This window comes from Bombus flavifrons, unplaced genomic scaffold, assembly GCF_040668555.2.
Source record: "Bombus flavifrons isolate JBK064 unplaced genomic scaffold, iyBomFlav1_principal scaffold0100, whole genome shotgun sequence".
Lineage (NCBI taxonomy): Eukaryota > Metazoa > Arthropoda > Insecta > Hymenoptera > Apidae > Bombus > Bombus flavifrons.
The window spans coordinates 1-118,348 of record NW_027184845.1 but is presented as its reverse complement, the minus strand read 5'-3'; the positions used below and the strand labels follow the sequence as shown (position 1 = coordinate 118,348).

Below are 118,348 nucleotides of genomic sequence, written 5' to 3'. Positions count from 1 at the left end.
AACCACGATTCGAAAAACTAACCGATAACTATCAGTATAAAATAAAGTCAATTAATAAACTGGACTAGATACGAACCGATCAAATAAAACAAGAATAAGTAGGATTATATATGACAAATTCGCAAAGGAGCAACAAGAAGATATACTACAATCAATCAACGAAGACGGAATATGTGAAATACAAAAGAAGAATTTAAATCAGTAAATAAAAATTAATTAATGAATTAAACGAGTGGCGAACCGAACGAGTAAATCAAGAAATAAGAATGACTACAGAAGGGAAATAATTGAAACAGCGGGAATACATTTTTTTTAATTAACAAAACAAATGATCAAAACAACTAACATCGCAGCAACTTGGAGTATTATACACAAATATATACATATATGTTAAACACATAACAATTTAGTAAATATTAGAAATAAAACTTTCAATACTATGTAACAAATCCAAAATTATCAAATTTCAAATATATATGCATATACGAAATCAAATGGTTAACAGTCTAATAAACACCTAACCTAAAATACACAATACTACACTATTAAAAAAAAAAAAAAAAAAAAAAAAAAAAAACTTATATAAAAATCACATTGACGGAAATATGTATATGTGTGCGCATTCTATACTATTAAATCAAATTAACAATCTGGTAAACATAAAATACATAATCAAAACTCGTGCTCATTCTAGTAAAGAACTACATATGAAAACTATACTACGAAACATGCATGTCTATATATATATATATAAAACCTAGATTTTAAACCAAGCTATTAATAATCTAATATAAAAGATATAGAACATACACATAGTACTATTGAAACTAACCAACTAACTACTTGTTAGCAAATCCAGCGATTAAAAATAATTAACACCGCCTCGACTGGGAGAATTGCGTACAGCATAAATATGTAAACCATATCAAACACATAATAATCTGGTAAACTTTCAATACTACGTTGTCACATTACAAAACATATAGGTATATATATATATAAAAACAAATAATTGACCTCAAATACACAATTAAAGATTTTTTTTAACAAAAAAAAAGAAAGGTCACACTATCAGAAATATATATATATATATACTTATGTGTGTGTATGCGTGTTCTATTCTACTAAATCAAAATTAACTAGTAAACATAAAATAAATAATTAAAACTAGCCAACATTTCAGTAAAGAATTTCATGAAACATGCACGCATACAAAATCTATATTTTAAACCAAATTATTAATAATCTAAATGAATATAAAAGATATAGAACATACAGTACTATTGAAACTAACCGACTAACTACTTGTTAGCAAATCCAGCGATTAAAAATAATTAACACCGCCTCGACTGGGAGAATTGCGTACAGCATAAATATGTAAACCATATCAAACACATAATAATCTGGTAAACTTTCAATACTACGTTGTCACATTACAAAACATATAGGTATATATATATATATATAAAAACAAATAATTGATATATAACCTCAAATACACAATTAAAGAATTCTTTTTAACAAAAAAAAAGAGAAAGGTCACACTATCAGAAATATATACATATATACTTATGTGTGTGTATGCGTGTTCTATTCTACTAAATCAAAATTAACTAGTAAACATAAAATAAATAATTAAAACTAACCAACATTTCAGTAAAGAATTTCATGAAACATGCACGCATACATACAAAATCTATATTTTAAGCCAAATTATTAATAATCTAAATGAACATAAAAGAAGTAGAACACACAACATAACATTATTTAAACTAACTAACATTCGGATAACCTCAGAGAATTTTATATGAAAACTACACAAAAAAAAAGAGAGAGAAAAAATATATATGTATATTTATATATATGTGTGTACTTTATGTTATCGAACATTCTACTCAAAACAATAAAACAATGCTATTAATGAGTTATAAAATTTAACAACAATACTATTCGCATGTTATTATATGAACACACAATATATAAATATAGTATATATATATATGTATATATATATATATATATATTATAAATACACAAACAACACTATCCTAACTGCGCTAGAATAAAGAAAATTAAGGCGGAGAAATAATTATTTCAATATTAAATAAAGCAAAGACCCGTCACTATACTGGAGATATTCACGAACAGCCATCTTAGATTGTCATAGCTCCTACACGTGTGCATCGGAACACATGCAATAGTTATACGCATTAAATAAGTGCAAAATAATGTTATTCTCGCCTCAACTACACGTCAAACATAAAAAAGGGGGTTTTAATAATTAACAAATAAATAATAGATTCGATATTAACAAAAGTCACTATATGCTAGGGACATTCACAGGCGGCCATTTTGGATAATCCACATGCGTATTAACCTTCTTGCTTTACAAATAAATTATATTCTCAATCAATAAAAAAAAAAAAAAAAAAAAGAGAAAGAAAAGAAAAAAAAAAGAGAAAAAAAAAAGGAAGAGAATAAATATTTAGTACAAATGGGAGATCGTAATAAGGAAAGAATAAGTAATAATTAATACCTAATCAGCCGTAAGGAACAATCGTGAAAACACATTGTTAAGATTAATTAACATTTTTTCAAAATTGAATAAATCCTATGTGTAACTACATTATCGAACACAAATGTAAAAAAATATATATATATATGTATATTATAAAAGAAATACAAAATAAAATATATAACTACACTATCAAACACAAATGTAAAAAAAAAAAAAAAAAAAAATATATATATATATCTATATTATAAAAGAAATACAAAATAAAATATATAACTACACTATCAAACACAAATGTAAAAAAATATATATATATATATATATTATAAAAGAAATACAAAATAAAATATATAAAAGTATACACACGCACTTAACAAACATAAAAAGAAATAAATTATGAAACAAGTATATAAACATATATATATATGTATATATATATATATATTTAACATACAACCAAAATAAAAGAAAACCGAAATTGTTAAACGGCGAAACTACAAATACAGAGCAACTATACTAAATCGAAATCAGGACAAGGAGCTCCAGGATAAAGCTCGCTAAACTTACACATACACCAATAACGTACGACAGGGGAAATTCCCCTTTTTCCAGAAGCATGATGGCGAAGATGTGCCTCCAGAACTACTTCAGGGATTTCATCAGGAAAACGCACCTTCGCGCAACGGTCAGTATCAACAACTTCAAATAGAGGAAAATCCCACTCGAGTATGACGGTTTCCGCATCAAAGAAGCTTTCGTCAACAACAGCAGAATTGTCAGAACTCGATTCCAAGGAATCAGCACTGATGTCACGCAACTCCTCCAACAACTTTGGTTCTCGTACTTGGTCACAATACCTCATACGTTTGCTGGGTCCTCCCGAATCACTCATGGATTCTTCGCTATCCCTCTTCCTCTTCCGCTAGAATAATACAAATAGAGCTTAATGGAACAAAACGGGATAAATTAAGCGGACTAAAAACAAGACAAAATACGCACTCGAGAAGCCTGCATAAGAACCTCTGATAAAATTGCCTCCGCAACCATCGTCCAAACGTCAAAGTCCAAATCACCGAAATCTACGTTTATGAAAATAGCAAAAATCGAAAATCAAATTAAATCCCAAAAGCAACCATAACATGGAAATATTCATCAAAACCAAACTTACCCAAGATAAACCAAAAGAAATCCTTGCTGCGGGAGAGTGGCGGATCGCGCGTGTTGCCGGGGCAAGTGTCGATATAATAATGAGACTCTAGCCACCGGCCCTTCCACGCGCCGAAGAACAAAAATTATTCCCACAGTACTAACATAAAGATTCTCAAGAAAAAGACTAGACCAGCATGGAAGGCTCCAAGCCTCCTAGACGCTACCTCAGCAGAAAATAGAACCGATGGGAACTAAGTCGAAATACGGATTTTTGCATTCTCTCACGTACCCGCGATGGGAATCTGGAAGTTAAAAGACAAGATAACGAAGCAAAGGAGACATCAACGATTACAGAATTTGCATTCTCTCACGTACGAGTTCAGGAACCCCAAAACTGCAGCATCCCGATTCCCACGGAAGCGAACCACCAGTTGACCGCCACCCCGTGGGGGATGTTATTATAAATAAGCGCAGGAACATAGAAGATTTTCAATATATTGTCGTCATTCGCGCATTGCACCTCGACGGTCTCTTATTAATTGCTCAGTTTAAGTCACAAATTAAGTTAGAAATCTTTTTAAGTGTTCATTTCATTGGCGAGATTTAAAAAAAAAAAACATCCTCATAAATAAATATATTTATACCCGCGACGTTTATCCGAATAAATAAGCCGCAAGCTTATTTAGAGTGTATTTCTAATCAAAAATAAATAAACTACAGTTCTAATAATAATTATACCTGAGTCGAATAACTAAACCAAATAAAAAAAAATTTCACCGACGACTACTACGAGCCGATGGCCCCTGACGGAACAAGGTAAGAGTCTCAATTTTTATAAAATTTTCTTCTTCTCTAGTAACTTCGCCACATCCAGGAACCGAATCCGATTTACTTATCATCAATTAATACATTCAATTTCGTTTCAATTTTGAGAATAAACGAAGGGTCATTCGCTGCGTAGGCTTGTGAAAACGGTGTCTTCAATTACTGAAACACTCATTGATCTTCGCATTCCTCCTCCCACTGTTGGCAAAACATTGCCCGTCTTTGGGCAAGGCTTGCGAAATCACACGAGTTTTACGCAGAGAAGACTATCAAATTAGATCTAATTGACCGATATCTTCATTCTTGCCATCGTTGTATACAATTATAAAATAGAATAATTCCCTTCTGAATCTTAACCAAAGGATCATTCGCTGTGTTGGGTTGTGGATAACGGTGTTTCGACTATCGAACCATCTATTGATCTTCGCATTCCTCCTCCCACTGCTGGCAAAATACTGCCCATCTTTGGGCAAGGTTTGCGAAATCACACGAACCCCACACAGAGAGGATCATTGAAATCACTTTCTCGTAAACACTCAATTCGGAAGGCAAGAAGATCGAAACGGTAAAAAAAAAAAAAAAAAAAAAAAAAATCACTCTAACAAATGAACTAAGGTCCAGTTCAATGATAGATTCATTGGCGAAATTAAGAGAGGAGGAGAAGGAAACGTAAAGATAAAATTTGCATCAAACGAAGAAAATTCGAAATCTTAACCAATCCATTAACGCGAACACTCTTGTTTTACCGTCCCTAAAACGCTATATATATATATATATATATATATATATATATACATATATATAACAACTTGAATAATTCCATATTCAAATTTAAATAAATTCTATACAACGAAATTGAACCGAACTCTCAAACAATTCCTACATATAGATATATACATACACACATATATATATATATATATATATATAATTTTAAATAGTTCTATACTGAAGTTTAGATAAATTCCGTGCGAACAAATCGAATACTTATTTTTATCCAACTTTAATCCTCTCCCGTGCGAGTATCCCTGCACATAGCAGGTTAGCCGAAAAACGTGGAAATTATTTTATCAGTAGCCTAACACTAGTCAACGCTATCCATAAGTAATTAATTTATCAATAGATTATTTCGAAAATAAGTACAAGGAAATTTTTCTATTCGAAACAGTCCTCAGACTGTTTCTGGTGGCAGCAACTACCGTGTGAGAAATATTTCTTATACAGCCAATTAAATTTAAATCTTTCCCTTCAGATTAAATTAAAATCAAAAGTTTGAATTGACTTTAAACGAGTACGTAACAATAAACTTTCAACTTAGAAATAGATTTTAATCGAAAACCTTGATTCAATATCTTAAATATAATTATATCGTGTAAATTTTCCCCTCCTGACGAAACTCAACTAAATCGAACTAAATTAAATTAAATTAAATTAAACAAAACAAAATAAATTAAAACAAACACAAAAAAACTAATTAAAATTAAAACAATAAAAAAAAAAAAAAAAAAAAATCTTGCGAATTCAACGGTTTAAAATCAATTCAAACAAACAGGAACGTAACATTAGAAGGTTATATTTTTGGTGGCAGCGGTGGGATACGCTCCACAGAGGATTAAAGTTGTTACATTTATCAATAAATTATATACCTAAGAAATAATGGCGACCGGGCTAGAATCATTAGACGAAGACTTAATCTTGACGTTATCGGAAAAACTTAAAGCATGGGATGCGAATTTTCGCGACATGAGTACAAAACTCGCTGAAGTACAAAATGGCGTGTATGAACTCAAATCAAAAAGGGAACCTGAATCACCCGTATCGCCGCCGGGAACCCAACAAGAGACAATACAGCCAGGCGGATATGTCCAACCGATTAAACTAAAAGACGCGATCGAGTCGGTACCAGTGTTCGACGGCTATCGACCATCGGTATTTCACTTTTTAAGAGCTTGCGAGCGCGCGCGAAATATGATTCCTAGGTATCAAGAACCACAATTAGTAAAATTATTAACCAATAAACTCCGTGGACACGCGTTCCTCGCCATCGAAGATACGGAATTAAGAAGCCTAAACGATTTTGCAAATAAATTAAAGGATCTGTTCGGCCCAAAGAAATCTCTTAACGAATATAAAGGAGAATTAGGGACGATATTTCAACGACCCGGAGAAAACATATTAGATTATATGGATCGCGTTAGAAATCTTAGATTAGCAATAATGGACGGAGAAAGGGGCGACTACGGGATTATATCCCCCGACATCCAAGATACAATAGACTGGGAAACAAGAGAAGCCTTCGTTAAGGGACTCCCGAACGAGGTATATATGCGAGTAAAGCTAGCAGGATACCACACTTTAGAAGACGCGTATCGCCAAGCCGTCAAAGCAACACACGAATTAAAACAAATAAACGATAGAACGCGACCCCAACGACCGATACCTCCGAACAATTACAAACGCGAAAACGTACGTCCTTTGAACACTAACAACAATGTCAGGAATAACCGCCAAGATCGAAGATCAGTACCTCCATCACAGAATTACTCAAATGCTCCGAGACAAAATATTATCACATGTAACTATTGTAAAAAACCTGGGCATTTAGTAAAAGATTGCTACAAATTTAAAGCCCGTGTAGATGCCGGAATAATCGTACCCTATGCTTCGAGACAATCGGGAAACCAAACACGTCCTTCGGGAGAATGGGGCGAGCCTCGAAGGAACGATACGCCGAATCGCCCAAGAGTGCAAGCAGCAACCAGGAGACCGGCGCCGACGGCAACGAACAGAACAAGGGTAGCCGCCCCCGCAAGATCGACTCCACCACCTATAATGAGGAACAGGGCAAACGCAAAGCCGACCGAGAGGACGAACGAACAAGTATTAAATACTGTGGGAGAGACATCCCACAACCAAACGAGGTCACAAACAGAAAATTCAGAATCTCAAGTCAAGAAGGAAAAGGTGAAGCACAAGCAACCGGCGAAGGAGGATCACCAGGAGTTAGATTCGGATTCGGAAGGCGACCTCTCCGAATTATTTCAATAAAATTTAACGATTCCCCAACGACACCAACTGCGCGAATAGTTTCCCCAGAACTAAAAACTAAGACGAGTTTATTATTAGACTCTGGATCGGAGATTAATATTATCAAGAAAACTGCTTTACGCGATTCAGCCATCATCGACGATAAAGAATCAATTGAAGTGCGAGGAATTACGGCAACAAGCCTGGTCTCCCTAGGGCAGACGGTAATACAGGTTGCGGGCCATCCGGTTATTTTTCATGTAGTCGATGATTCATTGCTAATCGATCAAGACGGAATCCTGGGATCCGAATTTTTTGCAGGATGTAAAGCTCGTTTAGACTATGAGGGAAAACATATCAAATGGGGAAATATTTATATTCCCTTTGATACTAAAGAAAAGATAATTATACCTAAGCGAAGCTCAGTAACGTGTTCAGTAAATATCGCAAATCCAGAGATGAAAGAAGGATTTATTCCCAGAATCGAGCCAATCAAGGGAATCTATTTTGGTAATGCAGTTGTGAGGAATTATAGAGGAAAATGTTACATAAGGATAATAAATACTACCTCGAGGAATTACGAATTCACAACACCAACAATGGTAATTAAAGAATTTGAAAACCCCCCCCCGCTTCCTAGGACGGCGTGTAATACAGTTTTAAAATCGAAGGAGAGTAGATACGATCAAATAATTGAGTTACTACGGCTCGAACACTTAAACGAAGAAGAAAAGGAAAACGTTCAAAGGTTGATTCGTAATAATCAAGATAGATTTCATATTCCAGGAGATGCACTTGAAGCAACTGGAGTTTTGGAACATAAAATAATTACAACGGATAATATACCAGTTAATACTAAACAGTATCGATATCCACCAGTACATCGAGAAGAAATAAATCGACAAATTCAAGAATTACTAGATACGGATGTAGTGGAACCGTCGATATCTCCATATAATTCCCCGTTATGGATAGTACCCAAAAAATCCGACTCGCAAGGAAACAAACGCTGGAGATTAGTTATTGATTATAGGAAATTAAACGATAAAACGATCGGCGATGCTTTCCCACTACCCAACATTACAGAAATATTGGATCAATTAGGAAGTGCGAAATATTTTTCCACGTTTGACTTAGCATCGGGCTTTCACCAGATCCGTATGTCACAAGAAGACGCCCACAAAACTGCATTTTCGACACCATATGGACATTATCAATTCAAAAGAATGCCTTTTGGACTAAAGAATGCCCCAGCGACATTTCAACGTTTGATGAACTCAGTGTTATCCGGTCTACAAGGAATAGAACTATTCGTCTATCTGGATGATATAGTGATCTATTCTAGGTCCCTTCAAGAACATGAAATTAAATTTAATAAGTTAATGGAAAGACTGAGGGCAGCTAAATTACGATTACAGCCCGATAAGTGCGAATTTTTACGACACGAAGTGAATTATTTAGGACATATAATTAGTGAAGATGGAGTAAAACCCGATCCGAAGAAAATCGAAGCCGTATCAAAATTTCCGCGACCCAAAAGAGTGAAAAATATCAAACAATTTTTGGGATTAGCAGGATACTACAGAAGATTTATACCCGATTTCTCCAAGGTCGCAAAACCATTGACACAACTATTGAAGAAAGACACTCCCTTTAAGTGGACGGAAAATCAAGACAAGGCATTCGAAGATTTAAAGACAGCACTAATGACAAAACCCATTCTACAATATCCGGATTTTTCTAAACCTTTTAACCTTACTACAGACGCATCAGGGTATGCTATAAGCGGTGTACTAAGTCAAGGGCCAATCGGAAAAGATTTACCGATTGCGTATGCCTCAAGACTATTGAATTCTGCTGAACAAAACTACTCTACCATAGAAAAGGAGTGTCTAGCAATCGTTTACAGCGCGATGCATTTCCGACCGTATCTTTACGGAAGGAAATTTACTATCGTAACCGATCATAAACCCTTAGTCTGGATGCATTCTATCAAAGACCCTACATCGAGAATTTGGAAATGGAAATTGAAATTATCGGACTTTGAATTCGATATTGTGTACAAGGAAGGTAGGGCGAATGCAAACGCTGACGCATTATCTAGGAATCCTCCGGAAATTTGTCTACCAATCAGAAGGAGAGAGGAAGTCTCACCAATTCGCTATCCTGTCTCAAAAAGATTCGAAAAGGATACATCGTCTGAAGACTCTCCCATATTCGAAACTAAACCACGCGGCTTGCCTCAACCCACTGATCCTGCAAAACGAGAAAAGGTTTGTGCTCGGAAGTACCTTGCATTGGAAGAAACGCCCGTAAAATATTTTGACGAAGCACTAGCCGAGCTCGATGTAAATAAAGAAATAACTGATCGAGGGAAAAGGAGAATGGGTACAACAAGCGAAGAGGAGTATTCCGCCGAAACTCCAGAACTAACTCGACAACGAGAAAGGGATACGCATGTCTCAAAAAGATTCAAATTGGATACGTCAACCGAAGATTCTCCCATATTCGAAGCTAAACCACGCGCCTGGCCTCAAGCCAGTGATTCGAAAAATCAAGGAAAGGTTTATACCCGAAAACATCGTACAATAGAAGAAACCCCCATAAAATATTTTGATCAGGCACTGGCAGAAGTCGATGTAAATATAGATAGAGGAATAACCAAGCGAGAAAAAGAAGACACAGATACGACAGGCGAAGAAGAGCTCTCTACTGTAATTCCGGAATTAATTCCACAACGAGAAAAGGACCAGAGACCTACAATAATTGCGGAACAAAAAATTTCAGAAACCCGAGATTCAATTACAAGAGTAAATGACCATAAAATAATATTCATAGATGTACATGGCAACCCGATAGATAAAGGAGCCTTAGAAATGAAAGAGATGGGAAAATTGCCTCGTTACGAAGATTTAATGTTGGAAAAAGCAAGATTGAACTGCGATTCCGGGAAATACATCGTATCTCTACCAATAAAGGAAAATAGGAATATCCCAATAGCACCAGAAAATTTATTAAACTCACTACGATCTCTACTAGATGTAGTAAATGAAAAACAATTTACTTCCTTTAGCATTAGCAAAGGAAATTTGGAGGAAATACCCTGGCGATATACAATCAGAAAATTAAAAGAAATATTTATGGAAAAAACCCTAACCATCACTATTTGCACGGGGGAAGTAATTACCCCGCCTGTGGAAGCGCGAAACAACATAATACGAGAAAAACATGAATCAAGTGTAGCAGGACACAAGGGAATAACAAAAACTTATCAAAGAATACGACAATATTATTATTGGGAAAACATGAAAAAGGAAATTCAAGATTACGTAAACACATGTAAGGAATGTCAATTGAAGAAACTCACAAGAATAAAAGCAAAACAACCGATGGTACTTACAGACACACCAGGTAAAGCGTTCGACAAGATTAGTATGGATATTGTAGGTCCATTGCCAAAAACTCAAAAGGGAAATGAATATATTTTAACTATCCAAGATTTATTAACAAAATACTCTATCGGGATTTCAATAGGAGGAATCTCTTCAGCCGAGGTAGCGGATGCATTCGTAAAGCAATTTATTTGTCGTTTCGGATCACCGAGAGCTATCCTCACTGATCAAGGAACAAACTTCACATCCTCGCTAATGAAGAAAGTAGCAAAGAGATTCCGCATCAAACAATATACCACGACGGCATATCATCCACAAAGTAACGGTTCGATCGAAAGATCCCACCACGTACTGATTGAATATCTCAAGCTATACATTGAAAATTCCAAAAACTGGGACGAATGGGTAGAATTAGCTATGTTTTCCTATAATACTTCTGTACACGAAGGAACGAAATTCTCTCCGCACGAATTAGTCTTTGGACATTTAGCCAGAGAGCCTACAGGTGAAGTAATAATCGAAGAGAACATGGAACCAACATACGCAGAATACCTCGGAGATCTGTTCGATAAAATTAACACGGTACAACGAATAGCAAGGGAAAATTTGATAAAATCTAAACTAAAATCAAAAGAATACTACGACCGACGAATCAACCCTCAAAATTTTAAAGTAGGGGATTCAGTATATCTATTAAAAGAACCTAGTAAAGGAAAATTCTCCGATCAATATACTGGACCACATAAAGTGCTAGAAATCTTGCAAAACCAAAACGTCAAGATTGAAGTAAAAGGGATTCCGCGAACAGTGCACCTAAACAAGTTAAAACTAGCGCATAACCGAAGTAAACAATAGACAAAACGATTTCAGTGGGCAAAATAGTACAATATTGTATACTGTAGTGCTGCTCGTTGAATAATACAAATAGTGGAAACCTAAAAAAAAAAAAAAAAAAAAAAAAAAAAAAAAAAAAAAAGAGAGAGAAAAAATATATATATAAAAAAAAAAAAAGAGAGAGAGAAAAATTATTAAGTGTGCTCCGATTATTGTTTGAATATAAAATGTGTGAATTCAATGAATAATTAAAATAGTGAAAGTGAAAGTTACCTTGTGAATAAGTAATCAACATGCAAGAAAGGTGTACGTGCAAGTATAGGTTGTGAATCTTTATTTGTGGAACGTAATGTACGACAACTACCTAAAATAAGTGAATAAATTAGTTTCAATTGTTTCAGTGCAAAATACAAGATTACTAAATGTCATAATTATATTGTGGTTAAAACAAAAGCAAGTGTGACTCTGTTCGTCGAATAATACAGATAGTGGAAACCTAAAAAGGAAAAAGAAAATTATTAAGTGTGCTCCGATTATTGTTTGAATATAAAATGTGTGAATTCAATGAATAATTAAAATAGTGAAAGTGAAAGTTACCTTGTGAATAAGTAATCAACATGCAAGAAAGGTGTACGTGCAAGTATAGGTTGTGAATCTTTATTTGTGGAACGTAATGTACGACAACTACCTAAAATAAGTGAATAAATTAGTTTCAATTGTTTCAGTGCAAAATACAAGATTACTAAATGTCATAATTATATTGTGGTTAAAACAAAAGCAAGTGTGACTCTGTTCGTCGAATAATACAGATAGTGGAAACCTAAAAAGGAAAAAGAAAATTATTAAGTGTGCTCCGATTATTGTTTGAATATAAAATGTGTGAATTCAATGAATAATTAAAATAGTGAAAGTGAAAGTTACCTTGTGAATAAGTAATCAACATGCAAGAAAGGTGTACGTGCAAGTATAGGTTGTGAATCTTTATTTGTGGAACGTAATGTACGACAACTACCTAAAATAAGTGAATAAATTAGTTTCAATTGTTTCAGTGCAAAATACAAGATTACTAAATGTCATAATTATATTGTGGTTAAAACAAAAGCAAGTGTGACTCTGTTCGTCGAATAATACAGATAGTGGAAACCTAAAAAGAAAAAGAAAATTATTAAGTGTGCTCCGATTATTGTTTGGATATAAAATGTGTTAATTCAATGAATAATTAAAACAGCGAAAGTGAAGTTTACATTGTGAACAAGTAATCATCATACAAGAAAGTGTATGTGCAAATATAGGTTATGGATCCCTGTTTGCGGAATACAATGTACGACAGCCAGCTGAAATAAATGAATGAATTAACTTCAAGTGTTTCAATGCAAAATACAATATTACTAAATGTTATAACAATATTGTGATCAAATCAGAAGGAAGAGTGACACTGTTCGTCGAATAATACAGATAGTGAAAACCTAAAAGGGAAAAAGAAAACTATTAAGTGTGCTCCGATTATTGTCTGAATATAAAATGTGTTAATTCAATGAATAACTAAAATAGTGAAAGTGAAAGTCACCTTGCGAACAAGTAATCGCTATACAAAAGATTTACGTGCAAAATAGGCCATGGATCCCCGTTTGCGGAACACCATGTACGACAGCCAGCTGAAAGTAAATAAATGGATTAACTTCGATCGCCTTAATACAAGATGCAACACTACTAAACGTCATAGCAAGACTATGAAAGCGTGACACTGTTCGTCGAATGGCACAGATAACAGGTAACCTGAAAAAAAAAGGGGGGAAAGATTACTACAAGTGCTCCAATTATTGTTTGAATATGAAAAGTAATAGTTCAACGAATATTTAAAACAGTGAAGGTGCAACTTACCTCATGAACAATCAAACACCATACAAGAAGCGCACAAGCATGAATTTCACAAATTAATAAGAAGAAATGAAATAGTTGATAAGTATAGAAAGTGGTTAGGAAGATAATTAAGATAGATTAATTGGAAGCTAGTAATAGATAGAACCAGAGTAAAGGATAGTATATTGTATTAACTATTATATCTAACATGTAGAAGCATATTTTGTAATACACAATAGCGGTCGCTCACACAATATATCATACACATATTGAATTAATAAATTAAACAGTACCTTTATGATCGCAGACATAGGATGATTGAAGGCAACCATAGTAAGTATCCAAGGTAATACCGAAGAATCTGATGATGATGTGAGAATGATCCAGGTAAGCAACGCAGCATCAAAAATCTAAAAAGAAATTTTTTTTTTACAAACAATGTTAATCTAACAAATACGACTTAATCACTAATAAAGGAACTAATTCATATCAAACATAAAATAATAACAATAGCAAACATAAGCAATAATAAAATTAATAGGGAAATAAGAAAGGTTAATAAACACAGAAATAGGTTAGAAACTAATCACGATAGACTAACTAAATATTAACAAGTCATGACTGAACTTAGTACCAAGGAATAAAGTTATAGTACATGAAAGCGACTGGTAACACAATACACAAAATACTAACTAAATTAAACGAGACTTATATAAACGCAAGTCACGTATAATCAAAACGATGACCATTGAAATTCGACAACAATATAACCCATGTTATTACATTAAAGTAACACGCGGTATCTACACGCACAATACCATGAAACACAAAACAACATTACAAAACACTACTAAATAAAATCATAACCAGTTATTTCAATAATACATTACTGTTGACATTAAAACAACACCATACCAGAGATACACGCGAGCGACCATGTTGAAAAAAAAAAAAATACGTCGCGCACACCCCACACACACACACCTCAACACGAATAATAACCAATACAATGTAATGTAGGATCATGATAGTTATGTTAGGTACTAAATAAAAAAAAAAAGAAGAGAGGAGAGTAAGAAAAAAAAAAAAAAAAAAAGAGAGAAAAAAAAGGGGAAATAATAAATAATAACTAACATATTCATAACATATTACATATATATTATATTATATACAGGGATACAATATTCATATAAAGGGACGGATCCGAACGAAACATATAAAAATAAAAATAAAATAAATAAAAAAAAAATATAATAAAAATATATATATTAATTGTTTTTGTATGTATGTACAGAACGAGTGGCGAACTCATCAATTCTGACATAGAAAATCCAGACGGACCCGAGCTCGCATTCGATCTGGAAGTGACAGAGGAGGTTGAGTCCTGCCTCTGTGTTCAGTTGTTATGTCCCGTTAACAATTATGATACCGGCTATTTTTGCCAAGACTGTTTCGACGGCCTGGATCCGGACGACCAGGACCTGTGTGAAGAGCCGCCCATCCATTTTCTATGCGGAGTACCTTTAAGAACACAAATATCACGCTGCACCATGTGCGGTATAAACATAGCAGACGTACAACCCGCTACATCATGCCTCCAATGCATGATGGTCTACTATAATCTGACTCACCTTGAAAGAGAATTTTTAGTTCAAGGAAGGATACTCCGCACCACCGAAATATAACGTACTTGTGTGCTGTGCACGAAAGGAAATACTTAAATCCACCTGTAAACAAACAACATTAATAACTATACATATAATTTTTATTCATGTTTACTAATATATATACACGCATGTTTTAAAGTAGATGATATTTGTAACACTCACTTCCATTGACAATGCAAGTGACTTATAAAATAAATTGTCATATTTATACACACACACATATATATATATACGAAAACAAGCTACACTTGTGACACTTCTACCTATTAATAATACATACTTATACACATTTATAACGATAAAATAAATCCCATTTATATTACTCATCAAAACGTACGCATATATGTATATAATTATAACTCACGTAGCCTTCATAAAATTATTTTCACTGACAGCATGTACATCAAACCTAAAATAGAACAAAGTTATAGAAAAAAGGGGGAAAAGGAAGAAAGGGAAAAGAGAAAATGTATAAATATAATTTCCTTTCTTTACACACATATATATATATATATATATATTAAAAGGTTATTCTTATTTCTGAAAACTCAAGAGTAAGAAACAATTTAATAAACTGTTAATAGGAAGATGAATCACCTGGTCATCGTACTTACCCTCATCAAAATAACATATGGCCTGGTAGGATACGACTGCAATGGCAACCACCTCAACGTTACCACCATCTCTTTAAACTCCATCGGGGACTGCAGCATACAACCTGCAACGACAGAAACCCAAGATATTTATATTCAACTACTGCAACTCTCAGAATTCGAATTTACCAGTGTAAGGCAATGCAAGGTGCAAATAACTCGAATTATACATTACTGTGGCATGCACTCCCACACGTCGGCAGTGCATAATGGATTCGCCGAATACCTTCAGGAAACAACTGCCCAACAATGTGCAAGAATGCACCAGGACGGCACGTTTTCACTCGGACCACAAAACCTCATAGTAGGCTTAAAGGATAATGCAACGGAAACGCAGTCGCTTATCCTAGCCGGCAAGCTAACAAACGACGGCAGCTGCCAGGGAACACAGTACGTAGACCCATACGGGAGCTGGGAAAGGGTAGTCGTACAAGCCACAGTGAGGATAAGTTTAAGATCAGGAGTCGTGCCAGTACGTATTGAAGCAAATAAAATTATACTGAAATCAGGAACAGTATGTACCTTCAGCGAAGGAAACTGCCTAGACGCTGAGGACGGGTACACTTATTGGCAACCACAACCGCCCTCACCATGCAAATTTGATCAATACGATGTGCTATATGAAGGAATTGCTACAAAGATTCAGGAAATAAGAACCAACAGGGAACCAGCACAACCAGTTTATGCATTGACAACACAAGAAGTAACCTTTGCACTGACTAAAACCGGAGAACAACCCCTGTGCGGATACACCTTACTATCGACAGAACACCCAAAATTGTTCCTGTTGGAAACAACAAAAGGGAATACGTTCATATCCAAAAGCAAGACAGCAGTTGAAAATCTGGATATATTCACCTACGTTAACTCTAAATTCGTTTATGTAGAAAAACATATTAAAAGACAAATGACGGCACTATACCATGATGTACTGACACAACGATGCACCACGGAAAAGAAGTTAATAGAAAACGCTTTAAGTTTAGCAATCCTATTACCCGATGAGTTCGCATATACAGTAACTAAAACCCCGGGACACATGGCCTTGATTGCTGGAGAAGCGGTCCATATAGTCAAATGCATTCCCGTGCAAGTAAAAATACGACACACAACGGAATGCTATTCGGAGCTACCGGTTTGGCAAGGAAATCGTACCGCATTTTTAACACCAAAGACACACATCCTAACTCAACATGGAAACCATAGGGAATGTAGTGCAATACTACCCACATTATACAATATCGACGGACTTTGGCACAAATTCCTACCAAAACCGATGGAAGCAATCGCACCACAAGAACTCCACCCAGACGTACGCCAAACATGGCAATATTCAGCACCATCATCATTGGCCACAAGCGGGATATACACCCAAAAGGACCTGGATACACTTCGAGACCACGTCATGTTCCCGGCAGAAAAAACAGCAGTCTTAAACACACTGGCCAGAGGGGCGACAGGAAAATCAATCGTCCCTGGAACGGTAAGCATCCTGGGAGTCATGGACGAAAACACATTAACGACAATAGCAAAAAATACCGCATCGAAATTATGGTCTGGTTTCATGGAATTTGGAACGATCAGTGCAGCAATATTTGGAATAATTGTAATATTTAAACTAATCAAGACAATAGTAGACATAACTATACACGGATACCAGTTACGCGAGACTTACGGATGTGGAATCGCCCTACTAGGAGCAATATGCGGGTCAGTCACACACCTGCTACTATACCTCAAAAGAAGACGAAATGTCGACGATCCAGCGACACAACCTCAAGGAATATCAATAACACCAACAGTCACCCAACAACCAACAGCATCTACGTTCGCCTTGAGCGAACTCAAAGACACCATCAGTCAAATTTCCTCCGGAAATTTGAACTCCAAGGGCGGGGGTGTCACGTCCCGCGCTCCGCACGTGCCGTAACGAAAATACAAAGCTACTATACGGAAATCAGCGCGAGTAAAATTTGAATAGACCAAGGAACACACGCTACTGCAAAACAAAATAAAAGATTAACGAATAAGGGCGACTATAGACTAACTATAGGGATGAATATATACGAAACACAAAATATGTAGAATAAAATCAACCAATAAATAAATATATGCACATAACACTAAATAAATCTACCAATAACCGACACGATATTTAAAAACCTATGGTTCAATAAATCAACCAATAAATAAAATATAGGTATATAACATCAAATAAACCTACCAATATCCTATGAATTTGATAACTTGGCAAAGGATAAACCACGATTCGAAAAACTAACCGATAACTATCAGTATAAAATAAAGTCAATTAATAAACTGGACTAGATACGAACCGATCAAATAAAACAAGAATAAGTAGGATTATATATGACAAATTCGCAAAGGAGCAACAAGAAGATATACTACAATCAATCAACGAAGACGGAATATGTGAAATACAAAAGAAGAATTTAAATCAGTAAATAAAAATTAATTAATGAATTAAACGAGTGGCGAACCAAACGAGTAAATCAAGAAATAAGAATGACTACAGAAGGGAAATAATTGAAACAGCGGGAATACATTTTTTTTAATTAACAAAACAAATGATCAAAACAACTAACATCGCAGCAACTTGGAGTATTATACACAAATATATACATATATGTTAAACACATAACAATTTAGTAAATATTAGAAATAAAACTTTCAATACTATGTAACAAATCCAAAATTATCAAATTTCAAATATATATGCATATACGAAATCAAATGGTTAACAGTCTAATAAACACCTAACCTAAAATACACAATACTACACTATTAAAAAAAAAAAAAAAAAAAAACTTATATAAAAATCACATTGACGGAAATATGTATATGTGTGCGCATTCTATACTATTAAATCAAATTAACAATCTGGTAAACATAAAATACATAATCAAAACTCGTGCTCATTCTAGTAAAGAACTACATATGAAAACTATACTACGAAACATGCATGTCTATATATATATATATAAAACCTAGATTTTAAACCAAGCTATTAATAATCTAATATAAAAGATATAGAACATACACATAGTACTATTGAAACTAACCAACTAACTACTTGTTAGCAAATCCAGCGATTAAAAATAATTAACACCGCCTCGACTGGGAGAATTGCGTACAGCATAAATATGTAAACCATATCAAACACATAATAATCTGGTAAACTTTCAATACTACGTTGTCACATTACAAAACATATAGGTATATATATATATAAAAACAAATAATTGACATATAACCTCAAATACACAATTAAAGAATTTTTTAACAAAAAAAAAAAGAAAGGTCACACTATCAGAAATATATATATATATACTTATGTCTGTGTATGCGTGTTCTATTCTACTAAATCAAAATTAACTAGTAAACATAAAATAAATAATTAAAACTAGCCAACATTTCAGTAAAGAATTTCATGAAACATGCACGCATACATACAAAATCTATATTTTAAACCAAATTATTAATAATCTAAATGAATATAAAAGATATAGAACATACAGTACTATTGAAACTAACCGACTAACTACTTGTTAGCAAATCCAGCGATTAAAAATAATTAACACCGCCTCGATTGGGAGAATTGCGTACAGCATAAATATGTAAACCATATCAAACACATAATAATCTGGTAAACTTTCAATACTACGTTGTCACATTACAAACATATAGATATATATATATATATAAAAACAAATAATTGACATATAACCTCAAATACACAATTAAAGAATTCTTTTTAACAAAAAAAAAGAGAAAGGTCACACTATCAGAAATATATACATATATACTTATGTGTGTGTATGCGTGTTCTACTCTACTAAATCAAAATTAACTAGTAAACATAAAATAAATAATTAAAACTAACCAACATTTCAGTAAAGAATTTCATGAAACATGCACGCATACATACAAAATCTATATTTTAAGCCAAATTATTAATAATCTAAATGAACATAAAAGAAGTAGAACACACAACATAACATTATTTAAACTAACTAACATTCGGATAACCTCAGAGAATTTTATATGAAAACTACACAAAAAAAAAAAGAGAGAGAAAAAATATATATGTATATTTATATATATGTGTGTACTTTATGTTATCGAACATTCTACTCAAAACAATAAAACAATGCTATTAATGAGTTATAAAATTTAACAACAATACTATTCGCATGTTATTATATGAACACACAATATATAAATATAGTATATATATATGTATATATATATATATATATATATTATAAATACACAAACAATACTATCCTAACTGCGCTAGAATAAAGAAAATTAAGGCGGAGAAATAATTATTTCAATATTAAATAAAAGCAAAGACCCGTCACTATACTGGAGATATTCACGAACAGCCATCTTAGATTGTCATAGCTCTTACACGTGTGCATCGGAACACATGCAATAGTTATACGCATTAAATAAGTGCAAAATAATGTTATTCTCGCCTCAACTACACGTCAAACATAAAAAAGGGGGTTTTAATAATTAACAAATAAATAATAGATTCGATATTAACAAAAGTCACTATATGCTAGGGACATTCACAGGCGGCCATTTTGGATAATCCACATGCGTATTAACCTTCTTGCTTTACAAATAAATTATATTCTCAATCAATAAAAAAAAAAAAAAAAAAAAGAAAGAAAAGAAAAAAAAAAGAGAAAAAAAAAGGAAGAGAATAAATATTTAGTACAAATGGGAGATCGTAATAAGGAAAGAATAAGTAATAATTAATACCTAATCAGCCGTAAGGAACAATCGTGAAAACACATTGTTAAGATTAATTAACATTTTTTCAAAATTGAATAAATCCTATGTGTAACTACATTATCGAACACAAATGTAAAAAAATATATATATATATATATTATAAAAGAAATACAAAATAAAATATATAACTACACTATCAAACACAAATGTAAAAAAATATATATATATATATATTATAAAAGAAATACAAAATAAAATATATAACTACACTATCAAACACAAATGTAAAAAAATATATATATATATATTATAAAAGAAATACAAAATAAAATATATAAAAGTATACACACGTACTTAACAAACATAAAAAGAAATAAATTATGAAACAAGTATATAAACATATATATATATGTATATATATATATATATTTAACATACAACCAAAATAAAAGAAAACCGAAATTGTTAAACGGCGAAACTACAAATACAGAGCAACTATACTAAATCGAAATCAGGACAAGGAGCTCCAGGATAAAGCTCGCTAAACTTACACATACACCAATAACGTACGACAGGGGAAATTCCCCTTTCTCCAGAAGCATGATGGCGAAGATGTGCCTCCAGAACTACTTCAGGGATTTCATCAGGAAAACGCACCTTCGCGCAACGGTCAGTATCAACAACTTCAAATAGAGGAAAATCCCACTCGAGTATGACGGTTTCCGCATCAAAGAAGCTTTCGTCAACAACAGCAGAATTGTCAGAACTCGATTCCAAGGAATCAGCACTGATGTCACGCAACTCCTCCAACAACTTTGGTTCTCGTACTTGGTCACAATACCTCATACGTTTGCTGGGTCCTCCCGAATCACTCATGGATTCTTCGCTATCCCTCTTCCTCTTCCGCTAGAATAATACAAATAGAGCTTAATGGAACAAAACGGGATAAATTAAGCGGACTAAAAACAAGACAAAATACGCACTCGAGAAGCCTGCATAAGAACCTCTGATAAAATTGCCTCCGCAACCATCGTCCAAACGTCAAAGTCCAAATCACCGAAATCTACGTTTATGAAAATAGCAAAAATCGAAAATCAAATTAAATCCCAAAAGCAACCATAACATGGAAATATTCATCAAAACCAAACTTACCCAAGATAAACCAAAAGAAATCCTTGCTGCGGGAGAGTGGCGGATCGCGCGTGTTGCCGGGGCAAGTGTCGATATAATAATGAGACTCTAGCCACCGGCCCTTCCACGCGCCGAAGAACAAAAATTATTCCCACAGTACTAACATAAAGATTCTCAAGAAAAAGACTAGACCAGCATGGAAGGCTCCAAGCCTCCTAGACGCTACCTCAGCAGAAAATAGAACCGATGGGAACTAAGTCGAAATACGGATTTTTGCATTCTCTCACGTACCCGCGATGGGAATCTGGAAGTTAAAAGACAAGATAACGAAGCAAAGGAGACATCAACGATTACAGAATTTGCATTCTCTCACGTACGAGTTCAGGAACCCCAAAACTGCAGCATCCCGATTCCCACGGAAGCGAACCACCAGTTGACCGCCACCCCGTGGGGGATGTTATTATAAATAAGCGCAGGAACATAGAAGATTTTCAATATATTGTCGTCATTCGCGCATTGCACCTCGACGGTCTCTTATTAATTGCTCAGTTTAAGTCACAAATTAAGTTAGAAATCTTTTTAAGTGTTCATTTCATTGGCGAGATTTAAAAAAAAAAAACACATCCTCATAAATAAATATATTTATACCCGCGACGTTTATCCGAATAAATAAGCCGCAAGCTTATTTAGAGTGTATTTCTAATCAAAAATAAATAAACTACAGTTCTAATAATAATTATACCTGAGTCGAATAACTAAACCAAATAAAAAAAAAAAATTTCACCGACGACTACTACGAGCCGATGGCCCCTGACGGAACAAGGTAAGAGTCTCAATTTTTATAAAATTTTCTTCTTCTCTAGTAACTTCGCCACATCCAGGAACCGAATCCGATTTACTTATCATCAATTAATACATTCAATTTCGTTTCAATTTTGAGAATAAACAAAAGGGTCATTCGCTGCGTAGGCTTGTGAAAACGGTGTCTTCAATTACTGAAACACTCATTGATCTTCGCATTCCTCCTCCCACTGTTGGCAAAACATTGCCCGTCTTTGGGCAAGGCTTGCGAAATCACACGAGTTTTACGCAGAGAAGACTATCAAATTAGATCTAATTGACCGATATTTTCATTCTTGCCATCGTTGTATACGATTATAAAATAGAATAATTCCCTTCTGAATCTTAACCAAAGGATCATTCGCTGTGTTGGGTTGTGGATAACGGTGTTTCGACTATCGAACCATCTATTGATCTTCGCATTCCTCCTCCCACTGCTGGCAAAATACTGCCCATCTTTGGGCAAGGTTTGCGAAATCACACGAACCCCACACAGAGAGGATCATTGAAATCTCTTTCTCGTGAACACTCAATTCGGAAGGCAAGAAGATCGAAACGGTAAAAAAAAAAAAAAAAAAAAAAAAAAAAAAAAAATCACTCTAACAAATGAACTAAGGTCCAGTTCAATGATAGATTCATTGGCGAAATTAAGAGAGGAGGAGAAGGAAACGTAAAGATAAAATTTGCATCAAACGAAGAAAATTCAAAATCTTAACCAATCCATTAACGCGAACACTCTTGTTTTACCGTCCCTAAAACGCTATATATATATATATATATATATATATATATATATACATATATATAACAACTTGAATAATTCCATATTCAAATTTAAATAAATTCTATACAACGAAATTGAACCGAACTCTCAAATAATTCCTACATACAGATATATACATACACATATATATATATATATATATATATAATTTTAAATAATTCTATACTGAAGTTTAGATAAATTCCGTGCGAACAAATCGAATACTTATTTTTATCCAACTTTAATCCTCTCCCGTGCGAGTATCCCTGCACATAGCAGGTTAGCCGAAAAACGTGGAAATTATTTTATCAGTAGCCTAACACTAGTCAACGCTATCCATAAGTAATTAATTTATCAATAGATTATTTCGAAAATAAGTACAAGGAATTTTTCTATTCGAAACAGTCCTCAGACTGTTTCTGGTGGCAGCAACTACCGTGTGAGAAATATTTCTTATACAGCCAATTAAATTTAAATCTTTCCCTTCAGATTAAATTAAAATCAAAAGTTTGAATTGACTTTAAACGAGTACGTAACAATAAACTTTCAACTTAGAAATAGATTTTAATCGAAAACCTTGATTCAATATCTTAAATATAATTATATCGTGTAAATTTTCCCCTCCTGACGAAACTCAACTAAATCGAACTAAATTAAATTAAATTAAATTAAACAAAACAAAATAAATTAAAACAAACACAAAAAAACTAATTAAAATTAAAACAATAAAAAAAAAAAAAAATCTTGCGAATTCAACGGTTTAAACAAACAGGAACGTAACACTGGCGTGTGTTACATTCTGCACGTTAAATGGAGTAAAACGAGCTCTTAAACGTCGAAATATCTCAAACGGGAAGGTAACGACGGTTAGTTTTCGTCAAAATCGACTAAATCATCGAGATTTGCGAGCTGTTACGCTTGTTTCGAGGATGAAACTGGCGTGTATTACATTCTGCATGTTAAATGGAGTAAAACGAGCTCTTAAACGTCGAAATATTTCAAACGGGAAGGAAACGACGGTTAGTTTTCCTCAAAATCGACGAAATCATCGAGATTTGCGAGCTGTTACGCTTGTTTCGACGCTGAAACTGGCTTGTATTACATTCTGCACGTTAAATTGAGTAAAACGAGCTCTTAAACGTCGAAATATCTCAAACGGGAAGGAAACGACGGTTAGTTTTCGTCAAAATCGACGAAATCATCGAGATTTGCGAGCTGTTCCGCTTGTTTCGAGGATGAAACTGGCGTGTATTACATTCTGCACGTTAAATGGTATAAAACGAGCCCTTAAACGTCGAAATATCTCAAACGGGAAGGAAATGACGGTCAGTTTGCATCAAAATCGACGAAATCATCGAGATTTGCGAGCTGTTCCGCTTGTTTCGACGGTTAAACGGTTGTTTATTACATTCTGCACGTAAAAAGGAGTAAAAAGAGCGCTTAAACGTCAAAATATCTCAAACGGGAAGGAAACGACGGTCCGTTTTCATCAAAATCGACGAAATCATCGAGATTTGCGAGCTGTTCCGCTTGTTTCGACGGTTAAACGGTTGTGCATTGCATTCTGCACGTAAAAAGGAGTGAAATGAGCGTTTAAACGTCGAAATATCTCAAACGGGAAGGAAATGACGGTCCGTTTTCATCAAAATCGACGAAATCATCGAGATTTGCGAGCTGTTCCGCTTGTTTCGACGGTTAAACGGTTGTGCATTGCATTCTGCACGTAAAAAGGAGTGAAATGAGCGTTTAAACGTCGAAATATCTCAAACGGGAAGGAAATGACGGTCAGTTTTCATCAAAATCGACGAAATCATCGAGATTTGCGAGCTGTTCCACTTGTTTCGACGGTTAAACGGTTGTTTATTACATTCTGCACGTAAAAAGGAGTGAAATGAGCTCTTAAACGTCGAAATATCTCAAACGGGAAGGAAATGACGGTCAGTTTTCATCAAAATCGACGAAATCATCGAGATTTGCGAGCTGTTCCGCTTGTTTCGACGGTTAAACGGTTGTTTATTACATTCTGCACTTGAAAAGGAGTAAAAAGAGCGCTTAAACGTCGAAATATATCAAACGGGAAGGAAATGACGGTCAGTTTTCATCAAAATCGACGAAATCATCGAGATTTGCGAGCTGTTCCGCTTGTTTCGACGGTTAAACGGTTGTGCATTGCATTCTGCACGTAAAAAGGAGTGAAATGAGCGTTTAAACGTCGAAATATCTCAAACGGGAAGGAAATGACGGTCAGTTTTCATCAAAATCGACGAAATCATCGAGATTTGCGAGCTGTTCCGCTTGTTTCGACGGTTAAACGGTTGTTTATTACATTCTGCACGTAAAAAGGAGTAAAAAGAGCGCTTAAACGTCGAAATATCTCAAACGGGAAGGAAATGACGGTCAGTTTTCATCAAAATCGACGAAATCAAAGCGATTTGCGAGCTGTTGGGCTTGTTTCTACACTGAAACTGGCGTGTATTACATTCTGCACTTCAAATGGAGTAAAAAGAGCGCTTAAACGTCGAAATATCTCAAACGGGAAGGAAATGACGGTCAGTTTTCATCAAAATCGACGAAATCAAAGCGATTTGCGAGCTGTTGGGCTTGTTTCTACACTGAAACTGGCGTGTATTACATTCTGCACTTCAAATGGAGTAAAAAGAGCGCTTAAACGTCGAAATATCTCAAACGGGAAGGAAATGACGGTCAGTTTTCATCAAAATCGACGAAATCATCGAGATTTGCGAGCTGTTCCGCTTGTTTCGACGGTTAATCGGTTGTGCATTGCATTCTGCACGTAAAAAGGAGTGAAATGAGCGTTTAAACGTCGAAATATCTCAAACGGGAAGGAAACGACGGTCAGTTTTCATCAAAATCGACGAAATCATCGAGATTTGCGAGCTGTTCCGCTTGTTTCGACGGTTAAACGGTTGTTTATTACATTCTGCACGTAAAAAGGAGTGAAATGAGCTCTTAAACGTCGAAATATCTCAAACGGGAAGGAAACGACGATCAGTTTTCATCAAAATCGACGAAATCATCTAGATTTGCGAGCTGTTCCGCTTGTTTCGACGGTTAAAGGGATAGGAAATATGACGGTCAGTTTTCATCAAAATCGATGAAATCATCGAGATTTGCATGCTGTTCCGCTTGTTTCGACGGTTAATCGGGTTGGTGCATTGCATTCTGCACGTAAAAAGGAGTGAAATGAGCGTTTAAACGTCGAAATATCTCAAACGGGAAGGAAACGACGGTCAGTTTTCATCAAAATCGACGAAATCATCGAGATTTGCGAGCTGTTCCGCTTGTTTCGACGGTTAAACGGTTGTTTATTACATTCTGCACGTAAAAAGGAGTAAAAAGAGCGCTTAAAAACGACAAAATATCTCAAACGGGCAGGGAAACGACGGTCCCGTTTTCATCAAAATCGACGAAATCATCGAGATTTGCGAGCTCTTTCCGCTTGTTTCGACGGTTAAACGGTTGTGCATTGCATTCTGCACGTAAAAAGGAGTGAAATGAGCGTTTAAAACATCGAAATATCTCAAACGGGAAGGAAATGACGGTCAGTTTTCATCAAAAATAGACGAAATCGAAGCGATTTGCGAGCTGTTGGGCTTGTTTCGACGCTGGAAAGCTGAGCGTGTATTAGCATTCTGCAGCTTTGAAATGGTAGAAAAGTGCGCTTAAAACGTCGAAATATCGCAAACGGGAAGGAAATGACGGTCAGTTTTCATCAAAATCGACGAAATCAAAGCGATTTGCTAGCTGTTCCGCTTGTTTCGACGGTTAAAACGGTTGTGCATTGCATTCTGCACGTAAAAAGGAGTAAAAAGAGCGCTTAAACGTCGAAATATATCAAACGGGAAGGAAATGACGGTCAGTTTTCATCAAAATCGACGAAATCATCGAGATTTGCGAAGCTGTCCCGCTTGTTCGAGTATGAAACTAGGCGTGTATTACATTCTGCACGTTAAATGGGAGTAAAACGAGCTCTAAAACGTCGAAATATCTCAAACGGGAAGGAAACGACGGTTAGTTTTCGTCAAAATCGACGAAAATCATCGAGATTTGCGAGCTGTCTCCGCTTGTTTCGAGGATGAAACAGGGCGTGTATTACATTCTGCACGTTAAATGGTATAAAACGAGCCCTTAAAACGTCGAAATATCTCAAACGGGAAGGAAATGACGGTCAGTTTTCATCAAAATCGACGAAATCATCGAGATTTGCCAAGCTGTTCCGCTTGTTTCGAGGATGAAACTGGCGTTTGTTACATTCTGCACGTTAAATGGAGCTAAAAACGAGCTCTTAAACGTCGAAATATCTCAAACGCGGAAGGAAACGACGATTAGTTTTCGTCAAATTCGACGAAATCATCGAGATTTGCGAGCTGTTCCGCTTGTTTCGAGGATGAAACTGGCGTGTGTTACATTCTGCACGTTTAAATGGAGTAAAACACGAGCTCTTAAACGTCGAAATATGCTCAAACGGGAGAGGTAACGACGGTTAGTGTTTCGTCAAAATCGACTAAATCATCGAGATTTGCGAGCTGTTACGCTTGTTTCGAGGATGAAACTGGCGTGTATTACATTCTGCATGTTAAATGGAGTACAAACGAGCTCTTAAACGTCGAAAATCATTTCAAACGGGAAGGAAACCGACGGTTAGTTCTTCCTCAAAATCGACGAAATCATCGAGATTTGCCGAGCTGTTACCGCTTGTTTCGAGGATGAAAACTGGCGTGTATTACATTCTGCACGTTAGAAATGGTATAAAACGAGCCCTTAAACGTCGAAATATCTCAAACGGGAAGGAAATGACGGTCAGTTTGCATCAAAATCGACGAAATCATCGAGATTTGCGAGCTGTTCCGCTTGTTTCGACGGTTAACACGGTTGTTTATTACATTCTGCACGTAAAAAGGAGTAAAAAGAGCGCTTAAACGTCAAAATAGTCTCAAAACGGGAAGGAAACGACGGTCCGTTTTCATCAAAATCGACGAAATCATCGAGATTTGCGAGCTGTTCCGCTTGTTTCGACGGTTTAAAACGGTTGTGCATTGCATTCTGCCACGTAAAAAAGGAGTGAAATGAGCGTTTTAAACGTCGAACATATCTCAAACGGGGAAGGAAATGACGGTCCGTTTTCATCAAAATCGACGAAATCATCGAGATTTGCGAGCTGTTCCGCTTGTTTCGACGGTTTAAACGGTTGTGCATTGCATTCTGCACGTAAAAAAGGAGTCGAAATGAGCGTTTAAACGTCGAAATATCTCAAACGGGAAGGAAATGCACGGTCAGTTTTCATCAAAATCGACGAAATCATCGAGATTTGCGAGCTGTCCCACTTGTTCTCGACGGTTAAACGGTTGTTTATTACATTCTGCACGTAAAAAGGAGTGAAATGAGCTCTTAAACGTCGAAATATCTCAAACGGGAAGGAAACGACGATCAGTTTTCATCAAAATCGATGAAATCATCGAAATTTGCATGCTGTTCCGCTTGTTTCGACGGTTAATCGGTTGTGCATTGCATTCTGCACGTAAAAAGGAGTGAAATGAGCGTTTAAAACGTCGAAATATCTCAAACGGGAAGGAAACGACGGTCAGTTTTCATCAAAATCGACGAAATCATCGAGATTTGCGAGCTGTTCCGCTTGTTTCGACGGTTAAACGGTTGTGCATTGCATTCTGCACGCAAAAAGGAGTGAAAATGAGCTCTTAAACGTCGAAATATCTCAAACGGGAAGGAAACGACGATCAGTTTTCATCAAAATCGACGAAATCATCGAGATTTGCGAGCTGTTCCGCTTGTTTCGACGGTTAAACGGTTGTGCATATGGATTCTGCACGTAAAAAGGAGTGAAAATGAGCGTTTAAAACATCGAAATATCTCAAACGGGAAGGAAATGACGGTCAGTTTTCATCAAAATCGACGAAATCGAAGCGATTTGCGAGCTGTTGGGCTTGTTTCGACGCTGAAACTAGCGTGTATTACATTCTGCACGTAAAAAGGTGTAAAAAGAGCGCTTAAACGTCGAAATATCGCAAACGGGAAGGAAATGACGGTCAGTTTTCATCAAAATCGACGAAATCAAAGCGATTTGCTAGCTGTTCCGCTTGGTTTCGACGGTTAATCGGCTTGTGCATTGCATTTCTGCACGTAAAAAGGAGTGAAATGAAGCGTTTAATCGTCGAAATATCTCAAACGGGAAGGAAACGACGGTCAGTTTTCATCAAAATCGACGAAATCATCGAGATTTGCGAGCTGTTCCGCTTGTTTCGACGGTTAAACGGTTGTGCATTGCATTCTCTACGCAAAAAGGAGTGAAATGAGCTCTTAAACGTCGAAATATCTCAAACGGGAAGGAAACGACGATCAGTTTTCATCAAAATCGACGAAATCATCTAGATTTGCGAGCTGTTCCGCTTGTTTCGACGGTTAAACGGTTGTTTATTACATTCTGCACGTAAAAAGGAGTAAAAAGAGCGCTTAAACGTCGAAATATCTCAAACGGGAAGGAAATGACGGTCAGTTTTCATCAAAATCGATGAAATCATCGAGATTTGCATGCTGTTCCGCTTGTTTCGACGGTTAATCGGTTGCGCATTGCATTCTGCACGTAAAAAGGAGTGAAATGAGCGTTTAAACGTCGAAATATCTCAAACGGGAAGGAAACGACGGTCAGTTTTCATCAAAATCGACGAAATCATCGAGATTTGCGAGCTGTTCCGCTTGTTTCGACGGTTAAACGGTTGTTTATTACATTCTGCACGTAAAAAGGTGTAAAAAGAGCGCTTAAACGTCGAAATATCTCAAACGGGAAGGAAATGACGGTCAGTTTTCATCAAAATCGATGAAATCATCGAGATTTGCGAGCTGTTCCGCTTGTTTCGACGGTGAAACGGTTGTTTATTACATTCTGCACGTAAAAAGGAGTAAAAAGAGCGCTTAAACGACAAAATATCTCAAACGGGAAGGAAACGACGGTCCGTTTTCATCAAAATCGACGAAATCATCGAGATTTGCGAGCTCTTCCGCTTGTTTCGACGGTTAAACGGTTGTGCATTGCATTCTGCACGTAAAAAGGAGTGAAATGAGCGTTTAAACATCGAAATATCTCAAACGGGAAGGAAATGACGGTCAGTTTTCATCAAAATCGACGAAATCGAAGCGATTTGCGAGCTGTTGGGCTTGTTTCGACGCTGAAACTAGCGTGTATTACATTCTGCACGTAAAAAGGTGTAAAAAGAGCGCTTAAACGTCGAAATATCTCAAACGGGAAGGAAATGACGGTCAGTTTTCATCAAAATAGATGAAATCATCGAGATTTGCGAGCTGTTCCGCTTGTTTCGACGGTGAAACGGTTGTTTATTACATTCTGCACGTAAAAAGGAGTAAAAAGAGCGCTTAAACGTCAAAATATCTCAAACGGGAAGGAAACGACGGTCCGTTTTCATCAAAATCGACGAAATCATCGAGATTTGCGAGCTGTTCCGCTTGTTTCGACGGTTAAACGGTTGTGCATTGCATTCTGCACGTAAAAAGGAGTGAAATGAGCGTTTAAACATCGAAATATCTCAAACGGGAAGGAAATGACGGTCAGTTTTCATCAAAATAGACGAAATCGAAGCGATTTGCGAGCTGTTGGGCTTGTTTCGACGCTGAAACTAGCGTGTATTACATTCTGCACTTTAAATGGAGTAAAAAGGGCGCTTAAACGTCGAAATATCGCAAACGGGAAGGAAATGACGGTCAGTTTTCATCAAAATCGACGAAATCAAAGCGATTTGCTAGCTGTTCCGCTTGTTTCGACGGTTAAACGGTTGTTTATTACATTCTGCACTTGAAAAGGAGTAAAAAGAGCGCTTAAACGTCGAAATATATCAAACGGGAAGGAAATGACGGTCAGTTTTCATCAAAATCGACGAAATCATCGAGATTTGCGAGCTGTCCCGCTTGTTTCGAGTATGAAACTGGCGTGTATTACATTCTGCACGTTAAATGGAGTAAAACGAGCTCTAAAACGTCGAAATATCTCAAACGGGAAGGAAACGACGGTTAGTTTTCATCAAAATCGACGAAATCATCGAGATTTGCGAGCTGTTCCGCTTGTTTCGAGGATGAAACTGGCGTGTATTACATTCTGCACGTTAAATGGTATAAAACGAGCCCTTAAACGTCGAAATATCTCAAACGGGAAGGAAATGACGGTCAGTTTTCATCAAAATCGACGAAATCATCGAGATTTGCAAGCTGTTCCGCTTGTTTCGAGGATGAAACTGGCGTTTGTTACATTCTGCACGTTAAATGGAGTAAAACGAGCTCTTAAACGTCGAAATATCTCAAACGGGAAGGAAACGACGATTAGTTTTCGTCAAATTCGACGAAATCATCGAGATTTGCGAGCTGTTCCGCTTGTTTCGAGGATGAAACTGGCGTGTGTTACATTCTGCATGTTAAATGGAGTAAAACGAGCTCTTAAACGTCGAAATATTTCAAACGGGAAGGAAACGACGGTTAGTTTTCCTCAAAATCGACGAAATCATCGAGATTTGCGAGCTGTTACGCTTGTTTCGACGCTGAAACTGGCTTGTATTACATTCTGCACGTTAAATTGAGTAAAACGAGCTCTTAAACGTCGAAATATCTCAAACGGGAAGGAAACGACGGTTAGTTTTCGTCAAAATCGACGAAATCATCGAGATTTGCGAGCTGTTCCGCTTGTTTCGAGGATGAAACTGGCGTGTATTACATTCTGCACGTTAAATGGTATAAAACGAGCCCTTAAACGTCGAAATATCTCAAACGGGAAGGAAATGACGGTCAGTTTTCATCAAAATCGACGAAATCATCGAGATTTGCGAGCTGTTCCGCTTGTTTCGACGGTTAAACGGTTGTTTATTACATTCTGCACGTAAAAAGGAGTAAAAAGAGCGTTTAAACGTCGAAATATCTCAAACGGGAAGGAAATGACGGTCAGTTTTCATCAAAATCGACGAAATCATCGAGATTTGCGAGCTGTTCCACTTGTTTCGACGGTTAAACGGTTGTTTATTACATTCTGCACGTAAAAAGGAGTAAAAAGGGCGCTTAAACGTCGAAATATCTCAAACGGGAAGGAAATGACGGTCAGTTTTCATCAAAATCGACGAAATCAAAGCGATTTGCGAGCTGTTGGGCTTTTTTCGACACTGAAACTGGCGTGTATTACATTCTGCACTTTAAATGGAGTAAAAAGAGCGCTTAAACGTCGAAATATCTCAAACGGGAAGGAAATGACGGTCAGTTTTCATCAAAATCGACGAAATCGAAGCGATTTGCGAGCTGTTGGGCTTGTTTCGACGCTGAAACTAGCGTGTATTACATTCTGCACTTTAAATGGAGTAAAAAGGGCGCTTAAACGTCGAAATATCGCAAACGGGAAGGAAATGACGGTCAGTTTTCATCAAAATCGACGAAATCAAAGCGATTTGCTAGCTGTTCCGCTTGTTTCGACGGTTAAACGGTTGTGCATTGCATTCTGCACGTAAAAAGGAGTGAAATGAGCTCTTAAACGTCGAAATATCTCAAACGGGAAGGAAACGACGATCAGTTTTCATCAAAATCGACGAAATCATCTAGATTTGCGAGCTGTTCCGCTTGTTTCGACGGTTAAACGGTTGTTTATTACATTCTGCACGTAAAAAGGACTAAAAAGAGCGCTTAAACGTCAAAATATCTCAAACGGGAAGGAAACGACGGTCCGTTTTCATCAAAATCGACGAAATCATCGAGATTTGCGAGCTGTTCCGCTTGTTTCGACGGTTAAACGGTTGTTTATTACATTCTGCACGTAAAAAGGAGTAAAAAGAGCGCTAAAACGTCGAAATATCTCAAACGGGAAGGAAATGACGGTCAGTTTTCATCAAAATCGACGAAATCGAAGCGATTTGCGAGCTGTTGGGCTTGTTTCGACGCTGAAACTAGCGTGTATTACATTCTGCACGTAAAAAGGTGTAAAAAGAGCGCTTAACCGTCGAAATATCTCAAACGGGAAGGAAATGACGGTCAGTTTTCATCAAAATAGATGAAATCATCGAGATTTGCGAGCTGTTCCGCTTGTTTCGACGGTGAAACGGTTGTTTATTACATTCTGCACGTAAAAAGGAGTAAAAAGAGCGCTTAAACGACAAAATATCTCAAACGGGAAGGAAACGACGGTCCGTTTTCATCAAAATCGACGAAATCATCGAGATTTGCGAGCTCTTCCGCTTGTTTCGACGGTTAAACGGTTGTGCATTGCATTCTGCACGTAAAAAGGAGTGAAATGAGCGTTTAAACATCGAAATATCTCAAACGGGAAGGAAATGACGGTCAGTTTTCATCAAAATCGACGAAATCATCTAGATTTGCGAGCTGTTCCGCTTGTTTCGACGGTTAAACGGTTGTTTATTACATTCTGCACGTAAAAAGGAGTAAAAAGAGCGCTAAAACGTCGAAATATCTCAAACGGGAAGGAAATGACGGTCAGTTTTCATCAAAATAGACGAAATCGAAGCGATTTGCGAGCTGTTGGGCTTGTTTCGACGCTGAAACTAGCGTGTATTACATTCTGCACTTTAAATGGAGTAAAAAGGGCGCTTAAACGTCGAAATATCGCAAACGGGAAGGAAATGACGGTCAGTTTTCATCAAAATCGACGAAATCAAAGCGATTTGCTAGCTGTTCCGCTTGTTTCGACGGTTAAACGGTTGTGCATTGCATTCTGCACGTAAAAAGGAGTGAAATGAGCTCTTAAACGTCGAAATATCTCAAACGGGAAGGAAACGACGATCAGTTTTCATCAAAATCGACGAAATCATCTAGATTTGCGAGCTGTTCCGCTTGTTTCGACGGTTAAACGGTTGTGCATTACATTCTGCACGTTAAATGGTATAAAACGAGCCCTTAAACGTCGAAATATCTCAAACGGGAAGGAAATGACGGTCAGTTTTCATCAAAATCGACGAAATCATCGAGATTTGCGAGCTGTTCCGCTTGTTTCGACGGTTAAACGGTTGTTTATTACATTCTGCACTTGAAAAGGAGTAAAAAGAGCGCTTAAACGTCGAAATATATCAAACGGGAAGGAAATGACGGTCAGTTTTCATCAAAATCGACGAAATCATCGAGATTTGCGAGCTGTTCCGCTTGTTTCGACGGTTAAACGGTTGCGCATTGCATTCTGCACGTAAAAAGGAGTGAAATGAGCGTTTAAACGTCGAAATATCTCAAACGGGAAGGAAACGACGGTCAGTTTTCATCAAAATCGACGAAATCATCGAGATTTGCGAGCTGTTCCGCTTGTTTCGACGGTTAAACGGTTGTTTATTACATTCTGCACGTAAAAAGGTGTAAAAAGAGCGCTTAAACGTCGAAATATCTCAAACGGGAAGGAAATGACGGTCAGTTTTCATCAAAATCGATGAAATCATCGAGATTTGCGAGCTGTTCCGCTTGTTTCGACGGTGAAACGGTTGTTTATTACATTCTGCACGTAAAAAGGAGTAAAAAGAGCGCTTAAACGACAAAATATCTCAAACGGGAAGGAAACGACGGTCCGTTTTCATCAAAATCGACGAAATCATCGAGATTTGCGAGCTCTTCCGCTTGTTTCGACGGTTAAACGGTTGTGCATTGCATTCTGCACGTAAAAAGGAGTGAAATGAGCGTTTAAACATCGAAATATCTCAAACGGGAAGGAAATGACGGTCAGTTTTCATCAAAATCGACGAAATCGAAGCGATTTGCGAGCTGTTGGGCTTGTTTCGACGCTGAAACTAGCGTGTATTACATTCTGCACGTAAAAAGGTGTAAAAAGAGCGCTTAAACGTCGAAATATCTCAAACGGGAAGGAAATGACGGTCAGTTTTCATCAAAATAGATGAAATCATCGAGATTTGCGAGCTGTTCCGCTTGTTTCGACGGTGAAACGGTTGTTTATTACATTCTGCACGTAAAAAGGAGTAAAAAGAGCGCTTAAACGTCTAAATATCTCAAACGGGAAGGAAACGACGGTCCGTTTTCATCAAAATCGACGAAATCATCGAGATTTGCGAGCTCTTCCGCTTGTTTCGACGGTTAAACGGTTGTGCATTGCATTCTGCACGTAAAAAGGAGTGAAATGAGCGTTTAAACATCGAAATATCTCAAACGGGAAGGAAATGACGGTCCGTTTTCATCAAAATCGACGAAATCATCGAGATTTGCGAGCTGTTCCGCTTGTTTCGACGGTTAAACGGTTGTGCATTGCATTCTGCACGAAAAAGGAGTGAAATGAGCGTTCAAACATCGAAATATCTCAAACGGGAAGGAAATGACGGTCAGTTTTCATCAAAATAGACGAAATCGAAGCGATTTGCGAGCTGTTGGGCTTGTTTCGACGCTGAAACTAGCGTGTATTACATTCTGCACTTTAAATGGAGTAAAAAGGGCGCTTAAACGTCGAAATATCGCAAACGGGAAGGAAATGACGGTCAGTTTTCATCAAAATCGACGAAATCAAAGCGATTTGCTAGCTGTTCCGCTTGTTTCGACGGTTAAACGGTTGTGCATTGCATTCTGCACGTAAAAAGGAGTGAAATGAGCTCTTAAACGTCGAAATATCTCAAACGGGAAGGAAACGACGATCAGTTTTCATCAAAATCGACGAAATCATCTAGATTTGCGAGCTGTTCCGCTTGTTTCGACGGTTAAACGGTTGTGCATTGCATTCTGCACGCAAAAAGGAGTGAAATGAGCTCTTAAACGTCGAAATATCTCAAACGGGAAGGAAACGACGATCAGTTTTCATCAAAATCGACGAAATCATCTAGATTTGCGAGCTGTTCCGCTTGTTTCGACGGTTAAACGGTTGTTTATTACATTCTGCACGTAAAAAGGTGTAAAAAGAGCGCTTAAACGTCGAAATATCTCAAACGGGAAGGAAATGACGGTCAGTTTTCATCAAAATCGATGAAATCATCGAGATTTGCGAGCTGTTCCGCTTGTTTCGACGGTGAAACGGTTGTTTATTACATTCTGCACGTAAAAAGGAGTAAAAAGAGCGCTTAAACGTCAAAATATCTCAAACGGGAAGGAAACGACGGTCCGTTTTCATCAAAATCGACGAAATCATCGAGATTTGCGAGCTGTTCCGCTTGTTTCGACGGTTAAACGGTTGTTTATTACATTCTGCACGTAAAAAGGAGTAAAAAGAGCGCTAAAACGTCGAAATATCTCAAACGGGAAGGAAATGACGGTCAGTTTTCATCAAAATCGACGAAATCGAAGCGATTTGCGAGCTGTTGGGCTTGTTTCGACGCTGAAACTAGCGTGTATTACATTCTGCACGTAAAAAGGTGTAAAAAGAGCGCTTAAACGTCGAAATATCTCAAACGGGAAGGAAATGACGGTCAGTTTTCATCAAAATAGATGAAATCATCGAGATTTGCGAGCTGTTCCGCTTGTTTCGACGGTGAAACGGTTGTTTATTACATTCTGCACGTAAAAAGGAGTAAAAAGAGCGCTTAAACGACAAAATATCTCAAACGGGAAGGAAACGACGGTCCGTTTTCATCAAAATCGACGAAATCATCGAGATTTGCGAGCTCTTCCGCTTGTTTCGACGGTTAAACGGTTGTGCATTGCATTCTGCACGTAAAAAGGAGTGAAATGAGCGTTTAAACATCGAAATATCTCAAACGGGAAGGAAATGACGGTCAGTTTTCATCAAAATCGACGAAATCATCTAGATTTGCGAGCTGTTCCGCTTGTTTCGACGGTTAAACGGTTGTTTATTACATTCTGCACGTAAAAAGGAGTAAAAAGAGCGCTAAAACGTCGAAATATCTCAAACGGGAAGGAAATGACGGTCAGTTTTCATCAAAATAGACGAAATCGAAGCGATTTGCGAGCTGTTGGGCTTGTTTCGACGCTGAAACTAGCGTGTATTACATTCTGCACGTAAAAAGGAGTAAAAAGAGCGCTTAAACGACAAAATATCTCAAACGGGAAGGAAACGACGGTCCGTTTTCATCAAAATCGACGAAATCATCGAGATTTGCGAGCTCTACCGCTTGTTTCGACGGTTAAACGGTTGTGCATTGCATTCTGCACGTAAAAAGGAGTGAAATGAGCGTTTAAACATCGAAATATCTCAAACGGGAAGGAAATGACGGTCAGTTTTCATCAAAATCGACGAAATCGAAGCGATTTGCGAGCTGTTGGGCTTGTTTCGACGCTGAAACTAGCGTGTATTACATTCTGCACGTAAAAAGGTGTAAAAAGAGCGCTTAAACGTCGAAATATCTCAAACGGGAAGGAAATGACGGTCAGTTTTCATCAAAATAGATGAAATCATCGAGATTTGCGAGCTGTTCCGCTTGTTTCGACGGTGAAACGGTTGTTTATTACATTCTGCACGTAAAAAGGAGTAAAAAGAGCGCTTAAACGTCAAAATATCTCAAACGGGAAGGAAACGACGGTCCGTTTTCATCAAAATCGACGAAATCATCGAGATTTGCGAGCTCTTCCGCTTGTTTCGACGGTTAAACGGTTGTGCATTGCATTCTGCACGTAAAAAGGAGTGAAATGAGCGTTTAAACATCGAAATATCTCAAACGGGAAGGAAATGACGGTCAGTTTTCATCAAAATCGACGAAATCATCTAGATTTGCGAGCTGTTCCGCTTGTTTCGACGGTTAAACGGTTGTTTATTACATTCTGCACGTAAAAAGGAGTAAAAAGAGCGCTAAAACGTCGAAATATCTCAAACGGGAAGGAAATGACGGTCAGTTTTCATCAAAATAGACGAAATCGAAGCGATTTGCGAGCTGTTGGGCTTGTTTCGACGCTGAAACTAGCGTGTATTACATTCTGCACTTTAAATGGAGTAAAAAGGGCGCTTAAACGTCGAAATATCGCAAACGGGAAGGAAATGACGGTCAGTTTTCATCAAAATCGACGAAATCAAAGCGATTTGCTAGCTGTTCCGCTTGTTTCGACGGTTAAACGGTTGTGCATTGCATTCTGCACGTAAAAAGGAGTGAAATGAGCTCTTAAACGTCGAAATATCTCAAACGGGAAGGAAACGACGATCAGTTTTCATCAAAATCGACGAAATCATCTAGATTTGCGAGCTGTTCCGCTTGTTTCGACGGTTAAACGGTTGTTTATTACATTCTGCACTTGAAAAGGAGTAAAAAGAGCGCTTAAACGTCGAAATATATCAAACGGGAAGGAAATGACGGTCAGTTTTCATCAAAATCGACGAAATCATCGAGATTTGCGAGCTGTTCCGCTTGTTTCGACGGTTAAACGGTTGTGCATTGCATTCTGCACGTAAAAAGGAGTGAAATGAGCGTTTAAACGTCGAAATATCTCAAACGGGAAGGAAACGACGGTCAGTTTTCATCAAAATCGACGAAATCATCGAGATTTGCGAGCTGTTCCGCTTGTTTCGACGGTTAAACGGTTGTTTATTACATTCTGCACGTAAAAAGGTGTAAAAAGAGCGCTTAAACGTCGAAATATCTCAAACGGGAAGGAAATGACGGTCAGTTTTCATCAAAATCGATGAAATCATCGAGATTTGCAAGCTGTTCCGCTTGTTTCGACGGTGAAACGGTTGTTTATTACATTCTGCACGTAAAAAGGAGTAAAAAGAGCGCTTAAACGTCAAAATATCTCAAACGGGAAGGAAATGACGGTCAGTTTTCATCAAAATCGATGAAATCATCGAGATTTGCGAGCTGTTCCGCTTGTTTCGACGGTGAAACGGTTGTTTATTACATTCTGCACGTAAAAAGGAGTAAAAAGAGCGCTTAAACGACAAAATATCTCAAACGGGAAGGAAACGACGGTCCGTTTTCATCAAAATCGACGAAATCATCGAGATTTGCGAGCTCTTCCGCTTGTTTCGACGGTTAAACGGTTGTGCATTGCATTCTGCACGTAAAAAGGAGTGAAATGAGCGTTTAAACATCGAAATATCTCAAACGGGAAGGAAATGACGGTCAGTTTTCATCAAAATCGACGAAATCGAAGCGATTTGCGAGCTGTTGGGCTTGTTTCGACGCTGAAACTAGCGTGTATTACATTCTGCACGTAAAAAGGTGTAAAAAGAGCGCTTAAACGTCGAAATATCTCAAACGGGAAGGAAATGACGGTCAGTTTTCATCAAAATAGATGAAATCATCGAGATTTGCGAGCTGTTCCGCTTGTTTCGACGGTGAAACGGTTGTTTATTACATTCTGCACGTAAAAAGGAGTAAAAAGAGCGCTTAAACGTCAAAATATCTCAAACGGGAAGGAAACGACGGTCCGTTTTCATCAAAATCGACGAAATCAAAGCGATTTGCGAGCTGTTCCGCTTGTTTCGAGGATGAAACTGGCGTGTATTACATTCTGCACGTTAAATGGTATAAAACGAGCCCTTAAACGTCGAAATATCTCAAACGGGAAGGAAATGACGGTCAGTTTTCATCAAAATCGACGAAATCATCGAGATTTGCGAGCTGTTCCGCTTGTTTCGACGGTTAAACGGTTGTTTATTACATTCTGCACGTAAAAAGGAGTAAAAAGAGCGTTTAAACGTCGAAATATCTCAAACGGGAAGGAAATGACGGTCAGTTTTCATCAAAATCGACGAAATCATCGAGATTTGCGAGCTGTTCCTCTTGTTTCGACGGTTAAACGGTTGTTTATTACATTCTGCACGTAAAAAGGAGTAAAAAGAGCGCTTAAACGTCGAAATATCTCAAACGGGAAGGAAATGACGGTCAGTTTTCATCAAAATCGACGAAATCAAAGCGATTTGCGAGCTGTTGGGCTTGTTTCGACACTGAAACTGGCGTGTATTACATTCTGCACTTTAAATGGAGTAAAAAGAGCGCTTAAACGTCGAAATATCTCAAACGGGAAGGGAATGACGGTCAGTTTTCATCAAAATCGACGAAATCGAAGCGATTTGCGAGCTGTTGGGCTTGTTTCGACGCTGAAACTAGCGTGTATTACATTCTGCACTTTAAATGGAGTAAAAAGGGCGCTTAAACGTCGAAATATCGCAAACGGGAAGGAAATGACGGTCAGTTTTCATCAAAATCGACGAAATCAAAGCGATTTGCTAGCTGTTCCGCTTGTTTCGACGGTTAAACGGTTGTGCATTGCATTCTGCACGTAAAAAGGAGTGAAATGAGCTCTTAAACGTCGAAATATCTCAAACGGGAAGGAAACGACGATCAGTTTTCATCAAAATCGACGAAATCATCTAGATTTGCGAGCTGTTCCGCTTGTTTCGACGGTTAAACGGTTGTTTATTACATTCTGCACGTAAAAAGGAGTAAAAAGAGCGCTTAAACGTCAAAATATCTCAAACGGGAAGGAAACGACGGTCCGTTTTCATCAAAATCGACGAAATCATCGAGATTTGCGAGCTGTTCCGCTTGTTTCGACGGTTAAACGGTTGTTTATTACATTCTGCACGTAAAAAGGAGTAAAAAGAGCGCTAAAACGTCGAAATATCTCAAACGGGAAGGAAATGACGGTCAGTTTTCATCAAAATCGACGAAATCGAAGCGATTTGCGAGCTGTTGGGCTTGTTTCGACGCTGAAACTAGCGTGTATTACATTCTGCACTTTAAATGGAGTAAAAAGGGCGCTTAAACGTCGAAATATCGCAAACGGGAAGGAAATGACGGTCAGTTTTCATCAAAATCGACGAAATCAAAGCGATTTGCTAGCTGTTCCGCTTGTTTCGACGGTTAAACGGTTGTGCATTGCATTCTGCACGTAAAAAGGAGTGAAATGAGCTCTTAAACGTCGAAATATCTCAAACGGGAAGGAAACGACGATCAGTTTTCATCAAAATCGACGAAATCATCTAGATTTGCGAGCTGTTCCGCTTGTTTCGACGGTTAAACGGTTGTGCATTACATTCTGCACGTTAAATGGTATAAAACGAGCCCTTAAACGTCGAAATATCGCAAACGGGAAGGAAATGACGGTCAGTTTTCATCAAAATCGACGAAATCAAAGCGATTTGCTAGCTGTTCCGCTTGTTTCGACGGTTAAACGGTTGTGCATTGCATTCTGCACGTAGAAAGGAGTGAAATGAGCTCTTAAACGTCGAAATATCTCAAACGGGAAGGAAACGACGATCAGTTTTCATCAAAATCGACGAAATCATCTAGATTTGCGAGCTGTTCCGCTTGTTTCGACGGTTAAACGGTTGTTTATTACATTCTGCACGTAAAAAGGAGTAAAAAGAGCGCTTAAACGTCAAAATATCTCAAACGGGAAGGAAACGACGGTCCGTTTTCATCAAAATCGACGAAATCATCGAGATTTGCGAGCTGTTCCGCTTGTTTCGACGGTTAAACGGTTGTTTATTACATTCTGCACGTAAAAAGGAGTAAAAAGAGCGCTAAAACGTCGAAATATCTCAAACGGGAAGGAAATGACGGTCAGTTTTCATCAAAATCGACGAAATCGAAGCGATTTGCGAGCTGTTGGGCTTGTTTCGACGCTGAAACTAGCGTGTATTACATTCTGCACGTAAAAAGGTGTAAAAAGAGCGCTTAAACGTCGAAATATCTCAAACGGGAAGGAAATGACGGTCAGTTTTCATCAAAATAGATGAAATCATCGAGATTTGCGAGCTGTTCCGCTTGTTTCGACGGTGAAACGGTTGTTTATTACATTCTGCACGTAAAAAGGAGTAAAAAGAGCGCTTAAACGTCAAAATATCTCAAACGGGAAGGAAACGACGGTCCGTTTTCATCAAAATCGACGAAATCATCGAGATTTGCGAGCTGTTCCGCTTGTTTCGACGGTTAAACGGCTGTGCATTGCATTCTGCACGTAAAAAGGAGTGAAATGAGCTCTTAAACGTCGAAATATCTCAAACGGGAAGGAAACGACGATCAGTTTTCATCAAAATCGACGAAATCATCTAGATTTGCGAGCTGTTCCGCTTGTTTCGACGGTTAAACGGTTGTGCATTACATTCTGCACGTTAAATGGTATAAAACGAGCGCTTAAACGTCAAAATATCTCAAACGGGAAGGAAACGACGGTCCGTTTTCATCAAAATCGACGAAATCAAAGCGATTTGCGAGCTGTTCCGCTTGTTTCGAGGATGAAACTGGCGTGTATTACATTCTGCACGTTAAATGGTATAAAACGAGCCCTTAAACGTCGAAATATCTCAAACGGGAAGGAAATGACGGTCAGTTTTCATCAAAATCGACGAAATCATCGAGATTTGCGAGCTGTTCCGCTTGTTTCGACGGTTTAAACGGTTGTTTATTACATTCTGCACGTAAAAAGGAGTAAAAAGAGCGTTTAAACGTCGAAATATCTCAAACGGGAAGGAAATGACGGTCAGTTTTCATCAAAATCGACGAAATCATCGAGATTTGCGAGCTGTTCCTCTTGTTTCGACGGTTAAACGGTTGTTTATTACATTCTGCACGTAAAAAGGAGTAAAAAGAGCGCTTAAACGTCGAAATATCTCAAACGGGAAGGAAATGACGGTCAGTTTTCATCAAAATCGACGAAATCAAAGCGATTTGCTAGCTGTTCCGCTTGTTTCGACGGTTAAACGGTTGTGCATTGCATTCTGCACGTAAAAAGGAGTGAAATGAGCTCTTAAACGTCGAAATATCTCAAACGGGAAGGAAACGACGATCAGTTTTCATCAAAATCGACGAAATCATCTAGATTTGCGAGCTGTTCCGCTTGTTTCGACGGTTAAACGGTTGTTTATTACATTCTGCACTTGAAAAGGAGTAAAAAGAGCGCTTAAACGTCGAAATATATCAAACGGGAAGGAAATGACGGTCAGTTTTCATCAAAATCGACGAAATCATCGAGATTTGCGAGCTGTTCCGCTTGTTTCGACGGTTAAACGGTTGTGCATTGCATTCTGCACGTAAAAAGGAGTGAAATGAGCGTTTAAACGTCGAAATATCTCAAACGGGAAGGAAACGACGGTCAGTTTTCATCAAAATCGACGAAATCATCGAGATTTGCGAGCTGTTCCGCTTGTTTCGACGGTTAAACGGTTGTTTATTACATTCTGCACGTAAAAAGGTGTAAAAAGAGCGCTTAAACGTCGAAATATCTCAAACGGGAAGGAAATGACGGTCAGTTTTCATCAAAATCGATGAAATCATCGAGATTTGCAAGCTGTTCCGCTTGTTTCGACGGTGAAACGGTTGTTTATTACATTCTGCACGTAAAAAGGAGTAAAAAGAGCGCTTAAACGTCAAAATATCTCAAACGGGAAGGAAATGACGGTCAGTTTTCATCAAAATCGATGAAATCATCGAGATTTGCGAGCTGTTCCGCTTGTTTCGACGGTGAAACGGTTGTTTATTACATTCTGCACGTAAAAAGGAGTAAAAAGAGCGCTTAAACGACAAAATATCTCAAACGGGAAGGAAACGACGGTCCGTTTTCATCAAAATCGACGAAATCATCGAGATTTGCGAGCTCTTCCGCTTGTTTCGACGGTTAAACGGTTGTGCATTGCATTCTGCACGTAAAAAGGAGTGAAATGAGCGTTTAAACATCGAAATATCTCAAACGGGAAGGAAATGACGGTCAGTTTTCATCAAAATCGACGAAATCGAAGCGATTTGCGAGCTGTTGGGCTTGTTTCGACGCTGAAACTAGCGTGTATTACATTCTGCACGTAAAAAGGTGTAAAAAGAGCGCTTAAACGTCGAAATATCTCAAACGGGAAGGAAATGACGGTCAGTTTTCATCAAAATAGATGAAATCATCGAGATTTGCGAGCTGTTCCGCTTGTTTCGACGGTGAAACGGTTGTTTATTACATTCTGCACGTAAAAAGGAGTAAAAAGAGCGCTTAAACGTCAAAATATCTCAAACGGGAAGGAAACGACGGTCCGTTTTCATCAAAATCGACGAAATCAAAGCGATTTGCGAGCTGTTCCGCTTGTTTCGAGGATGAAACTGGCGTGTATTACATTCTGCACGTTAAATGGTATAAAACGAGCCCTTAAACGTCGAAATATCTCAAACGGGAAGGAAATGACGGTCAGTTTTCATCAAAATCGACGAAATCATCGAGATTTGCGAGCTGTTCCGCTTGTTTCGACGGTTAAACGGTTGTTTATTACATTCTGCACGTAAAAAGGAGTAAAAAGAGCGTTTAAACGTCGAAATATCTCAAACGGGAAGGAAATGACGGTCAGTTTTCATCAAAATCGACGAAATCATCGAGATTTGCGAGCTGTTCCTCTTGTTTCGACGGTTAAACGGTTGTTTATTACATTCTGCACGTAAAAAGGAGTAAAAAGAGCGCTTAAACGTCGAAATATCTCAAACGGGAAGGAAATGACGGTCAGTTTTCATCAAAATCGACGAAATCAAAGCGATTTGCGAGCTGTTGGGCTTGTTTCGACACTGAAACTGGCGTGTATTACATTCTGCACTTTAAATGGAGTAAAAAGAGCGCTTAAACGTCGAAATATCTCAAACGGGAAGGGAATGACGGTCAGTTTTCATCAAAATCGACGAAATCGAAGCGATTTGCGAGCTGTTGGGCTTGTTTCGACGCTGAAACTAGCGTGTATTACATTCTGCACTTTAAATGGAGTAAAAAGGGCGCTTAAACGTCGAAATATCGCAAACGGGAAGGAAATGACGGTCAGTTTTCATCAAAATCGACGAAATCAAAGCGATTTGCTAGCTGTTCCGCTTGTTTCGACGGTTAAACGGTTGTGCATTGCATTCTGCACGTAAAAAGGAGTGAAATGAGCTCTTAAACGTCGAAATATCTCAAACGGGAAGGAAACGACGATCAGTTTTCATCAAAATCGACGAAATCATCTAGATTTGCGAGCTGTTCCGCTTGTTTCGACGGTTAAACGGTTGTTTATTACATTCTGCACGTAAAAAGGAGTAAAAAGAGCGCTTAAACGTCAAAATATCTCAAACGGGAAGGAAACGACGGTCCGTTTTCATCAAAATCGACGAAATCATCGAGATTTGCGAGCTGTTCCGCTTGTTTCGACGGTTAAACGGTTGTTTATTACATTCTGCACGTAAAAAGGAGTAAAAAGAGCGCTAAAACGTCGAAATATCTCAAACGGGAAGGAAATGACGGTCAGTTTTCATCAAAATCGACGAAATCGAAGCGATTTGCGAGCTGTTGGGCTTGTTTCGACGCTGAAACTAGCGTGTATTACATTCTGCACTTTAAATGGAGTAAAAAGGGCGCTTAAACGTCGAAATATCGCAAACGGGAAGGAAATGACGGTCAGTTTTCATCAAAATCGACGAAATCAAAGCGATTTGCTAGCTGTTCCGCTTGTTTCGACGGTTAAACGGTTGTGCATTGCATTCTGCACGTAAAAAGGAGTGAAATGAGCTCTTAAACGTCGAAATATCTCAAACGGGAAGGAAACGACGATCAGTTTTCATCAAAATCGACGAAATCATCTAGATTTGCGAGCTGTTCCGCTTGTTTCGACGGTTAAACGGTTGTGCATTACATTCTGCACGTTAAATGGTATAAAACGAGCCCTTAAACGTCGAAATATCGCAAACGGGAAGGAAATGACGGTCAGTTTTCATCAAAATCGACGAAATCAAAGCGATTTGCTAGCTGTTCCGCTTGTTTCGACGGTTAAACGGTTGTGCATTGCATTCTGCACGTAGAAAGGAGTGAAATGAGCTCTTAAACGTCGAAATATCTCAAACGGGAAGGAAACGACGATCAGTTTTCATCAAAATCGACGAAATCATCTAGATTTGCGAGCTGTTCCGCTTGTTTCGACGGTTAAACGGTTGTTTATTACATTCTGCACGTAAAAAGGAGTAAAAAGAGCGCTTAAACGTCAAAATATCTCAAACGGGAAGGAAACGACGGTCCGTTTTCATCAAAATCGACGAAATCATCGAGATTTGCGAGCTGTTCCGCTTGTTTCGACGGTTAAACGGTTGTTTATTACATTCTGCACGTAAAAAGGAGTAAAAAGAGCGCTAAAACGTCGAAATATCTCAAACGGGAAGGAAATGACGGTCAGTTTTCATCAAAATCGACGAAATCGAAGCGATTTGCGAGCTGTTGGGCTTGTTTCGACGCTGAAACTAGCGTGTATTACATTCTGCACGTAAAAAGGTGTAAAAAGAGCGCTTAAACGTCGAAATATCTCAAACGGGAAGGAAATGACGGTCAGTTTTCATCAAAATAGATGAAATCATCGAGATTTGCGAGCTGTTCCGCTTGTTTCGACGGTGAAACGGTTGTTTATTACATTCTGCACGTAAAAAGGAGTAAAAAGAGCGCTTAAACGTCAAAATATCTCAAACGGGAAGGAAACGACGGTCCGTTTTCATCAAAATCGACGAAATCATCGAGATTTGCGAGCTGTTCCGCTTGTTTCGACGGTTAAACGGCTGTGCATTGCATTCTGCACGTAAAAAGGAGTGAAATGAGCTCTTAAACGTCGAAATATCTCAAACGGGAAGGAAACGACGATCAGTTTTCATCAAAATCGACGAAATCATCTAGATTTGCGAGCTGTTCCGCTTGTTTCGACGGTTAAACGGTTGTGCATTACATTCTGCACGTTAAATGGTATAAAACGAGCGCTTAAACGTCAAAATATCTCAAACGGGAAGGAAACGACGGTCCGTTTTCATCAAAATCGACGAAATCAAAGCGATTTGCGAGCTGTTCCGCTTGTTTCGAGGATGAAACTGGCGTGTATTACATTCTGCACGTTAAATGGTATAAAACGAGCCCTTAAACGTCGAAATATCTCAAACGGGAAGGAAATGACGGTCAGTTTTCATCAAAATCGACGAAATCATCGAGATTTGCGAGCTGTTCCGCTTGTTTCGACGGTTAAACGGTTGTTTATTACATTCTGCACGTAAAAAGGAGTAAAAAGAGCGTTTAAACGTCGAAATATCTCAAACGGGAAGGAAATGACGGTCAGTTTTCATCAAAATCGACGAAATCATCGAGATTTGCGAGCTGTTCCTCTTGTTTCGACGGTTAAACGGTTGTTTATTACATTCTGCACGTAAAAAGGAGTAAAAAGAGCGCTTAAACGTCGAAATATCTCAAACGGGAAGGAAATGACGGTCAGTTTTCATCAAAATCGACGAAATCAAAGCGATTTGCGAGCTGTTGGGCTTGTTTCGACACTGAAACTGGCGTGTATTACATTCTGCACTTTAAATGGAGTAAAAAGAGCGCTTAAACGTCGAAATATCTCAAACGGGAAGGGAATGACGGTCAGTTTTCATCAAAATCGACGAAATCGAAGCGATTTGCGAGCTGTTGGGCTTGTTTCGACGCTGAAACTAGCGTGTATTACATTCTGCACTTTAAATGGAGTAAAAAGGGCGCTTAAACGTCGAAATATCGCAAACGGGAAGGAAATGACGGTCAGTTTTCATCAAAATCGACGAAATCAAAGCGATTTGCTAGCTGTTCCGCTTGTTTCGACGGTTAAACGGTTGTGCATTGCATTCTGCACGTAAAAAGGAGTGAAATGAGCTCTTAAACGTCGAAATATCTCAAACGGGAAGGAAACGACGATCAGTTTTCATCAAAATCGACGAAATCATCTAGATTTGCGAGCTGTTCCGCTTGTTTCGACGGTTAAACGGTTGTTTATTACATTCTGCACGTAAAAAGGAGTAAAAAGAGCGCTTAAACGTCAAAATATCTCAAACGGGAAGGAAACGACGGTCCGTTTTCATCAAAATCGACGAAATCATCGAGATTTGCGAGCTGTTCCGCTTGTTTCGACGGTTAAACGGTTGTTTATTACATTCTGCACGTAAAAAGGAGTAAAAAGAGCGCTAAAACGTCGAAATATCTCAAACGGGAAGGAAATGACGGTCAGTTTTCATCAAAATCGACGAAATCGAAGCGATTTGCGAGCTGTTGGGCTTGTTTCGACGCTGAAACTAGCGTGTATTACATTCTGCACTTTAAATGGAGTGTTACGTTCCTGTTTGTTTGAATTGATTTTAAACCGTTGAATTCGCAAGATTTTTTTTTTTTATTGTTTTAATTTTAATTAGTTTTTTTTTGTGTTTGTTTTAATTTATTTTGTTTTGTTTAATTTAATTTAATTTAATTTAGTTCGATTTAGTTGAGTTTCGTCAGGAGGGGAAAATTTACACGATATAATTATATTTAAGATATTGAATCAAGGTTTTCGATTAAAATCTATTTCTAAGTTGAAAGTTTATTGTTACGTACTCGTTTAAAGTCAATTCAAACTTTTGATTTTAATTTAATCTGAAGGGAAAGATTTAAATTTAATTGGCTGTATAAGAAATATTTCTCACACGGTAGTTGCTGCCACCAGAAACAGTCTGAGGACTGTTTCGAATAGAAAAATTTCCTTGTACTTATTTTCGAAATAATCTATTGATAAATTAATTACTTATGGATAGCGTTGACTAGTGTTAGGCTACTGATAAAATAATTTCCACGTTTTTCGGCTAACCTGCTATGTGCAGGGATACTCGCACGGGAGAGGATTAAAGTTGGATAAAAATAAGTATTCGATTTGTTCGCACGGAATTTATCTAAACTTCAGTATAGAATTATTTAAAATTATATATATATATATATATATATATATATATATATATATATGTGTGTATGTATATATCTGTATGTAGGAATTATTTGAGAGTTCGGTTCAATTTCGTTGTATAGAATTTATTTTTAAATTTGAATATGGAATTATTCAAGTTGTTATATATATGTATATATATATATATATTTATATATAGCGTTTTAGGGACGGTAAAACAAGAGTGTTCGCGTTAATGGATTGGTTAAGATTTTGAATTTTCTTCGTTTGATGCAAATTTTATCTTTACGTTTCCTTCTCCTCCTCTCTTAATTTCGCCAATGAATCTATCATTGAACTGGACCTTAGTTCATTTGTTAGAGTGATTTTTTTTACCGTTTCGATCTTCTTGCCTTCCGAATTGAGTGTTCACGAGAAAGTGATTTCAATGATCCTCTCTGTGTGGGGTTCGTGTGATTTCGCAAACCTTGCCCAAAGATGGGCAGTATTTTGCCAGCAGTGGGAGGAGGAATGCGAAGATCAATAGATGGTTCGATAGTCGAAACACCGTTATCCACAACCCAACACAGCGAATGATCCTTTGGTTAAGATTCAGAAGGGAATTATTCTATTTTATAATCGTATACAACGATGGCAAGAATGAAAATATCGGTCAATTAGATTATTTATGAGGATGTTTTTTTTAAATCTCGCCAATGAAATGAACACTTAGAAAGATTTCTAACTTAATTTGTGACTTAAACTGAGCAATTAATAAGAGACCGTCGAGGTGCAATGCGCGAATGACGACAATATATTGACAACAAAATAACAAGCCGAAACGTAACGTACAATTAGCGACAAAATAATGGACGATGTTCTGTGTTGCTGCGTTTATTTATAATAACATCCCCCACAGGGTGGCGGTCAACTGGTGGTTCGCTTCCGTGGGAATCGGGATGCTGCAGTTTGGGGTTCCCGAACTCGTACGTGAGAGAATGCAAATTCTGTAATCGTTGATGTCTCCTTTGCTTCGTTATCTTGTCTTTTAACTTCCAGATTCCCATCGCGGGTACGTGAGAAAATGCAAAAATCTGTATTTCGACTTAGTTCCCATCGGTTCTATTTTCTGCTGAGGTAGCGTCTAGGAGGCTTGGCGCTTTCCATGCTGGTCTAGTCTTTTCTCGAGAATTTTTATGTTAATACTGTGGGAATAATTTTTGTTCTTCGGCGCGTGGAAGGGCCGGTGGCTAGAGTCTCATTATTATATCGACACTTGCTCCGGCAACACGCGCGATCCGCCACTCTCCCGCAATAAGGATTTCTTCTGATTTATCTTCCGTGAGTTTGGTTTTGAAGAATATTTCCATGCTATGGTTGCTTCCGGGATTTAATTTGATTTTCGATATTTGCTGTTTTCGTGGTTTTGATCTCTTTTCCTATTTTGTTGTTTCAGCGCAAGAGAAAGTGGGATTCCGAAGAACCGTGTGTGATTCCGAACGATGTATTCAGCGCATGACGCGTTGGCAGTTCCATCCTGAAGCTTCTTGATTTCGATTTTGCCGCTTTGGATATACCCCGTTCATATGTTAGTTATATATATATATATATATATTTATTTATTTATACATTTTAAATATATTTGTTTAGTTTTATATTTTCTTTTTACTCGATTATATATATATATATATTTTTTATACAAAGTAATTTTCGCATAATAAAATTGTTAACAATGTGTTTTATGATTCATTTCTCGCGGCTGATTTCCACCAATCCCCGGCCTTCCTGTCCCGTGTCTTTATTTATTGCTACCTCGGCACGACGTTCCATTTTGTATTAAATATTTATTTTCGCTGTTCTTTCCTTTTCCTTTTCTTTTCTTTTTTTTATCGAAAGTATAATTTTATTATTATTATTTTTTGTAACACGTACGAATCAGTCCACGCATGTTTCAAAATGGCCGCCCGCGAATGTCCCTCGCATACAGTGACTTCTATTGATCTCGGATCTATTTATCGATTATGTGTAAATCTTGTTTCGGCGTTTTGACGTATAGTTGAATTGAGAAATATTGTATTTTGTATTTATCTAATGTGTATAATTATTGCGTGTGTTCCGACATGCGCGTATAAATCTAACATGGCTGCTCGCAAATGTCATCAGTGAGGTTACAGTGGCGGGTTTTTAGTTTTATCGAACTGATTTTTCTGTGTGTCGCTCGTTTTCCCTTATTCTACCGCAATTAGACTATATATTTATTGTTATTATTATTGTTAAAATGACAATAGTATTGTTCATGTGAATATATATATATATATATATATTTATATTGTGTGTCATTTTAATGTGACTAATGTTTTGTAATTTTTTTGATAGTGCTATTTATTGTGCTAAGTAGTTTATTTTATAGTGTTCAATAATATAAAACACACACAAACGTATATATATATATATATATATGCATATACATGTTTCTTGTAGTGGTGTAGTTTCATACGAAGTGAAATGTTAATTGTTTATTTCGTGTTTACTAGATTGTTAATTTTGATTTAGTAGAATAGAACACGCATACACACACGCGCATATAAGTATATATGTATATATTTCTGATAGTGTGACTTTTCATATAAATTCTTTAATTGTGTATTTGAGGTTATATGTCAATTATTTGTTTTCATATATACATATATGTTTTGTAATGTGACAACGTAGTATTGAGAGTTTTATTTCTATCGTTTACCAGATTATTATGTGTTCGATATGGTTTACATATTTATGCTGTACGCAATTCTCCCAGTCGAGGCGGTGTTAATTATTTTTAATCGCTTGATTTGCTAACAAGTAGTTAGTTAGTTTCAATAGTGCTATGTGTATGTTCTATATCTTTTATATTCATTTAGATTATTAATAGCTTGGTTTAAAATCTAGATTTTATATATATATATATAGACATGCATGTTTCGTAGTATAGTTTTCATATGTAATTCTTTAATAGAATGATCACGAGTTTGATTATGTATTTTAGTGACTAATGTTTTGTAATTTTTTCGACAGTGTTATTTATTGTGCTAAGTAGTTTATTTTATAGTGTTCAATAATATAAAACACACACAAACGTATATATATATATATATATATATATATGCATATACATCTTTCTTGTAGTGGTGTAGTTTCATACGAAGTGAAATGTTAATTGTTTATTTTATGTTTACTAGATTGTTAATTTTGATTTAGTAGAATAGAACACGCATACACACATATAAGTATATATGTATATATTTCTGATAGTGTGACTTTTCATATAAATTCTTTAATTGTGTATTTGAGGTTATATGTCAATTATTTGTTTTCATATATACATATATGTTTTGTAATGTGACAACGTAGTATTGAGAGTTTTATTTCTATCGTTTACCAGATTATTATGTGTTTGATATGGTTTACATATTTATGCTGTACGCATTTCTCCCAGTTGAGGCGGTGTTAATTATTTTTGAACGTTTTAGCCTGTCGATAGGTTGTTACTTAGTCCCTAGTGTTGCGTTGTGTGTTCTATTTCTTTTATATTCATTTAGATTATTAGTGGTAGTTTGGTTTAGAGTGTAGATTATATATTTATATATTTATATATATAGACATGCATGTTACGTAATGTAGTTCTCATTTTATAATTATTTTACCCGAATGTTGGCTAGTTTTAAGTATGTATCTTAAATTAATAATTTTAATTTAATAATGTAGAGTGCGCACACATATATATATATTTCTGACGATGTAACCTCTATTTCTTTAATAATGCAATATTGTATGTTTTATGTATTCGTTAGACTATAAGTTCATTGATTTTATATACTCATATATTTATAGTTTGGTAATGTTGGATTTGTATTATTAGTATAGTATTGGAAGTATTGTTTCTAATATTTTCTGGGTTATTACATGTTTGGCATATATGTTTATATTTATATGTAACTCTCCAAGTTGTTGCTGCGTTGATTGAATAAAATATATTTATATACACATATATTCCTGGTGTTTCAATTATTTCCTTTTGTAGTTATTCTTATTTCTTGATTTACTCGTTTGGTTCGCGACTCGTTTAATTCATTAATTAATTTTATTTACTGATTTAAATTCTATCTTTTGTATTTTACATATTCCGTCTTCGTTGATTGATTGTAGTATATCTTCTTGTTGCTCCTTTTCCTTTATTTTGCAAATTTGTCATATATAATCCTTCTTATTCTTGGTTTATTTGATTGGTTCGTATCTAGTCCAGTTTATTAATTGATTTTATTTACTTTATTTTATACTGATAGTTGGATTTATTTGTCGCCCTCATTTGTTAATTTTTTATTTTGTTTTGTAGTAGCGTGTGTTCCTTGGTGTATACAAATTTTTCTCGCGCTGATTTGCGTATAGTAATTTTGTATCTTCGTTACGGCACGTGCGGAGCGCGGGACGTGACACCCCCGCCCTTGGAGTTCAAATTTCCGGAGGAAATTTGACTGAGGGCGTCTCTGAATTCGCTCAAGGCGGATACAGATGCCGTTGGTTGTTCTCCAGTTTTAGTCAGTGCGAATGTTACTTCCCGTGTTGTTAGTGTGTAAACTGGTTGCACTGGTTCCCCGTTGGTCCTTTTCTCCTGGATCTTTGTAGCGATTCCCTCATACAATACGTCGTATTGATCAAATTTGCATGGTGAGGGTGGTTGTGGTTGCCAATAAGTGTGTCCGTCCTTTGCGTCTAAACAGTTTCCTTCGCCTTACTGTGGCTTGTACAACGACCTTTTCCCAGCTCCCGTATGGGTCTACATATTGTGTTCCCTGGCAGCTGCCGCCGTCTGATAACTTGCCGGCGTCCTGGTGCATCCTTGCACATTGTTGGGCAGTTGTTTCATGGAGGTATTCGGCGAATCCATTATGCACTGCCGACGTGTGGGAGTGCATGCCACAGTAATATATAATTCGAGTTATTTGCACCTTGCATTGCCTCACACTGGTAAATTCGAATTCTGAGAGTTGCAGTAGTTGAATATAAATATCTTGGGTTTCTGTCGTTGTAGGTTGTATGCTGCAGTCCCCGATGGAGTTTAAAGAGATGGTGGTAACGTTGAGGTGGTTGTCATTGCAGTCGTATCCAACCAGGCCACATGTTATTTTGATGAGGGTAAGTACGATGACCAGGTGATTCATCTTGCTATTAGCAATTTATTAAATTGTTTCTTACTCTTGAGTTTATTAGAAATAAGAATAACCTTTTAATATATATATATATATGTGTATAGAAAAGGAAATTAAATTTATACATTTTCTCTTCTCCCTTTCCTCCATTTTCTTTCCTTTTTTCTTTATTACAACTTTGTTTTATTTTAGGTTTGATGTATATGCTATCAGTGAAGATAATTTTATGAAGGCTACTTGAGTTATAATTATATACATATATGCATACGTTTTGGTGAGTAATATAAATGGGATTTATTTTATCGTTATAAATATATATAAGTATATATTATCAATAGGTATAAATGTCACAAATGTAGCTTGGTTTCGTATATATATATATGTGTGTATAAATATGACAGTTTATTTTATGAGTCACTTGCATTGTCAATGGAAGTGAGTGTTGCAAATATCATCTACTTTAAAACATGCGTGTATATATATTGGTAAACATGAATGAAAATTATATGTATAATTATTAATGTTGTTTGTTTACAGGTAGATAGCATAAATATACAAGTACGTTATATTTCGATGGTGTGGAGTATCATTCCTTGAACTAAAAATTCTCTTTCAAGGTGAGTCACATTATTGTAGACCATCATGCATTGGAGGCATGATATAGCGGGTTGTAGGTTCGCTAGGTTTATATCGCACATGTTGCAGTATGATATTTGTATACTTGCAGGTACTCCGCATAAGGAATGAGTGGGCGGCTCTTCACATAAGTCCTGCTCGTCTGGATCTAGGTTGTCGAAACAATCTTGACAAAGATAGCCGCTATAAAAATGGTGAACGGAGCATATCAACCGAGCACAGAGGCAGGATTCAACCTCCTCCGTCACCTCCAGATCGAATGCGAGCTTGGGTCCGTCTGGGTTTTCTATGTCGGAATTGATGAGTTCGCCACTCGTTCTGTACATACATACAAAAACAATTAATATATTTTCTTTCTTTTTTTTTTTTTTATATATTTCGTTCGGACCTGTTCCTTTATATGAATATTGTATCCCTGTATATAATATAATATATATGTGATATGTTATGATTATGTTAGTTATTATTTATTATTTCTTTTTTTTTCTCTTTTTACCCTTCTCTCACTCTCCTCTTTTTATTAGTACCTAACATAGCTATCATGATCCTATATTACATTGTATTGGTTATTATTCGTGTTGAGGTGTGTGTGTGTGGGGTGTGCGCGACGGATTTTTTTTCAACATGGTCGCTCGCGTGTATCTCTGGTATGGTGTTGTTTTAATGTCAACAGTAATGTATTATTGAAATAACTGGTTATGATTTTATTTAGTAGTGTTTTGTAATGTTGTTTTGTGTTTCATGGTATTGTGTGTGTAAATACCGCGTGTTACTTTAATGCAATAACATGGGTTATATTGTTATCGAATTTCAATGGTCATTGTTTTGGTTATACGTGACTTGCGTTTATATAAGTCTCGTTTAATTTAGTTAGTATTTTGTGTATTGTGTTACCAGTCGTTTTCGTGTACTACAACTTTATTCTTTGGTACTAAGTTCAGTCATGACTTGTTAATATTTAGTTAGTCTATCGTGATTAGTTTCTAACCTATTTCTGTGTTTATTAACCTTTCTTATTTCCCTATTAATTTTATTATTGCTTATGTTTGCTATTGTTATTATTTTATGTTTGATATGAATTAGTTCCTTTATTAGCGATTAAGTCTTATTTGTTAGATTAACATTGTTTGTAAAAAAAAAAAAAAAAAATTTTCCTTTTTAGATTTTTGATGCTGCGTTGCTTACCTGGATCATTCTCACAACATCATCAGATTCTTCGGTATTACCTTGGATACTTACTATGGTTGCCTTCAATCATCCTATGTCTGCGATCATAAAGGTACTGTTTAATTTATTAATTCAATATGTGTATGATATATTGTGTGAGCGACCGCTATTGTGTATTACAAAATATGCTTCTACATGTTAGATATAATAGTTAATACAATATACTATCTTTTTACTCCGGTTCTATCTATTACTAGCTTCCAATTAATCTATCTTAATTATCCTCCTAACCACTTTCTATACTTATCAACTATTTTATTTCTTCTTACTAATTTGTGAAATTCATGCTTGTGCACTTCTTTGTATGGTGTTTGATTGTTCATGCGGTAAGTTGCACCTTCACTGTTTTAAATATTCGTTGAACTATCACGTTTCATATTCAAACAATAATTGGAGCACTTGTAGTAATCTTTCTCCCCCTTTTTTTTTTTTTCAGGTTACCTGCTATCTGTGTTATTCGATGTACAGTGTCACGCTTTCACAGTCTTGCTATGACGTTTAGTAGTGTTGTATCTTGCATCAAGGCGATCGAAGTTAATCCATTTATTTACTTTCAGCTGGCTGTCGTACATGGTGTTCCGCAAACAGGGATCCATGACCTATTTTGCACGTAAACCTTTTGTATAGCGATTACTTGTTCGCAAGGTAATTTTCACTTCCACTCTTTTAATTATTCATGGAATTAACACGTTTTATACACATAATAATCTTCCTTTTTCTTTTAGGTTTCCTCTATCTGTATTATTCAATGAACAGAGTCACACTTGCTTCTGTTTTAACCACAATATAATTATGACATTTAGTAACCTTGTATTTTGCACTGAAACAATTGAAACTAATTTATTCACTTATTTTAGGTAGCTGTCATACATTACGTTCCACAAACAAGGATTCACAAGCTATATTTGCACGTACACCTTCTTGCATGTTGATTACTCGTTCACAAGGTAACTTTCACTTTCACTATTTTAATTATTCATTGAATTAACACATTTTATATTCAAACAATAATCGGAGCACACTTAATAATTTTCTTTTTCCTTTTTAGGTTTCCACTATCTGTATTATTCGACGAACAGTGTCACTCTTCCTTCTGACTTGATCACAATATTGTTATAACATTTAGTAATATTATATTTTGCATTGAAACAATTGAAGTTAATTCATTCATTTATTTCAGCTGGCTGTCGTACATTGTATTCCGCAAACCGGGATCCATAACCTATATTTGCACATACACTTTCTTGTATGATGATTACTTGTTCACAAGGTGAATTTCACTTTCACTATTTTAATTATTCATTGAATTAACACATTTTATATTCAAACAATAATCGGAACACATTTAATAATTTTCTTTTTCCTTTTTAGGTTTCCACTATCTGTATTATTCGACGAACAGTGTCACACTTCCTTTTCTTCATTTTAGTTTTTATTCTGCGCCAACACGCAAGTTTACTGACACCGATCCAATTATCCAATTGCTTGCCAATAGCATTTAAAATACAAATTTTTGAAAATGCCGTAGCTATATTAACCCAAATATATTTTAGATATAGTATAGTGTGATACCATCTATATTTTCCAAGAGGAATCATAAGATTAGCACTCATGTTATCTACGTCAAATGCTAGATGTAACAACCAATGCAGTATTTTTAATCCAATTATAATCCAATGGCTAGCGTACTTATTCGAATTTTTATATATATCCTTGACTGGTGATTCCCTATTTTCTCCCTTTTTATTTCCTTGAACACGTTGAACTTGCGTTTTTTCGGCTTGAAAATGTTTAGAATCCTTTTCCTTAGTTATCCATTCTTCTTTATTTACTTTATTCGCAACACGTTGATTTTTCTCTAGCTTTTCAGGATGAATAGTTTCACTGGAAGTGCTTATTATAATTAAATTATTATTTATTTGTACGGAACGTTTAGGAATATTTTCGGTAGATTTAGAATTATTCTTTGAATTTTTATTACAAACCTTTCTGCTTATAGATTCTGTTTCGGATATAGGGATAGGTATACTTTTATTCTCTGTAGTCTGATCTTCCTTGCAATTTAATGGCTTGGCTTTGAGTCCGATTAAATTATTTTTTGATGGTTTTATAAAAATTTTTGAGTGAGATACACTCGCTATCTCCTTTTCTATTATGTTTGAAACATTCACGAAATTCGTGGAGCCTTGCTTTTGTATCTTTGCCAAGTCGAACGTGGAGAGGCGTTTCGCACTTCCCAGCGGGTCCAATATCTCCGTGGTATTAGGCAGTGGATAATCGTTGCCTATCGTTTCGTCGTTCAGTTTTCTAGTTTCCGATTCTTCTGCAAGTTCTTTGGCATTAGTATTGTTTATCTTGTTTGGGAGTTCGGAAAATTTCTCACTGATGATCCTGTCTGTGGTGTCGTGCGTCCTGTTACTATTTAAAGTGACGTTATCCCTTATCACAGCAACGGAATGGTGTTTGCGTTGAAAAGTTGATTGATTCAAATGATCGTCATCCCTCTTTTGACTTAGATTTCTGTCGAGGTATTTACTTATGCATTTTTCTTCCCAGATTATTGCTCTTACTCCTTTCCTGGCATCTTCCTCTATTCCCGGATTGTTTAGATATTTCCGCGACGGCGGTACAAATCTCCAATCCCTGTGGTTGTTTCCGATGTAATTACTATTGTATGGGGAATGAGCGTTGTTTCGGTTATAATTATTCGGAGGTGTCGGACGCTGGTATCGTATTATATCGTTCACTTGTTTTAATTCTCGTGTTGCTTTCACTGCTTGGCGGTTATTCCTGATATTGTTGTTAGCGTTCGGAGGACGTACGTTATTGCGTCTGTAATAGTTTGAGGGAGTCGGTCGTGTGGGTCGCGTTCTATCGGTTATTTGTTTCAATTCGTTTGTTGCATGGACGGCCTGACGATATGCGTCTTCTAAAGTGTGGTATCCTGCTAGCTTTACTCGCATATATACCTCGTTCGGAAGTCCTTTAACAAAAGCTTCTCTTACCTCCCAATCTATAGTTTCTTGGATATCGGGGGAAATGATTCCGTAGTCGCCCTTTTCTCCGTCCATTATTGCCAATCTAAGGTTTCTAACTCGGTCCATATAATCTAATATGTGTTCCCCGGGTCGTTGAAATATCGTTCCTAATTCCCCTCTATATTCATTAAGAGATTTCCTTGGGCCGAATAGGTCCTTTAATTTATTTCCAAAATCGTTTAGGCTCTTTAATTCCGTATCTTCGATGGCGAGGAACGCGTGTCCGCGGAGTTTATTGGTTAATAATTTTACTAATTGTGGTTCTTGGTACCTAGGAATCATATTTCGCGCGCGCTCGCAAGCTCTTAAAAATTGAAATACCGATGGTCGATAGCCGTCGAACACTGGCACCGATACGATCGCGTCTTTTACTTTAATTGATTGGGTAAATCCACTCGGCTGGGCCGTCACTTGTTGTGTCGTAGGCGACGATGCGGGTGTATTAGATTCTTGCTTTGCTTTGAGTTCATACACGCCGTTTTGTAGTTCAACGAGTTTTGTATTCATGTCGCGAAAATTCGCATCCCATGCTTTAAGTTTTTCCGATAACGTCAAGATTAAGTCTTCGTCTAATGATTCTAGCCCGGTCGCCATTATTTCTTAGGTATATAATTTATTGATAAATGTAACAACTTTAATCCTCTGTGGAGCGTATCCCACCGCTGCCACCATAAATTATAACCCTCTAATGTTACGTTCCTGTTTGTTTGAATTGATTTTAAACCGTTGAATTCGCAAGATTTTTTTTTTTTATTGTTTTAATTTTAATTAGTTTTTTTTTGTGTTTGTTTTAATTTATTTTGTTTTGTTTAATTTAATTTAATTTAATTTAGTTCGATTTAGTTGAGTTTCGTCAGGAGGGGAAAATTTACACGATATAATTATATTTAAGATATTGAATCAAGGTTTTCGATTAAAATCTATTTCTAAGTTGAAAGTTTATTGTTACGTACTCGTTTAAAGTCAATTCAAACTTTTGATTTTAATTTAATCTGAAGGGAAAGATTTAAATTTAATTGGCTGTATAAGAAATATTTCTCACACGGTAGTTGCTGCCACCAGAAACAGTCTGAGGACTGTTTCGAATAGAAAAATTTCCTTGTACTTATTTTCGAAATAATCTATTGATAAATTAATTACTTATGGATAGCGTTGACTAGTGTTAGGCTACTGATAAAATAATTTCCACGTTTTTCGGCTAACCTGCTATGTGCAGGGATACTCGCACGGGAGAGGATTAAAGTTGGATAAAAATAAGTATTCGATTTGTTCGCACGGAATTTATCTAAACTTCAGTATAGAATTATTTAAAATTATATATATATATATATATATATATATATATATATATGTGTGTATGTATATATCTGTATGTAGGAATTATTTGAGAGTTCGGTTCAATTTCGTTGTATAGAATTTATTTTTAAATTTGAATATGGAATTATTCAAGTTGTTATATATATGTATATATATATATATATTTATATATAGCGTTTTAGGGACGGTAAAACAAGAGTGTTCGCGTTAATGGATTGGTTAAGATTTTGAATTTTCTTCGTTTGATGCAAATTTTATCTTTACGTTTCCTTCTCCTCCTCTCTTAATTTCGCCAATGAATCTATCATTGAACTGGACCTTAGTTCATTTGTTAGAGTGATTTTTTTTACCGTTTCGATCTTCTTGCCTTCCGAATTGAGTGTTCACGAGAAAGTGATTTCAATGATCCTCTCTGTGTGGGGTTCGTGTGATTTCGCAAACCTTGCCCAAAGATGGGCAGTATTTTGCCAGCAGTGGGAGGAGGAATGCGAAGATCAATAGATGGTTCGATAGTCGAAACACCGTTATCCACAACCCAACACAGCGAATGATCCTTTGGTTAAGATTCAGAAGGGAATTATTCTATTTTATAATCGTATACAACGATGGCAAGAATGAAAATATCGGTCAATTAGATTTAATTTGATAGTCTTCTCTGCGTAAAACTCGTGTGATTTCGCAAGCCTTGCCCAAAGACGGGCAATGTTTTGCCAACAGTGGGAGGAGGAATGCGAAGATCAATGAGTGTTTCAGTAATTGAAGACACCGTTTTCACAAGCCTACGCAGCGAATGACCCTTTGTTTATTCTCAAAATTGAAACGAAATTGAATGTATTAATTGATGATAAGTAAATCGGATTCGGTTCCTGGATGTGGCGAAGTTACTAGAGAAGAAGAAAATTTTATAAAAATTGAGACTCTTACCTTGTTCCGTCAGGGGCCATCGGCTCGTAATAGTCGTCGGTGAAATTTTTTTTTTATTTGGTTTAGTTATTCGACTCAGGTATAATTATTATTAGAACTTTAGTTTATTTATTTTTGATTAGAAATACACTCTGAATAAGCTTGCGGCTTATTTATTCGGATAAACGTCGCGGGTATAAATATATTTATTTATGAGGATGTTTTTTTTAAATCTCGCCAATGAAATGAACACTTAGAAAGATTTCTAACTTAATTTGTGACTTAAACTGAGCAATTAATAAGAGACCGTCGAGGTGCAATGCGCGAATGACGACAATATATTGACAACAAAATAACAAGCCGAAACGTAACGTACAATTAGCGACAAAATAATGGACGATGTTCTGTGTTGCTGCGTTTATTTATAATAACATCCCCCACAGGGTGGCGGTCAACTGGTGGTTCGCTTCCGTGGGAATCGGGATGCTGCAGTTTGGGGTTCCCGAACTCGTACGTGAGAGAATGCAAATTCTGTAATCGTTGATGTCTCCTTTGCTTCGTTATCTTGTCTTTTAACTTCCAGATTCCCATCGCGGGTACGTGAGAAAATGCAAAAATCTGTATTTCGACTTAGTTCCCATCGGTTCTATTTTCTGCTGAGGTAGCGTCTAGGAGGCTTGGCGCTTTCCATGCTGGTCTAGTCTTTTCTCGAGAATTTTTATGTTAATACTGTGGGAATAATTTTTGTTCTTCGGCGCGTGGAAGGGCCGGTGGCTAGAGTCTCATTATTATATCGACACTTGCTCCGGCAACACGCGCGATCCGCCACTCTCCCGCAATAAGGATTTCTTCTGATTTATCTTCCGTGAGTTTGGTTTTGAAGAATATTTCCATGCTATGGTTGCTTCCGGGATTTAATTTGATTTTCGATATTTGCTGTTTTCGTGGTTTTGATCTCTTTTCCTATTTTGTTGTTTCAGCGCAAGAGAAAGTGGGATTCCGAAGAACCGTGTGTGATTCCGAACGATGTATTCAGCGCATGACGCGTTGGCAGTTCCATCCTGAAGCTTCTTGATTTCGATTTTGCCGCTTTGGATATACCCCGTTCATATGTTAGTTATATATATATATATATATTTATTTATTTATACATTTTAAATATATTTGTTTAGTTTTATATTTTCTTTTTACTCGATTATATATATATATATATATTTTTTATACAAAGTAATTTTCGCATAATAAAATTGTTAACAATGTGTTTTATGATTCATTTCTCGCGGCTGATTTCCACCAATCCCCGGCCTTCCTGTCCCGTGTCTTTATTTATTGCTACCTCGGCACGACGTTCCATTTTGTATTAAATATTTATTTTCGCTGTTCTTTCCTTTTCCTTTTCTTTTCTTTTTTTTATCGAAAGTATAATTTTATTATTATTATTTTTTGTAACACGTACGAATCAGTCCACGCATGTTTCAAAATGGCCGCCCGCGAATGTCCCTCGCATACAGTGACTTCTATTGATCTCGGATCTATTTATCGATTATGTGTAAATCTTGTTTCGGCGTTTTGACGTATAGTTGAATTGAGAAATATTGTATTTTGTATTTATCTAATGTGTATAATTATTGCGTGTGTTCCGACATGCGCGTATAAATCTAACATGGCTGCTCGCAAATGTCATCAGTGAGGTTACAGTGGCGGGTTTTTAGTTTTATCGAACTGATTTTTCTGTGTGTCGCTCGTTTTCCCTTATTCTACCGCAATTAGACTATATATTTATTGTTATTATTATTGTTAAAATGACAATAGTATTGTTCATGTGAATATATATATATATATATATATTTATATTGTGTGTCATTTTAATGTGACTAATGTTTTGTAATTTTTTTGATAGTGCTATTTATTGTGCTAAGTAGTTTATTTTATAGTGTTCAATAATATAAAACACACACAAACGTATATATATATATATATATATATGCATATACATGTTTCTTGTAGTGGTGTAGTTTCATACGAAGTGAAATGTTAATTGTTTATTTCGTGTTTACTAGATTGTTAATTTTGATTTAGTAGAATAGAACACGCATACACACACGCGCATATAAGTATATATGTATATATTTCTGATAGTGTGACTTTTCATATAAATTCTTTAATTGTGTATTTGAGGTTATATGTCAATTATTTGTTTTCATATATACATATATGTTTTGTAATGTGACAACGTAGTATTGAGAGTTTTATTTCTATCGTTTACCAGATTATTATGTGTTCGATATGGTTTACATATTTATGCTGTACGCAATTCTCCCAGTCGAGGCGGTGTTAATTATTTTTAATCGCTTGATTTGCTAACAAGTAGTTAGTTAGTTTCAATAGTGCTATGTGTATGTTCTATATCTTTTATATTCATTTAGATTATTAATAGCTTGGTTTAAAATCTAGATTTTATATATATATATATAGACATGCATGTTTCGTAGTATAGTTTTCATATGTAATTCTTTAATAGAATGATCACGAGTTTGATTATGTATTTTAGTGACTAATGTTTTGTAATTTTTTCGACAGTGTTATTTATTGTGCTAAGTAGTTTATTTTATAGTGTTCAATAATATAAAACACACACAAACGTATATATATATATATATATATATATGCATATACATCTTTCTTGTAGTGGTGTAGTTTCATACGAAGTGAAATGTTAATTGTTTATTTTATGTTTACTAGATTGTTAATTTTGATTTAGTAGAATAGAACACGCATACACACATATAAGTATATATGTATATATTTCTGATAGTGTGACTTTTCATATAAATTCTTTAATTGTGTATTTGAGGTTATATGTCAATTATTTGTTTTCATATATACATATATGTTTTGTAATGTGACAACGTAGTATTGAGAGTTTTATTTCTATCGTTTACCAGATTATTATGTGTTTGATATGGTTTACATATTTATGCTGTACGCATTTCTCCCAGTTGAGGCGGTGTTAATTATTTTTGAACGTTTTAGCCTGTCGATAGGTTGTTACTTAGTCCCTAGTGTTGCGTTGTGTGTTCTATTTCTTTTATATTCATTTAGATTATTAGTGGTAGTTTGGTTTAGAGTGTAGATTATATATTTATATATTTATATATATAGACATGCATGTTACGTAATGTAGTTCTCATTTTATAATTATTTTACCCGAATGTTGGCTAGTTTTAAGTATGTATCTTAAATTAATAATTTTAATTTAATAATGTAGAGTGCGCACACATATATATATATTTCTGACGATGTAACCTCTATTTCTTTAATAATGCAATATTGTATGTTTTATGTATTCGTTAGACTATAAGTTCATTGATTTTATATACTCATATATTTATAGTTTGGTAATGTTGGATTTGTATTATTAGTATAGTATTGGAAGTATTGTTTCTAATATTTTCTGGGTTATTACATGTTTGGCATATATGTTTATATTTATATGTAACTCTCCAAGTTGTTGCTGCGTTGATTGAATAAAATATATTTATATACACATATATTCCTGGTGTTTCAATTATTTCCTTTTGTAGTTATTCTTATTTCTTGATTTACTCGTTTGGTTCGCGACTCGTTTAATTCATTAATTAATTTTATTTACTGATTTAAATTCTATCTTTTGTATTTTACATATTCCGTCTTCGTTGATTGATTGTAGTATATCTTCTTGTTGCTCCTTTTCCTTTATTTTGCAAATTTGTCATATATAATCCTTCTTATTCTTGGTTTATTTGATTGGTTCGTATCTAGTCCAGTTTATTAATTGATTTTATTTACTTTATTTTATACTGATAGTTGGATTTATTTGTCGCCCTCATTTGTTAATTTTTTATTTTGTTTTGTAGTAGCGTGTGTTCCTTGGTGTATACAAATTTTTCTCGCGCTGATTTGCGTATAGTAATTTTGTATCTTCGTTACGGCACGTGCGGAGCGCGGGACGTGACACTTGCAGAATGTAATAAACAACCGTTTAACCGTCGAAACAAGCGGAACAGCTCGCAAATCTCGATGATTTCGTCGATTTTGATGAAAACCGACCGTCATTTCCTTTCCGTTTGAGATATTTCGTCGTTTAAGCGCTCTCTTTACTCCATTTAACGTGCAGAATGTAATACACGCCAGTTTCAGCGTCGAAACAAGCCCAACAGCTCGCAAATCGCTTTGATTTCGTCGATTTTGATGAAAACTGACCGTCATTTCCTTCCCGTTTGAGATATTTCGACGTTTAAAAGCTCATTTCACACCTTTTTACGTGCAGAATGCAATGCACAACCGTTTAACCGTCGAAACAAGCGGAACAGCTCGCAAATCTCGATGATTTCGTCGATTTTGATGAAAACTGACCGTCATTTCCTTCCCGTTTGAGATATTTCGGCGTTTAAGCGCTCTTTTTACTCCATTTAACGTGCAGAATGCAATGCACAACCGTTTAACCGTCGAAACAAGCGGAACAGCTCGCAAATCTCGATGTTTTCGTCCATTTTGATGAAAACTGGCCGTCATTTCTCTCCCGTTTGAGATATTTCGACGTTTAAACGCTCATTTCACTCCTTTTTACGTGCAGAATGCAATGCACAACCGTTTAACCGTCGAAACAAGAGGAACAGCTCGCAAATCTCGATGATTTCGTCGATTTTGATGAAAACTGACCGTCATTTCCTTCCCGTTTGAGATATTTCGACGTTTAAGCTCTCTTTTTACTCCATTTAACGTGCAGAATGCAATGCACAGCCGTTTAACCGTCGAAACAAGCGGAACAGCTCGCAAATCTCGATGATTTCGTCGATTTTGATGAAAACTGACCGTCATTTCCTTCCCGTTTGAGATACTTCGACGTTTAAAAGCTCATTTCACTCCTTTTTACGTGCAGAATGCAATGCACAACCGTTTAACCGTCGAAACAAGCGGAACAGCTCGCAAATCTCGATGATTTCGTCGATTTTGATGAAAACTGACCGTCATTTCCTTCCCGTTTGAGATATTTCGGCGTTTAAGCGCTCTTTTTACTCCATTTAACGTGCAGAATGCAATGCACAACCGTTTAACCGTCGAAACAAGCGGAACAGCTCGCAAATCTCGATGATTTCGTCGATTTTGATGAAAACTAACCGTCATTTCCTCCCCGTTTGAGATATTTCGACGTTTAAACGCTCATTTCACTCCTTTTTACGTGCAGAATGTAATAAACAACCGTTTAACCGTCGAAACAAGCGGAACAGCTCGCAAATCTCGATGTTTTTGTCCATTTTGATGAAAACTGGCCGTCATTTCTCTCCCGTTTGAGATATTTCGACGTTTAAAAGCTCATTTCACTCCTTTTTACGTGCAGAATGCAATGCACAACCGTTTAACCGTCGAAACAAGCGGAACAGCTCGCAAATCTCGATGATTTCGTCGATTTTGATGAAAACTGACCGTCATTTCCTTCCCGTTTGAGATATTTCGGCGTTTAAGCGCTCTTTTTACTCCATTTAACGTGCAGAATGCAATGCACAACCGTTTAACCGTCGAAACAAGCGGAACAGCTCGCAAATCTCGATGATTTCGTCGATTTTGATGAAAACTGACCGTCATTTCCTTCCCGTTTGAGATATTTCGACGTTTAAAAGCTCATTTCACTCCTTTTTACGTGCAGAATGTAATAAACAACCGTTTAACCGTCGAAACAAGCGGAACAGCTCGCAAATCTCGATGATTTCGTCGATTTTGATGAAAACTAACCGTCATTTCCTTCCCGTTTGAGATATTTCGGCGTTTAAGCGCTCTTTTTACTCCATTTAACGTGCAGAATGCAATGCACAACCGTTTAACCGTCGAAACAAGCGGAACAGCTCGCAAATCTCGATGATTTCGTCGATTTTGATGAAAACTAACCGTCATTTCCTCCCCGTTTGAGATATTTCGGCGTTTAAGCGCTCTTTTTACTCCTTTTTACGTGCAGAATGTAATAAACAACCGTTTAACCGTCGAAACAAGCGGAACAGCTCGCAAATCTCGATGTTTTTGTCCATTTTGATGAAAACTGGCCGTCATTTCTCTCCCGTTTGAGATATTTCGACGTTTAAACGCTCATTTCACTCCTTTTTACGTGCAGAATGCAATGCACAACCGTTTAACCGTCGAAACAAGAGGAACAGCTCGCAAATCTCGATGATTTCGTCGATTTTGATGAAAACTGACCGTCATTTCCTTCCCGTTTGAGATATTTCGGCGTTTAAGCGCTCTTTTTACTCCATTTAACGTGCAGAATGCAATGCACAACCGTTTAACCGTCGAAACAAGCGGAACAGCTCGCAAATCTCGATGATTTCGTCGATTTTGATGAAAACTGACCGTCATTTCCTTCCCGTTTGAGATATTTCGACGTTTAAAAGCTCATTTCACTCCTTTTTACGTGCAGAATGTAATAAACAACCGTTTAACCGTCGAAACAAGCGGAACAGCTCGCAAATCTCGATGATTTCGTCGATTTTGATGAAAACTGACCGTCATTTCCTTCCCGTTTGAGATATTTCGACGTTTAAGCTCTCTTTTTACTCCATTTAACGTGCAGAATGCAATGCACAGCCGTTTAACCGTCGAAACAAGCGGAACAGCTCGCAAATCTCGATGATTTCGTCGATTTTGATGAAAACTGACCGTCATTTCCTTCCCGTTTGAGATACTTCGACGTTTAAAAGCTCATTTCACTCCTTTTTACGTGCAGAATGCAATGCACAACCGTTTAACCGTCGAAACAAGCGGAACAGCTCGCAAATCTCGATGATTTCGTCGATTTTGATGAAAACTGACCGTCATTTCCTTCCCGTTTGAGATATTTCGGCGTTTAAGCGCTCTTTTTACTCCATTTAACGTGCAGAATGCAATGCACAACCGTTTAACCGTCGAAACAAGCGGAACAGCTCGCAAATCTCGATGATTTCGTCGATTTTGATGAAAACTAACCGTCATTTCCTCCCCGTTTGAGATATTTCGACGTTTAAACGCTCATTTCACTCCTTTTTACGTGCAGAATGTAATAAACAACCGTTTAACCGTCGAAACAAGCGGAACAGCTCGCAAATCTCGATGTTTTTGTCCATTTTGATGAAAACTGGCCGTCATTTCTCTCCCGTTTGAGATATTTCGACGTTTAAAAGCTCATTTCACTCCTTTTTACGTGCAGAATGCAATGCACAACCGTTTAACCGTCGAAACAAGCGGAACAGCTCGCAAATCTCGATGATTTCGTCGATTTTGATGAAAACTGACCGTCATTTCCTTCCCGTTTGAGATATTTCGGCGTTTAAGCGCTCTTTTTACTCCATTTAACGTGCAGAATGCAATGCACAACCGTTTAACCGTCGAAACAAGCGGAACAGCTCGCAAATCTCGATGATTTCGTCGATTTTGATGAAAACTGACCGTCATTTCCTTCCCGTTTGAGATATTTCGGCGTTTAAGCGCTCTTTTTACTCCATTTAACGTGCAGAATGCAATGCACAACCGTTTAACCGTCGAAACAAGCGGAACAGCTCGCAAATCTCGATGATTTCGTCGATTTTGATGAAAACTGACCGTCATTTCCTTCCCGTTTGAGATATTTCGACGTTTAAAAGCTCATTTCACTCCTTTTTACGTGCAGAATGTAATAAACAACCGTTTAACCGTCGAAACAAGCGGAACAGCTCGCAAATCTCGATGATTTCGTCGATTTTGATGAAAACTGACCGTCATTTCCTTCCCGTTTGAGATACTTCGACGTTTAAAAGCTCATTTCACTCCTTTTTACGTGCAGAATGCAATGCACAACCGTTTAACCGTCGAAACAAGCGGAACAGCTCGCAAATCTCGATGATTTCGTCGATTTTGATGAAAACTAACCGTCATTTCCTTCCCGTTTGAGATATTTCGGCGTTTAAGCGCTCTTTTTACTCCATTTAACGTGCAGAATGCAATGCACAACCGTTTAACCGTCGAAACAAGCGGAACAGCTCGCAAATCTCGATGATTTCGTCGATTTTGATGAAAACTAACCGTCATTTCCTCCCCGTTTGAGATATTTCGACGTTTAAACGCTCATTTCACTCCTTTTTACGTGCAGAATGTAATAAACAACCGTTTAACCGTCGAAACAAGCGGAACAGCTCGCAAATCTCGATGTTTTTGTCCATTTTGATGAAAACTGGCCGTCATTTCTCTCCCGTTTGAGATATTTCGACGTTTAAAAGCTCATTTCACTCCTTTTTACGTGCAGAATGCAATGCACAACCGTTTAACCGTCGAAACAAGCGGAACAGCTCGCAAATCTCGATGATTTCGTCGATTTTGATGAAAACTGACCGTCATTTCCTTCCCGTTTGAGATATTTCGGCGTTTAAGCGCTCTTTTTACTCCATTTAACGTGCAGAATGCAATGCACAACCGTTTAACCGTCGAAACAAGCGGAACAGCTCGCAAATCTCGATGATTTCGTCGATTTTGATGAAAACTGACCGTCATTTCCTTCCCGTTTGAGATATTTCGACGTTTAAAAGCTCATTTCACTCCTTTTTACGTGCAGAATGTAATAAACAACCGTTTAACCGTCGAAACAAGCGGAACAGCTCGCAAATCTCGATGATTTCGTCGATTTTGATGAAAACTGACCGTCATTTCCTTCCCGTTTGAGATATTTCGACGTTTAAACGCTCATTTCACACCTTTTTACTTGCAGAATGTAATAAACAACCGTTTAACCGTCGAAACAAGCGGAACAGCTCGCAAATCTCGATGTTTTCGTCCATTTTGATGAAAACTGGCCGTCATTTCTCTCCCGTTTGAGATATTTCGACGTTTAAAAGCTCATTTCACTCCTTTTTACGTGCAGAATGCAATGCACAACCGTTTAACCGTCGAAACAAGCGGAACAGCTCGCAAATCTCGATGATTTCGTCGATTTTGATGAAAACTGACCGTCATTTCCTTCCCATTTGAGATATTTCGGCGTTTAAGCGCTCTTTTTACTCCATTTAACGTGCAGAATGCAATGCACAACCGTTTAACCGTCGAAACAAGCGGAACAGCTCGCAAATCTCGATGATTTCGTCGATTTTGATGAAAACTGACCGTCATTTCCTTCCCGTTTGAGATATTTCGACGTTTAAACGCTCATTTCACTCCTTTTTACTTGCAGAATGTAATAAACAACCGTTTAACCGTCGAAACAAGCCCAACAGCTCGCAAATCTCGATGATTTCGTCGATTTTGATGAAAACTGACCGTCATTTCCTTCCCGTTTGAGATATTTCGACGTTTAAACGCTCATTTCACTCCTTTTTACTTGCAGAATGTAATAAACAACCATTTAACCGTCGAAACAAGCGGAACAGCTCGAAAATCGCTTTGATTTCGTCGATTTTGATGAAAACTGACCGTCATTTCCTTCCCGTTTGAGATATTTCGACGTTTAAAAGCTCATTTCACACCTTTTTACGTGCAGAATGCAATGCACAACCGTTTAACCGTCGAAACAAGCGGAACAGCTCGCAAATCTCGATGATTTCGTCGATTTTGATGAAAACTAACCGTCATTTCCTCTCCGTTTGAGATATTTCGACGTTTAAGCGCTCCCTTTACTCCATTTAACGTGCAGAATGTAATACACGCCAGTTTCAGCGTCGAAACAAGCCCAACAGCTCGAAAATCGCTTTGATTTCGTCGATTTTGATGAAAACTGACCGTCATTTCCTTCCCGTTTGAGATATTTCGACATTTAAAAGCTCATTTCACACCTTTTTACGTGCAGAATGCAATGCACAACCGTTTAACCGTCGAAACAAGCGGAACAGCTCGCAAATCTCGATGATTTCGTCCATTTTGATGAAAACTGGGCGTCATTTCTCTCCCGTTTGAGATATTTCGACGTTTAAGCTCTCTTTTTACTCCATTTAACGTGCAGAATGCAATGCACAGCCGTTTAACCGTCGAAACAAGCGGAACAGCTCGCAAATCTCGATGATTTCGACGATTTTGATGAAAACTGACCGTCATTTCCTTCCCGTTTGAGATATTTCGACGTTTAAACGCTCATTTCACTCCTTTTTACGTGCAGAATGCAATGCACAACCGTTTAACCGTCGAAACAAGCGGAACAGCTCGCAAATCTCGATGATTTCGTCGATTTTGATGAAAACTGACCGTCATTTCCTTCCCGTTTGAGATATTTCGACGTTTAAACGCTCATTTCACACCTTTTTACTTGCAGAATGTAATAAACAACCGTTTAACCGTCGAAACAAGCGGAACAGCTCGCATATCTCGATGTTTTCGTCCATTTTGATGAAAACTGGGCGTCATTTCTCTCCCGTTTGAGATATTTCGACGTTTAAGCGCTCTTTTTACTCCATTTAACGTGCAGAATGCAATGCACAGCCGTTTAACCGTCGAAACAAGCGGAACAGCTCGCAAATCTCGATGATTTCGTCGATTTTGATGAAAACTGACCGTCATTTCCTTCCCGTTTGAGATATTTCGACGTTTAAACGCTCATTTCACTCCTTTTTACTTGCAGAATGTAATAAACAACCGTTTAACCGTCGAAACAAGCGGAACAGCTCGCAAATCTCGATGTTTTCGTCCATTTTGATGAAAACTGGCCGTCATTTCTCTCCCGTTTGAGATATTTCGACGTTTAAAAGCTCATTTCACTCCTTTTTACGTGCAGAATGCAATGCACAACCGTTTATCCGTCGAAACAAGCGGAACAGCTCGCAAATCTCGATGATTTCGTCGATTTTGATGAAAACTGACCGTCATTTCCTTCCCGTTTGAGATATTTCGGCGTTTAAGCGCTCTTTTTACTCCATTTAACGTGCAGAATGCAATGCACAACCGTTTAACCGTCGAAACAAGCGGAACAGCTCGCAAATCTCGATGATTTCGTCGATTTTTATGAAAACTGACCGTCATTTCCTTCCCGTTTGAGATATTTCGACGTTTAAACGCTCATTTCACTCCTTTTTACTTGCAGAATGTAATAAACAACCGTTTAACCGTCGAAACAAGCGGAACAGCTCGCAAATCTCGATGATTTCGTCGATTTTGATGAAAACCGACCGTCATTTCCTTTCCGTTTGAGATATTTCGTCGTTTAAGCGCTCTCTTTACTCCATTTAACGTGCAGAATGTAATACACGCCAGTTTCAGCGTCGAAACAAGCCCAACAGCTCGCAAATCGCTTTGATTTCGTCGATTTTGATGAAAACTGACCGTCATTTCCTTCCCGTTTGAGATATTTCGACGTTTAAAAGCTCATTTCACACCTTTTTACGTGCAGAATGCAATGCACAACCGTTTAACCGTCGAAACAAGCGGAACAGCTCGCAAATCTCGATGATTTCGTCGATTTTGATGAAAACTGACCGTCATTTCCTTCCCGTTTGAGATACTTCAACGTTTAAAAGCTCATTTCACTCCTTTTTACGTGCAGAATGCAATGCACAACCGTTTAACCGTCGAAACAAGCGGAACAGCTCGCAAATCTCGATGATTTCGTCGATTTTGATGAAAACTGACCGTCATTTCCTTCCCGTTTGAGATATTTCGGCGTTTAAGCGCTCTTTTTACTCCATTTAACGTGCAGAATGCAATGCACAACCGTTTAACCGTCGAAACAAGCGGAACAGCTCGCAAATCTCGATGATTTCGTCGATTTTTATGAAAACTGACCGTCATTTCCTTCCCGTTTGAGATATTTCGACGTTTAAGCGCTCTTTTTACTCCATTTAACGTGCAGAATGTAATAAACAACCGTTTAACCGTCGAAACAAGCCCAACAGCTCGCAAATCGCTTTGATTTCGTCGATTTTGATGAAAACTGACCGTCATTTCCTTCCCGTTTGAGATATTTCGACGTTTAAAAGCTCATTTGACTCCTTTTTATTTGCAGAATGCAATGCACAACCGTTTAACCGTCGAAACAAGCCCAACAGCTCGCAAATCGCTTTGATTTCGTCGATTTTGATGAAAACTGACCGTCATTTCCTTCCCGTTTGAGATATTTCGACGTTTAAGCGCTCTTTTTACTCCATTTAACGTGCAGAATGTAATACACGCCAGTTTCAGCGTCGAAACAAGCGGAACAGCTCGCAAATCGCTTTGATTTCGTCGATTTTGATGAAAACTGACCGTCATTTCCTTCCCGTTTGAGATATTTCGACGTTTAAGCGCTCTTTTTACTCCATTTAACGTGCAGAATGCAATGCACAACCGTTTAACCGTCGAAACAAGCGGAACAGCTCGCAAATCTCGATGATTTCGTCGATTTTGATGAAAATTGACCGTCATTTCCTTCCCGTTTGAGATATTTCGACGTTTAAACGCTCATTTCACACTTTTTTACTTGCAGAATGTAATAAACAACCGTTTAACCGTCGAAACAAGCGGAACAGCTCGCAAATCTCGATGATTTCGTCGATTTTGATGAAAACTAACCGTCATTTCCTCCCCGTTTGAGATATTTCGACGTTTAAACGCTCATTTCACTCCTTTTTACGTGCAGAATGCAATGCACAACCGTTTAACCGTCGAAACAAGCGGAACAGCTCGCAAATCTCGATGATTTCGTCGATTTTGATGAAAATTGACCGTCATTTCCTTCCCGTTTGAGATATTTCGACGTTTAAACGCTCATTTCACACCTTTTTACTTGCAGAATGTAATAAACAACCGTTTAACCGTCGAAACAAGCGGAACAGCTCGCAAATCTCGATGATTTCGTCGATTTTGATGAAAACTGACCGCCATTTCCTTCCCGTTTGAGATACTTCAACGTTTAAAAGCTCATTTCTCTCCTTTTTACGTGCAGAATGCAATGCACAACCGTTTAACCGTCGAAACAAGCGGAACAGCTCGCAAATCTCGATGATTTCGTCGATTTTGATGAAAACTAACCGTCATTTCCTCCCCGTTTGAGATATTTCGACGTTTAAACGCTCATTTCACTCCTTTTTACGTGCAGAATGCAATGCACAACCGTTTAACCGTCGAAACAAGCGGAACAGCTCGCAAATCTCGATGATTTCGTCGATTTTGATGAAAACTGACCGTCATTTCCTTCCCGTTTGAGATATTTCGACGTTTAAACGCTCATTTCACTCCTTTTTACTTGCAGAATGTAATAAACAACCATTTAACCGTCGAAACAAGCGGAACAGCTCGAAAATCGCTTTGATTTCGTCGATTTTGATGAAAACTGACCGTCATTTCCTTCCCGTTTGAGATATTTCGACGTTTAAAAGCTCATTTCACACCTTTTTACGTGCAGAATGCAATGCACAACCGTTTAACCGTCGAAACAAGCGGAACAGCTCGCAAATCTCGATGATTTCGTCCATTTTGATGAAAACTGTGCGTCATTTCTCTCCCGTTTGAGATATTTCGACGTTTAAGCTCTCTTTTTACTCCATTTAACGTGCAGAATGCAATGCACAGCCGTTTAACCGTCGAAACAAGCGGAACAGCTCGCAAATCTCGATGATTTCGACGATTTTGATGAAAACTGACCGTCATTTCCTTCCCGTTTGAGATATTTCGACGTTTAAACGCTCATTTCACTCCTTTTTACGTGCAGAATGCAATGCACAACCGTTTAACCGTCGAAACAAGCGGAACAGCTCGCAAATCTCGATGATTTCGTCGATTTTGATGAAAACTGACCGTCATTTCCTTCCCGTTTGAGATATTTCGACGTTTAAACGCTCATTTCACACCTTTTTACTTGCAGAATGTAATAAACAACCGTTTAACCGTCGAAACAAGCGGAACAGCTCGCAAATCTCGATGTTTTCGTCCATTTTGATGAAAACTGGGCGTCATTTCTCTCCCGTTTGAGATATTTCGACGTTTAAGCGCTCTTTTTACTCCATTTAACGTGCAGAATGCAATGCACAGCCGTTTAACCGTCGAAACAAGCGGAACAGCTCGCAAATCTCGATGATTTCGTCGATTTTGATGAAAACTGACCGTTATTTCCTTCCCGTTTGAGATATTTCGACGTTTAAAAGCTCATTTCACTCCTTTTTACGTGCAGAATGTAATAAACAACCGTTTAACCGTCGAAACAAGCGGAACAGCTCGCAAATCTCGATGATTTCGTCGATTTTGATGAAAACCGACCGTCATTTCCTTTCCGTTTGAGATATTTCGACGTTTAAGCGCTCTCTTTACTCCATTTAACGTGCAGAATGTAATACACGCCAGTTTCAGCGTCGAAACAAGCCCAACAGCTCGCAAATCGCTTTGATTTCGTCGATTTTGATGAAAACTGACCGTCATTTCCTTCCCGTTTGAGATATTTCGACGTTTAAAAGCTCATTTCACACCTTTTTACGTGCAGAATGCAATGCACAACCGTTTAACCGTCGAAACAAGCGGAACAGCTCGCAAATCTCGATGATTTCGTCGATTTTGATGAAAACTGACCGTCATTTCCTTGCCGTTTGAGATATTTCGGCGTTTAAGCGCTCTTTTTACTCCATTTAACGTGCAGAATGCAATGCACAACCGTTTAACCGTCGAAACAAGCGGAACAGCTCGCAAATCTCGATGATTTCGTCGATTTTGATGAAAACTGACCGTCATTTCCTTAACGTTTGAGATATTTCGACGTTTAAAAGCTCATTTCACTCCTTTTTACGTGCAGAATGTAATAAACAACCGTTTAAACCGTCGAAACAAGCGGAACAGCTCGCAAATCTCGATGATTTCGTCGATTTTGATGAAAACTGACCGTCATTTCCTTCCCGTTTGAGATATTTCGACGTTTAAGCGCTCTTTTTACTCCATTTAACGTGCAGAATGCAATGCACAGCCGTTTAACCGTCGAAACAAGCGGAACAGCTCGCAAATCTCGATGATTTCGTCGATTTTGATGAAAACTGACCGTCATTTCCTTCCCGTTTGAGATACTTCGACGTTTAAAAGCTCATTTCACTCCTTTTTACGTGCAGAATGCAATGCACAACCGTTTAACCGTCGAAACAAGCGGAACAGCTCGGAAATCTCGATGATTTCGTCGATTTTGATGAAAACTGACCGTCATTTCCTTCCCGTTTGAGATACTTCGACGTTTAAAAGCTCATTTCACTCCTTTTTACGTGCAGAATGCAATGCACAACCGTTTAACCGTCGAAACAAGCGGAACAGCTCGCAAATCTCGATGATTTCGTCGATTTTGATGAAAACTAACCGTCATTTCCTTCCCGTTTGAGATATTTCGGCGTTTAAGCGCTTTTTTTACTCCATTTAACGTGCAGAATGCAATGCACAACCGTTTAATCGTCGAAACAAGCGGAACAGCTCGCAAATCTCGATGATTTCGTCGATTTTGATGAAAACTAACCGTTATTTCCTCCCCGTTTGAGATATTTCGACGTTTAAACGCTCATTTCACTCCTTTTTACGTGCAGAATGTAATAAACAACCGTTTAACCGTCGAAACAAGCGGAACAGCTCGCAAATCTCGATGTTTTCGTCCATTTTGATGAAAACTGGCCGTCATTTCTCTCCCGTTTGAGATATTTCGACGTTTAAAAGCTCATTTCACTCCTTTTTACGTGCAGAATGCAATGCACAACCGTTTAACCGTCGAAACAAGCGGAACAGCTCGCAAATCTCGATGATTTCGTCGATTTTGATGAAAACTGACCGTCATTTCCTTCCCGTTTGAGATATTTCGGCGTTTAAGCGCTCTTTTTACTCCATTTAACGTGCAGAATGCAATGCACAACCGTTTAACCGTCGAAACAAGCGGAACAGCTCGCAAATCTCGATGATTTCGTCGATTTTGATGAAAACTGACCGTTATTTCCTTCCCGTTTGAGATATTTCGACGTTTAAAAGCTCATTTCACTCCTTTTTACGTGCAGAATGTAATAAACAACCGTTTAACCGTCGAAACAAGCGGAACAGCTCGCAAATCTCGATGATTTCGTCGATTTTGATGAAAACTGACCGTCATTTCCTTCCCGTTTGAGATATTTCGACGTTTAAACGCTCATTTCACACCTTTTTACGTGCAGAATGTAATAAACAACCGTTTAACCGTCGAAACAAGCGGAACAGCTCGCAAATCTCGATGTTTTCGTCCATTTTGATGAAAACTGGGCGTCATTTCTCTCCCGTTTGAGATATTTCGACGTTTAAGCGCTCTTTTTACTCCATTTAACGTGCAGAATGCAATGCACAGCCGTTTAACCGTCGAAACAAGCGGAACAGCTCGCAAATCTCGATGATTTCGTCGATTTTGATGAAAACTGACCGTCATTTCCTTCCCGTTTGAGATACTTCGACGTTTAAAAGCTCATTTCACTCCTTTTTACGTGCAGAATGCAATGCACAACCGTTTAACCGTCGAAACAAGCGGAACAGCTCGCAAATCTCGATGATTTCGTCGATTTTGATGAAAACTGACCGTTATTTCCTTCCCGTTTGAGATATTTCGACGTTTAAACGCTCATTTCACTCCTTTTTACGTGCAGAATGCAATGCACAACCGTTTAACTGTCGAAACAAGCGGAACAGCTCGCAAATCTCGATGATTTCGTCGATTTTGATGAAAACTGACCGTCATTTCCTTCCCGTTTGAGATATTTCGGCGTTTAAGCGCTCTTTTTACTCCATTTAACGTGCAGAATGCAATGCACAACCGTTTAACCGTCGAAACTAGCGGAACAGCTCGCAAATCTCGATGATTTCGTCGATTTTGATGAAAACTAACCGTCATTTCCTCCCCGTTTGAGATATTTCGACGTTTAAACGCTCATTTCACTCCTTTTTACGTGCAGAATGCAATGCACAACCGTTTAACCGTCGAAACAAGCGGAACAGCTCGCAAATCTCGATGATTTCGTCGATTTTGATGAAAACTGACCGTCATTTCCTTCCCGTTTGAGATATTTCGACGTTTAAACGCTCATTTCACTCCTTTTTACTTGCAGAATGTAATAAACAACCGTTTAACCGTCGAAACAAGCGGAACAGCTCGCAAATCTCGATGTTTTCGTCCATTTTGATGAAAACTGGCCGTCATTTCTCTCCCGTTTGAGATTGTCACGTCCCGCGCTCCGCACGTGCCGTAACGAAAATACAAAGCTACTATACGGAAATCAGCGCGAGTAAAATTTGAATAGACCAAGGAACACACGCTACTGCAAAACAAAATAAAAGATTAACGAATAAGGGCGACTATAGACTAACTATAGGGATGAATATATACGAAACACAAAATATGTAGAATAAAATCAACCAATAAATAAATATATGCACATAACACTAAATAAATCTACCAATAACCGACACGATATTTAAAAACCTATGGTTCAATAAATCAACCAATAAATAAAATATAGGTATATAACATCAAATAAACCTACCAATATCCTATGAACTTGATAACTTGGCAAAGGATAAACCACGATTCGAAAAACTAACCGATAACTATCAGTATAAAATAAAGTCAATTAATAAACTGGACTAGATACGAACCGATCAAATAAAACAAGAATAAGTAGGATTATATATGACAAATTCGCAAAGGAGCAACAAGAAGATATACTACAATCAATCAACGAAGACGGAATATGTGAAATACAAAAGAAGAATTTAAATCAGTAAATAAAAATTAATTAATGAATTAAACGAGTGGCGAACCAAACGAGTAAATCAAGAAATAAGAATGACTACAGAAGGGAAATAATTGAAACAGCGGGAATACATTTTTTTTAATTAACAAAACAAATGATCAAAACAACTAACATCGCAGCAACTTGGAGTATTATACACAAATATATACATATATGTTAAACACATAACAATTTAGTAAATATTAGAAATAAAACTTTCAATACTATGTAACAAATCCAAAATTATCAAATTTCAAATATATATGCATATACGAAATCAAATGGTTAACAGTCTAATAAACACCTAACCTAAAATACACAATACTACACTATTAAAAAAAAAAAAAAAAAAAAAACTTATATAAAAATCACATTGACGGAAATATGTATATGTGTGCGCATTCTATACTATTAAATCAAATTAACAATCTGGTAAACATAAAATACATAATCAAAACTCGTGCTCATTCTAGTAAAGAACTACATATGAAAACTATACTACGAAACATGCATGTCTATATATATATATATAAAACCTAGATTTTAAACCAAGCTATTAATAATCTAATATAAAAGATATAGAACATACACATAGTACTATTGAAACTAACCAACTAACTACTTGTTAGCAAATCCAGCGATTAAAAATAATTAACACCGCCTCGACTGGGAGAATTGCGTACAGCATAAATATGTAAACCATATCAAACACATAATAATCTGGTAAACTTTCAATACTACGTTGTCACATTACAAAACATATAGGTATATATATATATAAAAACAAATAATTGACATATAACCTCAAATACACAATTAAAGAATTTTTTAACAAAAAAAAAAAAAAAGAAAGGTCACACTATCAGAAATATATATATATATACTTATGTGTGTGTATGCGTGTTCTATTCTACTAAATCAAAATTAACTAGTAAACATAAAATAAATAATTAAAACTAGCCAACATTTCAGTAAAGAATTTCATGAAACATGCACGCATACATACAAAATCTATATTTTAAACCAAATTATTAATAATCTAAATGAATATAAAAGATATAGAACATACAGTACTATTGAAACTAACCGACTAACTACTTGTTAGCAAATCCAGCGATTAAAAATAATTAACACCGCCTCGATTGGGAGAATTGCGTACAGCATAAATATGTAAACCATATCAAACACATAATAATCTGGTAAACTTTCAATACTACGTTGTCACATTACAAACATATAGATATATATATATATATAAAAACAAATAATTGACATATAACCTCAAATACACAATTAAAGAATTCTTTTTAACAAAAAAAAAGAGAAAGGTCACACTATCAGAAATATATACATATATACTTATGTGTGTGTATGCGTGTTCTACTCTACTAAATCAAAATTAACTAGTAAACATAAAATAAATAATTAAAACTAACCAACATTTCAGTAAAGAATTTCATGAAACATGCACGCATACATACAAAATCTATATTTTAAGCCAAATTATTAATAATCTAAATGAACATAAAAGAAGTAGAACACACAACATAACATTATTTAAACTAACTAACATTCGGATAACCTCAGAGAATTTTATATGAAAACTACACAAAAAAAAGAGAGAGAAAAAATATATATGTATATTTATATATATGTGTGTACTTTATGTTATCGAACATTCTACTCAAAACAATAAAACAATGCTATTAATGAGTTATAAAATTTAACAACAATACTATTCGCATGTTATTATATGAACACACAATATATAAATATAGTATATATATATGTATATATATATATATATATATATTATAAATACACAAACAATACTATCCTAACTGCGCTAGAATAAAGAAAATTAAGGCGGAGAAATAATTATTTCAATATTAAATAAAAGCAAAGACCCGTCACTATACTGGAGATATTCACGAACAGCCATCTTAGATTGTCATAGCTCTTACACGTGTGCATCGGAACACATGCAATAGTTATACGCATTAAATAAGTGCAAAATAATGTTATTCTCGCCTCAACTACACGTCAAACATAAAAAAGGGGGTTTTAATAATTAACAAATAAATAATAGATTCGATATTAACAAAAGTCACTATATGCTAGGGACATTCACAGGCGGCCATTTTGGATAATCCACATGCGTATTAACCTTCTTGCTTTACAAATAAATTATATTCTCAATCAATAAAAAAAAAAAAAAGAAAGAAAAGAAAAAAAAAAAGAGAAAAAAAAGGAAGAGAATAAATATTTAGTACAAATGGGAGATCGTAATAAGGAAAGAATAAGTAATAATTAATACCTAATCAGCCGTAAGGAACAATCGTGAAAACACATTGTTAAGATTAATTAACATTTTTTTCAAAATTGAATAAATCCTATGTGTAACTACATTATCGAACACAAATGTAAAAAAAAAATATATATATATATATATTATAAAAGAAATACAAATATATAACTACACTATCAAACACAAATGTAAAAAAAAAAAAAAAAAAAAAAAATATATATATATATATATTATAAAAGAAATACAAAATAAAATATATAACTACACTATCAAACACAAATGTAAAAAAATATATATATATATATATATTATAAAAGAAATACAAAATAAAATATATAAAAGTATACACACGTACTTAACAAACATAAAAAGAAATAAATTATGAAACAAGTATATAAACATATATATATATGTATATATATATATATATATTTAACATACAACCAAAATAAAAGAAAACCGAAATTGTTAAACGGCGAAACTACAAATACAGAGCAACTATACTAAATCGAAATCAGGACAAGGAGCTCCAGGATAAAGCTCGCTAAACTTACACATACACCAATAACGTACGACAGGGGAAATTCCCCTTTCTCCAGAAGCATGATGGCGAAGATGTGCCTCCAGAACTACTTCAGGGATTTCATCAGGAAAACGCACCTTCGCGCAACGGTCAGTATCAACAACTTCAAATAGAGGAAAATCCCACTCGAGTATGACGGTTTCCGCATCAAAGAAGCTTTCGTCAACAACAGCAGAATTGTCAGAACTCGATTCCAAGGAATCAGCACTGATGTCACGCAACTCCTCCAACAACTTTGGTTCTCGTACTTGGTCACAATACCTCATACGTTTGCTGGGTCCTCCCGAATCACTCATGGATTCTTCGCTATCCCTCTTCCTCTTCCGCTAGAATAATACAAATAGAGCTTAATGGAACAAAACGGGATAAATTAAGCGGACTAAAAACAAGACAAAATACGCACTCGAGAAGCCTGCATAAGAACCTCTGATAAAATTGCCTCCGCAACCATCGTCCAAACGTCAAAGTCCAAATCACCGAAATCTACGTTTATGAAAATAGCAAAAATCGAAAATCAAATTAAATCCCAAAAGCAACCATAACATGGAAATATTCATCAAAACCAAACTTACCCAAGATAAACCAAAAGAAATCCTTGCTGCGGGAGAGTGGCGGATCGCGCGTGTTGCCGGGGCAAGTGTCGATATAATAATGAGACTCTAGCCACCGGCCCTTCCACGCGCCGAAGAACAAAAATTATTCCCACAGTACTAACATAAAGATTCTCAAGAAAAAGACTAGACCAGCATGGAAGGCTCCAAGCCTCCTAGACGCTACCTCAGCAGAAAATAGAACCGATGGGAACTAAGTCGAAATACGGATTTTTGCATTCTCTCACGTACCCGCGATGGGAATCTGGAAGTTAAAAGACAAGATAACGAAGCAAAGGAGACATCAACGATTACAGAATTTGCATTCTCTCACGTACGAGTTCAGGAACCCCAAAACTGCAGCATCCCGATTCCCACGGAAGCGAACCACCAGTTGACCGCCACCCCGTGGGGGATGTTATTATAAATAAGCGCAGGAACATAGAAGATTTTTAATATATTGTCGTCATTCGCGCATTGCACCTCGACGGTCTCTTATTAATTGCTCAGTTTAAGTCACAAATTAAGTTAGAAATCTTTTTAAGTGTTCATTTCATTGGCGAGATTTAAAAAAAAAAAAAAAAAAAACATCCTCATAAATAAATATATTTATACCCGCGACGTTTATCCGAATAAATAAGCCGCAAGCTTATTTAGAGTGTATTTCTAATCAAAAATAAATAAACTACAGTTCTAATAATAATTATACCTGAGTCGAATAACTAAACCAAATAAAAAAAAAAATTTCACCGACGACTATTACGAGCCGATGGCCCCTGACGGAACAAGGTAAGAGTCTCAATTTTTATAAAATTTTCTTCTTCTCTAGTAACTTCGCCACATCCAGGAACCGAATCCGATTTACTTATCATCAATTAATACATTCAATTTCGTTTCAATTTTGAGAATAAACGAAGGGTCATTCGCTGCGTAGGCTTGTGAAAACGGTGTCTTCAATTACTGAAACACTCATTGATCTTCGCATTCCTCCTCCCACTGTTGGCAAAACATTGCCCGTCTTTGGGCAAGGCTTGCGAAATCACACGAGTTTTACGCAGAGAAGACTATCAAATTAGATCTAATTGACCGATATCTTCATTCTTGCCATCGTTGTATACGATTATAAAATAGAATAATTCCCTTCTGAATCTTAACCAAAGGATCATTCGCTGTGTTGGGTTGTGGATAACGGTGTTTCGACTATCGAACCATCTATTGATCTTCGCATTCCTCCTCCCACTGCTGGCAAAATACTGCCCATCTTTGGGCAAGGTTTGCGAAATCACACGAACCCCACACAGAGAGGATCATTGAAATCACTTTCTCGTAAACACTCAATTCGGAAGGCAAGAAGATCGAAACGGTAAAAAAAAAAAAAAAAAAAAAAAAAAAAAAAAAAAAAAAAAAATCACTCTAACAAATGAACTAAGGTCCAGTTCAATGATAGATTCATTGGCGAAATTAAGAGAGGAGGAGAAGGAAACGTAAAGATAAAATTTGCATCAAACGAAGAAAATTCGAAATCTTAACCAATCCATTAACGCGAACACTCTTGTTTTACCGTCCCTAAAACGCTATATATATATATATATATATATATATATACATATATATAACAACTTGAATAATTCCATATTCAAATTTAAATAAATTCTATACAACGAAATTGAACCGAACTCTCAAATAATTCCTACATACAGATATATACATACACATATATATATATATATATATAATTTTAAATAATTCTATACTGAAGTTTAGATAAATTCCGTGCGAACAAATCGAATACTTATTTTTATCCAACTTTAATCCTCTCCCGTGCGAGTATCCCTGCACATAGCAGGTTAGCCGAAAAACGTGGAAATTATTTTATCAGTAGCCTAACACTAGTCAACGCTATCCATAAGTAATTAATTTATCAATAGAATTATTTCGAAAATAAGTACAAGGAAATTTTTCTATTCGAAACAGTCCTCAGACTGTTTCTGGTGGCAGCAACTACCGTGTGAGAAATATTTCTTATACAGCCAATTAAATTTAAATCTTTCCCTTCAGATTAAATTAAAATCAAAAGTTTGAATTGACTTTAAACGAGTACGTAACAATAAACTTTCAACTTAGAAATAGATTTTAATCGAAAACCTTGATTCAATATCTTAAATATAATTATATCGTGTAAATTTTCCCCTCCTGACGAAACTCAACTAAATCGAACTAAATTAAATTAAATTAAATTAAACAAAACAAAATAAATTAAAACAAACACAAAAAACTAATTAAAATTAAAACAATAAAAAAAAAAAAAATCTTGCGAATTCAACGGTTTAAAATCAATTCAAACAAACAGGAACGTAACATTAGAGGGTTATATTTTTGGTGGCAGCGGTGGGATACGCTCCACAGAGGATTAAAGTTGTTACATTTATCAATAAATTATATACCTAAGAAATAATGGCGACCGGGCTAGAATCATTAGACGAAGACTTAATCTTGACGTTATCGGAAAAACTTAAAGCATGGGATGCGAATTTTCGCGACATGAGTACAAAACTCGCTGAAGTACAAAATGGCGTGTATGAACTCAAATCAAAAAGGGAACCTGAATCACCCGTATCGCCGCCGGGAACCCAACAAGAGACAATACAGCCAGGCGGATATGTCCAACCGATTAAACTAAAAGACGCGATCGAGTCGGTACCAGTGTTCGACGGCTATCGACCATCGGTATTTCACTTTTTAAGAGCTTGCGAGCGCGCGCGAAATATGATTCCTAGGTATCAAGAACCACAATTAGTAAAATTATTAACCAATAAACTCCGTGGACACGCGTTCCTCGCCATCGAAGATACGGAATTAAGAAGCCTAAACGATTTTGCAAATAAATTAAAGGATCTGTTCGGCCCAAAGAAATCTCTTAACGAATATAAAGGAGAATTAGGGACGATATTTCAACGACCCGGAGAAAACATATTAGATTATATGGATCGCGTTAGAAATCTTAGATTAGCAATAATGGACGGAGAAAGGGGCGACTACGGGATTATATCCCCCGACATCCAAGATACAATAGACTGGGAAACAAGAGAAGCCTTCGTTAAGGGACTCCCGAACGAGGTATATATGCGAGTAAAGCTAGCAGGATACCACACTTTAGAAGACGCGTATCGCCAAGCCGTCAAAGCAACACACGAATTAAAACAAATAAACGATAGAACGCGACCCCAACGACCGATACCTCCGAACAATTACAAACGCGAAAACGTACGTCCTTTGAACACTAACAACAATGTCAGGAATAACCGCCAAGATCGAAGATCAGTACCTCCATCACAGAATTACTCAAATGCTCCGAGACAAAATATTATCACATGTAACTATTGTAAAAAACCTGGGCATTTAGTAAAAGATTGCTACAAATTTAAAGCCCGTGTAGATGCCGGAATAATCGTACCCTATGCTTCGAGACAATCGGGAAACCAAACACGTCCTTCGGGAGAATGGGGCGAGCCTCGAAGGAACGATACGCCGAATCGCCCAAGAGTGCAAGCAGCAACCAGGAGACCGGCGCCGACGGCAACGAACAGAACAAGGGTAGCCGCCCCCGCAAGATCGACTCCACCACCTATAATGAGGAACAGGGCAAACGCAAAGCCGACCGAGAGGACGAACGAACAAGTATTAAATACTGTGGGAGAGACATCCCACAACCAAACGAGGTCACAAACAGAAAATTCAGAATCTCAAGTCAAGAAGGAAAAGGTGAAGCACAAGCAACCGGCGAAGGAGGATCACCAGGAGTTAGATTCGGATTCGGAAGGCGACCTCTCCGAATTATTTCAATAAAATTTAACGATTCCCCAACGACACCAACTGCGCGAATAGTTTCCCCAGAACTAAAAACTAAGACGAGTTTATTATTAGACTCTGGATCGGAGATTAATATTATCAAGAAAACTGCTTTACGCGATTCAGCCATCATCGACGATAAAGAATCAATTGAAGTGCGAGGAATTACGGCAACGAGCCTGGTCTCCCTAGGGCAGACGGTAATACAGGTTGCGGGCCATCCGGTTATTTTTCATGTAGTCGATGATTCATTGCTAATCGATCAAGACGGAATCCTGGGATCCGAATTTTTTGCAGGATGTAAGGCTCGTTTGGACTATGAGGGAAAACATATCAAATGGGGAAATATTTATATTCCCTTTGATACTAAAGAAAAGATAATTATACCTAAGCGAAGCTCAGTAACGTGTTCAGTAAATATCGCAAATCCAGAGATGAAAGAAGGATTTATTCCCAGAATCGAGCCAATCAAGGGAATCTATTTTGGTAATGCAGTTGTGAGGAATTATAGAGGAAAATGTTACATAAGGATAATAAATACTACCTCGAGGAATTACGAATTCACAACACCAACAATGGTAATTAAAGAATTTGAAAACCCCCCCCCGCTTCCTAGGACGGCGTGTAATACAGTTTTAAAATCGAAGGAGAGTAGATACGATCAAATAATTGAGTTACTACGGCTCGAACACTTAAACGAAGAAGAAAAGGAAAACGTTCAAAGGTTGATTCGTAATAATCAAGATAGATTTCATATTCCAGGAGATGCACTTGAAGCAACTGGAGTTTTGGAACATAAAATAATTACAACGGATAATATACCAGTTAATACTAAACAGTATCGATATCCACCAGTACATCGAGAAGAAATAAATCGACAAATTCAAGAATTACTAGATACGGATGTAGTGGAACCGTCGATATCTCCATATAATTCCCCGTTATGGATAGTACCCAAAAAATCCGACTCGCAAGGAAACAAACGCTGGAGATTAGTTATTGATTATAGGAAATTAAACGATAAAACGATCGGCGATGCTTTCCCACTACCCAACATTACAGAAATATTGGATCAATTAGGAAGTGCGAAATATTTTTCCACGTTTGACTTAGCATCGGGCTTTCACCAGATCCGTATGTCACAAGAAGACGCCCACAAAACTGCATTTTCGACACCATATGGACATTATCAATTCAAAAGAATGCCTTTTGGACTAAAGAATGCCCCAGCGACATTTCAACGTTTGATGAACTCAGTGTTATCCGGTCTACAAGGAATAGAACTATTCGTCTATCTGGATGATATAGTGATCTATTCTAGGTCCCTTCAAGAACATGAAATTAAATTTAATAAGTTAATGGAAAGACTGAGGGCAGCTAAATTACGATTACAGCCCGATAAGTGCGAATTTTTACGACACGAAGTGAATTATTTAGGACATATAATTAGTGAAGATGGAGTAAAACCCGATCCGAAGAAAATCGAAGCCGTATCAAAATTTCCGCGACCCAAAAGAGTGAAAAATATCAAACAATTTTTGGGATTAGCAGGATACTACAGAAGATTTATACCCGATTTCTCCAAGGTCGCAAAACCATTGACACAACTATTGAAGAAAGACACTCCCTTTAAATGGACGGAAAATCAAGACAAGGCATTCGAAGATTTAAAGGCAGCACTAATGACAAAACCCATTCTACAATATCCGGATTTTTCTAAACCTTTTAACCTTACTACAGACGCATCAGGGTATGCTATAAGCGGTGTACTAAGTCAAGGGCCAATCGGAAAAGATTTACCGATTGCGTATGCCTCAAGACTATTGAATTCTGCTGAACAAAACTACTCTACCATAGAAAAGGAGTGTCTGGCAATCGTTTACAGCGCGATGCATTTCCGACCGTATCTTTACGGAAGGAAATTTACTATCGTAACCGATCATAAACCCTTAGTCTGGATGCATTCTATCAAAGACCCTACATCGAGAATTTGGAAATGGAAATTGAAATTATCGGACTTTGAATTCGATATTGTGTACAAGGAAGGTAGGGCGAATGCAAACGCTGACGCATTATCTAGGAATCCTCCGGAAATTTGTCTACCAATCAGAAGGAGAGAGGAAGTCTCACCAATTCGCTATCCTGTCTCAAAAAGATTCGAAAAGGATACATCGTCTGAAGACTCTCCCATATTCGAAACTAAACCACGCGGCTTGCCTCAACCCACTGATCCTGCAAAACGAGAAAAGGTTTGTGCTCGGAAGTACCTTGCATTGGAAGAAACGCCCGTAAAATATTTTGACGAAGCACTAGCCGAGCTCGATGTAAATAAAGAAATAACTGATCGAGGGAAAAGGAGAATGGGTACAACAAGCGAAGAGGAGTATTCCGCCGAAACTCCAGAACTAACTCGACAACGAGAAAGGGATACGCATGTCTCAAAAAGATTCAAATTGGATACGTCAACCGAAGATTCTCCCATATTCGAAGCTAAACCACGCGCCTGGCCTCAAGCCAGTGATTCGAAAAATCAAGGAAAGGTTTATACCCGAAAACATCGTACAATAGAAGAAACCCCCATAAAATATTCTGATCAGGCACTGGCAGAAGTCGATGTAAATATAGATAGAGGAATAACCAAGCGAGAAAAAGAAGACACAGATACGACAGGCGAAGAAGAGCTCTCTACTGTAATTCCGGAATTAATTCCACAACGAGAAAAGGACCAGAGACCTACAATAATTGCGGAACAAAAAATTTCAGAAACCCGAGATTCAATTACAAGAGTAAATGACCATAAAATAATATTCATAGATGTACATGGCAACCCGATAGATAAAGGAGCCTTAGAAATGAAAGAGATGGGAAAATTGCCTCGTTACGAAGACGAAGATTTAATGTTGGAAAAAGCAAGATTGAACTGCGATTCCGGGAAATACATCGTATCTCTACCAATAAAGGAAAATAGGAATATTCCAATAGCACCAGAAAATTTATTAAACTCACTACGATCTCTACTAGATGTAGTAAATGAAAAACAATTTACTTCCTTTAGCATTAGCAAAGGAAATTTGGAGGAAATACCCTGGCGATATACAATCAGAAAATTAAAAGAAATATTTATGGAAAAAACCCTAACCATCACTATTTGCACGGGGGAAGTAATTACCCCGCCTGTGGAAGCGCGAAACAACATAATACGAGAAAAACATGAATCAAGTGTAGCAGGACACAAGGGAATAACAAAAACTTATCAAAGAATACGACAATATTATTATTGGGAAAACATGAAAAAGGAAATTCAAGATTACGTAAACACATGTAAGGAATGTCAATTGAAGAAACTCACAAGAATAAAAGCAAAACAACCGATGGTACTTACAGACACACCAGGTAAAGCGTTCGACAAGATTAGTATGGATATTGTAGGTCCATTGCCAAAAACTCAAAAGGGGAATGAATATATTTTAACTATCCAAGATTTATTAACAAAATACTCTATCGGGATTTCAATAGGAGGAATCTCTTCAGCCGAGGTAGCGGATGCATTCGTAAAGCAATTTATTTGTCGTTTCGGATCACCGAGAGCTATCCTCACTGATCAAGGAACAAACTTCACATCCTCGCTAATGAAGAAAGTAGCAAAGAGATTCCGCATCAAACAATATACCACGACGGCATATCATCCACAAAGTAACGGTTCGATCGAAAGATCCCACCACGTACTGATTGAATATCTCAAGCTATACATTGAAAATTCCAAAAACTGGGACGAATGGGTAGAATTAGCTATGTTTTCCTATAATACTTCTGTACACGAAGGAACGAAATTCTCTCCGCACGAATTAGTCTTTGGACATTTAGCCAGAGAGCCTACAGGTGAAGTAATAATCGAAGAGAACATGGAACCAACATACGCAGAATACCTCGGAGATCTGTTCGATAAAATTAACACGGTACAACGAATAGCAAGGGAAAATTTGATAAAATCTAAACTAAAATCAAAAGAATACTACGACCGACGAATCAACCCTCAAAATTTTAAAGTAGGGGATTCAGTATATCTATTAAAAGAACCTAGTAAAGGAAAATTCTCCGATCAATATACTGGACCACATAAAGTGCTAGAAATCTTGCAAAACCAAAACGTCAAGATTGAAGTAAAAGGGATTCCGCGAACAGTGCACCTAAACAAGTTAAAACTAGCGCATAACCGAAGTAAACAATAGACAAAACGATTTCAGTGGGCAAAATAGTACAATACTGTATATTGTAGTGCTGCTCGTTGAATAATACAAATAGTGGAAACCTAAAAAAAAAAAAAAAAAAAAAAAAAAAAAAAAAAAAAAAAAAAAAAAAGAGAGAGAGAAAAAAATATATAAAAAAAAAAAGAGAGAGAAAAATTATTAAGTGTGCTCCGATTATTGTTTGAATATAAAATGTGTGAATTCAATGAATAATTAAAATAGTGAAAGTGAAAGTTACCTTGTGAATAAGTAATCAACATGCAAGAAAGGTGTACGTGCAAGTATAGGTTGTGAATCTTTATTTGTGGAACGTAATGTACGACAACTACCTAAAATAAGTGAATAAATTAGTTTCAATTGTTTCAGTGCAAAATACAAGATTACTAAATGTCATAATTAAAACAAAAGCAAGTGTGACTCTGTTCGTCGAATAATACAGATAGTGGAAACCTAAAAAGAAAAAGAAAATTATTAAGTGTGCTCCGATTATTGTTTGAATATAAAATGTGTGAATTCAATGAATAATTAAAATAGTGAAAGTGAAAGTTACCTTGTGAATAAGTAATCAACATGCAAGAAAGGTGTACGTGCAAGTATAGGTTGTGAATCTTTATTTGTGGAACGTAATGTACGACAACTACCTAAAATAAGTGAATAAATTAGTTTCAATTGTTTCAGTGCAAAATACAAGATTACTAAATGTCATAATTATATTGTGGTTAAAACAAAAGCAAGTGTGACTCTGTTCGTCGAATAATACAGATAGTGGAAACCTAAAAAGAAAAAGAAAATTATTAAGTGTGCTCCGATTATTGTTTGGATATAAAATGTGTTAATTCAATGAATAATTAAAACAGCGAAAGTGAAGTTTACATTGTGAACAAGTAATCATCATACAAGAAAGTGTATGTGCAAATATAGGTTATGGATCCCTGTTTGCGGAATACAATGTACGACAGCCAGCTGAAATAAATGAATGAATTAACTTCAAGTGTTTCAATGCAAAATACAATATTACTAAATGTTATAACAATATTGTGATCAAATCAGAAGGAAGAGTGACACTGTTCGTCGAATAATACAGATAGTGAAAACCTAAAAGGGAAAAAGAAAACTATTAAGTGTGCTCCGATTATTGTCTGAATATAAAATGTGTTAATTCAATGAATAACTAAAATAGTGAAAGTGAAAGTCACCTTGCGAACAAGTAATCGCTATACAAAAGATTTACGTGCAAAATAGGCCATGGATCCCTGTTTGCGGAACACCATGTACGACAGCCAGCTGAAAGTAAATAAATGGATTAACTTCGATCGCCTTAATACAAGAGGCAACACTACTAAACGTCATAGCAAGACTATGAAAGCGTGACACTGTTCGTCGAATGGCACAGATAACAGGTAACCTGAAAAAAAAAAAGGGGGGAAAGATTACTACAAGTGCTCCAATTATTGTTTGAATATGAAAAGTAATAGTTCAACGAATATTTAAAACAGTGAAGGTGCAACTTACCTCATGAACAATCAAACACCATACAAGAAGCGCACAAGCATGAATTTCACAAATTAATAAGAAGAAATGAAATAGTTGATAAGTATAGAAAGTGGTTAGGAAGATAATTAAGATAGATTAATTGGAAGCTAGTAATAGATAGAACCAGAGTAAAGGATAGTATATTGTATTAACTATTATATCTAACATGTAGAAGCATACTTTGTAATACACAATAGCGGTCGCTCACACAATATATCATACACATATTGAATTAATAAATTAAACAGTACCTTTATGATCGCAGACATAGGATGATTGAAGGCAACCATAGTAAGTATCCAAGGTAATACCGAAGAATCTGATGATGATGTGAGAATGATCCAGGTAAGCAACGCAGCATCAAAAATCTAAAAAGAAATTTTTTTTTTTTTTACAAACAATGTTAATCTAACAAATACGACTTAATCACTAATAAAGGAACTAATTCATATCAAACATAAAATAATAACAATAGCAAACATAAGCAATAATAAAATTAATAGGGAAATAAGAAAGGTTAATAAACACAGAAATAGGTTAGAAACTAATCACGATAGACTAACTAAATATTAACAAGTCATGACTGAACTTAGTACCAAGGAATAAAGTTATAGTACATGAAAGCGACTGGTAACACAATACACAAAATACTAACTAAATTAAACGAGACTTATATAAACGCAAGTCACGTATAACCAAAACGATGACCATTGAAATTCGACAACAATATAACCCATGTTATTACATTAAAGTAACACGCGGTATCTACACGCACAATACCATGAAACACAAAACAACATTACAAAACACTACTAAATAAAATCATAACCAGTTATTTCAATAATACATTACTGTTGACATTAAAACAACACCATACCAAAGATACACGCGAGCGACCATGTTGAAAAAAAAAAAAAATACGTCGCGCACACCCCACACACACACACCTCAACACGAATAATAACCAATACAATGTAATGTAGGATCATGATAGTTATGTTAGGTACTAAATAAAAAAAAAAGAAGAGAGGAGAGTAAAAAAAAAAAAAAAAAAAAAAAAAAAGAGAGAAAAAAAAAGGGGAAATAATAAATAATAACTAACATATTCATAACATATTACATATATATTATATTATATACAGGGATACAATATTCATATAAAGGGACGGATCCGAACGAAACATATAAAAATAAAAATAAAATAAATAAAAAAAAAATATAATAAAAATATATATATTAATTGTTTTTGTATGTATGTACAGAACGAGTGGCGAACTCATCAATTCTGACATAGAAAATCCAGACGGACCCGAGCTCGCATTCGATCTGGAAGTGACAGAGGAGGTTGAGTCCTGCCTCTGTGTTCAGTTGTTATGTCCCGTTAACAATTATGATACCGGCTATTTTTGCCAAGACTGTTTCGACGGCCTGGATCCGGACGACCAGGACCTGTGTGAAGAGCCGCCCATCCATTTTCTATGCGGAGTACCTTTAAGAACACAAATATCACGCTGCACCATGTGCGGTATAAACATAGCAGACGTACAACCCGCTACATCATGCCTCCAATGCATGATGGTCTACTATAATCTGACTCACCTTGAAAGAGAATTTTTAGTTCAAGGAAGGATACTCCGCACCACCGAAATATAACGTACTTGTGTGCTGTGCACGAAAGGAAATACTTAAATCCACCTGTAAACAAACAACATTAATAACTATACATATAATTTTTATTCATGTTTACTAATATATATACACGCATGTTTTAAAGTAGATGATATTTGTAACACTCACTTCCATTGACAATGCAAGTGACTTATAAAATAAATTGTCATATTTATACACACACACATATATATATATACGAAAACAAGCTACACTTGTGACACTTTTACCTATTAATAATACATACTTATAACGATAAAATAAATCCCATTTATATTACTCATCAAAACGTACGCATATATGTATATAATTATAACTCACGTAGCCTTCATAAAATTATTTTCACTGACAGCATGTACATCAAACCTAAAATAGAACAAAGTTATAGAAAAAAGGGGGAAAAGGAAGAAAGGGAAAAGAGAAAATGTATAAATATAATTTCCTTTCTTTACACACATATATATATATATATATATATTAAAAGGTTATTCTTATTTCTGAAAACTCAAGAGTAAGAAACAATTTAATAAACTGTTAATAGGAAGATGAATCACCTGGTCATCGTACTTACCCTCATCAAAATAACATATGGCCTGGTAGGATACGACTGCAATGGCAACCACCTCAACGTTACCACCATCTCTTTAAACTCCATCGGGGACTGCAGCATACAACCTGCAACGACAGAAACCCAAGATATTTATATTCAACTACTGCAACTCTCAGAATTCGAATTTACCAGTGTAAGGCAATGCAAGGTGCAAATAACTCGAATTATACATTACTGTGGCATGCACTCCCACACGTCGGCAGTGCATAATGGATTCGCCGAATACCTTCAGGAAACAACTGCCCAACAATGTGCAAGAATGCACCAGGACGGCACGTTTTCACTCGGACCACAAAACCTCATAGTAGGCTTAAAGGATAATGCAACGGAAACGCAGTCGCTTATCCTAGCCGGCAAGCTAACAAACGACGGCAGCTGCCAGGGAACACAGTACGTAGACCCATACGGGAGCTGGGAAAGGGTAGTCGTACAAGCCACAGTGAGGATAAGTTTAAGATCAGGAGTCGTGCCAGTACGTATTGAAGCAAATAAAATTATACTGAAATCAGGAACAGTATGTACCTTCAGCGAAGGAAACTGCCTAGACGCTGAGGACGGGTACACTTATTGGCAACCACAACCGCCCTCACCATGCAAATTTGATCAATACGATGTGCTATATGAAGGAATTGCTACAAAGATTCAGGAAATAAGAACCAACAGGGAACCAGCACAACCAGTTTATGCATTGACAACACAAGAAGTAACCTTTGCACTGACTAAAACCGGAGAACAACCCCTGTGCGGATACACCTTACTATCGACAGAACACCCAAAATTGTTCCTGTTGGAAACAACAAAAGGGAATACGTTCATATCCAAAAGCAAGACAGCAGTTGAAAATCTGGATATATTCACCTACGTTAACTCTAAATTCGTTTATGTAGAAAAACATATTAAAAGACAAATGACGGCACTATACCATGATGTACTGACACAACGATGCACCACGGAAAAGAAGTTAATAGAAAACGCTTTAAGTTTAGCAATCCTATTACCCGATGAGTTCGCATATACAGTAACTAAAACCCCGGGACACATGGCCTTGATTGCTGGAGAAGCGGTCCATATAGTCAAATGCATTCCCGTGCAAGTAAAAATACGACACACAACGGAATGCTATTCGGAGCTACCGGTTTGGCAAGGAAATCGTACCGCATTTTTAACACCAAAGACACACATCCTAACTCAACATGGAAACCATAGGGAATGTAGTGCAATACTACCCACATTATACAATATCGACGGACTTTGGCACAAATTCCTACCAAAACCGATGGAAGCAATCGCACCACAAGAACTCCACCCAGACGTACGCCAAACATGGCAATATTCAGCACCATCATCATTGGCCACAAGCGGGATATACACCCAAAAGGACCTGGATACACTTCGAGACCACGTCATGTTCCCGGCAGAAAAAACAGCAGTCTTAAACACACTGGCCAGAGGGGCGACAGGAAAATCAATCGTCCCTGGAACGGTAAACATCCTGGGAGTCATGGACGAAAACACATTAACGACAATAGCAAAAAATACCGCATCGAAATTATGGTCTGGTTTCATGGAATTTGGAACGATCAGTGCAGCAATATTTGGAATAATTGTAATATTTAAACTAATCAAGACAATAGTAGACATAACTATACACGGATACCAGTTACGCGAGACTTACGGATGTGGAATCGCCCTACTAGGAGCAATATGCGGGTCAGTCACACACCTGCTATTATACCTCAAAAGAAGACGAAATGTCGACGATCCAGCGACACAACCTCAAGGAATATCAATAACACCAACAGTCACCCAACAACCAACAGCATCTACGTTCGCCTTGAGCGAACTCAAAGACACCATCAGTCAAATTTCCTCCGGAAATTTGAACTCCAAGGGCGGGGGTGTCACGTCCCGCGCTCCGCACGTGCCGTAACGAAAATACAAAGCTACTATACGGAAATCAGCGCGAGTAAAATTTGAATAGACCAAGGAACACACGCTACTGCAAAACAAAATAAAAGATTAACGAATAAGGGCGACTATAGACTAACTATAGGGATGAATATATACGAAACACAAAATATGTAGAATAAAATCAACCAATAAATAAATATATGCACATAACACTAAATAAATCTACCAATAACCGACACGATATTTAAAAACCTATGGTTCAATAAATCAACCAATAAATAAAATATAGGTATATAACATCAAATAAACCTACCAATATCCTATGAACTTGATAACTTGGCAAAGGATAAACCACGATTCGAAAAACTAACCGATAACTATCAGTATAAAATAAAGTCAATTAATAAACTGGACTAGATACGAACCGATCAAATAAAACAAGAATAAGTAGGATTATATATGACAAATTCGCAAAGGAGCAACAAGAAGATATACTACAATCAATCAACGAAGACGGAATATGTGAAATACAAAAGAAGAATTTAAATCAGTAAATAAAAATTAATTAATGAATTAAACGAGTGGCGAACCAAACGAGTAAATCAAGAAATAAGAATGACTACAGAAGGGAAATAATTGAAACAGCGGGAATACATTTTTTTTAATTAACAAAACAAATGATCAAAACAACTAACATCGCAGCAACTTGGAGTATTATACACAAATATATACATATATGTTAAACACATAACAATTTAGTAAATATTAGAAATAAAACTTTCAATACTATGTAACAAATCCAAAATTATCAAATTTCAAATATATATGCATATACGAAATCAAATGGTTAACAGTCTAATAAACACCTAACCTAAAATACACAATACTACACTATTAAAAAAAAAAAAAAAAAAAACTTATATAAAAATCACATTGACGGAAATATGTATATGTGTGCGCATTCTATACTATTAAATCAAATTAACAATCTGGTAAACATAAAATACATAATCAAAACTCGTGCTCATTCTAGTAAAGAACTACATATGAAAACTATACTACGAAACATGCATGTCTATATATATATATATAAAACCTAGATTTTAAACCAAGCTATTAATAATCTAATATAAAAGATATAGAACATACACATAGTACTATTGAAACTAACCAACTAACTACTTGTTAGCAAATCCAGCGATTAAAAATAATTAACACCGCCTCGACTGGGAGAATTGCGTACAGCATAAATATGTAAACCATATCAAACACATAATAATCTGGTAAACTTTCAATACTACGTTGTCACATTACAAAACATATAGGTATATATATATATAAAAACAAATAATTGACATATAACCTCAAATACACAATTAAAGAATTTTTTAACAAAAAAAAAAAAAAAAAAAAGAAAGGTCACACTATCAGAAATATATATATATATATACTTATGTGTGTGTATGCGTGTTCTATTCTACTAAATCAAAATTAACTAGTAAACATAAAATAAATAATTAAAACTAGCCAACATTTCAGTAAAGAATTTCATGAAACATGCACGCATACATACAAAATCTATATTTTAAACCAAATTATTAATAATCTAAATGAATATAAAAGATATAGAACATACAGTACTATTGAAACTAACCGACTAACTACTTGTTAGCAAATCCAGCGATTAAAAATAATTAACACCGCCTCGATTGGGAGAATTGCGTACAGCATAAATATGTAAACCATATCAAACACATAATAATCTGGTAAACTTTCAATACTACGTTGTCACATTACAAACATATAGATATATATATATATATAAAAACAAATAATTGACATATAACCTCAAATACACAATTAAAGAATTCTTTTTAACAAAAAAAAAGAGAAAGGTCACACTATCAGAAATATATACATATATACTTATGTGTGTGTATGCGTGTTCTACTCTACTAAATCAAAATTAACTAGTAAACATAAAATAAATAATTAAAACTAACCAACATTTCAGTAAAGAATTTCATGAAACATGCACGCATACATACAAAATCTATATTTTAAGCCAAATTATTAATAATCTAAATGAACATAAAAGAAGTAGAACACACAACATAACATTATTTAAACTAACTAACATTCGGATAACCTCAGAGAATTTTATATGAAAACTACACAAAAAAAGAGAGAGAAAAAATATATATGTATATTTATATATATGTGTGTACTTTATGTTATCGAACATTCTACTCAAAACAATAAAACAATGCTATTAATGAGTTATAAAATTTAACAACAATACTATTCGCATGTTATTATATGAACACACAATATATAAATATAGTATATATATATGTATATATATATATATATATATTATAAATACACAAACAATACTATCCTAACTGCGCTAGAATAAAGAAAATTAAGGCGGAGAAATAATTATTTCAATATTAAATAAAGCAAAGACCCGTCACTATACTGGAGATATTCACGAACAGCCATCTTAGATTGTCATAGCTCTTACACGTGTGCATCGGAACACATGCAATAGTTATACGCATTAAATAAGTGCAAAATAATGTTATTCTCGCCTCAACTACACGTCAAACATAAAAAAAGGGGGTTTTAATAATTAACAAATAAATAATAGATTCGGATATTAACAAAAGTCACTATATGCTAGGGACATTCACAGGCGGCCATTTTGGATAATCCACATGCGTATTAACCTTCTTGCTTTACAAATAAATTATATTCTCAATCAATAAAAAAAAAAAAAAAAAAGAAAGAAAAGAAAAAAAAAAAGAGAAAAAAAAAAAGAAGAGAATAAATATTTAGTACAAATGGGAGATCGTAATAAGGAAAGAATAAGTAATAATTAATACCTAATCAGCCGTAAGGAACAATCGTGAAAACACATTGTTAAGATTAATTAACATTTTTTCAAAATTGAATAAATCCTATGTGTAACTACATTATCGAACACAAATGTAAAAAAATATATATATATATATATATTATAAAAGAAATACAAAATAAAATATATAACTACACTATCAAACACAAATGTAAAAAAAAAAAAAAAAAAAAATATATATATATATATATATATTATAAAAGAAATACAAAATAAAATATATAACTACACTATCAAACACAAATGTAAAAAAATATATATATATATATTATAAAAGAAATACAAAATAAAATATATAAAAGTATACACACGTACTTAACAAACATAAAAAGAAATAAATTATGAAACAAGTATATAAACATATATATATATGTATATATATATATATATTTAACATACAACCAAAATAAAAGAAAACCGAAATTGTTAAACGGCGAAACTACAAATACAGAGCAACTATACTAAATCGAAATCAGGACAAGGAGCTCCAGGATAAAGCTCGCTAAACTTACACATACACCAATAACGTACGACAGGGGAAATTCCCCTTTCTCCAGAAGCATGATGGCGAAGATGTGCCTCCAGAACTACTTCAGGGATTTCATCAGGAAAACGCACCTTCGCGCAACGGTCAGTATCAACAACTTCAAATAGAGGAAAATCCCACTCGAGTATGACGGTTTCCGCATCAAAGAAGCTTTCGTCAACAACAGCAGAATTGTCAGAACTCGATTCCAAGGAATCAGCACTGATGTCACGCAACTCCTCCAACAACTTTGGTTCTCGTACTTGGTCACAATACCTCATACGTTTGCTGGGTCCTCCCGAATCACTCATGGATTCTTCGCTATCCCTCTTCCTCTTCCGCTAGAATAATACAAATAGAGCTTAATGGAACAAAACGGGATAAATTAAGCGGACTAAAAACAAGACAAAATACGCACTCGCGAAGCCTGCATAAGAACCTCTGATAAAATTGCCTCCGCAACCATCGTCCAAACGTCAAAGTCCAAATCACCGAAATCTACGTTTATGAAAATAGCAAAAATCGAAAATCAAATTAAATCCCAAAAGCAACCATAACATGGAAATATTCATCAAAACCAAACTTACCCAAGATAAACCAAAAGAAATCCTTGCTGCGGGAGAGTGGCGGATCGCGCGTGTTGCCGGGGCAAGTGTCGATATAATAATGAGACTCTAGCCACCGGCCCTTCCACGCGCCGAAGAACAAAAATTATTCCCACAGTACTAACATAAAGATTCTCAAGAAAAAGACTAGACCAGCATGGAAGGCTCCAAGCCTCCTAGACGCTACCTCAGCAGAAAATAGAACCGATGGGAACTAAGTCGAAATACGGATTTTTGCATTCTCTCACGTACCCGCGATGGGAATCTGGAAGTTAAAAGACAAGATAACGAAGCAAAGGAGACATCAACGATTACAGAATTTGCATTCTCTCACGTACGAGTTCAGGAACCCCAAAACTGCAGCATCCCGATTCCCACGGAAGCGAACCACCAGTTGACCGCCACCCCGTGGGGGATGTTATTATAAATAAGCGCAGGAACATAGAAGATTTTCAATATATTGTCGTCATTCGCGCATTGCACCTCGACGGTCTCTTATTAATTGCTCAGTTTAAGTCACAAATTAAGTTAGAAATCTTTTTAAGTGTTCATTTCATTGGCGAGATTTAAAAAAAAAAAACATCCTCATAAATAAATATATTTATACCCGCGACGTTTATCCGAATAAATAAGCCGCAAGCTTATTTAGAGTGTATTTCTAATCAAAAATAAATAAACTACAGTTCTAATAATAATTATACCTGAGTCGAATAACTAAACCAAATAAAAAAAAAAAATTTCACCGACGACTACTACGAGCCGATGGCCCCTGACGGAACAAGGTAAGAGTCTCAATTTTTATAAAATTTTCTTCTTCTCTAGTAACTTCGCCACATCCAGGAACCGAATCCGATTTACTTATCATCAATTAATACATTCAATTTCGTTTCAATTTTGAGAATAAACGAAGGGTCATTCGCTGCGTAGGCTTGTGAAAACGGTGTCTTCAATTACTGAAACACTCATTGATCTTCGCATTCCTCCTCCCACTGTTGGCAAAACATTGCCCGTCTTTGGGCAAGGCTTGCGAAATCACACGAGTTTTACGCAGAGAAGACTATCAAATTAGATCTAATTGACCGATATCTTCATTCTTGCCATCGTTGTATACAATTATAAAATAGAATAATTCCCTTCTGAATCTTAACCAAAGGATCATTCGCTGTGTTGGGTTGTGGATAACGGTGTTTCGACTATCGAACCATCTATTGATCTTCGCATTCCTCCTCCCACTGCTGGCAAAATACTGCCCATCTTTGGGCAAGGTTTGCGAAATCACACGAACCCCACACAGAGAGGATCATTGAAATCACTTTCTCGTAAACACTCAATTCGGAAGGCAAGAAGATCGAAACGGTAAAAAAAAAAAAAAAAAAAATCACTCTAACAAATGAACTAAGGTCCAGTTCAATGATAGATTCATTGGCGAAATTAAGAGAGGAGGAGAAGGAAACGTAAAGATAAAATTTGCATCAAACGAAGAAAATTCGAAATCTTAACCAATCCATTAACGCGAACACTCTTGTTTTACCGTCCCTAAAACGCTATATATATATATATATATATATATACATATATATAACAACTTGAATAATTCCATATTCAAATTTAAATAAATTCTTACAACGAAATTGAACCGAACTCTCAAATAATTCCTACATACAGATATATACATACACATATATATATATATATATATATATATAATTTTAAATAATTCTATACTGAAGTTTAGATAAATTCCGTGCGAACAAATCGAATACTTATTTTTATCCAACTTTAATCCTCTCCCGTGCGAGTATCCCTGCACATAGCAGGTTAGCCGAAAAACGTGGAAATTATTTTATCAGTAGCCTAACACTAGTCAACGCTATCCATAAGTAATTAATTTATCAATAGAATTATTTCGAAAATAAGTACAAGGAAATTTTTCTATTCGAAACAGTCCTCAGACTGTTTCTGGTGGCAGCAACTACCGTGTGAGAAATATTTCTTATACAGCCAATTAAATTTAAATCTTTCCCTTCAGATTAAATTAAAATCAAAAGTTTGAATTGACTTTAAACGAGTACGTAACAATAAACTTTCAACTTAGAAATAGATTTTAATCGAAAACCTTGATTCAATATCTTAAATATAATTATATCGTGTAAATTTTCCCCTCCTGACGAAACTCAACTAAATCGAACTAAATTAAATTAAATTAAATTAAACAAAACAAAATAAATTAAAACAAACACAAAAAAAAAACTAATTAAAATTAAAACAATAAAAAAAAAAAAAAATCTTGCGAATTCAACGGTTTAAAATCAATTCAAACAAACAGGAACGTAACATGGCGTGTATTAAATTCTGCACGTTAAATGGAGTAAAACGAGCTCTAAAACGTCGAAATATCTCAAACGGGAAGGAAACGACGATTAGTTTTCGTCAAAATCGACGAAATCATCGAGATTTGCGAGCTGTTCCGCTTGTTTCGACGGTTAAACGGTTGTTTATTACATTCTGCACGTAAAAGGGAGTAAAAAGAGCGCGTAAACGTCGAAATATCTCAAACGGGAAGGAAACGACGGTTAGTTTTCGTCAAAATCGACGAAATCATCGAGATTTGCGAGCTGTTCCGCTTGTTTCGAGGATGAAACTGGCGTGTATTACATTCTGCACGTTAAATGGAGTAAAACGAGCTCTTAAACGTCGAAATATCTCAAACGGGAAGGAAACGACGATTAGTTTTCGTCAAAATCGACGAAATCATCGAGATTTGCGAGCTGTTCCGCTTGTTTCGACGCTGAAACTGGCTTGTATTACATTCTGCACGTTAAATGGAGCAAAACGAGCTCTAAAACGTCGAAATATCTCAAACGGGAAGGAAACGACGATTAGTTTTCGTCAAAATCGACGAAATCATCGAGATTTGCGAGCTGTTCCGCTTGTTTCGACGGTTAAACGGTTGCTTATTACATTCTGCACGTAAAAAGGAGTAAAAAGAGCGCTTAAACGTCGAAATATCTCAAACGGGAAGGAAATGACGGTCAGTTTTCATCAAAATCGACGAAATCATCGAGATTTGCGAGCTGTTCCGCTTGATTCGACGGTTAAACGGTTGTTTATTACATTCTGCACGTAAAAGGGAGTAAAAAGAGCGCGTAAACGTCGAAATATCTCAAACGGGAAGGAAACGACGGTTAGTTTTCGTCAAAATCGACGAAATCATCGAGATTTGCGAGCTGTTCCGCTTGTTTCGAGGATGAAACTGGCGTGTATTACATTCTGCACGTTAAATGGAGTAAAACGAACTCTTAAACGTCGAAATATCTCAAACGGGAAGGAAACGACGATTAGTTTTCGTCAAAATCGACGAAATCATCGAGATTTGCGAGCTGTTCCGCTTGTTTCGACGGTTAAACGGTTGTTTATTACATTCTGCACGTTAAATGGAGTAAAACGAGCTCTTAAACGTCGAAATATCTCAAACGGGAAGGAAACGACGGTTAGTTTTCGTCAAAATCGACGAAATCATCGAGATTTGCGAGCTGCTCCGCTTGTTTCGAGGATGAAACTGGCGTGTATTACATTCTGCACGTTAAATGGAGTAAAACGAGCTCTTAAACGTCGAAATATCTCAAACGGAAGGAAACGACGATTAGTTTGCGTCAAAGTCGACGAAATCATCGAGATTTGCGAGCTGTTCCGCTTGTTTCGACGGTTAAACGGTTGTTTATTACATTCTGCACGTTAAATGGAGTAAAACGAGCTCTTAAACGTCGAAATATCTCAAACGGGAAGGAAACGACGGTTAGTTTTCGTCAAAATCGACGAAATCATCGAGATTTGCGAGCTGTCCCGCTCGTTTCGAGGATGAAACTGGCGTGTATTAAATTCTGCACGTTAAATGGAGTAAAACGAGCTCTAAAACGTCGAAATATCTCAAACGGGAAGGAAACGACGATTAGTTTTCGTCAAAATCGACGAAATCATCGAGATTTGCGAGCTGTTCCGCTTGTTTCGACGGTTAAACGGTTGTTTATTACATTCTGCACGTAAAAGGGAGTAAAAAGAGCGCGTAAACGTCGAAATATCTCAAACGGAAGGAAACGACGGTTAGTTTTCGTCAAAATCGACGAAATCATCGAGATTTGCGAGCTGTTCCGCTTGTTTCGAGGATGAAACTGGCGTGTATTACATTCTGCACGTTAAATGGAGTAAAACGAGCTCTTAAACGTCGAAATATCTCAAACGGGAAGGAAACGACGATTAGTTTTCGTCAAAATCGACGAAATCATCGAGATTTGCGAGCTGTTCCGCTTGTTTCGACGCTGAAACTGGCTTGTATTACATTCTGCACGTTAAATGGAGCAAAACGAGCTCTAAAACGTCGAAATATCTCAAACGGGAAGGAAACGACGATTAGTTTTCGTCAAAATCGACGAAATCATCGAGATTTGCGAGCTGTTCCGCTTGTTTCGACGGTTAAACGGTTGCTTATTACATTCTGCACGTAAAAAGGAGTAAAAAGAGCGCTTAAACGTCGAAATATCTCAAACGGGAAGGAAATGACGGTCAGTTTTCATCAAAATCGACGAAATCATCGAGATTTGCGAGCTGTTCCGCTTGATTCGACGGTTAAACGGTTGTTTATTACATTCTGCACGTAAAAGGGAGTAAAAAGAGCGCGTAAACGTCGAAATATCTCAAACGGGAAGGAAACGACGGTTAGTTTTTTCGTCAAAATCGACGAAATCATCGAGATTTGCGAGCTGTTCCGCTTGTTTCGAGGATGAAACTGGCGTGTATTACATTCTGCACGTTAAATGGAGTAAAACGAACTCTTAAACGTCGAAATATCTCAAACGGGAAGGAAACGACGATTAGTTTTCGTCAAAATCGACGAAATCATCGAGATTTGCGAGCTGTTCCGCTTGTTTCGACGGTTAAACGGTTGTTTATTACATTCTGCACGTTAAATGGAGTAAAACGAGCTCTTAAACGTCGAAATATCTCAAACGGGAAGGAAACGACGGTTAGTTTTCGTCAAAATCGACGAAATCATCGAGATTTGCGAGCTGCTCCGCTTGTTTCGAGGATGAAACTGGCGTGTATTACATTCTGCACGTTAAATGGAGTAAAACGAGCTCTTAAACGTCGAAATATCTCAAACGGGAAGGAAACGACGATTAGTTTGCGTCAAAGTCGACGAAATCATCGAGATTTGCGAGCTGTTCCGCTTGTTTCGACGGTTAAACGGTTGTTTATTACATTCTGCACGTTAAATGGAGTAAAACGAGCTCTTAAACGTCGAAATATCTCAAACGGGAAGGAAACGACGGTTAGTTTTCGTCAAAATCGACGAAATCATCGAGATTTGCGAGCTGTTCCGCTTGTTTCGAGGATGAAACTGGCGTGTATTATATTCTGCACGTTAAATGGTGTAAAACGAGCTCTTAAACGTCGAAATATCTCAAACGGGAAGGAAACGACGGTCAGTTTTCATCAAAATCGACGAAATCAAAGCGATTTGCGAGATGTTGGGCTTGTTTCGACGCTGAAACTGGCGTGTATTGCATTCTGCACGTAAAAAGGAGTAAAAGGAGCGCTTAAACGTCGAAATATCTCAAACGGGAAGGAAATGACGGTCAGTTTTCATCAAAATCGACGAAATCATCGAGATTTGCGAGCTGTTCCGCTTGATTCGACGGTTAAACGGTTGTTTATTACATTCTGCACGTAAAAGGGAGTAAAAAGAGCGCGTAAACGTCGAAATATCTCAAACGGGAAGGAAACGACGGTTAGTTTTCGTCAAAATCGACGAAATCATCGAGATTTGCGAGCTGTTCCGCTTGTTTCGAGGATGAAACTGGCGTGTATTACATTCTGCACGTTAAATGGTGTAAAACGAGCTCTTAAACGTCGAAATATCTCAAACGGGAAGGAAACGACGGTTAGATTTCGTCAAAATCGACGAAATCATCGAGATTTGCGAGCTGTTCCGCTTGTTTCGACGCTGAAACCGGCTTGTATTACATTCTGCACGTTAAATGGAGTAAAACGAGCTCTAAAACGTCGAAATATCTCAAACGGGAAGGAAACGACGGTCAGTTTTCATCAAAATCGACGAAATCATCGAGATTTGCGAGCTGTTCCGCTTGTTTCGACGGTTAAACGGTTGCTTATTACATTCTGCACGTAAAAAGGAGTAAAAAGAGCGCTAAAACGTCGAAATATCTCAAACAGGAAGGAAACGACGGTTAGATTTCATCAAAATCGACGAAATCATCGAGATTTGCGAGCTGTTCCGCTCGTTTCGAGGATGAAACTGGCGTGTATTACATTCTGCACGTTAAATGGAGTAAAACGAGCTCTAAAACGTCGAAATATCTCAAACGGGAAGGAAACGACGATTAGTTTTCGTCAAAATCGACGAAATCATCGAGATTTGCGAGCTGTTCCGCTTGTTTCGACGGTTAAACGGTTGTTTATTACATTCTGCACGTTAAATGGAGTAAAACGAGCTCTTAAACGTCGAAATATCTCAAACGGGAAGGAAACGACGATTAGTTTTCGTCAAAATCGACGAAATCATCGAGATTTGCGAGCTGTTCCGCTTGTTTCGAGGATGAAACTGGCGTGTATTACATTCTGCACGTTAAATGGAGTAAAACGAGATCTAAAACGTCGAAATATCTCAAACGGGAAGGAAACGACGGTTAGATTTCGTCAAAATCGACGAAATCATCGAGATTTGCGAGCTGTTCCGCTTGTTTCAACGGTTAAACGGTTGTTTATTACAGTCTGCACGTTAAATGGAGTAAAACGAGCTCTTAAACGTCGAAATATCTCAAACGGGAAGGAAACGACGGTCAGTTTTCATCAAAATCGACGAAATCATCGAGATTTGCGAGCTGTTCCGCTTGTTTCGACGGTTAAACAGTTGCTTATTGCATTCTGCACGTAAAAAGGAGTAAAAAGAGCGCTTAAACGTCGAAATATCTCAAACGGGAAGGAAATGACGGTCAGTTTTCATCAAAATCGACGAAATCATCGAGATTTGCGAGCTGTTCCGCTTGTTTCGAGGATGAAACTGGCGTGTATTACATTCTGCACGTTAAATGGTGTAAAACGAGCTCTTAAACGTCGAAATATCTCAAACGGGAAGGAAACGACGGTTAGATTTCGTCAAAATCGACGAAATCATCGAGATTTGCGAGCTGTTCCGCTTGTTTCGACGCTGAAACCGGCTTGTATTACATTCTGCACGTTAAATGGAGTAAAACGAGCTCTAAAACGTCGAAATATCTCAAACGGGAAGGAAACGACGGTCAGTTTTCATCAAAATCGACGAAATCATCGAGATTTGCGAGCTGTTCCGCTTGTTTCGACGGTTAAACGGTTGCTTATTACATTCTGCACGTAAAAAGGAGTAAAAAGAGCGCTAAAACGTCGAAATATCTCAAACGGGAAGGAAACGACGGTTAGATTTCATCAAAATCGACGAAATCATCGAGATTTGCGAGCTGTCCCGCTCGTTTCGAGGATGAAACTGGCGTGTATTACATTCTGCACGTTAAATGGAGTAAAACGAGCTCTAAAACGTCGAAATATCTCAAACGGGAAGGAAACGACGATTAGTTTTCGTCAAAATCGACGAAATCATCGAGATTTGCGAGCTGTTCCGCTTGTTTCGACGGTTAAACGGTTGTTTATTACATTCTGCACGTTAAATGGAGTAAAACGAGCTCTTAAACGTCGAAATATCTCAAACGGGAAGGAAACGACGATTAGTTTTCGTCAAAATCGACGAAATCATCGAGATTTGCGAGCTGTTCCGCTTGTTTCGAGGATGAAACTGGCGTGTATTACATTCTGCACGTTAAATGGAGTAAAACGAGCTCTAAAACGTCGAAATATCTCAAACGGGAAGGAAACGACGGTCAGTTTTCATCAAAATCGACGAAATCATCGAGATTTGCGAGCTGTTCCGCTTGTTTCGACGGCTAAACGGTTGCTTATTACATTCTGCACGTAAAAAGGAGTAAAAAGAGCGCTAAAACGTCGAAATATCTCAAACGGGAAGGAAACGACGGTTAGATTTCATCAAAATCGACGAAATCATCGAGATTTGCGAGCTGTCCCGCTCGTTTCGAGGATGAAACTGGCGTGTATTACATTCTGCACGTTAAATGGAGTAAAACGAGATCTAAAACGTCGAAATATCTCAAACGGGAAGGAAACGACGGTTAGATTTCGTCAAAATCGACGAAATCATCGAGATTTGCGAGCTGTTCCGCTTGTTTCGACGGTTAAACGGTTGTTTATTACAGTCTGCACGTTAAATGGAGTAAAACGAGCTCTTAAACGTCGAAATATCTCAAACGGGAAGGAAACGACGGTCAGTTTTCATCAAAATCGACGAAATCATCGAGATTTGCGAGCTGTTCCGCTTGTTTCGACGGTTAAACTGTTGCTTATTACATTCTGCACGTAAAAAGGAGTAAAAAGAGCGCTTAAACGTCGAAATATCTCAAACGGGAAGGAAATGACGGTCAGTTTTCATCAAAATCGACGAAATCATCGAGATTTGCGAGCTGTTCCGCTTGATTCGAGGATGAAACTGGCGTGTATTACATTCTGCACGTTAAATGGAGTAAAACGAGCTCTTAAACGTCGAAATATCTCAAACGGGAAGGAAACGACGATTAGTTTTCATCAAAATCGACGAAATCATCGAGATTTGCGAGCTGTTCCGCTTGTTTCGACGGTTAAACGGTTGCTTATTACATTCTGCACGTAAAAAGGAGTAAATAGAGCGCTTAAACGTCGAAATATCTCAGACGGGAAGGAAATGACGGTCAGTTTTCATCAAAATCGACGAAATCATCGAGATTTGCGAGCTGTCCCGCTTGTTTCGAGGATGAAACTGGCGTGTATTACATTCTGCATATTAAATGGGGTAAAACGAGCTCTTAAACGTCGAAATATCTCAAACGGGAAGGAAACGACGGTTAGTTTTCGTCAAAATCGACGAAATCATCGAGATTTGCGAGCTGTTCCGCTTGTTTCGAGGATGAAACTGGCGTGTATTACATTCTGCACGTTAAATGGAGTAAAACGAGCTCTGAAACGTCGAAATATCTCAAACGGGAAGGAAACGACGGTCAGTTTTCATCAAAATCGACGAAATCATCGAGATTTGCGAGCTGTTCCGCTTGTTTCGACGGTTAAACGGTTGCTTATTACATTCTGCACGTAAAAAGGACTAAAAAGAGCGCTAAAACGTCGATATATCTCAAACGGGAAGGAAACGACGGTTAGATTTCATCAAAATCGACGAAATCATCGAGATTTGCGAGCTGTCCCGCTCGTTTCGAGGATGAAACTGGCGTGTATTACATTCTGCACGTTAAATGGAGTAAAACGAGATCTAAAACGTCGAAATATCTCAAACGGGAAGGAAACGACGGTTAGATTTCGTCAAAATCGACGAAATCATCGAGATTTGCGAGCTGTTCCGCTTGTTTCGACGGTTAAACGGTTGTTTATTACAGTCTGCACGTTAAATGGAGTAAAACGAGCTCTTAAACGTCGAAATATCTCAAACGGGAAGGAAACGACGGTCAGTTTTCATCAAAATCGACGAAATCATCGAGATTTGCGAGCTGTTCCGCTTGTTTCGACGGTTAAACTGTTGCTTATTACATTCTGCACGTAAAAAGGAGTAAAAAGAGCGCTTAAACGTCGAAATATCTCAAACGGGAAGGAAATGACGGTCAGTTTTCATCAAAATCGACGAAATCATCGAGATTTGCGAGCTGTTCCGCTTGTTTCGAGGATGAAACTGGCGTGTATTACATTCTGCACGTTAAATGGTGTAAAACGAGCTCTTAAACGTCGAAATATCTCAAACGGGAAGGAAACGACGGTTAGATTTCGTCAAAATCGACGAAATCATCGAGATTTGCGAGCTGTTCCGCTTGTTTCGACGCTGAAACCGGCTTGTATTACATTCTGCACGTTAAATGGAGTAAAACTAGCTCTAAAACGTCGAAATATCTCAAACGGGAAGGAAACGACGGTCAGTTTTCATCAAAATCGACGAAATCATCGAGATTTGCGAGCTGTTCCGCTTGTTTCGACGGTTAAACGGTTGCTTATTACATTCTGCACGTAAAAAGGAGTAAAAAGAGCGCTAAAACGTCGAAATATCTCAAACGGGAAGGAAACGACGGTTAGATTTCATCAAAATCGACGAAATCATCGAGATTTGCGAGCTGTCCCGCTCGTTTCGAGGATGAAACTGGCGTGTATTACATTCTGCACGTTAAATGGAGTAAAACGAGCTCTAAAACGTCGAAATATCTCAAACGGGAAGGAAACGACGATTAGTTTTCGTCAAAATCGACGAAATCATCGAGATTTGCGAGCTGTTCCGCTTGTTTCGACGGTTAAACGGTTGTTTATTACATTCTGCACGTTAAATGGAGTAAAACGAGCTCTTAAACGTCGAAATATCTCAAACGGGAAGGAAACGACGATTAGTTTTCGTCAAAATCGACGAAATCATCGAGATTTGCGAGCTGTTCCGCTTGTTTCGAGGATGAAACTGGCGTGTATTACATTCTGCACGTTAAATGGAGTAAAACGAGCTCTAAAACGTCGAAATATCTCAAACGGAAGGAAACGACGGTCAGTTTTCATCAAAATCGACGAAATCATCGAGATTTGCGAGCTGTTCCGCTTGTTTCGACGGTTAAACGGTTGCTTATTACATTCTGCACGTAAAAAGGAGTAAAAAGAGCGCTAAAACGTCGAAATATCTCAAACGGGAAGGAAACGACGGTTAGATTTCATCAAAATCGACGAAATCATCGAGATTTGCGAGCTGTCCCGCTCGTTTCGAGGATGAAACTGGCGTGTATTACATTCTGCACGTTAAATGGAGTAAAACGAGATCTAAAACGTCGAAATATCTCAAACGGGAAGGAAACGACGGTTAGATTTCGTCAAAATCGACGAAATCATCGAGATTTGCGAGCTGTTCCGCTTGTTTCGACGGTTAAACGGTTGTTTATTACAGTCTGCACGTTAAATGGAGTAAAACGAGCTCTTAAACGTCGAAATATCTCAAACGGGAAGGAAATGACGGTCAGTTTTCATCAAAATCGACGAAATCATCGAGATTTGCGAGCTGTTCCGCTTGATTCGAGGATGAAACTGGCGTGTATTACATTCTGCACGTTAAATGGTGTAAAACGAGCTCTTAAACGTCGAAATATCTCAAACGGGAAGGAAACGACGGTTAGATTTCGTCAAAATCGACGAAATCATCGAGATTTGCGAGCTGTTCCGCTTGATTCGACGGTTAAACGGTTGTTTATTACATTCTGCACGTAAAAGGGAGTAAAAAGAGCGCTTAAACGTCGAAATATCTCAAACGGGAAGGAAACGACGATTAGTTTTCGTCAAAATCGACGAAATCATCGAGATTTGCGAGCTGTTCCGCTTGTTTCGACGGTTAAACGGTTGTTTATTACATTCTGCACGTTAAATGGAGTAAAACGAGCTCTTAAACGTCGAAATATCTCAAACGGGAAGGAAACGACGATTAGTTTTCGTCAAAATCGACGAAATCATCGAGATTTGCGAGCTGTTCCGCTCGTTTCGACGGTTAAACTGTTGCTTATTACATTCTGCACGTAAAAAGGAGTAAAAAGAGCGCTTAAACGTCGAAATATCTCAAACGGGAAGGAAACGACGGTCAGTTTTCATCAAAATCGACGAAATCATCGAGATTTGCGAGCTGTTCCGCTTGTTTCGACGGTTAAACGGTTGCTTATTACATTCTGCACGTAAAAAGGAGTAAAAAGAGCGCTAAAACGTCGAAATATCTCAAACGGGAAGGAAACGACGGTTAGATTTCATCAAAATCGACGAAATCATCGAGATTTGCGAGCTGTCCCGCTCGTTTCGAGGATGAAACTGGCGTGTATTACATTCTGCACGTTAAATGGAGTAAAACGAGCTCTAAAACGTCGAAATATCTCAAACGGGAAGGAAACGACGATTAGTTTTCGTCAAAATCGACGAAATCATCGAGATTTGCGAGCTGTTCCGCTTGTTTCGACGGTTAAACGGTTGTTTATTACATTCTGCACGTTAAATGGAGTAAAACGAGCTCTTAAACGTCGAAATATCTCAAACGGGAAGGAAACGACGATTAGTTTTCGTCAAAATCGACGAAATCATCGAGATTTGCGAGCTGTTCCGCTTGTTTCGAGGATGAAACTGGCGTGTATTACATTCTGCACGTTAAATGGAGTAAAACGAGCTCTAAAACGTCGAAATATCTCAAACGGGAAGGAAACGACGGTCAGTTTTCATCAAAATCGACGAAATCATCGAGATTGCGAGCTGTTCCGCTTGTTTCGACGGTTAAACGGTTGCTTATTACATTCTGCACGTAAAAAGGAGTAAAAAGAGCGCTAAAACGTCGAAATATCTCAAACGGGAAGGAAACGACGGTTAGATTTCATCAAAATCGACGAAATCATCGAGATTTGCGAGCTGTCCCGCTCGTTTCGAGGATGAAACTGGCGTGTATTACATTCTGCACGTTAAATGGAGTAAAACGAGATCTAAAACGTCGAAATATCTCAAACGGGAAGGAAACGACGGTTAGATTTCGTCAAAATCGACGAAATCATCGAGATTTGCGAGCTGTTCCGCTTGTTTCGACGGTTAAACGGTTGTTTATTACAGTCTGCACGTTAAATGGAGTAAAACGAGCTCTTAAACGTCGAAATATCTCAAACGGGAAGGAAACGACGGTCAGTTTTCATCAAAATCGACGAAATCATCGAGATTTGCGAGCTGTTCCGCTTGTTTCGACGGTTAAACTGTTGCTTATTACATTCTGCACGTAAAAAGGAGTAAAAAGAGCGCTTAAACGTCGAAATATCTCAAACGGGAAGGAAATGACGGTCAGTTTTCATCAAAATCGACGAAATCATCGAGATTTGCGAGCTGTTCCGCTTGATTCGAGGATGAAACTGGCGTGTATTACATTCTGCACGTTAAATGGTGTAAAACGAGCTCTTAAACGTCGAAATATCTCAAACGGGAAGGAAACGACGGTTAGATTTCGTCAAAATCGACGAAATCATCGAGATTTGCGAGCTGTTCCGCTTGATTCGACGGTTAAACGGTTGTTTATTACATTCTGCACGTAAAAGGGAGTAAAAAGAGCGCTTAAACGTCGAAATATCTCAAACGGGAAGGAAATGACGGCCAGTTTTTGTCAAAATCGACTAAATCATCGAGATTTGCGAGCTGTTCCGCATGTTTCGACGGTTAAACGGTTGTGCATTGCATTCTGCACGTAAAAAGGAGTGAAATGAGCGTTTAAACGTCGAAATATCTCAAACGGGAAGGAAATAACGGTCAGTTTTCATCAAAATCGACGAAATCATCGAGATTTGCGAGCTGTTCCGCTTGTTTCGACGGTGAGACGGTTGTTTGTTACATTCTGCACGTAAAAAGGAGTAAAAAGAGCGCTTAAACGTCGAAATATCTCAAACGGGAAGGAAACGACGATTAGTTTTCGTCAAAATCGACGAAATCATCGAGATTTGCGAGCTGTCCCGCTTGTTTCGAGGATGAAACTGGCGTGTATTACATTCTGCACGTTAAATGGAGTAAAACGAGCTCTTAAACGTCGAAATATCTCAAACGGGAAGGAAACGACGATTAGTTTTCATCAAAATCGACGAAATCATCGAGATTTGCGAGCTGTTCCGCTTGTTTCGACGGTTAAACGGTTGCTTATTACATTCTGCACGTAAAAAGGAGTAAATAGAGCGCTTAAACGTCGAAATATCTCAGACGGGAAGGAAATGACGGTCAGTTTTCATCAAAATCGACGAGATCATCGAGATTTGCGAGCTGTCCCGCTTGTTTCGAGGATGAAACTGGCGTGTATTACATTCTGCATATTAAATGGGGTAAAACGAGCTCTTAAACGTCGAAATATCTCAAACGGGAAGGAAACGACGGTTAGTTTTCGTCAAAATCGACGAAATCATCGAGATTTGCGAGCTGTTCCGCTTGTTTCGAGGATGAAACTGGCGAGTATTACATTCTGCACGTAAAAAGGAGTAAAAGGAGCGCTTAAACGTCGAAATATCTCAAACGGGAAGGAAATGACGGTCAGTTTTCATCAAAATCGACGAAATCAAAGAGATTTGCGAGATGTTGGGCTTGTTCGACGCTGAAACTGGCGTGTATTACATTCTGCACGTTAGATGGTGTAAAAGGAGCGCTTAAACGTCGAAATATCTCAAACGGGAAGGAAATGACGGTCAGTTTTCATCAAAATCGACGAAATCAAAGCGATTTGCGAGATGTTGGGCTTGTATCGACGCTGAAACTGGCGTGTATTACATTCTGCACGTTAAATGGAGTAAAAAGAGCGCTTAAACGTAGAAATATCTCAAACGGGAAGGAAATGACGGTCAGTTTTCATCAAAATCGACGAAATCATCGAGATTTGCGAGCTGTTCCGCTTGTTTCGTCGCTGAAACCGGCTTGTATTACATTCTGAACGTTAAATGGAGTAAAATGAGCTCTAAAACGTCGAAATATCTCAAACGGGAAGGAAACGACGGTCAGTTTTCATCAAAATCGACGAAATCATCGAGATTTGCGAGCTGTTCCGCTTGTTTCGACGGTTAAACGGTTGCTTATTACATTCTGCACGTAAAAAGGAGTAAAAAGAGCGCTAAAACGTCGAAATATCTCAAACGGGAAGGAAATGACGGTCAGTTTTCATCAAAATCGACGAAATCATAGAGATTTGCGAGCTGTTCCGCTTGTTTCGACGGTTAAACGGTTGTTTATTACATTCTGCACGTTAAATGGAGTAAAACGAGCTCTTAAACGTCGAAATATCTCAAACGGGAAGGAAACGACGGTTAGTTTTCGTCAAAATCGACGAAATCATCGAGATTTGCGAGCTGTTCCGCTTGTTTCGAGGATGAAACTGGCGTGTATTACATTCTGCACGTTAAATGGTGTAAAACGAGCTCTTAAACGTCGAAATATCTCAAACGGAAAGGAAACGACGGTTAGATTTCGTCAAAATCGACGAAATCATCGAGATTTGCGAGCTGTTCCGCTTGTTTCGACGCTGAAACCGGCTTGTATTACATTCTGCACGTAAAAAGGAGTAAAAAGAGCGCTAAAACGTCGAAATATCTCAAACGGGAAGGAAACGACGGTCAGTTTTCATCAAAATCGACGAAATCATCGAGATTTGCGAGCTGTTCCGCTTGTTTCGACGGTTAAACGGTTGCTTATTACATTCTGCACGTAAAAAGGAGTAAAAAGAGCGCTAAAACGTCGAAATATCTCAAACGGAAGGAAATGACGGTCAGTTTTCATCAAAATCGACGAAATCATCGAGATTTGCGAGCTGTTCCGCTTGTTTCGACGGTTAAACGGTTGTGCATTGCATTCTGCACTTAAAAAGGAGTGAAATGAGCGTTTAAACGTCGAAATATCTCAAACGGGAAGGAAATGACGGTCAGTTTTCATCAAATCGACGAAATCATCGAGATTTGCGAGCTGTTCCGCTTGTTTCGACGGTTAAACGGTTGTGCATTGCATTCTGCACTTAAAAAGGAGTGAAATGAGCGTTTAAACGTCGAAATATCTCAAACGGGAAGGAAATGACGGTCAGTTTTCATCAAAATCGACGAAATCAAAGCGATTTGCGAGATGTTGGGCTTGTATCGACGCTGAAACTGGCGTGTATTACATTCTGCACGTTAAATGGAGTAAAAAGAGCGCTTAAACGTAGAAATATCTCAAACGGGAAGGAAATGACGGTCAGTTTTCATCAAAATCGACGAAATCATCGAGATTTGCGAGCTGTTCCGCTTGTTTCGTCGCTGAAACCGGCTTGTATTACATTCTGAACGTTAAATGGAGTAAAATGAGCTCTAAAACGTCGAAATATCTCAAACGGGAAGGAAACGACGGTCAGTTTTCATCAAAATCGACGAAATCATCGAGATTTGCGAGCTGTTCCGCTTGTTTCGACGGTTAAACGGTTGCTTATTACATTCTGCACGTAAAAAGGAGTAAAAAGAGCGCTAAAACGTCGAAATATCTCAAACGGGAAGGAAATGACGGTCAGTTTTCATCAAAATCGACGAAATCATAGAGATTTGCGAGCTGTTCCGCTTGTTTCGACGGTTAAACGGTTGTTTATTACATTCTGCACGTTAAATGAAGTAAAACGAGCTCTTAAACGTCGAAATATCTCAAACGGGAAGGAAACGACGGTTAGTTTTCGTCAAAATCGACGAAATCATCGAGATTTGCGAGCTGTTCCGCTTGTTTCGAGGATGAAACTGGCGTGTATTACATTCTGCACGTTAAATGGTGTAAAACGAGCTCTTAAACGTCGAAATATCTCAAACGGAAAGGAAACGACGGTTAGATTTCGTCAAAATCGACGAAATCATCGAGATTTGCGAGCTGTTCCGCTTGTTTCGACGCTGAAACCGGCTTGTATTACATTCTGCACGTAAAAAGGAGTAAAAAGAGCGCTAAAACGTCGAAATATCTCAAACGGGAAGGAAACGACGGTCAGTTTTCATCAAAATCGACGAAATCATCGAGATTTGCGAGCTGTTCCGCTTGTTTCGACGGTTAAACGGTTGCTTATTACATTCTGCACGTAAAAAGGAGTAAAAAGAGCGCTAAAACGTCGAAATATCTCAAACGGGAAGGAAATGACGGTCAGTTTTCATCAAAATCGACGAAATCATCGAGATTTGCGAGCTGTTCCGCTTGTTTCGACGGTTAAACGGTTGTGCATTGCATTCTGCACTTAAAAAGGAGTGAAATGAGCGTTTAAACGTCGAAATATCTCAAACGGGAAGGAAATGACGGTCAGTTTTCATCAAAATCGACGAAATCATCGAGATTTGCGAGCTGTTCCGCTTGTTTCGACGGTTAAACGGTTGTGCATTGCATTCTGCACTTAAAAAGGAGTGAAATGAGCGTTTAAACGTCGAAATATCTCAAACGGGAAGGAAATGACGGTCAGTTTTCATCAAAATCGACGAAATCATCGAGATTTGCGAGCTGTTCCGCTTGTTTCGACGGTTAAACGGTTGTTTATTACATTCTGCACGTAAAAGGGAGTAAAAAGAGCGCTTAAACGTCGAAATATCTCAAACTTGAAGGAAATGACGGTCAGTTTCGTCAAAATCGACGAAATCATCGAGATTTGCGAGCTGTCCCGCTCGTTTCGAGGATGGAACTGGCGTGTATTACATTCTGCACGTTAAGTGGAGTAAATCGAGCTCTAAAACGTCGAAATATCTCAAACGGGAAGGAAACGACGGTTAGATTTCGTCAAAATCGACGAAATCATCGAGATTTGCGAGCTGTTCCGCTTGTTTCGACGCTGAAACTGGCTTGTATTACATTCTGCACGTTAAATGGAGTAAAACGAGCTCTTAAACGTCGAAATATCTCAAACGGGAAGGAAACGACGATTAGCTTTCGTCAAAATCGACGAAATCATCGAGATTTGCGCGCTGTTCCGCTTGTTTCGAGGATGAAACTGGCGTGTATTACATTCTGCACGTTAAATGGAGTAAAACGAGCTCTTAAACGTCGAAATATCTCAAACGGGAAGGAAACGACGGTTAGTTTTCGTCAAAATCGACGAAATCATCGAGATTTGCCAGCTGTTCCGCTTGTTTCGACGGTTAAACGGTTGTTTATTACATTCTGCACGTTAAATGGAGTAAAACGAGCTCTTAAACGTCGAAATATCTCAAACGGGAAGGAAACGACGGTTAGATTTCGTCAAAATCGACGAAATCATCGAGATTTGCGAGCTGTTCCGCTTGTTTCGACGCTGAAACCGGCTTGTATTACATTCTGCACGTTAAATGGAGTAAAAAGAGCGCTTAAACGTCGAAGTATCT

General features: G+C 37.1%; 1 protein-coding gene and 2 long non-coding RNA genes across 3 annotated transcripts; 1 reads left to right on the top strand and 2 right to left on the bottom strand.

Annotated features, from left to right (window-relative positions):
• Positions 1-12,705: 12,705 nt before the first annotated feature.
• LOC138189504 (uncharacterized) lies at positions 12,706-91,503 on the bottom strand. The gene is made up of 3 exons (XR_011176060.1): positions 91,450-91,503; positions 12,987-13,076; positions 12,706-12,886 (listed from the first exon to the last, which is right to left on the bottom strand). It is a non-coding gene; the product is annotated as an uncharacterized LOC138189504 (long non-coding RNA).
• Positions 15,824-17,852, top strand: LOC138189505 (uncharacterized). The gene has a single exon (XM_069131523.1). The coding sequence runs from the start codon at positions 15,858-15,860 to the stop codon at positions 17,850-17,852; it is 1,995 nt and encodes a 664-aa protein (XP_068987624.1). The 5' UTR covers positions 15,824-15,857.
• LOC138189506 (uncharacterized) lies at positions 56,600-57,361 on the bottom strand. Its single transcript, XR_011176061.1, has 2 exons — positions 57,289-57,361; positions 56,600-56,664 (listed from the first exon to the last, which is right to left on the bottom strand). It is a non-coding gene; the product is annotated as an uncharacterized LOC138189506 (long non-coding RNA).
• Positions 91,504-118,348: the final 26,845 nt, after the last annotated feature.

What these genes read in the sequence shown, in the direction of transcription:
- LOC138189505 (XM_069131523.1), top strand. Translation starts at nt 15,858, where the DNA reads ATGAATCACCTGGTCATCGTACTTACCCTCATCAAAATAACATATGGC.